At 46.6% G+C, this 144179-nt stretch overlaps 2 protein-coding genes and 2 long non-coding RNA genes across 5 annotated transcripts; 2 read left to right on the forward strand and 2 right to left on the reverse strand.

Moving 5' to 3' along the window:
* The first annotated feature begins 8869 nt into the window (after positions 1-8869).
* On the forward strand, positions 8870-42105 carry LOC146194582 (regucalcin-like). Its single transcript, XM_084596081.1, has 6 exons — positions 8870-8966; positions 23862-24105; positions 29325-29519; positions 30279-30491; positions 38975-39121; positions 41790-42105. The coding sequence occupies exons 2-6, from the start codon at positions 23949-23951 to the stop codon at positions 41981-41983; spliced, it is 906 nt and encodes a 301-aa protein (XP_084452207.1). The 5' UTR covers positions 8870-8966; positions 23862-23948; the 3' UTR covers positions 41984-42105.
* Positions 24294-27965, reverse strand: LOC146194583 (uncharacterized). Its single transcript, XR_014705457.1, has 3 exons — positions 27878-27965; positions 27026-27055; positions 24294-25006 (listed from the first exon to the last, which is right to left on the reverse strand). It is a non-coding gene; the product is annotated as an uncharacterized LOC146194583 (long non-coding RNA).
* On the reverse strand, positions 32371-49681 carry LOC146194584 (uncharacterized). Its single transcript, XR_014705458.1, has 3 exons — positions 49527-49681; positions 48193-48398; positions 32371-32603 (listed from the first exon to the last, which is right to left on the reverse strand). It is a non-coding gene; the product is annotated as an uncharacterized LOC146194584 (long non-coding RNA).
* Positions 49682-50110: 429 nt separating this feature from the next.
* Positions 50111-114342, forward strand: LOC146194585 (regucalcin-like). Of its 2 annotated transcripts, XM_084596083.1 has the most exons (6): positions 50111-50180; positions 51702-51946; positions 83406-83600; positions 89755-89967; positions 112246-112392; positions 114023-114342. In XM_084596083.1, the coding sequence occupies exons 1-6, from the start codon at positions 50164-50166 to the stop codon at positions 114214-114216; spliced, it is 1011 nt and encodes a 336-aa protein (XP_084452209.1). In that variant the 5' UTR covers positions 50111-50163; the 3' UTR covers positions 114217-114342. The 2 variants fall into 2 exon arrangements, with proteins under 2 accessions (XP_084452209.1, XP_084452208.1); XM_084596082.1 differs by lacking the exon at positions 50111-50180 and having other exon boundaries at positions 51583-51946.
* Positions 114343-144179: the final 29837 nt, after the last annotated feature.

A 144179-nucleotide genomic window follows, 5' to 3' on the forward strand; every position in this document is an offset into this window, starting at 1 on the left:
GCGCTGTTCTTCAAGATGGCATACCAACTCTCCTACAAGGTATAAGAGATGCCTTAGTTTGTAATTTATTCCTGTGACAGTTTGTTAACCGTTTTATTTTTTTTAGGAATATTAAGGACACTTTTATGTGCTGTTATTCATTTAAGACTGAGCAGAATTCTGCCTGAATTTGTCGTTAAATCCCATTCTATTAATGAAGTAATCGGTGGTAACTGAAAGAAGTTGGTCAAGCTTGTCATTTTCTTTACAAACGGTTTTTAACGGACTAGCTCATGTGACACTGAAGAAACTTAGCAGATGTATACGTGGCTCACTGTTCCTCCACCATTGTATAGGAACATGTACAGTTCAGGCCTTGGTCAAGATGTCCTTAAAAGAGTTAAAAATATAGATATTACTCCTACAGCCAAGGCTTTTGTTTTCGACCACATAGCGGAATTTTTCCAGGTAAAGCGTGGTTGCAAGAGAAAAAATTTTTTCCCACGGGGAGTCCGCTGTTTGCTATGCAAAATGGTGAAGCCATAGTGCATTTTTTCTTGCATTGCTGGGACGCAGTTATCTTCTGGGGCGTCCTTCAAATGACTCTCCCCATTGAAACAAGGCCGGTATTCCTTATTGTTACGAGTGGAAACCACGCACCTGTGGGCAACGCAACTCCGAAATTGATGGGCACTTCTTCTTCTTCTTCTTCTTCTTCTTCTTCTTCTTCTTCTTCTTCTTCTTCTTCTTCTTCTTCTTCTTCTTCTTCTTCTTCTTCTTCTTCTTCTTCTTCTTCTTCTTCTTCTTCTTCTTCTTCTTCTTCTTCTTCTTCTTCTTCTTCTTCTTCTTCTTCTTCTTCTTCTTCTCTTCTTCTTCTTCTTCTTCTTCTTCTTCTTCTTCTTCTTCTTCTTCTTCTTCTTCTTCTTCTTCTTCTTCTTCTTCTTCTTCTTCTTCTTCTTCTTCTTCTTCTTCTTCTTCTTCTTCTTCTTCTTCTTCTTCTTCCTTGATATTTGGCACATACCCATGAAGGGGGATTGGTCAGGGTTCAGTGTGGACTGCCAAATGTCCTACACAAACTGAATTAGTGCAATAAAGTAATTGACAACTAAACAAAAACAAAAGGTTTAAGATCACAAAAGTTATTGAATGAAAAAATATGAAGCAAAATTTGGAGTTTTTTAAATTTGGAATGCAATTAGCAGGGGAATCTGTCCGTAGCTGTTATGTAGTTATGTAAGTACTGGCAAATTTGAGGCAACGCAAATCCTTTCGCACTCGCACCGAAGGAGAGTAAAAGCGGGACCGATAACGTAAATCCCAAGCGTGCAATTGGAATTTCTAAATGCACCCTCCTCTGATGTGAAAACCTTCGCCAAGCGAGAAGGAAGTGATCAATATTTTCAATTTTACCGCGAGCCTCACAAAGGTTTGTGGGGATGATCCCGCATCTACATAAATAAAGGTTTAAGCGAGGAATCCTGCATCTCAGGAGAGTCATCGTAACCTAACACTGCCGTGATTTACATGCTCGAACTTTCCATGAGTATATGAGATGCTGGTATTCGGCTGTAGATAGCAAAGAATCATTGCATGTAGCGGCTAGGTATTGATATCGCTGGAAACGGGACATTACAAAAATGGTGATGTTAGAAATGGTACATGAAACAGATGCATCAAGAGCTGATTTAGCCAGGAAATCTGCCGTTTCGTTATGAGAAATACCGCTGTGTCCGGGGACCCAGATGAAGCGTATTTCTTTCACCCACCCAGGTATAAAAAACTTTAGTGAGCGGCTCAACAGAGCATCCCGTGCTGACTCCTGCTTCACGGCTAACTCAACCCTCAACGTCGTCTTCGTTCACACACCCAGACACTTCGTTCTTCACTTGCTGAATGCCAGCATGGGACACCAGATAACATTAACCCCACTGCAGAAGCACAGTCCCGGTGTGTTCTAAGTAAAAGAAGCAGGGCGTGAATAATATGGCTTGAGTCGTGTCACATGTACAATGTCGGAAGCTCGTTGGGCAGACGACTTCGTGTTCAGAGGTTCGATTTCGTAAGTGACGTCGGTGACTCGGCGCAAGATATACGGTAGGGGCCTGTGTAGCGTGGTAGAAGTTTTTCGCATAAGCCCACCTGGCGGGATGGGAGCCAGAGCAGAACGAGAGAGCCTGGAGAGTAGTGCACATCGCGGTGGCGACTGTTATAACGGGATTGCTAGGAGCATTGGGAGGCAAAGAGTCTATCTCGAGCAATGCGGCGAGCATCATCAGCGCGGGAAATGGCATCGCGTGCGTACATACTAGTGGCGGCGTCAGTAGCGGGTGGCCATGTATCAAAGGGGAGTAGTGGGTGTCGTCCAGAAAGCAAATAAAAGGGAGAGTAGCCAGCGGTATTATGCCGAGAAGAGTTATAGGCGAATGTTAGAAAGGGTAGCTTATTGTCCCAATCCCGATGGTAGCTGGAGTCATACATTGATAACATATCGGTGAGCGTACGGTTGAAGAGTTCTGTGAGGCCGTTGGTCTGGGGATGATAGGCGGTGGTAAATTTGTGGCGGATGGTGCACACACGAAGTAGCCATCAATCACAATGGAGAGGAAGCAGCCACCACGATCTGTGAGTAGTTCACGAGGGGCACCACGTTGTAGTATCACGTCGTAGAGCAGGAAATCAGCGACATCTGCAGCGCAGCTAGTCAGGATCGCGAGGGTAATGGCGAAACGCTTAGCACAATCGGTTGCTACGGCGAACCATTTGTTGCCCAAGAGAGAGAATGGGAAGGGTCCAAGCAAATCAACACCAACACAAAAAACGGGTCAGTCGGGATGGAGATTGGTTGCAGCTGTCCAGATGGCAATACGGATGGTTTTCTTTCGATGCTGGCACAGCTCACATGCGGGCACCTAGTGCTGGACTGAGCGATAGAGACCCGGCCAATAAAAACGTCGGCGCATGCTGTCATACGTGCGGTACACGTCAAGATGTCCAGCCTGGGGAGCATCATGAAATGTTTCCAGGATGGTGGAGCACAGATGTTTCGGAACGACGATCAAGAGCTTAGCACCATCAGGTCGCATATTCCGGTGGTATAGTGCGTCCCCTTGGAGTAAGAACATGGCGAGGGTAGAATGAGACTGCCTGGTGGTCAGACGGTCGATGATAGACCGGAGCGCCGAGTCTAAGCGCTGTTTGTCGGCTATGTGAGTAAAGGTCGATAGAGACAGCACGCATGCGTCAATGTCAGTCTGTAGAGCTGGGAGGATCGATAGGGTAGCAGGACAAGCAGTCCGCATCTTGGTGAAGGCGACCAGACTTATAAACTACGGAAAAGTGTATTCTTGCAATCCTAACGCCCAGCACCCCAAACGTCCAATAGGGCCTTTCAGTGAAGAAAGCCAGCACAAGGCATGGTGCTCCGTGACAACAGTAAAGAATCGCCCAAATAAATAAGGGCGGAATTCCGCAATGAGAGGGCGGTGAGAGGGCGAGCATTGCAAGGGCTGCGAAGTTCTGGACGAAACGACGGAAATACGAACACAAACCGAGAAAACTTCGAACGTAACTAGATGAGCGTGGCGTGGGAAAAGTACGAACGGCGAGAATCTTATCGGGGTGAGGCTGAACACCAGCAGCATTCACTAAGTACCCAAGAACTTTGATCTCCCGATGGCCGAAACTGCATTTCTTGGAGTTGAGGTGAAGGCCGGCGCGGCAGAATAACTCCAAAATGGTAAAAAGACGAGAGAAGTTACTATCAAAAGTGGACGAGAAAGCAATGACGTCGTCTAAGTAACATAGCCAAGTCGTCCACGTGAAGCCGCGCGGAACCGAGTCCATCATCCTTTAGAAAGTTGCAGGGGCGTTACATAGGCCAAAAGGCATGAATTATTACGTTTTCTTTTGTTGATTGTTATCAGTATATATTTTCGCGGGACAAGCAATAAAGCATCAGTTGAAAGTCGGTGCTTGTTTGTGTACTTCTTATGTCCTCGTCTTTTTTGCACTGTTTACCCTCAATCAAATAACAGTTATCCAAGTCTATTCTCCAACCACTACTGCTGAAGAAGCTGACGTTGAGAGATTTTATGCGGAACTGCAATGCCTTTTAGACCGCACTCCATCATCGGGAGACTGGAATGCTAAGGTCGGGAGTGAAGAAATATCCGGAATTACAGGCAAGTTCGGTCTTGGTGAGCCAAATGAAGCTGGGCAGAGGCTAGTAGAGTTCTGTCAAGAAAACAACCTGACCATAGCGAATACTCATTTTCAACAGCCCAAGAGGCGCCTGTACACATGGACTTCATCGGACGGTCTGTACAGGAATCAGATCGATTATATTCTTTGCCGGCAGAGATAGAGAAGAGCTATACAAGCAGTAAAAACAAGGCCTGGGGCCGATTGTGGCACCGATCATCAGCTTCGTGTTGCCAAAATTAGGCTTCGATTGAGGAAAACGCAGAAAACTAGAAGGCCTTTCAGGTATAATCTGGATCAAATTCCATCAGATTATGCTGTGGAAGTGAGGAATCGATTTCAAGAATTAGGTCTAGAAGACAGAGAGCCCTAAGAGATGTGGACTGATCTTCGTGATATAATACAAGAAGTTGCTACTAAGGTAGTTCCAAAGCAAAAGAAATGCAAGAAAGCAAACTGGTTATTAGAAAAGGCTTTGCAAATAGCTAAAGAAATGAGGATGGCAAAAGTTATGGGGCAAAGAGAAAGATACAAGGTTCTCCATGCGGATTTTCAGAATATAGCAAGGAGAGATAAGAATGCTTTTCTGAACATACAGTGCCAAGCAGTTGAGAACAATAGCCAATTAAGGAACACAAGAGCTCTGTATAAGACAATCAAAGATATCAAAGGAAGCTTCTGTGCTAAGCTGGGCGGGATAAAGGACAAACGAGGCAAGGACCTCACTGAAGCCTCAGAGATAAAGAAGAGGTGGCAGGAATACACAGAAGGACTGTACAAGAAGGACCCGGATGTGCAAACCCAACATAATACGGTTGTGATTACTGATCTCGAGCCGGGCATCCTGAAGAGTGAAGTTGAATGGGCCTTAGCCAGCCTTGCAAAGAACAAAGCTAGCGGAATTGATGGTATTCCAGCTGAGTTGCTTCAAAACCTCAACTATGACTCTGTTAACACTCTGCATACATTATGTCAGAAGAGTTGGACAACCCTGCAGTGGCCACAGGATTGGAGGAGGTCGGCTTACATCCCCATTCCAACGAAAGGCAGTGTCAAAGATTGTTCCAACTACCGCACGATAGCGCTTATTTCGCATGCTAGCAAGGTGATGTTGAAACTCCTCCAAGGTAGGCTGCAAGCTGGGTTTCGCAAGAGCAGGGGAACTAGAGACCAAATTGCCAACCTTCGCTGGATCATGGAAAAAGCAAGATAGTTCCAGAAACCAATCTACTTATACTTTATTGATTATGCGAAAGCGTTTCACTGCGTAGATCACAGTAGATTGTGGCAAGCTCTCCAAGAGATGGGAGCTCCAATTCACCGCATCTGTCTCCTCAGGAACCTGTATGAAGGGCAAGAGGCCACAGTCAGAACTGGGCATGTTCTTACTGATTGGTTTCCGATTGAGAAAGGAGTGAGGCAAGGCTGCATACTGTCGCCCTGCCTATTTAACCTATATGCAAAGTGCATCATGAAGAAGGCCGGTCTGGACGAGTGTTCAGTTGTAGTGAAGTTTGCTGGAAAACGTGTCAACAACCTTAGGTATGCGGATGATACCACTTTTATGGCAGAAAGTTAAATGGAACTCAAGAGACGTTTGATGCGCGTACAAGAAGAGAGTGAGAAGTTTGGGCTTAAACTGAACATTAAAAAGGCAAAGATCATGGCGTCTTGCCCTATCAAGTTCTGGAGCATCAAGGGACAAGAAGTGGAAGCCGTGACAGATTTTCTCGTCTTGGGCTCCAATATTACCCCTGAAGGAGACTGCAGCCATGAAATTAGGAGACGCCTGCTTCTGCGAAAGAGAGCAATGGTTAGCCTTGACCTCCTAGTAAAGAGCAGAGACATTAGTCTGCCAACCAAGATCCGTATAACTCGTGCTATGGTCTTTCCAGTTGTGAAGTATGGATGCGAGAGTTGGACTGTGAAGAAGGCTGACCGCCGAAGAATTGACGCGTTTGAATTGTGGTGCTGGCGGAGACTCTTGAGAGTTTCTTGGACTGCCAGACGATGAAATCAGTCAATATTGTCGACCATAAACCGACTGCTCATTGGAGGGTCAAATTCTAAAGGTAAAGCTCAGATACTTTGGTCATCTGATGAGAAGAGAGGAGTCGCTGGAGAAAGGTTTGATGTTGGGAAATGTTGAGGGTCACCGGAGAAGGGATAGGTAGCGAACGCGATGGTTAGATGGCATCCTCTAGGCGCTGTAGATGAAGTTATGTGACGTTAGTAAGATAGTGAGAGACCGGAAAGTGTGGCGTGACATGGTTTATAAGGTCACGAAGAGTCGGACGCTACTGAACGACTGAACTGAACTGAAATTGGTAGAGACCGTAAGGAGTGATAAATGCCGTTTTTTCGCGGTCTCGTTCATCGACGGAAATTTGCCAGTAGCCAGAGCGAATGTGGATGGAGGAAGTGTAGCTTGCTCCATGGAAGCAATCAAGTACATCGATGCACGGAAGAGGTAGACGTCTTTTCTGGTCAACTTGATGTGGTGGCGATAGTCGACATAAGACCTCCAACTCCGATCTTTCTTTTTTACTAGCACGACAGGCGACGCCTAGGGACTGTTCGAAGGCTCAGTGCTGTCGTCGGACAGCATCTTGTCGATTTCAGGTTGAATCAACTGGTGCTCGGAAAGAGAGACACGGTATGGTCGCTTGTGAATAGGGGCAGCTATTCCTAGAGCAGTTGTGTACAACATCGGGCACATTTGTACACAACATTTGTACACAACGCAGTTGTGTACAATCATGGAAGCACTGGACAAGTAAAGGCAACAGCATTCCCGTGCGTGGGAACAGCAGCAGGCACCTATTGCTCGATTTCTTAGCGAATATAGAAACATTATTACCAACCTGCACGAAGAAACGCACGCTGTAAAACAGCCGCATGACGACACTATCCTCCCGCCCACTGAAAGGCGAGGGCCACTGCAGTCCATTTTTGGCCAGGCAGGAAGGTGATGTCGTGGACAATGCGCAGGGCTTGTGCGATGGAGCCATGGTATAGCAGGGTTGCCAGTACTGTTCCTGATCCAAGCTATCAACCTGACCGCCGGCAGTCGCAAGCGCAGCCAGGATAGTATTAGCGGGTGCCTTAAATCCGTCACTGAGTTCAAAGACTGCCATTATCTGCACGAAAAAAGGCATGCTGTGAAACAGCCGCATGACGACGCCGTCCCCACGCCCACTCCGATATCATAGAGAGATATGTGACTCTCGTAATACACAACGCTACATCGGCGTGCTCCACAGCGAGCTCAATATTCCTGTCATGGACCTACCTGAACTCTTCTTCTCTTACCGCCAGTGTGGCGCAACAGTTACGGCGCTCGACTACTGTGCCCAAGGAAGCGGGATCGAATACCAGCCTCGGCGGCTGCGTTTCAATGGAGGCGAAACGGAGTGGCGCCCGTATTCCGTGCGGTGTCAGTGGACGTTAAAGAATCATCATCATCAGTGTAACTATACCCACTGCAGGCGAAGGCCTCTCCCATATTTCTCCAATTATCCCGGTTCTGTGCTAGCTGCATCCACTTGACCCCTGCGAACTTCTTAACCTCATCCGCCCACCTAACATTCTGCCACACCCTGCTACGCTTTCCTTCTCTTGGAATCCAGTTTGTTACCCTAAGCGACCATCGGTTATCCTCTCTTTGCACTACTTGCCCTGCCCATGCCCATTTCTTCTTTATGATTTCCATTAGAATGTCAGTAACTTGAGTTATTTCTCTGACCCACTCTGCACGCTTCCTATCTCTTAATGATACCCCTACCATTTGTCGATCCATAGCTCTCTCCGTTGACCTCAACTTAAGTAGAACCCGCTTGGTTATCCTTCACGTTTCAGGCCCACATTTGAGTACAGTTAAAGAACCATAGATGATAGAAATTTCCGAAGTTCTCCTCTACGGCGTCTCTCATAGCCTAAGTCGCTTTGGGTCGTTAAACCCCACAAAGTACAAACGAATCACCTTGTTCTCTCACAGTAATGGTACGTTGAAAACATTGCATATGAATTGGTTAGGTTTGGTTTATAGGGTTTAATGTCCCAAATTAACTCAGGCTATGAGAGGCGCCGTTGTAAAGGGCTCCAGAAATTTCGACCACCTGGTGTTCTTAAACGTGCGCTGATATCGCGCCGCAAACGAGCAGCTTCTCCCCTCCATCGAAAAGCGGCCGACGCAGCTTCGATTCCATACAGCCTTCTTGGACACAGCAGTCGAGCGCCCTAAACACTGTACCACCATGGCGGGGAGTTACATACAAATTGTAGCATCATATAATGCTTCATTTTTATGCCAAGGACTTATTCAGTTTGCGCGCTCCGGTTAAATGTCTCAGTTTGATTGCATGTCCCTCTACCGTCTGTTAAAACTCAATACTGCTTAGGATAAGATTAAGGCTTTTGCTGCAGGTTCCGGGCTAGTGCGACTACATAGCCGTGGTCCCATGCGTCCTCGCGCAAACGAGCGACCTTGGCGTACATGCGTAAATTCTTCCGTCGCCAGCGAGCGGCACGAGATGCACGCTATTTCAGAAGGCAGAGGAAAAGCATGAAATAATAAATGCAAGAGGCAGCTGTAATGACTCTTCACCGGGCCACGCTCGCCAGCGCACAGACAACAGCAGCAATGGTGAAACCGGCTCCTCGCGCTCTCTCGGTCAAGTGGTCATGTGACGACTGGCAGCATCCTATGCGCTGCGCTCGCGCATCTGGAATCCGCGTTGCGTGTGTGTAGTTGGCGGTTTCTTCACTCTCGTGGGCCTAGGAAGAAGGTGAGCGCAGTTCGATCTCACTGGGATTTCTGGTTGACGTTATTATTTTAGCATTTCAAGAGCGACGCATACAGACTTGCATAGTGCTTGTCCGCACTTATTCGGTACTATGCGGAAGTTAGTAGGAATTTGTTCGTTTCAGGCGACCTTAGCCCCTTCACGACTCATGCAAAATGTTTTTTTTTTTAGGTCTACCACAGCGAACACAGCAAAATAGTATATCTCTAAACTGTGAGCATTTGTGACAAATTTTTTTCACTCGAGTAGGATTTTTTTTCTTCATCCGGAGTACACCCATATTCGGAAACCAAGAGAGGAAATACGCGCAATCATCAGATAGGGATTCTAGTGTTTCTAATTTACTCCTGACCAACTTGCCTTCATGCAGGGCACATTGCACATGCCAGTACAAACATACGTTTTGGTATGCTGTGTTGCACATATGAATAAATTAGTTCTTTAGAGCAACACAGACTAACAAAAAGAAAGAAAAGGCTTATGCGATATGGCCCTTATAAGTAATTCCCGCCGTCTCTTGCGGGACGTTTGCAAAGAGTGGTATTCTTTTCTGTCGAATCCAAGAAAAGAAATGACATGTTGCTTAAATAAGGAAAAAAGGGCCAGCGTATGGCCGAACCTGTCTTCAATTAATTACAGCTTAATTAGTAAAATAGCACGACGCTTCTGATCTGCTAACGCGAAGACGGAAGCCAGAACGTTCCCGTTCGCAATGCTACAGAGCGTACTTTTGAAATCTTTGGAGGTGTAGCATTTTTTGTGTTTAGGTAGGAATCGTTAGTACGCCATATACTCTTGCCTTCTGGTGCAGCTGCGCATTGTCCCATTACATTGTTTAGTTTTCTCTTGGAAAGACAAAGGTGACCTTCGTCCGGATTACTTCTCTATGGATCTATCCGTGGTTTTTGGAACAAAAAAGTGGGAGATGCTGTTTTTCGTGAATGAAGGGGGAGAAGTAACAAAAATTTTACTAGGCAGCTTTGGAATAGAATCAGAGCGCCTGGGCGGCTGCTAACCTTATCTAGAGTAAACCGTCACCTTGTCAGCGTAGAATTAAAGGCATTGCACTGGCACCCCTATCATATAGAGTCGCTCTATTCTGATCTTGCTATTAGTTCCAAAAAGAAAAATGAAAATTGAGGTCGATGCGACTTAATCAGGTGGCTTTGGTGGCTCGCTCGAGGGCCCGGCATTGGGCAGCCATACCCAGGTTGTGCAGCGCAGCCACCCGCTCTCAAAAATGCGCAACCTTCACCAAGGTCACACATTTGCAATGGGTGAAGATAGAGGTAAATAGTTTTGTTTGTGATTGCGGGTGCTCTTTTTTCATTAAATGTCAACTCTGAACCCTTAAAGCGAGCATGAAACATCTTCAAAGGCAACTGATAAACGTGGTAAACGTCTGTTGGGCGAAGACTTTTGAGAATTTGCCTAAAGCATAGATACTTTGCACGAAACCAGCGATTAGTCAATAATCTTTATAAACAGGGCTTTTTTTTAGCTATGTACAGATAGTAGAGCGCGTGGTGGTCAGTTTATTCTTTCAACGTTGTACTGGTGTCACAAGGACGGGGATGTCATGGTGAGTTGCGGGCGTCTGTATATTGCCATTTGCAGCAGCCATGATTGCCATAACGTCATGGACACATTTACGGTAGCTACTAATATTGTTTACCCATGTTCTGCCTGAACACTTCAGCTTGGAAACCTCGGATCGCATCGTTAACCGGAACATGGTGGCGGCTATAAACTGAAGGTGCGTGTCAGCGCCTGAGTGCGAAAAGCGCTCAAGCTTCAATATTGTATACATCTACACGTTTCAAGAGCAACATATAATATTGGAGGGTCTCTTAGATGTATCGCAATAAAAAAATGACGAAAGCCTACCCTTCCTCTCCTATTGTTTGCCTCTTGTCGGCGTTTTTTGCAGTGCTACATATCTTTATAAGTGTTTCAGAGGACAGAAAAGACGCAACATCTGTCACACTTTCTCCGGCAAGTGCGAGTTTGGACGGTACACCATCGCACCTGCCGCGTTGCGTTCATTTGCGCCTGTCCAGTGTGGGATTGCAGATTAACGAAAGACACGGAGACCACTCTTCGCGGAATCGCGCACAGATCCAATGCCTCCTAATAAGAGGCGCTGACAGATCTCGCGCACAAATCTTGCGCACAACTCTCGCGCATGGGATTTCGTTCCATGAGCCAAGAAGGGCTTTCGCCTTAAAACAATCGGCGTTCGACACCGCATTCATACAAACTTCAAATACCGACATACGGCGCAGCAAACAACGTTTCTTAGGGGGCAAACGTCTCGTCCTGTCGTTCCAGCATCGGTCGTTTGTCCGGGGTTATGTTGACTAAACGGAACATACATCAAAAAATGTATTACCTCAGCCGCATCACCGAAGTACGTAAGATGGCAACGCTCGCTCTACAAGATGCCGCGAGTTTCTCGCAGTGGTGCCAGCGGCGAGCGACGAGGGGGCAAAGGCATTCTGGCCGAGCGCTGGTCTTTGGTCGTTGCTAGGCCTAGTTTGTCTCACACCAAGGCCACTTGGGCGGCACTCTGGAATTAGCCTTCGCAACAGCAGATGCTGTACGAATGTCAATGCCGTGTTGCCGACCCTATTACTTCGTAATAAAATAAAGATAAGATTGAGTTCATCGACGCCGCAGCAGCAGGCTGGTGTATACATGCTGATTAGTCTAGCTGACCGGGCAGCACCGGAGGCAGCTGCTATGCGACTGCGAGGAAAATCTTTATTTTATCGCAGCTTTCAGTTCCGCCAATAAATAACAATACTTCTGCCAACAATTCAATGTTGATGATCGATCCCAAAGAGGGTGCAGTTTCGACATCATCATATCATAAGGAATATCATTTAAGTGAAGAGCAAATTCTAGAACGCTTTTTCGGCCCTACCGCTTTTGATCCACCGCAGAGAAGGTGGTAGTGCGGACGGCTTGTGAGAGTTTCTGAAGCGCAGGCAGTGATGCTGTTGGAGGGCGCCTACGCGTCCTATGTCACGCCTTCGGGTAGTTTGTTTTAAAACGGTTGCCAATACCTACTATATTTTCAAATGAAGCTGTGTCAAGTGCCGCTGCTCTGTCGATGATCGCGTCAGCTCTTTTATTGCAAATAGCCAAGGCGGCAGTGGTTGCGGAAAACTAAAAGAGCCGCAGCTTGACCATAGACGTATTTGACTATAGACAGAAAATTTGACTACAGACATATTTCACGTTTAGATATCTATTCTTTCATGTGCCATGTCTGACCACTTTCCTATGTTCATTCCGTTTCTATGGCACCCATAAACATTAGCTGCAAGTTATCAATTTTCAAGGGTCGTATAGAACATTTTCAATGCTAATTCGTTATGGCGTAGACATATGCGATAACGATTTAGAATTGAAAATGCTCTGTGTGAACCTTGGAAATTGATAACTTTGAGGTAATCTGCATGGGTGCCATAGAAAAGAAAGGGGCCTAGAAAAGCAGTAAGACATTGCACTTGAGAGAATAGATCTCTATACGTTGGTTTGGTTTGTGGGGTTTAACGTCCCAAAGTAACCTAGAAAACAACAGATTTTTAAGAATTGGTCACAATACTACCAGCAACATAGTACTATAAAACCCTCCCTGAAAAAGGAGTATTATAGGTTTTGTTCTCGGCAGGAATAAAGCGGTGCATAATTAACCACTATTTATAACACTCCTTGCCTCAGTGAAGATGCCTCAAGTACAGCTTGACTTACCTGGATCGAATTTGATGTTTTACTGATAGCCCTTATGAGGCCTCCCTTGAAACACCTTTTTCGTATGCTTCTTTACTCCTTGGCCTTAGTGCACGTTTTACTGCAAAACTTCCCTTGCGTCACCGGGTGCCACGAGATCTTTCGAACACTAATCGTCTGAACTCGCAACTCAAACTTGCTTTGACGTTAAGACTTTGACCTCTCCATTAAATACCTAGAAGCCAGCAAGAAGCATATAAGGAATGACAGGTTGTGGCAAGTTTGTAATTTGTGTATGCACTTCATAAGCAACATGAATTTAAAGTCCTCACTGAGGATCAAATAAAGGCAAGGTACAAATTATTTCATACATGGACAGATTTTTCAAGCATCCATCAGTTTGCCTTCTATGCCGTTTTATGCACCGCTGCATTCGCTCTAGCATTTATACCCCAATGAATCACACAAGATAAAACAACAGGCCCAATCTCACTCACACAAGATAAAACAACAGGCCCAATCTCACTCTTTACGCAGTCCAAAATCTCGACCAAAGATGTAAGAAATAGGCGGCCATTAAGTATCTCCCCATATGTCTCACGCACATTACGACGATATATTCTGAAGCAGTGTCTCGAGACAAATTTGAAAAACATTGAACTAACAACAATTTAGAACGAGCGGAAAATGGTTACACATATTAATAGTTTGTAAAAAAAAGGCAACGTTTCGACAAAAGGACTTCTCGTCGTGCGGGCTAAGACGAAGAAGTCCCCTTGTCGACACGTTAGCGTGGCTTGTGAAATGAGGCTCCCCGTCAACCCTTCTTCAGTTCTATCTTATAGCGAAATATTAGTTCTTTTACGTTAACCTTATGCATTATAAGCACTGAAAATATTTCTAATTAATATAAGCTGCCTCTTTGACCCTATTCAAACTTGGCACGCCACAATTGATGTTTTTTTTCTTTTAAATAAACTAAGAAACATCAGTTTTCAACATCTGTAATCTAATATTATGAAAGCTTCATTGCTGGCACTAAACCTCGAGACTTGAAAAACACGAAGGCAGGAAACATGCACCACATATGCAAAAGCTAAGGACATAAGCAAACTAGAAATACGGAAGTCACAAATTTGCAGGGATTCGATTGCAGGGATTAGAACAGCTTACAGATTTGCAACCAGGGATTTCTGGGTTTCTAAACAAATTCCTGAACGATTCGTCCTCGCCTGTTATAATTTTACCTGGCAAATATAAACCACGCTGGCCAGCATTGTACACACAGTCCACTAATACAATGCTTCAAAGAGGCTTTTTTTACCTCATATTCCGCGATTTTCATGCGGCTTCAACAAGGAGCTTCAAATGCATTTGAACATGCACCAATTGCTGTGTGCAAGAAATAGGGAAGTGCAATAAAAAATGCATGCACAAATACATGAAATACCGCAATGAATCAGGTTGCATTTATGGATCAATGGTCCCAAGAAAGTTCGTCGTCACGAAGCGGCACTTAAACATGCTCTTGTATAAGCAGGAGGGCCACGTAGGCCAAATAAACCCTATGGTTAGAGATTGTAGCAACATGCTCTTTTCAAATGTTTACATTTTTCAGCAGTTTTGTGTCGTGGTTTTGTGTTTTATTTGCATACACAAATCTGGGATCTGAGACGCACCTGATACAGGTCAGAAAGCTCCACATCTTAGCTAAGTGCCGCTGTGTGCTGCGTAAAAACATGTGGTATCATCGGTTTTCGGCCGTGACTTGGCTACGTAGTTTTGTGTTCACGGCATATAAGGTCACATAAAACTTTAATAATCGCAGAGCGCAATCACGAACACAAAAATTCCTCAAATGCACGCAATATTTACGTTCTGACTTCCGAGATTGATTTCAGCATCAGAACAACCTAATGTGCTGCTCTATACAGGAAACCTTATGATATAGCTAAATATACAATTCTCCTGACGCAAATATTTTTATCAAACACGTTTATATATGCTACATTATATCTTGCTTAAGCACGAACCGCCTCTCATATTATTACTTTTGCGTCACTATCTGCTACATGAGCTGCCCTATCTTTAAAGAATGCATAAATAAATATATCTTAAACAGGATATCTGTAAACCTGAACGTATAAATAAATATATCTTAAATAGTATATCTGTAAAACTGATGATATAAGCATCATCCGTAGGAAATACTATCAGCGAACAAAAATAAGTATATGTCTGCACAAACAAAACAAAAAAGGCGCGCGGGATTGGCAAAAAAAAAAGAACAGCAACTCTTATTTATTACGCAAAACGTATTTTGGCTGTTATGTTGAAGATGCTCTTAATGGTTTGAATAAATATGAAAGAGCGCTGGCAGATGATTTTGACAAAACATTGAAAAAATACTTTAATAATGGCGTTCTCTCTTTCCACTTTAGATACCTACTCCCAAAACTGATCTCTGAATAAGATCAACACTGCAAGAAAGAAGTGTGATGTCGCGTGCCGGCTTTTATTTACCACGGATTCACTCCCACTGAGCATAAAGTCAAAGCTCGAACCCAGGAACGCTAACAGGGGACTAATATTACAATTACTTTTGTACCCACCTTCAAATATGCACCCTCAAAAATGCGCTGCGTGAAATTAGGTAAACGATAGTTATTCAGACCAAAACTGCGCAAAGTATACCTGGAACGTTGCAAAAGTAAGTTCTCCACACATTGAATACGCATTAAATTTCAGGCACACAGATGCTAAAGCAGAGCAAAAAGTTGGCCATGTTGTTGAATGATCTTAATGGAAACTAAAGATCAAGAAAAAAATTAAGCGCACTGAAGGAAGAGACCACACAGGAAAAGAGCTTGTCTGTGCGGTCTCTTCCTTCGGTGTTCTCGTCTTATTTTCTTCCGCTTTAGGTTTCACTATGAACACAGACACAACATTGTAATACACATAACACACCCTTATATACAAATCAACGCGGTTGCTGAAGCCTAGCAGCCATCAAGTGTATGCGAGCAGTGTTCAAAAAAAGTCAAGTACATATAGCGCTTCTATGCAGCTCCGCCTTGGAGATTTGAGAGCGAGACAGCATGCGAAACATTTGAGACAGCGAGACGGTATTTATGGCTGAGTAAGTAGGTAATTCACTGCGTTCTTTCTAAACAGCCTTTAGAAGGGCTAGGTGCCGCGGTGTTTTGAGAATGCAATGGCCTCTACTTATAGGGTTTCGTAAATATCAAACCAAGTGACAAAGACTGCCCTAAAACGGAAAGTTTAGCTAGTTCGTGCAATTAAAATTCTTACAAGCACAGCGTAGCGCGACGGACAAAGAGTAAGCGAATAGAGCGGGATCGAAAGCACTTTCCCCGTCTACTCGCTTGCCAATCTTTACGCTGTGTTTTTAGGAAGGTAGCGAAGACCCTCGCAATAAATGCCGTTCCAATAAAACAGCACAAGCTTTCAATCACAAGCGCACTAGTAAAATTAATTCCATTTCTCTGCGACAATCGCTTGGTCAGACTCGGCCGTCTACTTCATGTAGCTGTCGCAGTTCAGACACGCATACTCTGTTGCTTGCAAAGGAAGCAATTCGAAAACTGCACACGCATGACAAGTGTACAGAAGCAGCCTCGCAAAGCAAAACATCAACTCTCTTAGTAAAAGGCACAATGCCTCAGGTTTCAAAACGAAGAGACCGCAAGCCAACGGCGACGGGTAGCGGCTCGAGTAGCAAGGACGGATGAGTCCACATGGCCAAGAGGCGGACAGCGGAAGGGGGAGTCGGGTAGCAGCAGCCCGTAGATAATTCGCGCTGCTTACACGCAGCGCCTCAGCGCTGGCGCCAGTTTTATTTCTACTCAGTCACTGCACGAAGCTTTATAACTGTGACTTCGACAAATGTCGCGTGCTGCATGCTCTAATACCACAAACACCTTTCGTCAAACGTCTTTGTCCATCACGCGCACCAAGTGCAAGTGTCAAGCAAGAATAATGCTTCACATATCAAAGTAATTTCTAAATACAGTAATTCATTGTCAATGAAGTGTTCACAAAAATGTTAAATACATAAGCAATAAACCTCGCGCAGAAGGAACATGTCGATTGCCACGGGTTTCAATACATTGAGCTGACTCGGCGCTAGGTTCAAAAGTTTAGGAGCTGTCGTTCCTGCGCCCGGCTAATTGTTTGGCCGGTGCGCAGTACGAAAAAGCCGGTGCACTATTTTTTTAGCGTTGCCTTGCTTGGACGGTTAATATCATCGATTACGTTTGCCCTGCATAAGAAGAAGCATGGACATAAGCACGCCAGGCTGAGCCGGGCGCACAACGTGCTCAGTGCCCTGCATATAGGGAGTTTGCATGAAGCGATGCATGCTGGGTAATCCGCCATGATGATGTCGCTGGTAGCTGATGGCGGGCAGCGCAGCCAGGCTGAATTGAGCAGGTGCTTTGTCGTTTGCGATGGTCCACCGAGCAAGCAAGCGGCTGTTCGTGCGCTGTCATTATGTGCGTGCAATTGTCAGCATATTCCGGAGGAACGTACGCCTCTACGCTGTGCCCGAAAAATCGGGCGCGCTATGAAGAACTGCAAATAGATTCGATGAAGACCTGTTCAAGCTACGCGCAGACGACTGACTTCACTATGCGTCTGTACGTGCGGCCGTCCTTCGACATCACCGACGTTCAAGATTTCTAGTTCTCACGTATAGTTTCTTACTTGCCCGGAGTGGCATCGATCTTGCATCTGTTGTCCGGTGCGAGCCATTCGCGTCGGCGTCGCCAGATGAATCCTCTGCCTTATTGCCGGCGTGCAGATGTGCTTTTCGTTTTGGAATCACAAAGAGCCAGCAGTGGTCTGTCTGTGCGATCGCGCCAGCATCGTTTGCACGCGCTTCGCAACCATGTAGACGAGGCTGTGTGTCAAATATGCAGCCTTCGCAACCATGTAGACGAGGCTGTGTGTCAGTGCCGTTAAAGTGTACTAGAAGGGGGCAGTGGGCTTACTCCCCAGCCGAGCCCACGATAGCTCAAATGTCAACGAATTTTGTTTCTCCGAGTGGCCGCGCCGCGGCGCTGATGTCAAGTTCACTGTAGAGTCACTGGAAAATTTCAGAGTACCGCATTCGTGTTCCGCGCGCCGCCGGCTCGCCTACTGGCTGATGCGCGTCACGTCACCTGGCGTCGCCGTATCCCTTCCAAGCGCGCGCGCGGAATAGATGTCGTGTGCTGCAGTTCCTCTTTTTTTATTGTTTCTCGCAGTGTACACGTGGGACATTATCTTGTGCTTTTGGGTGCGGCACCAGGCCTGGGTTAGGAAAGGTGTGTTTTCTGTGCCTGAACGAAAAAAGTGATCTGTATTGTCAGAGAAATAACGCTAGCAGACGACGAACAAGGAACAGGAGGACACACACGTCAGCTAGCGTTCTTTCTCTGACAATAAGTAACCAACTCGCCCAGCAGCATATCCTGATCTGCATTGGTGGTCATTGTGGCTTCACAGAACCGACCGGCGAAAATTCGTGCCATTAAGAAACACCCTCTTCTGCGAGATATACTGGTTCATTGGTTTCAAATTATTTTCGTTTAGCCGCGAAAGAAGCGCAGGAAATACTCCCTCGCAGCGAGGCGGATTCAGGGTCGGTATCGAGAAAAAATATGGGAATTTGCAGTAACGATCGGTCTCCCTTGCATTATATGTCGGCCATTTGCATCGAGTTTATGAGAGCAAAAATGTCTTGAAAATTAATGGGGCTGATGCTTCATTTGGCAATAATTTAGCCGCATTCAAGACCGCTCGCTCGTTCTGCACCCATTGAGCGTGCATGCCAAATATTGCTGGTTTATTTTGTAATTTAATTTCAGTGACTATAGTTCAAGCTGTCCCTGTCCGACGGCATCGAGGAAGACTCACCGACGTCACATATTGTCACGCTAATGACGACGATGAAGGATGGTTATGGTGTGACAGAAGAGGAGGAAGAAGCGTTGGTTTCGGGGCGCTAGGAGGCTTCATCTTGTTCCGATACATCAGCACTGTAAATAAACACCCCTTCTTATTTCATCGTAACAAAATGTCACGCTAATGACGACGATGAAGGATGGTTATGGTGCGACAGAAGAGGAGGAAGAAGCCGCCGAAATTTGGGCGGCTGGCCAACGTGCCCACCGTGGCCAGTCTTGATGACCATGCCCAACTAGATCTTCCGTCAACTATCCGGCAAATCGTGCGCGAAGAACTTCTACGGATCAACACGCTTCCCCTGCATGAATCTGCTGAGGTTTCTGTCCAGAGGGCCTCTAGACGGCCGGCTTCACCACCACAAGCGATTGAAGTACAGCATTTCTCTCAAGCTCCTGAAATTGCAGCTTCTATTGACTACCCGCCAATGCATTTTGCCAACCCGACTGCGTCGATGCTTGAAGCCCCAAGGTATGACGTCACCTCAAGTGCACCTAGATCTTCTATTCGATCTGCAAGGATTCCTGTGCAGTGTGAGCATTCAGCCAGACCTACGATGCGCCCTGCTGTGCCTGGCTCGTATCCACAACACCATTTTATACCTTCCCCACCGATATGCTACCGCTGCGGCGTCGAAGGTCACATCGCCAGGTACTGCCGCAGTAGGTTCCCGCCACGCTATAACCGCCCGGTGCCTCCAGCAGTACCCAACAATCGGCAATACAGCCCCGTTTTCCAGCAATCCACTCCCCGTGGGTACTTCGGCAACATCCAGAACGGGATATCTCCGCGACCATTCCCCAGCATCTGAGCGAAGTGTTACTCCTCCACCCGCCTTCCGTGCACGTCGTTCTCCATCACCGCGGTGGCGCCCCATGCCGCCCCATCCGGAAAACTAACCAGCGCGACCGATGGGGGTGAGGCCGCTAGAAATGTGCTGTGTGCCAACATCCCTCCAACTGCAATGCTCAAAAACAAAATTCGTGTGTTCATTGATGGTGTGTGTACATTAGCTTTGGTAGATACGGGTGCGACTGTGCCTGTGATGAGTAATCAGTTTAGGCTCTTGTTGGGACGCAAAGTGGTGCTTGAATATGACCGTGCTTCAACGTTTTGTGGTGTGAGTGGAGAAGCGTTGCGACCACTGGGTGTGTGTAGTGCGCAAGTGTCTGTGGGTGGTGCAAGTTTTCAAGCCGAATTCGTAGTCTTACCCCACTCTACGCATGACATCATTTTAGGAATGGACTTCTTGAAGTTTTGTGGCGCTACCGTAGACTGCCGAAGTCAAGAGGTTCATTTTGATGGCTCGCATCTGCCGACACTTTTTGAAAGTGGCCGTGATGAAGAAACAGTTTTTAGTATTACCGAAGACATCGTAGTTCCACCCTTGTCTGCCATGTTCGTCCCCATATCCGTTCCACTTCTTGAGAAGGTTTCATTCCAGGCCGTGGTGCACCCAGCTCACTCAGCATGCCTGAAGAAAAATGTAATTATCCCTCACTGTATGATCTCCGTGCATCACGGTAGTGCCTCGTTATGAACCATCAATTCATCGTCCGAGCCCGCAGTTTTACCAACGGGATTGAAGCTTGCCTCCTGTGGACCCGATGCACCCCACGTCGTTTCTTTGGTCACAGATGCTACGAGTGCCACCGTACCTCTGCCTGCTGATGAAACTTCGATCATCCGCATGATCAGCGCCGATCTCAGCTCACCTCAACGCCGTACTCTTGTGGATATTCTTTTACCTTTTTCGCCTATGTTTGACTTTTCTGAAACAGAGGGACCAACCTCTCGCCCTGCACATCGGACCCATCATAGCATCGACACTGGTTCGGCTCGTCCCATTCGTCAAAAGCCATATCGCGTGTCCCCATCTGAGCGCAAAGTCATTCATGAGCAAGTGGAGGACATGCTACGGAAGAAGGTGATACAGGAGTCATCTAGCCCCTGGGCTGCCCCTGTTATTCTTGTTCGCAAGAAAGACGGTTCGTGGCGATTCTGCGTCGATTATCGGCGTCTAAATTCTGTTACGAAAAAGGACGTCTATCCTCTTCCTCGCATAGACGATGCCCTCGACTGCCTCTCTGGTGCGTCCTATTTTTCTTGTCTTACTGGCAAATTCCAATGGACCCTGCGGATAAGAAAAAAACAGCCTTCGTAACGCCAGATGGCCTTTATGAGTTTAATGTTATGCCATTCGGGCTGTGTAATGCGCCAGCTACATTTGAACGCTTTATGGACACAGTTTTGCGCGGCTTAAAATGGGACATTTGTCTTTGCTATCTGGACGATGTCGTCATATTTGGCAAATCCTTCCGAGAACACAATGACCGTCTAGTACGTGTCTTGAATTGTCTGCACAACGCCGCCCTAATTCTGACCTCCAAAAAGTCCCGCTTTGGAGAGCGCCAAACGCTGGTGCTAGGACACCTTGTCAATGGTGATGGTGTAATGCCGGATCCCCAGAAAACTGCCGCTGTTGAGTCTTTTAAACCCCCGCAGACAGTGAAGGAGTTGCGCAGTTTTCTAGGGTTGTGCTCGTATTTTAGACGCTTTATACATCGCTTTGCTGACGTTGCTTACCCATTGACGTGCCTTCTCCACAAAAACTCTACTTTTAACTGGACACCAGACTGCGACGCGTCATTCCGTCAACTGAAGTTTCTTTTAATATCGAAACCCATCCTACGTCACTTCGATCCTACTGCAATGACAGAAGTACACACGGATGCTAGTGGAATCGGTCTTGGTGCACTCCTTGTCCAACGGCACGATGAACGAGAGCATGTTATCGCGTACGCAAGTCGTACCCTGAGCAAACCGGAGCGAAACTACACCGTCACCGAACAGGAATGCCTAGCTGTAGTTTTCGCTGTGCAGCGTTTGCGTTCATATTTGTACGGACGTTCGTTTACTATCGTAACTGACCATCATTCACTCTGTTGGTTGCGGAGCCTTCGAGACCCATGTGGTCGCCTCGCACGCTGGGCCCTCCGGTTACAGGAATATGACTTTGCCGTGGTGTACAAAAGCGGGAGGCGTCATGCAGACGCAGATTGTCTTTCTAGGATGCCAATGGCCACGACTGGACCTGAAAGCGACGATTTCGACAATTATATATCGACCCTCGAGCCAGCGTTCCCCGACACGAATGTTTTCAAAACGGAACAGCAAAATGATACCAGTCTGCAGCCTCTCTTTGCCAAAGCCAACGTACCTACAAGCCGTTTTTGTGTGCATGATGGCCTCCTATGGAAAAAGAGTTATTCGCCTGTCGGCCAGCGATACCTACTCGTAGTTCCCAAGACGTTGTGCACGGACGTATTGCGTGTTATGCATGATGATCCAACTTCTGGGCATTTGGGATCGGTTCGAACATTCCACCGTGCTCAAGAAAGATTTTACTGGCCCAGAATGCGCTCGACGGTTGAACAATACGTTGCCAGTTGCAAGCAATGTCAACGCTACAAACGTGCAACTGCAACTCCGTCTGGCTTGCTGCACCCTGTGAAGACCCCGACAGCACCGTTTGATCAAGTAGGCATTGACATCGTAGGTCCGTTTCCGAAATCCGTGGATGGAAATCGCTGGATTGTAATCTGCGTGGACTATCTCACACGTTACTGTGAAACCGCCGCTCTTCCATCTGCTACGGCGCATCAGGTGTCGCTTTTCTTGCTGCACTCAGTCATCTTAGGACACGGGCCGCCACGAATTGTCATCACTGACCGGGGCCGACAATTCACTGCTGATGTTGTTGAAGAGCTCATGCGTTTATGCGCCGTAACTTTCCGACACTCGACGCCATACCATCCCCAGACAAATGGCTTGACTGAGCGCGTCAACAGAACGCTTATCAACATGCTAGCCATGTATGTGGACGCAGGGCATAAGAACTGGGACACCATACTGCCCTTCATCACGTATGCGTCTAATACCGCCACGCATGAGACGACTGGGTACAGTCAATTTTTTCTGCTCTATGCCAGACCACCACGCTACTCTCTGGATACTATCCTGCCCTTCACAAGCCGTGAAGACCCCTGCCTGGCTGAGACCCTCTGTCTCGCCGAAGAAGCTCGGAGAATCGTCCGATTACGGTCTGGTGCTTCACAAGAACGTTCTAAAGTGCGATACGATGCCAGTCACCGGCGGGTCACGTACTCTGTAGGTGATTTAGTCTGGCTATGGCGTCCAATTCGGCGCCGTGGCCTACATCAAAAACTCTTGGCCCATTATGACGGCCCATATGTGGTTATCAAACGCATTAGTGATTTAACTTATGGAATAGCCCGCCTGACAGCATCGGGTCGCCGGTCTGCCAAAACCGAACTGTGTCATGTTGCCCGCTTGAAGCCGTGTCAGCCTCGCACGACTCACGAACACGCCCAGAGGGCTTCGTCTGAGTAGGGGGGAAATGTCACGCTAATGACGACGATGAAGGATGGTTATGGTGTGACAGAAGAGGAGGAAGAAGCGTTGGTTTCGGGGCGCTAGTAGGCTTCATCTTGTTCCGATACATCAGCACTGTAAATAAACACTCCTTCTTATTTCATCGTAACAATATGTTTCACGTAGTGCCGTACGTGACCCCGATTGGTGTTCGCACACCTCGGCAGATCGAGAACGGGTGCTTGCAGCGTGGCTGCACGCGCGAAAGTTTCCTTTTTCATTCAAGTTTTTTGCTTATTTAAAACTTTTCCTTGCGTATTGTAGAAAAACGTAATCGCGGACTATGATGACCAAGCCTTGAGCAATATAAATCAATCATTTACTCAGTACGGTCCTAAAATTCGCCGGAGTTGTCCTTTAAGAGGGAGGCGAACTCGGTTACCTTTGTTTGAAATATCTGGCGTACTGCGAGAAATTACGGCGCCTTTGCCGGACGACCTCGGAATAATCACCTGGTACTCTGCATTACGTAAAGTTTCTCATTGCGCAAGGCTCGAAATCTTCGGCTGGTATTCTGAGAGCCTGTCTGAACCTTGTGATAGGCGGCTATTGTTGAACGAGTGTGGACACGTGTTATTAATGGTAGTGCAGCAGTTAGTTTTGTGCTTTGTTACCCATATCTTCTATCATCGAGGGGCACCTACATGGGCACTTGCAAGTGTATCCTGTGCCGAAAATAGCACCTCTTTTTTGATCCCAAGAGGTCTTCTCTTACAGCGCATCCAGATCTGTGAAGTACCTGCTTTCTCACACCGCAGCGGTGAACGCTTCTTCCCACACAAGAACGCGGTCCTCGTTTGGACGATGAAAGTGGAAGCGGCCAGCAAGCGTAGGAGCATCCTCGGCGAGGGACCCCACTGGGACGAGCGGAGCGGCACGCTGCTCTTCGATGATGCACACGCCCATGAAATCTTACGCTATGACCCGGATACCAAGACAGAGACGGAGGTCATCCGGCTGGGTGAGGTACTTTGGTTTTTCTAATTACGGATAGATCTGAGGACAGAACGAATCCTTACAGAACTAGAATGAATGATTAACTTTGCACACCTTGTATTTGCACTATTAAGGCAAAAAGATGATTCGCTATAGATTACAAACATGCTCAAACAGAATATTAAGAAATCATCACACTCACCTTCTCTTTCATGCAGTTTAATACACAACTTCAATTTCAGCTCACTCGTGTTTATATTTTGCTCATTTCCTTTGTAAAATTGTATTGTGCTGGTTTTGCTTGCATGTTCGCAGTTTTTTTAGAGGGCTGTTCTGTAGACGTGTTGGGCACTGTTCAACTGTACTGCACTTCTAATTATTTCCTTGTATTATTAATATACTTGCAGAGTGCATACCTTTTTATTATGTTCGTTTCCACCTGTAAATGGCATTGCATCGAGGTGCGCATTCCATATGCAGTTCTCTTGTACAGGGGCACAGTCCCCGTGAAGTCATTATCCGCCTTTTTGAATGCGCTTTCCAGCATCAATATTATCGGGCAAATATTTTGTTTTATTATATGAGCATGCAGAGAGCCACTAATGAGTTTGTTGACGAGAAACCACATGGCACAACCTTCGCGGAGCCTCTATGTAATAAAATACAAAGCGCTGGCATAAAAAGGCACTAAACTAGGGTAGAGGGGGAGCCCTAGATTTCCAAGCTGACCAACGTTTCGATAAGTGCACTTTTCTTTGTTTGGGCACGGGATCATCACTGGTGGATGTTTAAATATTCTTTTGCTTCCGAAGAAGAAACTCCAGGCAGCGGGAGAGGGGAGGGTGAGGTAGAAAGAATTGGGGCAAGAAGTCAAAGAATATTTCTTCGGTATGGCCTTCTGAGCCTAGAACCGGTGATGCTTTGGCCTGCAAAAGAAAATAAAAAGTACCAGCAGAAAGAAATACTACAATGCGGGTTTGATGATGAGTTAGCACCTAAAACAAATTCCATGCTCACACGCCTTTCTTGAATAGGGCATGAAGCCTGAAGCTCTAAGACGACGTACAAAGATCTGGCATTGTTGCAGTTTTGCTCGCACAATGCTTCCGGCGTTCATGATAAACGTTTCGAGTTACCTGAAGCGTGGATAGGGTGTGGTTAAGAGAAAAAAAGTTGTAGGAAGTCAATAGTTACAAGCTTCCTGCATCGTTGATCAGTAATGATGATGATTAGGTGCCAGGTACAGGTTTTTTGTATTGCTTCTGGTAGGGCAATTGATCTTTAAATAAGTGCTCCTGTCATAACACAGCGATGTGCTCTACTTCACTAGTAACTATGTAACTAAGCACAGCTACGGAAATGGGGCCACTTTAGCCCCGTTCTTACAGATGCGCGTAACAGACCTGAAATAAAGTAGGCCTGATGTTTCTAATCTAACATGGATTCCACAGAGACCGGACACTCATTTAAAGAGGCGGTTAGCGCGAAACGTCTCAGAGATTTGCAGCTCCTGTTTTGGCGTAAAAAACAGGAAAATAACGCATCGGGGACACTGTCGTCCAACGTCCTTCGTATCCGTTTCACAACATTTTTCATAATCTTACTACCTACACGTAGGCGCTTATTACACCAGCTTTTTCTTATTCTTCATCTTTATTGATAATTTATTTAAGTGCGAACATCGTTCTCAAGCACTGACCTAAATCGGTTTTCATTTTTTCATTCAGCTATAAATACACGGGATGGCTACCGCGAAATTGCCGAGACAATAAACCGAAAAAATTTATTTGACCTACTGGAGGGTATTGTAGTGGCTGAGATATGAGAAAAAAAAAAGAAGTGTGCATATGTATTTTATTTTTATTCCCGTCATCAGAGGTTTTCTACTTGGATCGGCTTAGTGTTTTGTGTTCATTTGTGAGTGTGTGATGTTTGCCCTTCATTTTCACCCTTCTTTGAATTTATATGCATAAAAAAGTGTGATTTGTACTATATCTTTTAATATTTGTACTTATCATACATTCATATGTTCTACCCTATAAAATGTCCGCTTTGGGTATGGTGGTAACTACACGAAATGAAGCATGTAGACGACACGTGCCCAATGAAGCCAATGCATTCTGGAGAAATAAGTATTTATTTCGTATTTTTAGCAAAGTCCGTGTCAAATGCATAACCGAGGGGCAATAAAAACCTAAGAGCCTTTCTTGTAGGCCTTAGTAGGGCTTGATGAGTGGAGATCGAAAGATGGATTTGTATGCCCATTTTTGCAGGGGCAGCAAATATAGGGATTTAGACCACCTTTATTACGACTTGACGCTATCCTCACCTTTAACAAATGACTGTAGCAAATTCAAACGCAAGACGGAGAAGTATGGTATTTTATTGCTCTGCTTCGTTGCGTGGGCAAGTATATGGATCTGACAAAATCCGAAACAGCTTTGACACAACACGGTAGAAAAGTTTTATTCAAAGAATTTGCAGCTGGGGATATAAGTATATTATACTCACCATTCCATTATAATTGAAATTTCGCTTTCCCTACTCGATCAATACTGAAAACCTTTATTTGTCTATAAGAAGGCATGGCAGCTCTCTATGCTGTGCTGCTCAGAAGGCTGTTGCCAGCAAAGTGATATTATAGTGCCCAAAGAACCTATGAATTGAAATAGTGGAAAATATTTGTTCGTAGAAGGTGCAGCTGAACAAATTAGCAAATGATTCTCACCATTCATTTATAAATGAGATTTCGCCTTCCCTATCCGACAAAAAAAACACAAAATATTTTTCTCTATGAGTAGGCGTACGTACTAGCTCTTTATATATACTGCCCTACACAGGTCACACTTGCAATTAAACTGAAAGTTTAATTGCCAAAGTATATATGACTTAAAACGCTTTGTTCATAGAAGGGGCAGCAATGAACATAAGTATTTGATACTCACCTTTCCGTTATAATTGCGAGTTCGCCTTCCCTGCTCGCAAAATAAAGAAAGCCCTTATTAGTCGATAAGAATGCATACTAGCTTTCCGTGCTATCTTCCACAAGTCACGATTGTTAGTAAAGTGAACTTCTATTTGCCAAAGAACCTATGGCTTCACAAGGTAGAGAAGCTTTGTTCGAGAAGCTGCAGCGGTGAACATAAACATTTGATATTCACCTTTCCGTTAAAGATTCGATTTCGCTTTCCCTACCACAACAATAAAGAAAATCATTATTTATCTATACGAAGGCGTACTAGCCCTTCATACTGTCCTGCAGATGCTACAGTTTCCAGTAAAGTGAAATTCCAGTTGCCAACGCACCTATGTCATAAAACAGATGAAAAGCTTTGTTCGAAGTATGTCCAGCTGCGAACATATGCATATGCTACTCGCCATTCCGTTATAACTGCGATTTCGCCTTCCCTACTCGAACAGTAAATAAACTCTTATTTGCCTATGAGAAGGCGTACTAGATCTTCATACTATCCTACACGTGTCACAGCTGTAAGTAAAGGGAAATTCTAAATTCCAAAGCATGACTTTACACGGTGGAAACACTTTTTTCAAAGAAGGCTAGCTGCGATCATACGCATACGATAGCCATCATTTCATTATAATTGAGATAACGCCTTTTCAGCCCAAAAAATACAGAAAACAATTAGTTGTCTATGAGACGGCTTACAAACTCTTCATACTGTCCTGCTCAGGTCGCAGTTGCCGGTAAAGTGAAAAAGAAATTTGCCAAAGCAGCTTTGACTTAAAACGTTTTGTTCATGAAGGTGCAGCAGCGAACCGAACCATTTGATACTCACCATTCTCATGCAAGGGCGTTTTCGTCGTTCCTATCCGAACAATGAAAACGCGCACTAGTTCTTAATACTGTCCTGCACATGTCACGGCTGTCAGTAAAGTGAACTTCTAGTTGCCATAGAACCTATAACTTCACATGGTAGAGACGCTTTGTTCAAGAAGCTGCAGCTGCGAACATAAGCATTCGATACTCACCTTTTCGCTATAACTGTGATTTCGCTTTCCCAGCCAGAACAATAGAAAACCATTATTTGTCTATGAGAAGCCGTACTCGCTCTTCATACTTCCCTACACATGTCACAGTTGCAAGTAAAGGGCAATTTTAGTGGGCAAAGCACCTATGACTTAAAACACGTTGTTCGAAGAAAGTACAGCTGCGAGCATATGATATTCACCGTTATATTGTAATGGCGACATCACATTCCCTACTCGAACAATAAAGAAATCCATTTTTTTTTCTATCAGAAGGCGTGCTATCTCTTTATACTGTCCTGTACATGTCACAGTTGCCAGCAAAGAGAAATTCTAGCCGCTAAAGCGCCCATGACTTAAGAGGGTGGAAAAGCTTTGATCAAAGAATGTGCAGTAGTGAACATTAACATATGAAATGCACACTTCCCTTATAACTGTAATTTGCTTTTTTCCTTGCAGATTTGACCGTTATTTGTCCATGAGCCACATATAATGTCCTGTTTTGTGGTTTCGTACAAACATTTATAATGCGAGAGCATTACAAGATTACATAAGAAACATATCATGATGATCAGTACAATGGCAAATAATATAATTCCAATAAAATGATAATATATTACTCAATGATGTTGACAACGTGATGTAGTAATAAATAAAAAGAATCAAATAAAATATTATAAATTGCATAATTCGTTCTTCATGCTTTGTTTATAATGTTTAACCTCCCCGAAGCAATTGAGTATTTGAGAGAATCTGTACTGAAAAGCTCCGGAAATTTCGACCACCTGGCGTTATTGAACGTGCACTCACATCGCACAGGACTCGGAAGCCTTGCTTTTCGCCTCCTTCAAAAAGCAGTCACGACGGTCGGTATTCGATCCCCTATCCGCAACACAGACGTCAAGCGCCCTAAACACTGCACCACCGCGGCGTGGTGTTGCAGCTTTTCAGAAGAAATAAGAGAAAGTAAAATAACAAGTACAAGGTAACTTTAAAAAAGAATGTATAGAAGGAAAAAAGTACAAATTACAAACACGTCGCAGCCCAGTGTCAATGCTTTCGCTTTCTCCCAGTGCAGTTTCTGCCGTGACCTCTATTAATGCCTTTACCTACATCTTGTCGATCATGAAATCAGTATACTGGCTTTGTGTTAAGATTCCGCTTGGAATGGCTGATAAGGTCATCAGCTTTTTGAGCCGCTAGGTGGCTGCTGACTTTACCCTGGTTTAAATACCTTGTTGACCCTCGTATGCGCAGACGAGGAGGTTGGCAACATGATTCCGTACGCCGACAACAACCGCAAGCTGCTGGTTTGCATGGGCAGTGGTGTCTACCGGTTGGACATGGACACCAAGCAGAAGACGTTGTTGGCCGAGATGCTGGATAAGGACTCCCCGGTGGCTACGCGTATCAACGACGGAAAATGTGATGCCCTCGGACGCCTCTGGGCAGGTAAGTTGGTGGGGCTACATCGTAGATAGTGACCGTATGTCGTGGCGTTTCTTGTAGAGTGAAGCTTGAAAGCAATGAAAAATATATATCAGGCGCGACGTAGATGGCATGTTTCTTTATTTCGCGGCTTTCGTTCCACCTATATGTCGTGACGTTTATCGTTACGCTTGCAGTTTCTTTGTGAGCTAACGTTCCCACCCACCCACTTTGTGACTATTGACTGATTTTGCGCGTCTGATTTATGCTAGTAGAGTGTTTTAAAGAAATGTAAGTCATCACTGCCGTCTTTTGTTGTCTCCTTGCCTCAGTCCTACCATTTCAGCATTTTATTCCTTGGAAGATTTGAAGCCCCCGATTTTAAAATTTCCGACAACGCCATTCACATCAGCGCACCTGACAATACACACGCCTCGTCTACTTTTGTAATAACCATTAATTAATTTACCAATTTCATCATGGAATCGGTGGTGGTGACGCAATGACTTCACTGCGTTGCCGCTGTGCATATTGTTCTTTTTCAGCTATTTTGAGATCAATTACATACCAGCCGCTTTAATTAAAAAATAAATACTTTGTGAATGCAAAAAAGCATGTTCAATGAGCTTTGCATTATCTGTAGATTTTAGGGGAATAGTTGAACAAATATTTCAGTGTAAATATCCTTCACTGCACCGTCGAAGCTGTCAAACCTTGCTGTTTCTTCTGTGTCGAAAGAAGAAATGTTATTGAACAGGTCATGGTGGCCACGCTGTGTTCCAGGCACCATGCCACTTAAAGTCGACATCGAAGGGATGGTGCATGGGAAGAACAACCTATGGTCATTCTCCAAGGGGCAGCTGAAGCATAAGCTCGGCAAGATCTCCCTATCCAATGGCATCACCTGGACGGCGGATAACAGGACCATGTTCTACAATGACTCCGTGCCTGGAAAGACGTACGCCTTCGACTACGACCTTGCCTCCGGCGAGATAAGTGAGTTCCAGGGTGATTGTTGCATTTTATTTATGAATGGTACTGCTATTGACGTCACTCCTTCGCTTCGAGGACGGCTGTAAAACCCGCTGTCTAATACACCAACGGCGTGAAAGGTTCAATTCTTCAAAACATCCTACTTAGCGTTACAGGCGTCGGTGTTGTTAGGTGAAAATTTGGGTCATGTTTCTGGCAGGTATTCGGTCACAAATGACATTCCTAAAACTAATTGGTTGCTGGGGTACATGCATCCATCAGCCTACATGATGTCGACAAGTTTTAAGAAGCTGCCACTGTCATCTGAGACTGGAGGATGAGGGAATAGAAACTTTGGAACACTTGGGTTTTGAGTCAGACATGCTGACCCGTTAGTGCGACTTGGTTTAGCGGAAGAGGAATTTTACATCTATACCGTGGATCTTTAACCTAAGTGCCATAATGTGGCAGTTTACCAGTATACACTAGAAATTATGTATTAGGCAGGTTAAGTAATTAAACGAGTCGCTAAAGTGCATGTATATGTAGACGAAAGCCATTAACCCTGTTCGTGATTTTAGAGCCAGGGTTAAAATGTAACAGGATGATCTGAATCTGAGCTAGTTGGCTCATGATAGTGTGTAACTACAGCCTAATAGTAAAAACGCGTAAAAGGGAAGACAAGACGACACGAGGCTGGACTAACAAGTGATCTTTAATGAAAGGTGCAAGGAATATGAAGGAAAAAAGGGGGGAAGGGGAGCGAGGGGCGATAACACGAAACACAAAGAGTCATGGTGGAATAGTTGAAGTCAGCGTGAAAAATATAAAAACAAATAATGAATAGAAAATGTAGGGCACTGAAAACTTATAGAACTGTATTAGAAACTTTATCTCTTTTTCGGTGAGCGCCACAGAGGCGGTGCTGATGCAAGATTCCCCATAATCATATTTGCCACTGCTGCCAGCACTTCACGTGTTAACTGCACACTTTATCTGGCCAAGAAGGATGACTCACGCAGCAGTGGGGCACATCCACGGGTATTGCAATGCCTGCAGTGCTGAGATAGACGGCCTCACGAAGCGTTGCTTGATTTCACTATTCCGCCATGACTCTTTGTGTTTCGTGTTATCGCCCCTCGCTCTCCCCTCCCCCCCCCCTTTTTTCCTTTATATTCCTTGCACATTTCCCTAAATATCAGTTGTTAGTCCAGCCTCGTGTCGCGTTGTCTTCTCTTTTGTGCGTTTTTACTGTTAGGCTGTAGTTACACACTATTCAAATGCAACCCCCTCTCCAACTCCTATTTTATTAAATTTCACGTGAGAGCTTTCAAGTTGCCGTCATCTAGTATATCTGGCGTCAACCGGATTTTACCAAAAGTCCAATGTTACCTTCATGATGGGTGTCTTTTGCGACACACTTTTCAGGCTTCCAGTGACCAGATTTGCTTCACACCGCCGACTGCCGCATGGGAATAGTACTTTGCTCCAGATAGTGTGTGTATGTATATACGTTTAGCGTGGCAACTGTTTGATATTTTAAAGCTGGCAGTCAACGTTCCTTGCGCTAGCATTCCTGCGATGTGTCTATGGGCATCATGCGTTTTAAAAAGAAGAAAAAAACCTCCATCGGAAAGAATTTGAGTTCAGCAACTCCCTGTGAGAAGTGTATGTTGCACCTTGGCGATAAAAAGGCATAAGGAGCTCTTAAGATGGTAATAAGGAGGTGATATAGGTGTGTGGTCACGGCAGCGAAACAAGTCTGACGAAGCGGAACGCGGTCCTATACAATATGAGGAAATAGTTTGGTGTGCCTCAGTATTTCAGCCCCCAAATATGGGAAAAGCAGCACACCCTTAATATGGGGACAGTGAAACAAAGGACGGCACAGATCTGTGTTCAAAATTCATTTTTTTTTTCAAAATCCACGTCTTAATAACGTAGTATTTATTTTTCAAAACATAAACCACCAACTAGTTCGTTCTTTTAACCATACATCTGGCCCGGGCCACTGAAATTTTGACCTTGACTTGGCCTTGGCTGGAATGGGATTTTTACGTCTCCGAGTGTAGCTTACCAGGTTTCTTTTCGACAAGTGACGTCGTCTCAGATTTGGTTGGCGCCAAATATTCGAAACTGAAATGTTAAAAAAAATTCCTGGAATAAATAAAAGTTATATACCTCGACGAAGATGACGCGTGATTATCATCGTCAGAACTTTTAGTAAGAGCGGCGGCAGCAACAGCATTGGCTGTGGACGTTAGAGTAGGTGGACAATCAGCGTGGTCTGCTGCTAAATAAGGCATATTACCATCGCATTTACAGAGCCTGCCCTAATATATAACGTGATTGCATATCCACTCACCGCCTACACTCGCATCAGAGATATACCATTTTTTCTTCAGTCACCGAACCGACACAAGCTTTTGTGGGGGCCACGTCTCTGCAGATAACGATAGTGAATGCAAGCAGCTGACATTTTTCAAGCACCAACAGAACTTCGAAGCAATACAGCGAGATCTGTCAAGTGTCAAGAATAACATATCTCTCATCAATGTTAAGCAGAGAATTCAAGAATCTATAGTTAAACGTTTCTTCTAGCAGTTTCCGCTTCCGCTTCCCGCTGAAGGCTTTGATTTCTTCTAGTGTGAGCCCCAGTTAAGCTGTCTGTGGATGCAGCGTTTGGTTGCTACGTGTAAACGCGTGGCATTAGATTAAAATATTTCGCCAATGCTGTAGAGCACAAAACTCGGAGCTGAACAGGCTGTTTTGCATTATTTTGATGGTCTTGCAGCATAGAGAATTTAACCAAAACATTTAAATTTTGTTCTGTTTTCACCGCTATAAGTTTTTGGGAGTAGCTACCTTAGTTAAGGAGCTCCCCCTGCGAATTTTTAGGGAACTTATCTGACATTCTATACATGATGGCTTCGTATATTCGTTTAGAAAGAAAAGCTCCTTTTCTTTGCTCGTATTCAAGTATTTGTATAGTCCTTAAATCATATCCGTCCCTGACCGATTTACACTATAAATCTAAAAAAGAAGCGACAAATACTGAAGCTCTGCCTTTAAGTGCATGAAGCCAAAATTTAATGACACTGTAGTCTTTTCTGGCTTAATTACTGATTCCTCAGTTTGTCTTTAATTTTTGCCTCGAATATCTTACATGTTCTTATTAGCATGCACTCCTATTAGCCTAGCACTTTGTCGAAATCCAGTTCCCAAGTGGCCGCCCCACGCAAATAAAAGCCTCGTTTAACCAAAGACATATGGACATCCTTGCGTGGCCCAGGAACAGTGTGCGGGACTCAACTCCATAGAACCTGGGAAAGTTTATTATCTCCTCCCTCCCCCCTAAGAGCAACCCGATTTCGCATCCCCTCCCAGTTGATATCATCTAATCCGTTAGATCACACTAATCCACAATGAATCAGTGGAAGGTCGCGTCCACTGCTAACTTCCACCTGTCAAAGGACTCATAGGGTTTCTTCGCTAAAAAAAACCGACACCTCGTGAATTTCTTAGTAATAACATCTTTGGGAGTAGGTAGGTGATGTCTGTATTGTTCACCTCTGCATTTATTTATTTGGTGTAAAATGTTAGAGACAGTGTGACACAGTGAAGGGTTGCTAGAAAGTTTTTCTAGATAAAGTCTCAATATGTCGAGCAGTGAAGCATGCCAATTTTACACCAGCTAATTCCCTCGTTTATTAGGCTGCAATATAGATAAACGTCCCTGCATAAATTAGGTAGAAAATTATGCAGGCAATGCCTCTAGGCTATGTGAGCTTTGAAAAACCGCAAAAGTCCAGGCAGTAAGTTTGGCTAAATTTGTCCGCCAATTTACGAACTGAAGTATAAAGGCTGCCGTCTCACCGACCTAAAAATTGCAAATATATTTACCTCTTTCGACTTGCAGTTAATCATTGTGGTCCACAAGTCAAACTTTGCCTTGGTTGATGAAATCGTTAGTTATCTCTCTATAAACATGTACACGTGTTATCACAATGTATCGCAGATGTTTATTACTGGACAAGAAACGCTTGACCATGTAACCCCATAGCTGGAACCTTTCTCGTTACGCGATAGGTGGGGGTCGAAACCTATATTACGCAAATATTTTTCTGCAGCGTCCAATGAGTTCTGGAGACGTTTTTCTCCCACAGTACAATGTGTGTCAGAGTGGTATATATCACCGACATTTTCAATCTTGTTCTTAAGGATAGCGTGGACATCATGATCATAGTACCGAGAAATATTATTTATCTGCTCAAATGCATCGTTTCCGCCAACACTAATCTGCGCTTGCTACCACCCCCCAGATAGTGACATTTCGTTCGTTCCCCAATTCCACAGTGCCCTTCACATAGCAACTTCGAAACTTTTACATGCTTCTATTTTCATACTAGGCAATTTTAATTTCCCCGCAATAGACTGGTCTTACCCAGCTCAGTGGTCCCCAAACTCTTCAGTGTGATTTTATCAACACGTTCCAGACATTTGCTTTAACTCAACTGATCACCACCCCTACAAGGCAAACTGCACAATCGTCTAACATTCTAGATCTGATTCTAACTTCTCACCCAGAATCCCTATCGATGATATCATATCTTCCGGGGCTTAGTGATCATTCAGTAATCTACGCCACGTTTCTTAGCCACTTGCCCAAACCAAAAAAAGCTACCAAAATAATAACACTTTATGATAAAGACGATTACAAAAGCATTAACAATGAACTCGAAACATTCTGTACCAGTTTTTTAATCGGCTTCGAACAACGCACACTCGAAACTAACTGGTCACTATTTGAGGATAAAATGCGCGAACTGATTTCAATATACATTCCCACAATCACAATAACTGAGCGCATTACTTCACCATGGTTTACTAACACTCTCAAGCATCTCAACAAGAAAAAAAGGCTTTTCCGATCCGCCACAAGAACAAACAATCCCAACACATGGCAAAAATACCACGATGCTGAAAAGTCTTACACCTCTGAAGTTTTCCAAGCCAAGCATTCATTTTACTCATCTACACTGCCTAATATGCTTCGCACAAACCCTCGTCAATTCTGGAAACACATTAATCCCGACTCCAACAATACCCTCACACTTTGCGACAATGACAGTAACCCTATCGCAGGACAAGACGTAGCTGATGTGCTGAACTCAACCTTCAGTTCTGTCTTCACCCACGAACCAGACGGGGATCTCCCTACCTTCCCTTTCTTTGATTTCCCGCTAATGCCTGCTATAAGTTTTGAACACAATGGTATTTTGGAACTTATAAACTCATTAAAACTAACTTCATCAGCAGGCACTGACGGCATCAATGCAAAGGTATTGAAAAACACGAAGCATATTACTAGTATCGTACTACCTCATATCTGTCAGCAATCAGGTGTTGTACCACATGACTGGAAAGTGGGCAAAGTCATTCCAGTTCCAGAAAAAGGGTTCTTCATCTTCACGCCATAATTACCGACCCATATCTATCACTAGCATTCCTTCAAAGTTGATGGAACATGTCATCTTTTCTCATATTATGAATTTCCTAGTATCAGTCAACTTCTTTCACCCCTGTCAACACGGCTTTCTCAAAGGTTTATCCTGCGACACTCAGTTAGCATTGTTCATTAACGACCTAAGCTCTAACATTGATCTTAATAATCCTGTCGACGCCCTGTTCCTAGATTTTGAAAAGGCATTCGATAAAGTTCCTCATAACTGGCTTTTATTAAAACTTACCCGCCTGAACCTTAATTCTTTTGTTTTAGAACGGATTCGCAACTTCCTCACTAACCGGCAACAATTTGTTCTAGCTAATAAATATTCATCTTCACGTACATCTGTTATGTCCGGCGTTCCCCACGGCACCGTCCTGTGGCCTCTGCTTTTCCTTATTTATATAAATGACTTACCATCTAACATACGCTCTAACATCCGGATGTTTGCAGATGACTGCGTTATTTACCGTCCTATAATTAATAGCAATGACTCCCAAACTCTTCAACTGGACATCGAAAGCGTGACAACCTGGTGCAATAATTGGTTAATGTCATTAAACACGAAGAAAACATAATTACTATCTTTCCATCGTCGTCGCTCCCTGCCATTACCAAAATACTTTATCTCCAACACCGAAATCGTCGCTGTATCAACGTATAAATACCTAGGCATTTATTTAACCCGCGATCTAAATTGGTCCCATCATATAACGCAGGTAACTAACGATGCTAATAGCGTGCTCGGCTTTTTTCGGCGAACACTGCGCGCAACTCCCCCATCAGTTAAGTTACTAGCTTATCTAACATTTATTCGTACCAAACTAGAGTATGCATGCGCTGTCTGGGATCCCTACCAAAATAACCTTTCCAGTATTCTAGAAGCAACACAAAATCGCGCGGCAAGATTCATATACTCGGCTTATTCATATCATGTAAGTGTCACTGAACTAAAACAAAATGCGCACCTTACTAACTTAGCGCACAGACGCAAAATTGCTAAACTTTGCCTTTTTCACAAGTTTTACCATCACCCCCTGCTCAAGTCTGTCATCAGCCCCGCCCACCATATATCCAGCCGCACGCACCATGAAAAGACCGTTTACCCTCCACCTGTCCGGACATCTGCGCATGTGTCATCTTTTTTTGTTCGCACCCCACGGGACTGGAATGACTTGCCAAATACCGTCGTACTTCATTCCGACCCGTCAACCTTCAGATCATCCATCGAATGATTCATGTACTCGTCAACCACTCCCTCATGTAATACCCCTTAAATGGGGCCTTTGAGGTATCAATAAATAAATAAAAAATGTGGCGCAACAAACACAATCACATGCGAAGAAACACAACACAGCCGCATACTACCAACTGTACCCCGCACCTCCACCATATTTGTGACGTAACGTTACACAGAAGGCGCTCTAGCACTCTGGCACCGAAGAACACCTACAACTAGTCAGGTTAGCACGAAAGCGGAGCACCGTGTTTGCTTCGTCGTCTTCTTCGAATCGCCCGTTCACATCTTCGTCTTCTATGAATGGCATGTGTCAATATGGATCTGAACACACCCTTCCTCTTCACCATTCATCCTCTTCTACACCCAAGTACATCTTCTCATCATCCTCTTCTTTGCCAAATAGATAGTAGCACTTTCTTCCCCGCAGAACATAAGCATCGTGCAAGCATGACAGCCACCAATTCTACACTAAAGTACATCTCCACACACCTCTTCTTTGTCCAACAGCTAATACCACAATCGTCCCAATGTACCACAACCATCATCCAAGCTGGATAGTAACAAAGTCCACCACATAGTCACACAGTAGCAAACAACCACCATACATGGGCAGTGAGACATGTCCATCCAAAACACATCAATTGTGTAGTCCCTATGAAAAAAAACTGTAACCTGCCCAGCAGGGAAGTGTGTGTTCAGATCCATATTACAGTTGGTAGCGTGCGCCTGTGTTGTGTTTCTTCGCATGTGATTGTGTTTGTTGTGCCTCATTTCTGGGTACTATGCAGCACCAACTTGTCCCTCAAGCTGTTATCATGATCATTATCATGGTATTCTCGAGCTTACTATACTCACTGAAAGGCTAAGAACTCAAACACATGCCAGGAATTAACCTGCTCCTGAGTCAGCTTGATCAATTTGGCCCTCGCCAACTTCCATATCCCCTCCCCTAATCTAAACTTCTGCGGTCCAATTTCCGCCCTTAGCGACTGTCACTTATTTTCTCTCCTCATTATATGCCCTGCCCATATGCCCATTTCTTCTTCTAGGTTCTTACTACAGTGTCATTAGCAAAAAATTAGGTACCATTTAAGGCCTGCTCAAATGCACTTTAGCAGCGTTTCGTAGGGAACTGTGAGAACATGGTGTCCAAGGGGTACAGAAAGCTCGCGGAAAACAATGTCCTTTCTCTTGATTTCGGTGTTGTTACCTTATCCTCTGAATAAAGGCCTGTTAAACGAGTTGCGGCATTTTACTAGTAAACGGCGATATAGCACAGACAGCACAAAATAAACAGTATGAGCACACTGCGAGAGAGTTGAAAACGCGTGCTGTCGCCTTTTTTCCTGTGATTTTCGTTGCATCGGATCTTGTAGCACGATAGCTTTGTGCCCCGAGTGTTTGTCTTTTACGCTTGACTGTTTATATTACTTAGTGCAGATGTGACGTAGTGCAGAGAATATACCCGTTCGGGGTTTAAAGTATTCATTCACAGTACAAAGCACATATACTGCGAATGTTCCAAATGGTAAATTACTAGATACCAACCATCAACCATACAAAATACAGATAAAATATAAAAATTTGGAGATAAAACTTTACGCCAAAATGTCTTGTTTTAGCTTGAACATCACTTTTTATCCTTTTATCCCTAAAGCCTACTGCACATTTTGTGTGCATGACAGAAACTGGTAATTTCCTTGAGCAAACTACGTTTTCTCAAGTATAGCTGTCGGTTATGAACCCTTATGTAACCTGCAGGCAATCAGCGTGTTCTGGCTGACTTCAGTGTGACTCCCGGATACCAGCAACTTGGCATTCCCGATGGCATGACCATCGATGTCAACGACAAGATTTGGCTCACCTGCTTCTCAGCAGGATTGGTCGTGCAGATCGATCCCGAAACTGGTAAGTGCTCAAGCACCAGATATTATAAAAAATCTTGCAGAAGTTTGAAAGCCTGGCTTATTTTTTCTTATCAGAACATTTCCAGGCTGATATATCCACCTCAGAAAGAAGTAAGGGGGGGCAGGGGAGGGGGAGGGTCACGGGATAAATACCTTGGTCAAATAAAGCCGCTGCGTGAAGCATAGAAAAAATGTAGACACCTTTTCAGAATTTTCAGACCTCCACACGTCCCAAGATCCCGATAAAGCGACAAGCCTTTCTTTTTTTTTTTTCAGCGAAGGTTAAAGTTGGCAGAGCGCCCAAACCAGATTCAATCTTTTAAGCAATCATAACATAGCTGTGTGCTGACGTGCCGCAGGGCGCAGCACCAAAAGCATTCCGCTGCGACAGTGTCGACGCTTAAGGTCGAGAAAACAAAGTCATTGGCTTTCAAAACCTGTAATTGAAATATTTATTCTAATAAAGCTATCCAGAATCTGGGCAAGAATTCTGTCAGGTTGGCATTGGAAATACGATGCAAAGCGAGAATCAGGAAAGTCACCAAATAAGCTTAGCTACTAACCAGCAATAACCATTGGAAATAGGTAAGTCATTCGTTAATTATTGAAGCATATTTTAATCATTGCGGAGAATTGTTTCATTCAGGATGTGTGTATGCCGCACCTTTCCGCAATTCTTTTTCTCAAAAACTTTTTTTTTTACCGTAAAATTCATTCCCAGAGCCGCCCATCTCGGAAAGCCTGTTTCCTTCATTCTAATATTCTATTGGTGTGCGTATCGCCCAACACCCTGCTTCATCAACGACAACCCCAACTTGGTTGTCGACCTCCTCACTAAGTCCATCCTCGGTATAGTGCAGGGATAAATGGGAGACGGTAGCAAGTCAGTGGTGTAGGAAGGATAGCGAAAGTTCATCGCAGTTCTGTGATCTACTGTTACTTGCACAGGGTTATGTGCGTAGTATCAGGCTGCCGTGGAGACCGAAATGCTCGCCTACATTTTTATTGTGACAAAAGCTCCTGGATATCTTTCTTTGTTCACTTTCGGGCCCGTATTACGATAGACAGTGAAGCTCATCGCTTTCCGTTGAAGGAGGTAGTCACTCAGAATAACCCTTTAGCTTCCACAATGCTGTATCCGTGAGGTTGCAAGTGCAGGCTACAGGTTTGAACCACTTGCTGCTGGAAGACTTTGAGCCGTGTGCCTCGGACAATTGGCAGTTCATTTGAAGGTTGAAGAGCAAAACCTATTATTCATCTCCTATGACAACCAATCCCTAGAAACCGTAACCCTGCCAATAACGAGCAAGCAATATAGCACAGATGTTCTTTTTTCTATTCTTGCGATCCTCGGTTGGAAACCCAGTGAGAGCAATACCTATGAATACAATAAAAGTGCACAAATATTCCAATATTCTGGAACTGCAACTCGAGATGTCAAAATATCAAACAGGTTCTTTAATTTTGTTTGGTCCATTACCTAAATTAAAGATCTCCACCCGCAGCTAGAGTTGTGAATTTGACACCGTGTACGGCCGACAGGCGCGCATGCGTTTATACGCCTTTGTTTGTCCTTTTCTTTAGAATATCAGACGCTCCGCATAACAATTCTTAGTGTTTTCATCCACTTCCGTGTCTGTGTAGGCATTCTGTAAGGGCCTGTAGATACTTGGATGGTCTCTCTTTCCGCCAAAGATAATTCAACCATTGCTATTTGTTTAGAATGTCCTTTAATTAGTTGTGCTATTTAAAAATGGTTATAGTGCTGTCGCAGTGAGAGGGAGCCACTAAATGTCCGTCAGTTAAGTGAAAGGCCTTGAAGTTATTGGGCCTCATCGCCTTGCCAGACTGAAATATACGAGAGGCCTTGGCTATCGGTGACCTCCAAAGCTCAGACAACGGACCCGCAATTGTAACATAGGATGTGAACTGGAAAGTGTTATTTAGATTGAAATCCGGCCTAGGCTTTAAACCAGGGAAGTGATACCTGATTTTCAGCAATGTCATCTATTGGAAATCAATGAATATTCAAAACCTGACACGGCTAAGCTTCAAAGAGGAATAATGCAATATGTTTAAAACTTCTTGGTCTAGAACAAAATTGGTTGCAGTAATTATTTTCACGACGGCCGCTATGCATTCCCGCCTCAAAGGCTCACCCAGCAACTGCCGGCCGACGATGTGTACCACCGCTTGTTCTCTAGCATCATGCCTTTGTGGTGCTTGCAGAAATGCAAGTTATTCATTGGAGTGCTTAGTATCCATGAGAATCGTGACTGCTGAATCAGGCAAGAAAACCAGTCACAAGCTGTCCTACGAGGCCAACCTTCGGGCCTTATGACTGGCACTAAATCCTATAACTATATCAGGGCATTCGAAATCACCTACACTTATGGAAATCACTAAACAGAGTATGCTGATCTATATCCCTTGCAATCATTATTTTCAAAAGGGGTCGGAACCAATATTTCTCGCACATCAGTAAGCTCATTAGCGTCCACATACCGCAGCTGCCTGCCTGCATTGGGAAACGCTCAAAACAATGTTAGCCCACAATGGCATGTTTCGTTCACTCTTTACCAAACCTGCTTAGTTGTATAAATTGTGAATGAAGGGTAATTCAGTTGTTTTATTTCATGCTTTCTTCCGTCTCGCCTTTCTCATTGCAGCAAAAGTGCTCAATAAAATCCGCTTCCCTGCAAAAAGTACCACATCCTGCTGCTTCGGAGGCAAGAACTACGACACGCTGTACGTCACTTCCGCCAGCTTCCTTCCGGACGCCTCCGGGCCAGACGACGGACTACTCTATCGTGTGACCGAGCTCGGTGTCAAAGGAAAACCTGCCTTCGAATTCGCCGGCTAACACATGTAACGATGACAAATAAACTTTTCTCTCAGGCGCTGTTTTACACAAACGCCGCTGAAAAGCAGGGTGCTTCCGGATGCTTCTACAAGCAGGAGGAAAAATAAATTGAGAATGCAGTGTTCCGACTGCTGAATTTTACTACGTGTTTGTCAGCATTGTAGGGAGCTCCGGCTCTGATTTTGATTTCGGGATACCTGTGTGAAGATCCAGGAACCTGTAACCCTTGAGCACCCAGTGCTATGACGCAGTAATAGTCCTTGGATGACTATAAACACCAAATATTGGTGGAATTTTTCTTTGTTAATGATGCGTCGTTCCTGTAATCGATCCGCACGCAGTTTTCCCCTCCGACCGACAAAAAAATTAATAATAGAATTTTCTTTTCTCCCCAGTTTCGGTTTCAACAGCCGAAAGATGGCTGTGGCGTCAAAATCAAGCCTTAATGCTCGGCATAAAAAAACAACGAAGTAATCGCTGGTTCTTCACTTGTAGTGGTTGCTGTTCTTGATGCATGCTGGTTTTATCATTATAGGCAATTCAAATGACACGGCAATGATTATATCGCTGTATCTTCATCTATCGCGCGACCTATAGTTGACTATGACGTCACAACCATTTTTCGGCTGTTGCAACCGAAACCGAAACAAGGTAGAGAGAAAAAATTCGAATATAGATTATTCAGCAGTTGTAGGCAAATGTGGCGGGGTGATTCGTGTACATTAATGTCCTACGCATCAATTCAAATGATAAAACACGAACCCAAAAATTAGGTGTCTATAGTCATTTAAACACAATGTCGAATAATGTCTTTGAAAATTGCGGACACAGGTGCTGCCAAAACATGTGCGTTGGAACACACATCAATATTTTTAACAAGAATTATTGACCTGAGTATCAGCACTCTTTTCCGGCAGCGGAGGTGGCACACAAAGACGTTATTGGCCTTTGATACATCCAACCTGAACATCCATAGAAAAGCCCAACGTGTCAATGACGAATCATTTTCCAAACACAAAAGGATGTTCGCTTGCCGATTTTTAACGCTGTCTGCATTCAGCTAAATTGTATAGTTACGCGGCTTAATTAAAAAACCTTGTTTGAACACTTGTAAAAATAGAGTACATTGAAAAAGTGAACATATATGAAGTGATTGGTTATGAGTTTTCGCATTGCAGAAATGGGTAGTGAACTTTATTTTTTTCTAACAGAAATATATGAAGGCGGTAGCAGTAGCGTTAGGAATGGCATACGACACTCGCCTAAAGAGTGCGCATTCAAGAGACTCAAGGTTTAAAAATAAAAAGAAATAGTTAGCTCGTCCAAAGTTCATTCAATCGTAAACAAACAAACTGAAAATAAATCGGAAATGTAAACACAGGCCCCTTTTTTGATAGTACACGCAGTGGTTGTATATTACTTTATAGCAACCATCAGCATGAAGGTCACAATCTCAACGCAGTATTTTTCTTCTAAAATTTATTACGTGCATTCTTTGCATGTTGAAGGCTGTCAACGTTATGGCAGCCTCATTTTGTCTCTTTGCTGTCGGACATGTGAGTCAGCTCCGCTTCTTTCCACAAAAAGGGCAATGCTACGTGTAGATATCGAAGTCTACTCCGCCTAGCCTGAAGCACCCTTTTCACATTTCATTGTTCCACTCGAAAAAACACACTATAGAACATACCAAAAGATTGGGCCCCTTGACCAGCAAAAACTTAACCGTTAATGAAGCCAATTAAAAGAAATAAGAAGGAGCAAAAGCTAAACAATAAAAAGCCCTTTCTTTAAAACAGTGTAGGGATAATCATAAAATTAACAACAACAATAATGATAAGAGTAATATTAAATAGTGATACAGCTAAACAAAATAAAAATAATGAGGTATATAAATATTAAAAATCGACAATAACTAAATGGCAATTATGCAATCAGCCTAAACATGTCCACAGCATTTATCCCCTTCAACACTAAATTTCGTCTCTTATTTGCCGAGCTGAGAAATTTGCAGGGATTACCTCAATTAGTCTAATTATACTGCGAAATAATTGGAAGCTGTAGTTTCAGCTGCGCATGTGGGGCCATCTTCTAGTGAGGGAAGTTTAGCCGTGGCCTCCGCAATCAGTTCCAGTCCAATGGCTCGCTTGTTCGCGCAGCCCACGCTTTTTGGTGTCATCTTGAAGCCACCGCGTAAATGGCGGATGTTTCACGCCAATTAAGCTTCGTTATAGCCAGGTTTAATTGTGTATCGGTGGATTGTGCAGGAAGGCAGACATTTTAGGTACGTAACAAAGTTCGCAAACAAAAAACCCTGTTAATTGTAAATATAAATGCGAATTATGATTTCGGATCCATGAATATGGGTCGAAATTGAAAGCTGTCATAACTGACGTTAAGGCAAAGTTATTTTTTGACGCTCGAAATATGAAAACATCAAAATACTCAGTACGAGGCTGAGTTGGCTTTTCTGCAAAAATAATTGGCATAAACTGCATCGGTGAACACAGTGCTAACGCCGAAATTTCTTTATTTGATGATGAAGAAGAAACTTCATTATCAAATAAACAAGTGTACTTGCATATGACGCAAATAAAGTGCAAAGAACGGTATTGTATATTTATGCGCTCAGCCAAAGATAAATTAACGCCATATAATGGGTGTATTTTTGACGTTCCATATATCGAACAGCACTGCTATCTAAGAAACTTTGAAACCTAGGCACATCTTGAGTGTTGTCAGCCCTCACTTTTTTTAAAGTTGCACTAGCTGAACTGAATTATCATTTAAGTGCTTTATTCTAATCATGAATATAGCCCTGGTAAGTACTATTGGCCTTTTTCCAAAAAAACCGAATTGACGCGATTATCCCAGTATTTGTAAGTTTAAACTTAAAAGCTTACCAATCTCCCCATATATAGAATTTCATGCAGCTATTACTCAAGTTGCGTTACACATCTGTGCCCGCTAGCTTAAGTCGGGCCTAAAAACACACTATCAGAAACAGGCGATGAAAACCAGCCGCATATTGCTGGCAGCTACTTTGCGAAGCAGTCACATTTTTTTGCAAGTCCTCAATTAGGGTCATTTGCTCCAAGTACTAAATATTCAGCTTAGACAATTATTGAATTACATTCTGAGCGCACCTTCAGAAACATCTGCTTTATTATTTGCGATAAGGAACCCTCTCTTGTAACTATTTTTCCGCATCTCCAAAGAAAGTCCGCGAAATGTATGTAAAAAAACCTTACCAGCCCACTCGCGTTCCGCAATTGTGCTGCTCTGAACCATGGCTTGATCAAACGAAACAACATACAGCTATCACGGGTGGCTCCCTTTCAGAGTATAAGGGTTATATGCTGGCTACGGTTGCTTCGCGCTGCTTCGCCTTTGGCGCGCTTGAAGGCAGACGTATAGCGAACAAGCCGCACTTTAAAATGGCGATAAACACCATAAAGTGGTAAAGACATAAATGAGTGAAGTAATATTTGTGAGTTGTAACAATAAAAAAGCAAACATAGTCTTGTTGAATGTTTTAGCGAATGATGACGAAGAAACTATCGCCAACTTATAGGTCTACCGCTGCACTGGGTCGTCGAACCAAAGCCAAAATTATATTGTCTGGCCATCTGATTGTTATATTTTCGCAGTTTCCTGTTTGATCCGGAGAAAAATCATACATGGGAGGGTTCTTCATTGCAAATAACCAACTGCGGTTCGTGCAGGCGCTCTTCAACGTAGCAAATACCTATTATTGTGTAAAGCCACTATTTAATAATATAGGTAAATAACGCCCATTAACAATTGTGAACCAAAATATTTCTGTGGCGCTCAAGTTAGCTGCCGGCGATATGTAACTGGATTCCTTCGCCTGGCTCTGAAATGCCATTTTTACCCCTCGGATCAATTTAGCTGGGTCAAGCAGCATACGCGTACTAAATGCTACACCCACATATTTCAATCGACTTCAGATATTTCCGATGACTAAAACCACTAACTTCACCACTGCTAACACCAAACATCTTTGTTACAATGGCCTGAGTGACAGCCTTTTATCGCGTTTAAAACGCTGGAAAATCATTATTCCTATAAAAATGAAAGCTAACTTTGTTTTCTTTCGTATATTTTCTAGGATGCCTGAGGAAGGGCAGCGTGCTCCTCAGTGACGTTCTGTCTGTGAAAGCCGTGAAACAAGAAAATGAGACATTTGCAACTCCGCCTATGACGCTGAAAGCCGCAATAAATTGCTGTGAACCTCACCAACGAAATAAGATATTAGAAAAGTGCTACATTTTTATTAGAGGGATTTAGGGCCTGTTTCCGTTATCTAAGAAAAGTCAACAAAAATTGTTTTTTAAATCTGCCCTTGTCAGTGTGCACGTTTTAAGCTACATACGCTATGAGTTGCATTTCAGCTACTCGAACAACACTGCCATTATGTATTGATGCCACAAAGTTATAGACGCGCATCTAAAAATAGTGCCGCAGCATCACTTTCCATGGGGAATCGAACTGCAGACGTTGCATGGGTAAACCACGGGACATGAACGAGTAGGCATAAACCATCGGGCAGCCAGTACCGCCGAACTGGTCAAAATATGGTCGTGGTTGAGTCATGCGTGGGTAAGCCATGGCCCATGCATGACCCGACCGCGACAGTAGGGGGATGGATGGACCATCAGTAGGGTGGCCATGTCAGCCATACTCGTCGGCACGAGGTCGATTGCCGATAATCGGCCCTTCTAACGCCATTGTCTATCCCCGACCTCGGCCCAATATGGGAGGCCGAGCTCGGCCTCATGAGCTTTAGTTGGCCATATTGGCAAGGGCCGAGCGCGGGACGACCACATGCTTGCCGCTTGGGAACCGTGGAAGTCTTATTCCAACGCCTACGAAACCTACGCATATGCATCCATGAAGGCAGTACGATCTTGGAGAAGCCTATCGTATCCAGGTTCGCTTAATTTTCCGAGATTTACAGTAACTCTTCAAATTAACAGGTAGCACAGAAGCTAGGCCTAATGGCTGCGGCGCTCCCGCCACTGGTTGTGGGGACACATGCTGGTCACCCAATGAACGCATCTCTACCCGAACAACACGGCTACGGCCCCACGATTCTGTCGTGGTCGTCCTATGCGCCAGCCAAAGGACGGTCAATCTACCGTCTCGGCAGAACAAGCTGCCCTTTTCGAGTCGTCGAAAAGCGCCGCTGTCAAAACTCATGAAGAGCGGCCAAGAAAAAGACTCCTCGGAACAACGAAGAAAAATGAGATGCTCGTCTATGTCTTCTAAAGCTCCACAGAAGGTTTAGTTTTCACGTTCCAAGTGGACACCAAAGCCTACGGTCAGGATAAATTCTGACCCCTACCTGATCGTTATGAAGCCACTCACTAAGGTCGCCCTCAAGACAGCATTTGAACAGGGTGAGCTCGGCGTTACCATTTCCCAATGCATCGGTAGGCAGCACAAGAACGCCAAGGTAGTTCAGAAGCTGCTCATAGACCACGAAATTAACACCAGCAAAAGACTGCCCCGCTTTACGGAAGCTGCTCATAGACCTCAAAATTAACATCAGGAAAGCACTACTCCAAGTTTACGTACACCTAAAGCACATCGGTGACGCACCTCGCGGAGTGATTACTGTACATAACCTGGAAACCAGAGAATCCTTGAAACGTAGCGTGCCGTGGCGGGGTGGAGAACTCGTGCATGTGCGCGAGCAGGGGAACTCCAACATAGTTATGCTCACTTTCGCGGGACGTAACGTTCCACGGAACGTCCACTACAACGCATTACTGACTCCCGTAAGGGGATACAAAAATACAGGTCCAGCGGGCTACTATGGCGGCTAACTGGGCGCCGGGCGGACAACTGTCCTATCCCAGTAAACAAAAGTTGCGGCCTTTGCGGCCAAAGTGTGGGGGCTGGTACTGAGATGACCCCCACTCCCCCACCTAAATGCAGTACAGTGTGAATAATCTAATAATCACCTCACCAGCGTCCCTGAATACACGGCGAAGTTCATCAGGCCTCAAAAGCCAAGGCACGGGACATCGAGGCCCCCCGCTAAACAAAAATGCCATCTGGAGATGCAGAACTGCGGCGGGACGCCACCAAATGGCAAAAAAGGGGCATTTATGCCGCCACCCGGAGAAGCGGAGTTCTCACAAAACCCTGCATAAACTAAAAGTATCGAGAACCTTTGAACTCACTAGCTTCTCCATTCTCCTTCCTCGAGGGCTGATGAAGGAGTGAGCTCCCATTGGCTGCGGCGCCCCGGTCACGGGATTGCACTCACTTTTTTTTTTTGCCTCGCAGCAGACGCCGGCGCCATCATCAGGGCATCTGCTTTGTTGACGCACAGAACATCTCGGCGGGAGGCGTTTTCGTGTCGCGCTGATGCCAAGCTTCTCTAGTGCTTTAAGGAGAACAAACAGGCCAACAGAGGGTGATTGCTTTGCCATGTACGTTTTGGTATCTTATTGTTAAAACCGAAGAAATCCCAGGTAACCATAATGTTGGGTTTGCGTATTATTGCTAAGATACCTGCTTCACTAATATTTATTTATGGCGCAAATTTCATTAATGTATATAAGTCAGGAGATCAGCTAATGTTTTCGTTGATAAATACTGATCAGGTGCGATGGAAGACTTGAGCACAATCCGATTCATTAATTTTAACGCGGTTACTGCCAGCAAGCAAAATGTCAGGATGAGAGCTAGTATTTATGATGCACCAAATTCACGAGGGCCGTGGGTTACCAGAGATGACAAGTCATGATTAAATAACTGACGTCAAGTGGCTTTTAGCAGTGACAGCTAATGCTTGTCGCATGTTTTACAATTTTTCCGTCGCGCCTAAAGACCAGTTTGTGGTGTCTGTCAATAAAGGCGTTTTTTAGGGTGGTAGCCTTTCTAGGCTCATGAAACGAAATCCCGTGCCCGAGAATTATTCGTGAGATGTACGCAGGATCTGTGCGCTGATATGCCACTTCTCAGTCATCCTGATGACGTAATCAGAAAAAATTAAATCTTGTCTCCACTGGGAATCAAACCTCCATGCCTCCGATCCCCAGCTGAAAGCTTTAAACAACTGCGCCACGCCCGGAATGTTTTTTCTTAAGCATGGTATTTATTACACTGAAACAATGTCCTATGTACATGGACTATTTTAATGATTTAGAAAAGAGCATGAAATCAATACGATACGCAATAAGCTATACCAAGTCAAACTCTAAACAAGGGGCAATGTAGAGCGCATCACTAAGAGTGAGTGCCACTCCGCTTCAAACTCAGCCTGTACATACAATTCTTTTAAATAGGCAATCATCCTACAGAAGGGATCTTTTGCAGAAACAACCGATTCACAATTTCAGTCTATCGCCCGGGATCCTGAAATGAACATCATAATTCTCCTTGTCTACCGTGAAGAAGATAGTAGCGCTTACAATGACGCTGCACTTAGTGATAGTGACAATGATGACGGTAGTATTGATAATGACGATGTATTTGATTGAGGATGATAATTAGATCAAACCTGACGCACCGTGTGTCGCAGCGGCTCTCCGGCTTTCGCATTTCTGCAGTGTATATCCCACAGTGCTCTCGGAATTTTTGTTGGTCATACGCTGCAACTTTTGTTTAGGCCATTGTGTATTGCTTCTGCATCAACGAACATTAGGAGCACGAATTTTCGATGAGGTTAGTAGGGTTACTTTTGAATAATCCTCAAATTTACTTAACCGTGTGAAACAAAATACAGATTCATGAACTGGGCGGAGAAAACTTTTATTGAGTGTTAAATCTTACACAGTTAGCTCCGCTGTTATATCTGATTTGGGGAACAGTAGTTCTGTTTTTTTTTAAAGAAGCCTGTGCTGTGCTAGCTTCATCCCCTTAACACCTGCGAACTTCTCACCTAACGTTCTGCCGCCCCCTGCTACGCTTTCCTTCCCTTTGAATCCAATTGATTACTCTTAGAGACGATCGATTATCTTCTCCTGGCACTATATGTCCTGTCCATGACCATTTCTTCTTGATTGCGGTGCGCATGTTAGTAACTCGAGTTATTTTTTCTGACCCACACTACACGCTTCCTATCGCTATTGTTACACCTAACATTTTCTGTTCCGTAACACTCTGCGTTGTCATCATTTTCAGTAGAACCCTTTTCCTTAGCCTTCATGTTTCAGCTCCATAGGTCAGTATCGGTAAGATTCAACTATTATACACCTTCTTCTTGAGCGATACCGGTAAACAGCGTTCAATAAATATTTATTCCTGGCCTGGCGGAGAAATAATGAAATTGAGTGTCAATTATTTATAGTTAGCTCTGCTGTAATATCTGGTTTGGGTAAGAGCAGTTTTATTTCGTTAATGAAGCCATTAAGGCGTTCTGTTATTACTTCAAGATCTGAAATGTCGTGTAAATGAACTATGTCTTAACAAATGTCAGGATTATTTATTAATAATAAATCGGGAATTTTGGTGGTGCTCGATGTGCAACGCCTGACAGTGGTGGTAAGTTTGTACAGCGAAATATAAAACAAGACTGAAGAAACATGTGAACCTCGGCTGAACTCGTTGTGACGGACTGCGTGAAACACTTTGTACTGAAGAATTCTCTAAATATGAGTACAGTTAGAGCTATCGCACATGATTCGATTAAATTCCGACGAAAAGCAAGCATTCATAATAGGGGGATGATGCATAGCATGAATAATTACATCAAAAGCACCTTGAAGAAACCCACTCATATTCAGTAAAAGAGCTAATCATCACAGGCACTTCCAACAAATCATAATTCAGCGCCAAGAGTACACAATGTCCCCTACAGTATCTTTTTTTTTTCATCTAAAAATGCGGACCCGTGTTTTGTTGACAAAAATGCTATTATCGCAACATAAATCATTTAGTCACGTTACGGTTACCGCTATTTGTCATGCAAAACTCGAGTTGATCAGCGCAGATATTGCTATGTCCTTTGATACAACACTTTAGATGTTAGCATAGAGGAAATCAGTGGTTTTCTTGGTACTACCTGATTGTCTTCGAGAAGAATGTGAGGCCGGTATTTGATTTGAGATAACAAAAGAACAACACCCTTCCATGAACTGGCTAGATACACAGACTAAGTAAGCAGCCCCATTGTCCCACGCATGCAGCAAAATGTGTCGATGAGCGACTGGGTGACTTGACATCGTAAAAGAAAAATAACAAAAAGCGCAAAAACAAAGACAAGAAAGGAGTAGACAGCACTCGTGAGTGTCTGCTCTTCTCTTGGCTTGTCCCTTTTCGTTCTTTTTTATTCACGATCTTGGGTCCCATAGATATGGACTAGTATTAATGAGCAGCTTATCAATACCGAGACGAATGCGGTCATCATTTTTTTACATATTTAGGATACTGCCAGAGATTAAGACGCTTTTGTCGGGCGGCCTCGGAATAATCAAACGGTATTATTTGCATGGCGTAACGTTGTTCAGTATGCAAGGCTCGACATGCTCGACTGGAATTCTGAGAGTCTGTCCGAACCTTGCGCTGGGCGGTCGCTCTTGAACGAGCGTTGGCACGTGTTGTCAATACACAATGCAGGAGTTATTTTTCTCCTTCGTGTGCCCCCTGTGTTGTCGTTGAGGAGCATAATTATGGCCACTTACAAGTGTATCCTGTGCAGAAGATCGCGTCCCTTTGTAGATCTCAAGAACTCTTCTTCTTCCAGCGCATCCAAAACCCGCGTCCTACCTGCAGTCTCGCATCACACCGGCGAACGCTTCTTCACCCACAAGCCCGCGGTCCTCGACTGTACGATGAAAGTTGAAGCGGCCAGCAAGCGTAGGAGCATCGGGGGCGAGGGACCTCACTGGGACGAACGGAGCGGCACGCTGCTCTTCGAGGATACGCACGCCCGGGAAGTGTTGCGCTATAACCCTGAGACCCGGACCGAAACGGAGATCTTCCGGTTGGGTGAGGTACTTTGATTCTTATTTTAATTTACAGAGAGAACTGACAAAAACTAATCCCTACAAAAATAGAATGAACGAATAATTGTGAATGAATTGTACTCGTACTATGAAAAAGGATGCTTCGCTAACAAAGTACCAACACGCTCATCCAGAATATTAAATATCATCACATGGCCTGATGTGGAATACACCTAATACACAGCTTCACTTTAAGCTCGCTAATTCTTGTACTTCGGTCATTAGCTTTGTAAAATTGCATTGTGCTGGTTTTAAATGCATGCACGCAATTCTTCAATGGCCGGGTCTGTAGATGTGCTCAATGCTATTAAACTTTGCTGCACTTCTAATTATTTGATTGTATTATTAAGATATTTGTAAAGTGCGTGCTGCTTTCTTATTTCGAGTTTTCATTTATAAATAGCAACCTATCAACGTGTTCTTTCTAATACTGTTCACTTGTACAGGAGGCACAATCACCGTCAAACCACTATCTGGCTTTTTGACAGTGCTCGTGAGCATCAATAATCTTGAATAACTATTTAGTTCCAATACACGAGCATGCTAAAAGCAGCTACAGAGTTTTTTGACGGTAAGCCACTTGATACACACCTAGCGGAGCCCGTGTGTCGAAGTACAAAGCATTGGAATGATTCAAAACTTTGAGGCTTGGCTTGCTGTCACGTTGCTTTCACCGTTTATGACAACTTTTTGGTTAGCGAAAGCGTGGCTATGGGGTGGTTAAAAAGTTGTAGGATGTCAATAGTTGCAAACTCCCTGCATCGCTTATAACTGCCAGTCTCACGCCAGGCATAGGTTTTACGTATTCCTGCTGGACGGGTAAATGATATTCAAATAAGGGCGGCTCTCATAATGCAGCGATGTGGGCTGTTTCACTAGAAACTACGGAATTAAACACAGCGTAAAATGGGGCCATTGTAGTCCCTCTATTATGGATGCGCTGGATTAAATCATGGCTGCAGTTTCTACCGTGACATGTATTGCACAGAGACCTGGCACGCGGTTAAAAAGGCAGTTTGAGAGCGTGAAACAAGCAGATTTGCAGCTCCTGTTTCCGGCTTACAAAACAGCAAAATAATGGTACGGCGACATTGAAGTCCAACTTCTTCGCAGCCGAAGGGAATATATGTCCCGTCTCATGTTCATCCACAAAATTTATCATAATCTACTACCTACACTGAGGCGCTTATTATAACCACCTTTTGTACTTTTCATTGTATTGATCACACATTAACTTCAAGCGCCGTTCTCAAGCACTGGCCTAAGTCGGTTTTATTTTAAAACTCAGCCACCAATACATAGAATATGCTACCCAGGGAATGCTCAGACAACAAATCGAGAAAATTTCTTTAGAATACTTGAGCATTTCCCTAGTGACTGAGATATGAAAAAAAAAGTGCATGCGCGTTCTATTTTTATTCCCGTCATCAGAGACTTTCTACCTCGATCGGCTTAGTGTATGGTATTCTTTGGATTTATATGCGTAGAAAAAAGTGCGATTGTTCCCGTATTTTGTATTATTTGTACTAATCATACATTTATATGGTCTACCCTACGTAGTGTTCGCTTTGGGACTAGTGGTAAATACGTGAACTTAAACATGTGAGCAACCCATGTCCAATGACGAAAAATCATTCCAGAGAAATAAGTATTTATTTCGTATTTTTCGCAAGGTCCATGTCAAATGCACAAATTAAGGGCGATAAAAAATCTTAACGCCTTTTTTGAAGGCCTTAGCCGCGACTATTACGCCTGGTGATAGAAGTGTCGAGGTAGCTATGCATTTTTGCAGGTGCGGCGAATATACGGATTTAGGCAAGCGTTATTACGGCTTGTGGCAATTCCTACCTTTCCCTGAGGGCCTTAGCAGCAGCAAAAGCAAGATGGACAAATATGCTATTTTATTGTTTTATTACGTGGTGTAAACAACTATATGGATCAGACCGGGACAGGTATGACATAACATGGTGAAAAAGCTTTATTCAAGGAATGTTGCAGCTGCGTAAATCAGCATGTCATATTCACCATTTCATTATAAGTGAAATTTCGCTTCCCCTACCCGAAAAACAAAGAAAATCATTGTTTGTATATGAGAAGGCGCACTATCTCTTCATACTGCCATGTAAACGTCAGTTTCCAATAAAGTGAAATTCTAGTATACAAAGATCTAGGGCTTAGCGCGGTTGAAAAGCTTTGTTCAAATAAGGTGCAGCTGCGAACATTTGCATATGAAACTCACCTTTTCCTTATAACTGCAATTTGGCTTCCCTCCCCAATATAAATATAATCATTATTTGACCGTGATTTGTCCATAAACCACAAATAAGAACATGATTTGTGGCTTCGTAGTTTATTAATGCGAACCTAAACAGCACACCCCCATTGGACCACCGGTGGTTCAATGTTGAAAAACAGAGGTTTCAATATCATGCCTACTAGGCTCTAGAGGAAATTTCTACTCTTTCTTACGTTGGACCATCGTTCATGCCATGACTGGTCCAGCCTAAAGCCAGTATGGCACTACCAATAGACGTTTAAAATTGGCGTGTTCATTCATGGCTTAATTATGATTCCCTTCCTAATCTATTGGCATTTCCAAGGTTGGGAAAACAGTAATGTCCCTATATTGTCATATCAATGGCTTTTCCATTCATGACCCATGATAAGCCTGTGCACTTTAGAGGCATTGGCAAGCTTTGCAGCAGTTTATCCTAAATGGTGATGCGACTAACGTTTTCTATTTTAGAGTGCAAGAAGGGCACACAGTTAAATCCCCACTCATTGAAAAACCTGCCATATCTATTTTTCTGTGACCGCCAGCCCAATGAACCTTCTTTTTACTCCCAACTATAATTTAAAAAAAAATAAAAAAAGAGGCAACAGAAGGTTTCAGAAAAAAAATGTTTATTTGACTCTTAGATACATGCCTTCAGTGCCTGCGGGCACTACACGCAGGGGAGGGGAAGGTTCAACTACTGGCTATTTCATTAGAATGTAAACAGCCTTTGGATATTCAGTGTATATTTATTCAATATTGTATAACTATCTCGTAATATTATTCAGCTGCTGGCGATTCCAAGTAATCCAGTACTTTGAGACCGTTCATTATGTATAAAATGAACGGAGGAAGAGCTCTTGGGAGGTGGCGCGGATCATTTAGGGAGGTGAGGCTACGCCGCGTGATGACGCGCTCAGGGATCTAGATGTTCTGCAGGGATTGAAAGAGTGCTTGGCTGGAGAGGATGCATAGCGTCAGCAAAACGCTTATTCCGCTGCCTTCTCGATCAAACAAATCCGGCAACCATTTGAAGATGAAATCCTGGGAATTAGAAGAAGTCATTCCTTGCTTTTACTGTGGCATCTGCAAATAAAAAACACACAAGCGTTACTGAACCACGTAGCAATCCGGTTATGTGTTGAAATACACAAGAAAAACAGGCAGAGCATTCATGTCATTTCGAATAAAACATGCCATGCTGCAAAAATTATAAAGCAGCTACATACAAAGAAACAATTGCCCTTTGCAGATAGAAATCTGCAGGGAAAGAGGTTGACCGGTAAGGGAGTGTTGGTGATTGCATTTGAGTGATTGTTCAGTCAGTGGCAAAAATCTGTGCGTGGAGTGCGCCCCCTCCTTTCCCCTTTTTTGCGATCTCTGAGAGCGCTGACTAAACACATTATGAGGGATGCAGCAATTGCTGACAATCGCGGGTGCGGTCACGATCTCACGCACACACTTTATTATCAAATTTATTGTGCCTCTAACCTGCCTGTTCACACTACCACTGCTCTCTTTATTTCCTCTTAGTCTCATTATTTCCGCCAGCCGCGGATCCATTGCTCTCGCACACATATTTTCCTTGCTGTTTGTTTTATTTGTATTTATATGACCTCTTGCATCTACTACATTACAACGAACTCAGCCACCTATTTCTCCAATGCAGCTCTGAACACTATTAAATGTGCAGCACTGTACTATAGCCTGTTGGTTCATGGTAGAATAAAAAGGCTACTCAGAGAAAACAACGGATCTGAAACACGTATTGATATAATAATGCGCTAGGATGTGGTCTTTTTGTTAAACTAAGATGTCACACATCCAGCCAACATCTAAAGTCAATCCATTCATTTTTTCGCAGATCCAAGAAGCCATAGATATTTTTGGCAGGACGTTTGGCACCTCGCCCAAATATTATTACTATGTTGTCCGTCCACGCGTAGCTAAACTACATCGAAATAGGGTGACGCGCTGTGCCAGGCACTGATTCCAAATGCATTACAGCTTCATTCAAGAAATAACCAAAACGAACAAAAATGGTTACAGTGACAATTATTTACTGCTCGGGATGTATTTATTCAATAAATACCACGTTTACTAGAACACACTACAAAGATGGAAAATCCAGTTCCAGTGTCAATCGATAAACACTCCGCAAAAGTGCAATAAATTACGCAGAAAACAAAACTTCACTACATCATCATCGACTGGGACGGATGAAATACCTCGTCAATGAACGCAGGAATATGCGTTGGTACATGGTGCGACATTTGGAATTTTATCGGGCGCATGGGGCACTTGAGATTGCCGCTCTCGTGACTTATATGCGTGTTTCATGAATGGCTGCAGTGAAACACTTTGTGCAACTTAAGCAAAATAGAGAGCTCAATTCAGACGCTTTCAACCCACTGAGTGTTGATATGTACTGCATAAGCAGCATGATGTTGCAGAAGTCATTTTTATTATTCGTGATAAGCAATACAGATGCATATGAACCACTGGGCGAGTCAGCTTGCAGCCCTTTTTATATTTCATGAAGACCGGGAGAATGAGCTTGTATATGAATAATTGTCATTCCAGCCTCATTCAAATCCCGAAGCATTCATCTGCGCTTGTTCATCACCTATGTTACAAAATTCTCCTTATATTTAATATTGTATAAGTAGTTACCGCTCCTATCTGTAACGCCTCAACGGCCCTGTTAGCATCCAAATAAATAAATAAATACATAAATTGGCTACCACTATGCAAAACAAAAATAAAAACCTTAATCATGCTGTTTTTTTTAACAAATTTACCTTAGCTATTCTATGTAACGACGACTCACACGCTGGGCTCGGAAACCTAGGTGTCCATATATTAACGTGGCATGTGAATGCCAGTTACACAGCAAATAAGTGGACGTGCAAAAACGAAATGCGGCTTCTGCAGCTTTGCAATGAATATGTTTAAATGCAGTTAGACTCACATGCTTATTCCAGAAAATTCATGAAGTGAATTCTAGCATGCGTGCAATAAAGTATAGAAATATAGATCCCAGATTTTATGCTTCTACTTTCCAGGGAAAATAATTGAGATCAGCCATCTGTTTCTCCAAAACAGCTCCACATACACACACATATATATATATATATATATATATATATATATATATATATATATATATATATATATATATATATATATATATATATATATATATATATATATATATATAGCGAAGTATACGCTTCATTAAAAGAAACATTTTTTATTTTTCATTTCACTCGACGTTTGGATCGGAGGGTCTCCGATCGAAATGTCGAGTGAAATGAAAAATAAAAAATGTTTTCTTTAATGAAGCGTATACTTCGTTATATACTCTTTTAGCAGTCTAGTACGTTATTTCTCGCAACCTATATATATATATGAAGGAAAGAAAACCAACAGTCGGCGAGGCCAAGGAAAGCATTGGGGATTGTACTTTGTCTCTTTTGTTTTTAATTTTTACTTTGATAATGACATAAATTATTAATTCAATCTGTTTAGAGGAACGGTAAATAAACACAAAGTAGAGAAACAAACAACGTGCCGATGGTGGGAACCGAACCCACGACCTCCGAATATCGCGTGCGGTGCTATATATACCGGGTATCCCAGCTAACTTGAACCAAGGGTTACAAAATAATGTATTTGAGGTAGGTCAGTGAAACCAATTGCATACAACTGCCAGCCTGTTTGCGCACTACAAGTAATTTTTTCTATTGCAATTACTTAATTAGCTAACTATGTTAATTTTTCTAATTTATTAAATATTGATCTTAGACCATAAATGTGAATTGGAAAGTTGTAGAGCACATTCAGAAATCCCCATTTCATTTTTTGCGATAAAGAAGGTCTCACGTATATCTTTCTTTCCGGGCTCAGAAGAAAGCCCGCGAAATACAAATAATACCACGTGACTCACGCATTTGTGCGCTGCTATTGTGGTGCTCTCAGTCGTGGTTTGAGCGAACGAAATTAGCTGCGGCCGTGTCTTCTTGGCCCCGTTAAAGCGGCAGGCCGATATGCCTGGGAAGGCTTCTTAGCCCGCGTCAGACAGCCGGCCCACGTGACGGTGCAGTAGCAGCGAGAGCGGCGAGCCGACACCACCGACATTCTAACAAGGCCTTTGCAGCACCTTCTCTCTCATCAGCGAACGTAACGACAAACGGATGAACGATAAGGTATCAGCCACTGAATCTGCGCATACAGGTAAAGGGGCGAGATGACATCATGTGACTCGACTAAAATTAGCGCTGCACCTTCATTTGCCGGTTCTTTATCGCCATCCGCCTGTCGTGATGTAGGCTGCTGCAGTGCGCAGGCCTGGCCAAAATCGCGGTGGCGACGGGCAAGCTCGAGCTCGCTCGAACCATCGTCAACATTTCTGCCTGCCGCTGCAACGGTACCATCGGGTCACGGCTGCAGCTGATTTCGTTCGCTCAAACCACGACTGAGAGCACCACAATCGCGGCGCACAAATGCGTTAGTCACGTGGTATTATTTGTATTTCGCGGGCTTTCTTTTGAGCCCGGAAAAAAAGATACACGTGAGATTTTCTTTATCGCAATTAATGGAATGGGGGTTTCTGAAGGTGCTCTACAAGTTTCCATTTCACATGCTTGGTCTAAAGTCGATATTTATTAAATTAGAAAAGTTAACATAATTAGCCAATTAAGTAATTGCGAAACAAAAAATTGCCTGTAGTGCGCAAGTAGGCTGGTAGTTGTATGCAACTGATTTCACTGACCTACCTCAAATGTATTATTTTGTAACCCTTGGTTCAAGTTAGCTGGGACACCCGGTATATATTTAGAGAGAGAGAGAGCGAAGTATACGCTTCATTTAAAGAAACATTTATATATATATATATATATATATACATATATAGAGAGGAAGGAAAGAAGCCAACAGTAGGCGAGGCCAAGGAAAGCGTTGGGGATGGTACTTTATTTATTTAATATTTACTTGGATAATCACAGAAATTAGTAATGTAATCTGTTTAGGGGAAAGATAATTAAACAAAAAGTAGAAGAAAAAACAACGTGCCCATGGTGGCAACCGAACCCACGACCTCCGAATATTGCGTCCGGTGCTCTTCCAACTGAGCTACATCGGCCGCTGTCCCCCCTGCTACTTGCTTGCGTATTTATGTCGTCTTTATACGAACCTTGAGAGTGTTCACCAGCGCCACCCTCAACCATAGCGGCGGACGTGGAACGTCCTTTGTTACCGCCAGCGTCACGTAGAACGTGATCAAGAGCGAGGGCGAAAGCTGTGCTAGAACCCTCTTACGCTACCTATGGCTTCAAGACTGCCAGAACCGAGACCCCCGTAAGCTACAAGCAGATCAATTAAGGGGAAATGAGGGTGCTCGTTATAATACAGGAAGGAAAGACGCCAACAGTAGGCGAGGCCAAGGAAAGCGTTGGGGATGGTACTTTGTTTATTCATTTAATATTTACTTGGATAATCACAGAAATTAGTAATGTAATCTGTTTAGGGGAAAGATAATTAAACACAAAGTAGAAGAAAAAACAACGTGCCGATGGTGGGAACCGAACCCACGACCTCCGAATATCGCGTCCGGTGCTCTTCCAACTGAGCTACATCGGCCGCTGTCCCCCCTGCTACTTGCTTGGGTATTTATGTTGTCTGTATACGAACCTTGAGAGTGTTCACCAGCGCCACCCTCAACCATAGCGGCGGACGTGGAACGTCCTTTGTTACCGCCAGCGTCACGTAGAACGTGATCAAGAGCGAGGGCGAAAGCTGTGCTAGAACCCTCTTACGCTACCTATGGCTTCAAGACTGCCAGAACCGAGGCCCCCGTAAGCTACAAGCAGATCAATTAAGGGGAAATGAGGGCGCTCGTTATAATACAGGAAGGAAAGGAGCCAACAGTAGGCGAGGCCAAGGAAAGCGTTGGGGATGGTACTTTGTTTATTTATTTAATATTTACTTGGATAATCACAGAAATTATTAATGTAATCTGTTTAGGGGAAAGATAAATAAACGCAAAGTAGAAACAACAACGTGCCATTGGTGGGAACCGAACCCACGACCTCCAAATATCGCGTCCGGTGCTCTTCCAACTGAGCTACATCGGCCGCTGTCCCCCCTGCTACTTGCTTGGGTATTTATGTTGTCTGTATACGAACCTTGAGAGTGTTCACCAGCGCCACCCTCAACCATAGCGGCGGACGTGGAACGTCCTTTCGGAGGTCGTGGGTTCGGTTCGCACCATCGGCACGTTGTTTTTTCTTCTACTTCGTGTTTAATTATCTTTCCCCTAAACAGATTACATTACTAATTTCTGTGATTATCCAAGTAAATATTAAATAAATAAACAAAGTACCATCCCCAACGCTTTCCTTGGCCTCGCCTACTGTTGGCTTCTTTCCTTCCTGTATTATAACGAGCGCCCTCATTTCCCCTTAATTGATCTGCCTATATATTGTTACGACGTTTATTTACACAGATGGTAGGATACGCTGGAGATTAGCACACCACAGCGGACAGACCCAGCTTCCTCGTCCTCTTCTGCTTATTCCACCAAACCTCATCTTCCTTCAATAAGGACCGCCATGATTAACAAATCCCTGCCAACAAGTGACCGTTACAGTTTAGTGGAAGTTCTGGCGAAACATACTGCGGCTTTCGATTTCTCTCGGGACTCGCCACCACGGATTCCCATTTCCCGTACTCAGCACCGAATCAATACAGGAACTGCTGACCGAATCCGCCAGAAGCCTTATCGTGTATCCCCACAGAGCGCCAAACAATCGAAGAACAAGTTCGTGACATGCTGCATAAGGGCATCATTCAGGAATCGTCCAGTCCGTGGGCTGCCCCTGTGATTCTAGTCAAAAAGAAAGATGGCACATGGCGATTTTGTGTTGATTATCGACGTCTGAATACTGTTACCAAGAGGGACGTGTATCCCCTGCCACGTATTGATGACGCCATTGATTGCTTACATTCCGCCTCCTATTTTTCCTCAGTCGACCTGCGATCAGGCTATTGGCAGATCCCCATGCACCCGGAAGATAAAGAAAAGACGGCATTCATCACCCCAGACGGGCTGTATGAATTTAATGTGATGCCGTTTGGATTATGTAAGGCTCCAGCCACGTTCGAAAGATTCATGGATACAATTTTGCGCGGGCTGAAGTGGTACATTGGTATGTGTTATTTGGACGATGTAGTGATATTCGGGACAACTTTTCTTGAACACAACAGTCGATTAGAGATTGTCTTGGAGTGTATTGAGAAAGCTGGTCTGGTACTCAATTCCAAGAAATGTCGTTTTGGGGAACGCCAGACTGTGGTACATGGACATCTGATAGACAAGGATGCAATCAGGCCTGATCCGAAAAAGATCGAAGCTGTCACTTGTTTTAAACCGCCGAAATCATTAAAACAGCTCAGGAGTTTTTTGGGGCTTTGCTCCTATTTTCGGCGTTTTGTTCCGAAGTTTGCTGATCTAGCATATCCCCTTACTTGTCTTCTGCAAAAAGATGTGCCTTTCAAGTGGACTGCTGATTGTGACTCCGCCTTTTGTCAGTTAAAGTTTATTTTGACATCAGGACCTGTACTACGCCACTTCTGTCCATCAGCTCCAACAGAACTTCACACTGACGCCAGCGCAGTCGGAATTGGTGCTGTGCTCATGCAGCGCCACAATGGCGATGAACATGTCGTTGCGTGTGCAAGCCGTTCTTTGAGCAAGGCTGAGCGTAATTACACTGTAACTGAACAGGAATGCTTAGCTGTTGTATTCGGTGTGCAGCGGTTTAGGTCATATCTTTATGGATGTGCATTTAAAATTGTGACGGACCATCATTCCTTATGTTGGCTTGTAAACCTTAGTGACCCCTGTGGACACCTTGCGCGGTGGGCTTTGCGCCTTCAAGAATTCAATTTTACTGTGTCTTTTAAGAGTGGTCGTAAGCACGGTGATGCTGACTGCTTGTCACGGTTACCACTTGAAACTACTGATTGCGACAATGAGGTCCTGGATGAATATATAGCTGCTATCTCTACAAGTTTCCCTGATGTTGGCGAATTCAAGATTGCGCAGCGGCACGACAACGAGTTGGCGCCGCTTTTTGAGGCAGCAAGTTCCCGGAACCCTAAGACCTCATTCTGCATTCGTGACGGTGTACTATACAGGAAGAACTATTCGTCAGTAGGTGCGCTGCTTCTTCTGGTAGTTCCTACAAGTCTTAGGTGTCAGGATCTTCGGGTAATGCACGACGATGCCACAGCTGGACACTTGGGTTTCGCGAGGACATTGCACAGGACTAAGGAACGTTTTTATTGGCCGAAGATGCTTCAAACTACTCAACGTTATGTGGCCAGCTGCCTCCAGTGCCAGCGTTTCAAGCACCCAACCTGCTCACCGCCGGGTCATCTTCAGCCTATAACGCCACCACGAACCCCATTCGAACAGGCAGGAATTGATCTTCTAGGACCGTTTCCCCGTTCCTCCAACGGAAACCGCTGGGTCATAGTGTGCGTAGACTACCTTACGCGGTACTGTGAAACTGCTGCTATACCGTCAGCCACTGCTTCTGATGTCTCGGCGTTCCTACTATGGTCCATCATTCTTCGACATGGGCCTCCTCGTGTGTTAATAAGCGATCGTGGCCGACAGTTTACGGCAGAAGTTGTAGAAGAACTTCTTCGCCTCCGCTCATCCCGATTTCGCCATTCAACTCCTTACCACCCACAAACAAATGGTCTTACCGAACGCACTATTCGGACGCTTAGCAATATGCTCGCAATGTATGTCGACTCCCGCCACACAAACTGGGATGAAGTCCTTCCGTTTATAACATACGCATTTAACACTGCTAAGCACGAAACGACAAGCTACAGTCCGTTTTTTCTTCTGTATGCACGACCTCCACGAAGCACTTTGGACACGGTTCTACCTTTCTCACTCCCTGCTGAAACTTCACTAGCGCATACTCTCTCTTTGGCTGAAGAAGCTCGTCGACTCGCTAGACTTCGCACTCTAGCCTTCCGGGAACGCTACAAGCAACGCTACGACAAGCGTCATCAAGATGTTAAATATGTCCCTGGTGACTTGGTGTGGCTTTGGACGCCGTCGCGTAAGCGCGGCTTGTGCCAGAAGCTGTTGCACCACTATACTGGCCCTTTCGTTGTATTGGAACGCCTCAGCGCAGTAAACTTTGTAGTCTCTCGCGTGACCACCCAAGGGCGTCGTTCTCGGAAGACTCAAGTAGTCCACGTGGCCCGCATGAAGCCCTTCTATCAACGTGACGAACCTTGACTCGCCCGGCGGGCATCGTCTGCGAAGGGGGCAGTGTCACGCACTTCCCGTGGTTGTATTTGCTCACCCGATTGTAGTGGGTGAGCCAGTCATCCACGTCTTCCCCGGGCTTGCCATAGAAGTGCCGGGGTTCCCGATAAGGCTGTGCGGTGGTCGGATGAGCTGCTGGTGTGGGCTGCGTTGAACCATCTGCTTGCGCCATCTCCGTCCGAAGGGGGGGTAGCCCAGCAATTCTTCTGCTCCGGCGAAGTAGGAGAGGTTCCGTGGTGATCTGTACCCCGCACCTCCACCACAATTGTTACGACGTTTATTTACACAGATGGTAGGATACGCTGGCGATTGGCACACCACAGCGGACAGACCCAGCTTCCTCGTCCTCTTCTGCTTATTCCACCAAACCTCATCTTCCTTCAATAAGGACCGCGGGAAGTGCGTGACAATATATATATCAGCGCGCCGAGGAAGCACGTCAACTTGCCCGCATCCACATTCAGCAACAGCAGGGAAAGGATACGCGTCGCTACAACCTCCGTCATCGACACGTCACATACCAACCAGGAGAGCATGTTTGGGTGTGGACACCGGTGCGCCGGCCCGGCTTGTCTGAAAAACTGATGTCGCGATACTTTGGACCTTACAAGGTTCTGCGCCGTGTCACAGAAGTGACGTACGAAGTCCTTCCAGCGGGTACTGTGCAGACCTCGCGTCGGCAACCACGCTCCGAGGTGGTGCACGTCCGCATGAAACCGTATTTCACGCAGTAATGTGCAGTGTACTATGCACTCGTTTAGTTGTGTAGGGCACCGCCTCAGTATATATTCGTTTTCTGTACTGACTTGCATCGCCCATCGCTCGCGCCCAGTCTGTGCTTTCGTTTTTTTTTAGGAGGGGGAGTAATGCCACCTGGTGTCCCTGATGTTCTCAGGCGGCACCTGGAAGAAAAGGACGCCGAAGTTGTCTCGCGTGCCGTGCGCGGAACTTTGCCTACTGGTTCAGCTTCGTCCAGTCGTCTTAGTCACGTCTAGCCCTGTTGTCCGTGACAATATATATATATATATATATATATATATATATATATATATATATATATATATATATATATATATATATATATATATATATATATATATATATATATATATATATATATATATATATATATATATACATATATACACACATTGAATCATCAAGAGTTGAAAAACTTGACGATGGATTTACTGCGACGTTTCGACCGGGGTCTGGTCTTTATATATGTATCTATATGCAGACCATTCAAAGAGACATTAGGGGTTCATTATAGTAGAGTTTAAAGGAGTTGACAGTATACGTGTCCAAGGCAAACGTTGGGAATATTTGCTTTGTTTTGTTGTTGATATTTGACAGGAATTAGTCTTACGGTGATTATCGGGATACAGAATATTAAATGCAAAGCGGAAGAAATAACAACGCGCCGATGGTGAGAGTCGAACCCACGACCTCCGAATTTCGCGTCCAGTGCTCTTAAGGATGGCACTGGTGAACGCTCAGAGGTTTCGGTTAGTCAACATAAATACTCAGGCAAGCGGAAGGTTGGACAGCCGTCGATGTAGCTCAGTTGGAAGAGCACTGGACGCGATATCCGGGGGTCGTGAGTACGACTCCCAGCATCGTCGCGTTCGTTTTCCTTCCGCTTTGCATTTAATATTCTTTATCCCGATAATCACAGTAAGACTACTTCTTGTCAAATACAAGCAACAAGACATGAAAAAGAATATCCCCAACGTTTGACTTGGACATGTATATATATATATATATATATATATATATATATATATATGGGGCTGAAACATGGAGGCTAACCAAGAGTTCTGCTTAAGTTGAGGACAACCCAGAGGGCTATGGAACGAAACATGGTAGGGGTAACATTAAGAGATAGGAAGCGTGCAGAGTGGGTCGGAGAAATAACTCAGGTTACCGACATTCTAGTGGAAATTAAGAAGAAGAAATGGGCATGGGCAGGACATGTAGGGCAAAGAGAGGATAACCGATGGTCGCTTAGGGTAACAAACTGGATTCCAAGGGAAGCAAAGTGTAGCAGGGGGCGGCAGAAAGTTAGGTGGGCGGATGAGGTTAAGAAGTTCGCAGGGGTCAAGTGGATGCAGCTAGCACAGAACCGGGTTAAGTGGAGAAATATGGGAGAGGCCTTCGCCCTGCAGTGGGTATAGTCAGGCTGATGATTATATATATATATATATATATATATATATATATATATATATATATATATTGTGAGGCTAAAAAATGCATCAGCAAATTCAGATTTCTATTTCAGATAAGCCGAAGCAGCAGCTACTGACTAGCCACAGATCATCAACCCTTCGTCTTTTTCCCACGACATGATGACCGGTGATGATTACGTTCAGATGAAGTTCGCTCACAGTGCTTACAACCTTCCCACTTTCGAATGAGAGCGACCATCCTGGTCGCAAATTAGGTCTCAAGGTCGGCGTTTAAAATGTTTCAAACGCGACGCGTGTACAATCTCGGTGTCGTGCCACCGACAATCGCGAACAGGCAATGCAAGTGTGATGAGATAGTTTACAGGGGAAGTTTGTTCTAGAACCATGTGGGGGCCAATAAAACGGCTCAGAAACGTTTCACCCAGGCAGTGGGTGCGCGTAGGTGTCCAGAGTATACACTTCGTCTCCAGGGCCGAAAGACACTGAACGATGGGTCATATCATACGTGATTTTTCTGGAAGCTTGAACGGCTTCAGTTTGAAGGTGGGCACGATCACGGCAGTGGGCGATGCGAGACAGGAACTATTCGTGGGAAGGTGCGGCAGAAGAAGTGGAAGCTGAGAAGGAAGATGCTGCGAGTGAGGAGGTAAGGTGGGGGCTGTGGAGTTCGAGGGACGACACTTCACAGAGGGTTTCTGCGTGGCCGCCCCTCGACCAGGCCTCAGGGAACAAGCCCCCGTTTATTGCAACATGACAAGTATATATACAGACGCCGAGTATCTCACGCATGCGCCCGGCATTGCAAACGTACACGTGCACTTGTTAAGATAGCTACTATCACACAAGTAGCGATAATGCCACATCATCCCCTTCCCTTTTGGAGAAGCAGCAAATTACAAAACAAAGACGCACTTTAAAATACATAACAAATACAACAACTTCAAAGCAAACGGCCTGAATGGCATTCACACAAAATACACAAATACAACAACTTCAAAGCAAATGGCCTGAATGGCATTGAGAAATACCGTATCGTTCTGGCTTTTTTACTTTTCGACCAAAGCGTGTGACATATTCATCCCCAACCGCAGGCGAAGAGGTATTCGGCGGTGTTTGCATCGGGTCACTTGGGACTGTTTGTGCATTGGAAACATCGTTTTCGTTCACCTCTAGATCATCTGGGACAGTTTGTGTATTAGGAACAGAGTTTCCGTTCTCCTTGAGACCATCTAGGTTAGATGGAAATTCATACGCCCCGTCAGAGTCCGAACCTCTTTTGGGCGCTTGCTTGATTAGCGCTCGCCTGTTACGCTCAATCTGAACCCCGCTATCCAAAGCCACCATATACGAGCGTGGTCGCTTTGCACGATGAAGAACCACACCTTCTCTCCTGTAGTCCTTGACCCAAACCGAATCACCTGGCAGCAACGGGAAAAGGTGACGGGCCGCATGCCGACGATCATAATTTTGCCGCAGACCTTCCCTGAAATCGGCATCTTTGTCCCGTGCTTCTTTGAGATTGGGCGTCTTGGGGGCCAACTTCTTTGGGTGGAGAGGCAAAGTAGTGCGAAGCCGCCGCCCCATGAGTAGCTCTGCTGGCGTTTTGCCTAGGGGTCCCGGCGTGTCCCTGTACGCTAACAAAGCCAAATGCAAGTCATCCGATTTTAGCAACAGACCTTTCACAGCTTTTACCATTCTTTCTACCTCCCCGTTTGACTGCGGGTACCTAGGGCTACACGTCACATGTTTGAATCCATAATCTTTCGCGAACTGGTTGAACCCCTGGCTAACAAATTGAGCACCATTATCGGTTACCAGCATTTCCGGGATGCCGTGTGTCGAAAACACCTTCTTGGTATGATAAATAACTTCAGCGCTGTTAAGAGAGGTCAGCCGACACAACTCCGGAAACCGAGATAAGTAATCAACTATGAGCAAGTAGTTACAGCCTCTCACATGACAGATATCTGCCGCAACGCTTTGCCAAGGCCGGAAAGGCGTCTCAGTCGGGATCATCGGCTCGCACGGCTGGACGCGAAATTGGGAGCACGTGCGGCAGTTTCCAATGAACGCAGCAAGCTGAGCGCTTAAACCTGGCCACCAAACAGACTCTCTTGCCCTTGCTCTACACCTTACCACACCCTGGTGGCCCTCATGAAGCAGCTTTAACATTCTGCTTCTAAGGCAGTGTGGCACCAACAGGCGGGTGCCGTGGAGGAGGACACCTTTGCATACATTCAAAACGGCACGATCCTGCCAATAGGGCCTCAAAACAGCTGATAACGAAGGTAGACAAGGCCAGCCTTCCCGGACATAGCGACACAACGTACGACAAGTCTCGTCCTTCGCCTGTTCTTCGGCCACTAAGCGGAAGTGCTCCGACTCTCCTAACTCCGATAACGTGCCAGCAACGTAACAGTTGATTTCATTGACCGAAAGAAAGTTAGTCTTTTGGCCTGGCCCTGGCGCTCTGGAGAGTGCATCCGCTATTTCAAGGTTTTTTCCCGGAACATATTGCACCTCAAAACTGAATCGCATTAGCCGCATTCTAAACCTTTGAATGCGAGGCGGAACCAAATCAAGTGGAGTCTTTCCTAGCAAAGCAACCAACGGTTTGTGGTCTGTTTCTACCGTAATGTGTAGTCCACGCACAAAGCTGTCGAGACGTTCTGCGGCCCATGTTATAGCCAAAGTCTCCTTTTCGATTTGCGCATAGCGCATCTCAGTTGGTGTCAATGATCTTGAGATAAAAGCAACCGGCCGCTTTTCTTTATTTGGTAGCACTTGCAGTAAAACTGCTCCTAAGCCGTACGACGAAGCATCTGCAGAAATAATCGTTGGACGTTGAGCATCAAACTTAGCCATACACCTATCTGAGCAGATAGCACTCTTCACGCCATCAAAAGCTATCTGCTGAGGCTCTGCCCAGACCCACTCTGTGTTCTTTTGCAGCAGCTGACGCAAAGGCGCAGTTTGTTCAGCTAATTCTGGAATAAATCGGGAACAATGATTAGCAAGACCTAAAAATCTGCGCATTTCTGCAACGTTCTTGGGCGGCTTTATATCTGCAATTGCGCGAACCTTCGCTGGATCCGGGCGTATGCCATCTTTGCTCACGCGGCACCCCAGAAAACAAAGCTCGTTTACACTGAACTGGCACTTTTCTTTGTTTAGGGTCACGCCGTTTTCGGCCAAGCGTTCTAAAGTGCACAATAAGCGTTCGTCGTGTTCCTTCTGACAAGAACCAAAGACAAGGATATCGTCCATTAAGTTCACTACCCCCGAATTCCATCAAGGATCTCGCACTTCTGACACCATGTGGAGTTCGAGGGACGACACTTCACAGAGGGTTTCTGCGTGGCCGCCCCTGGAAAAGCGGAGAGTAGGTGGGGGTTCGTTGAACGGCAGTGTTGTAGGCGAAGTTCACAAAGGGGAGTAGAGAGTCCCAGTTGTTGTGCTGAGTGTGAATGTAGGGGAATAGCATATCAGAAAGGGTGCGATGAAAGTGTTCTCTGAGGCCATTGGTCTGAGGGTGGTAAGGAGATCTAGTTTTGTACACTGTGCCTGAATCATGAAGCACTGCGGCGAGGACGGTGGGGAAAAACGCCGTGGCGCCGTGGCGAAGAAGTATGGTGTGGAGGAAGAAGTTGGTGATTTCGGAAGCGGAGCCGGAACGAAGTGCGGCGGTTTCAGCGTATCGGGTGGAGTGGTCAACGGCAGTAACGACGCAGTGGTTGCCAGGTGGAGTCAAGGGCAGGGGTCTATACAAGTCGATTCCGACGACTTCGAAAGGCGTGAAAGGACATGGGAGAGGTTGCAAGAGACCGACAAGAGGCGACGTCGGACGCTTGCGCCCTTGACAAAAAATGGGATGCAAGACGCTACATATTTCAATACTAAGGTTGAAATGCCAGGCCAGAAGAAACTACTTTTGATGCGGTCGTATGTTGTGGTATCCAAGGTAACCTGCAGTGGGGTCGTCGTGAAAGGCTTGTATAATTTGAGGACGTAGGGTAGAAGGACTTACGGGAACCCAGGTGTGGCCCAGTGGGCTGTAGTTGTGATAAAATAATGTGAAATCCTGTAACTTGACATTGTTGGGCCGACGACGGAGACGGGTATTTGGAGGTCTAATAACACCAGTGAGACTATCAATCAGCTTTCGACAGTAGGGGCCAACACTATGGTGGTGAGCAAGATTACAGTCTATTTCTGACGTGGGAGCAATAGAGGCGGCGCTCAAAGACTGGATAACTGTAGGGTTTAAATGGTGTGAGTCCGTTGGGACAGGTGAAGAATGCGAGGACATGTTGCGACGGCGAAGCAATAGGACAACAAGAGAGAGCGCCGGAGTCCTTGTGCTTCTTGCTCGATTTGTGACAGTAAAGCCGTACTCGTGAAGGCGGAGGATTCATATATGCCCGAGACGACCGGACAAATTTTTAAAAGACAGCCAGCATAGGGCGTGGTGGTCAGCGAGACCGTGAAGTGACGGCCGTACAGGTAAGGACGAAACTTCTGAACAGCCCAGACGACGACGAGGCATCCTTGCTCGGTAATAGTGTAGTTTTGTTCCGCAGGAATGAGAGTTCCGCTTTCATAGGCAACAACGTTTTCTGTAGAGTTGTCTTGGCGTTGCAGGACAGCGAAAATGCCATGGCTACTGGCATCGATATGCAAAATAGTCGGAGCTTTGTCATCAAAATGGCAGAGGACGGGACCCGAAGTCAGAGCACACTTCAGAGTTTCAAATTCGTTTTCGCAAGCAGCAGACCTGACGAAAAGTGTGTCGGTGTGAAGTAGTGCATGTAAAGGTGAGGCAATAGAGGCGAATTCACGGATGAATCTGCGGAAGTATGATGCCAAGCCAAGAAAACTGCGGAGGTCTTTGACCCTAGTAAGACGGGGAAAGTGCAGCGTAGCAGCGATTTTTTCAGGGTCAAGCTTAATTCCTTCGCATGCTTACGAGATGGTCAAGAACCTTAATAGATTTTGATGCAAAACGTATTTCGTTGTGTGTAGCTGTAGGTCAACGCTGGAAAGTGCTGTCAAATCTTTATCGAGATGAGTAAGGTGATCTGAAAATGACAAAGAAAATATTACGATGTTATCTAAGTAACAGAGATATTTTTTCCATTTGAGGCCACGAAGAACTGTGTCAATCATGCGCTCGAATGTAGCAGGAGCGTTGCACAGTCCAAATGGCATTACATTGAATTCGTATAAACCGCCCGATATTGCGGAAGCGGCCTTCTCTTTATCATCTTCAAGCATGGGGATTTAAGGCTAGAGAAAAATTCGGCACCTTGTAAACAATCGAGGGCATCCTCAATTCGAGGAAGGAGATACACATTTTAAGGGATCGTTAAGACGCGCGCGGCGTAGCGCCCAGGCAGAACGGCATTGCTTGGTTAATCCCCCTCGATTCCCGGAATGGGACGTGGATTCTCCTCCGTGTCGCGTTTGAAGAAGGGTGCCGCGAAGCGAAGGCACCGGCCTTTAATCACTCCCATGGCGGTAGCTGGTATCGGTCAGCGAAGACAACAGAAGCCGACACGGCTGAGGAGTAAGCCGGCGCCTAGCGCTCAGACAACGGGTCATTGCTTAGATAATCCCCTTCGAGTCCTTGAATGGGAAGCGGGAGCCCCTCCGTGTCTCGATTCGAAGAAATGCCCCGCGAAGCGTCGGCATTGTCTCTTAATCACTCCCGTGTAGGAAGCTTGTTCGGTCAGCAAAGGAGACAGGCGTCGTCGGTGGATGGTCAGACGGGTTAGGAGCGGAGATGAGTGGGAGTGAACATCCTCCCACTCAACTCAGCGAACACCCTCGCAGGGTCAGTTTCCCCTAAACTAAAAAAAAAGAAAAAGAAAAGAAGCTCCATGGGTCGCCTGCCTGCACTTTTTCAGTGCGGGAGCAGCGCTGCGGACAGCGGTGACTGGGCACGGGGCGAGGGTGAATTTTCTTGACCCAATCACGTCGCTTATGGCCAGTGATTGGGGAGCTCGGGCCAAGGGTTGCGGAAGGTTCTTTTGGTGTTCTTGGCTGAGTCCTGTCATTGGTCGGTGCCCTGCACCATCGGCTCTGTCGAGTTTGGGAGTCTCTCCCAGGGAGACAGGACTACCAGTTCCCGTGTTTACTATGCCTTTTCAAGCCTGTAAAAGTGCACATGTGTAAATAGATGTATATAAAACTAATAATTAAAATCAACTGCTCAAGACCCTTCTGCCTCGCCCAAGACATCCGTCCCTGACGGAGGAGCACCGCTGGTGTGACGCGCCCCTGTGTGGACAGCGAACTATTTCGCGCCAATTCCTGGTTGGGTGGAACGACAGTTAGAAAATTACTCACATCCTTGCGGGTGATTATATTTAGAGCACGGTAATCTACACACAATCAAACTGAAACGTCTTTTTTACACTAACACAGCAGGCGATGACCAGGAACTGGACGATGGTCATATGATGTTGCGTGCAAGCATGCCAGCAACATATTCCTGAATAACCTTACACTCGATTGAAGACACGATATGGCCGGCGTCTAACTGTGCCTGATCCGTCTCTTTGGATGCGATGGTTGCTACAGTGATTTGACCCAATGCGTCGGAATCGACGTCGAACGAGTCTGCGTGCTTGTTCAATACAGCGAGCAATGCGTCTGCCTGGTCTGCTGTCAGATCCGTGCTGATCCTGCGGCGACGGGCTGCATTGAGTGAGGCAGGGAATGTATCAGAGCGATCGGAGGTGGAAATAGGAAGAAATGTAACAGGCTGGCAACTGATGCAACAGTAGAGCCATCGCGCAGAAGAATGGGCTCTGATGTGGTCTTGAAGGCGACGAGAAGAGAAGAACCGCTGAAGAAGCGAAGTGACCCATTGATGATAATACCTCTTGACAGGAGACGAGGGCTGGCTGGATGTAATCAGGACGTCGCCATCGGTGATGGCGTCACAAGCGACAGAAAGAGTATCTTCGTTGCCAGGATAGAGGACGTGATCGGCAAACATAACTAAGCGGGAGGAAGGTGGTTCTCTATCGGCAACAATGTTGCATTCAGTGACCTCGAGAGTGGGAGGGGAACACGTAATGACTGCTGAGGCGTTTTGGAGGAAATCCCAGCCGAAGATGAGTTGATAGACACAGGAGGATAGGACAGCAAACTCAATGAAGTGCAAGATGCCGTCAATGGTGATTCGGGTTGTACACCCTCCACAAGGGTTAATATTGCCGCGTGCCTCTCGAAACCGAGGAAAAGAGGACGAAGCTGAGTGTGTGCGACTGATCCGCTCAGGGGTTGCCGCCTTCTACTCGTTACATTTTCTGGTGCAGGTGCTGGGTCGATTCCCCTTTTGCTGAGTTCCACCCTCAAGGGCAACAGAGAGTTGCCACTGATTCGACACCGGTCCACCGCAGTACCAGCCGTCGCCTCCGAGGTCAGTCGCCAGAGTGCGGGCCTTTGTCTTAGACGCCTGTGACCACCATGCATAGATCGAACACGAACATTGTGGCTAACGGAGAGAGTTCACCCCAGTTCGTCGTCCTCCAGTCTCGAAAGCCACCGTGCTTCCATACTGAACTTTATGAGAATGCTGATGACTGGCTAGACCAATTCGAACGGGTCGCCAACTGGCGACCTACACCGCCAACGACCGAAGGCAGCGTGCGGAGTCGGCACTGCGATCTCGCTGCCAAGCCCCGAACGAAGGAGTTGCAATGTACTAAGAGTACATGACCCGCCTTTTCAGGCGTGCTGATCCAAATATGTCTGAGAAGAAAGTGCGCCACCTAATGTGTGGGTTGAAACAAGAATTATTTGCTGGGCTAGTGCGCAATCCATCCGGCACATCAGATTTTCTAGCGGAGGCCACCATGATGGAACAAACAATTCAACACAGGGCACAGTACCGTAACCGTGACGTGTCCGCCATGTCACCAGCCGTTTACGCTTACGGCTCCAACGGTTCTCGTGACGCCTTAAGGGAGATTGTTCGATCCGTGGTCAGAGGAGAGCTGAGATGCATTCCAAAATCGTGCAACCCGCTTCAACACTTCGGAATACTCCAAAGAAATCAGCATTACTGCACTTAAACGCTCTATCTCCCTGCCCAATCTAAAGCCGCGCCGCAGCATCTCCCGTCTTTGCCTACTGCACAGCTTCTTTTACCACCCTGCTTCCAGACACCCTTTGCTGCAACCACCGCTCAGAACATCCAATCGCCTAAGCCACAGCCTCCCCATAGCAGGTATCAGGAGCCGCACTTCAGCTATGAACAGTTCTTTTTTCCCCTACGCGATTACTCTCTGGAATGCCCTACCTAAAGACATAGTTACATGCTACGATCGCAAATCATTTCGCACAAAATTCGCTAGTCATTTCCAAGATGTGTAAGGACTTCATCTGTGTTACCATCAATCATTCATTGGATTTTAACTTTACTTGCCGCCGCACGTGCATTTGTTGCTTTTCTGCATGATCCCACGGATACGTTGATGCACTTTATTTTATTTTTCCTGCCTTTTACAATTTGTAGTGTTTGTGTTAACTGCGCCTGCCTTCATCAAGATTGTATTTACCCCAACTGTAGCCCCTCCTTATGTAATGCCCTCGCGCCCTTAAGGATGAAATAAATGAAATGAAATGAGCAACAGGATTTAACGTCGTCATCGAGGCTTCCGTCACTCGCAGAGGTCGTTCGTAAGGAAGTTAGGCAAGTCGTCCCGGAGCCGTCTGTGCCTGCTGTGCTGCCACCGCCACCGAGTGGGCCTACGTACGCAACCATGCTTCAGCAGAACACCCTGTGCGATTCTCCAAAAACCAACACCACTGCGCCTCATCCAAACCAGCACCATAGTGGTTACGACTCTCCTAGAGACAGATTAGACACCCTTACACTTGAACCAAGCCCGCGTCATCCTCTTCTCCTAGCCGATGCACGCGGCATTGCTTCGTCCTCTTTTTCCTTGGTTCCGAGAGGGACGCGGCATTACGGTTTCGAAAGACTGACGTCTGGCGGGCCCCTGACCAGCGGCCCCTTTGTTACCACTGTGGCGAGGCCGGTCACATGTTGAGGTTCTGTCCGTACCGCCGCGCCGGACGTCGTGGCTTTCATCCGCGTGCACGATCTCCTCGGAGCGGTGAATGACCACCCGAAATCGAGGAATACCTGTCGGCGCATATTGGTCCCCCAGACATCCCACAATACGGGTTCCGCGTCATTACCTCTTCCCGTTATCGTTCCCCAAGGCCACGTCCCTCTGCATACCGCACTGGCGCTTGCCGAGCCGTCGGGAAACCTAGGAACAGCGACCTGCGGAGGTGAGGCCGCTGACGAACGAGCTGCCGAACATCCTCCATCACGTTTATTATAAGATAACGGCCATCAGACGGAGTCATGTAACGATGAACCTGAGTGCGCAGCTTCGGACATACCGGTTTCTATCGAAGATGTTCTCATTGCCGCGTTAGTTGATACGGGTGCGGACTATTCAGTTATGAGCAGTCGGTTAGCCAGGAAATTGAAGAAAGTTTCATCCGAGTGGACTGGGCCTCAGATTCGCACGGCAGGGGGACACCTTGTTACCCCGGCTGGAAGGTGCGTTGCGAGAGTTGCAATTGACGGATTTGTTTATGTTGGTGACTTCGTTGTTCTTACCCACTGTTCGCGAGATGTCATACTCGGCATGGACTTCTTGCAGGCTAACGGTGCGATGATTTATTTGCAAGAATCACGTGTGACGTTTTCGCCGAGCCAATTCATTGCGAGATCTAGCGTCGAGAGTTCATCAACCGCCTTACGTATTACACCTGCTGACGTTACGGTCCCACCAAGGTGCAGCATTATGGTCATGGTAGAAAGCGACTCACCATGCGACCATGACGTACTGGCAGAGAGGAACGTGGGCCTGCTTCTTGATGAAGGGATCTGCGTTGCAAGAGGACTTGTTCACTTGCGGGATGGTTGTGCGAAGCTCTGGATTACGAATTTTGGGGCCGAGTTTCAGCGCACTACTATAGGAACGGCCATCACGTATGCTGCCGACTTTAATGAACCACTGAACAACTGTACTCTGGCGCCGCCATCGCCAGCCGGATGCGATGCACCCGACATCCTGTAGACATTAATCCCAATCTGTCGGTGGTTGAGCGGCGACTCCTAGAGCTCCTTCGAGATTTTTCTGAATGCTTTGCAACGTCTTCGAAAGTTGGGCTCACCCCAGTAGCCAAACACAGCTTTATGGTTGACACTGAGACCAAGCCGATTTTCCAACACCCATACCGCGTGTCGTCATCGGAACATGAGTCTATTTAAAGCCAGGTGCAAGAAACGACGTGGTGCAGCCGTCTACTAGCCCCTGGGCTTCGCCTGTAGTGCTGGTGAAGATTAAAGGACAATACCTTGCGCTTCAGCGCCGATTATCGTAAGTTAAATCAGGTAACGAAATGGGACGTATACCCGCTCCAGCGTATCAACGAGGCATTGGACCGGTTACACAATGCCAAATATTTCTCGTCGCTTAACCTTAAGAATGGCTATTGGCAGATAGAAGTGGACGAAAAAGACAGATTGAAAACAGCTTTCGTCCCCCCCGACGGCCTGTATGAATTTAAAGTGCTTCCTTTCGGTCTCCGTTCTGCGCCAGCAACCTTCCAACGAATGATGAACACCGTTTTCTCTGGACTGAAGTGGCAAGTGTGCCTAGTGTACCTAGACGATGTCGTCATTTTCGCGTCTAGTTTTGAGGAGCACCTCGCCGGCTGCGAATGGTACTAGAGGCGCTGCATTCAACCCAACTGACGATAAGACCGCAGAAATGCCATTTCTGATTCCAGGCGCTCCGCTTTCTTGGCCATGTTATCAGTGCTGAGGGCGTGAAACTAGATCCCGACAAGACTGCTGCTGTGGAAAACTTCCCGCGCCCAACCGACAAAAAGTCAGGCAGGTTTTGGGGCTTTGTGCCTATTACAGGCATTTCGTTGAGAATTTTTCATCGATTGCCGAGCCTCTTACGCTTCTTACCCGAGACAATGTTCCTTTTGCGTGGCAAGAAGATCAAAAGGATGCCTTCAACGTGTTACGCCGGGGACTGCAGGCCGCCTCGATACTTGCCCATTTTCATGAAAACGCTGCTACGGATATTCATACCGATGCCAGTAATTCTGAACTCGTTGCCGTTCTGATTCAGTGGCAAAATGGCACTGAAAGTTATCGCTTACGCGAGTCGCTCTCTTTCCAAAGCAGGGGCAAATTACTCAACCACAGAAAAGGAATGTCTTGCAGTAGTTTGAGTGATAACTAAGTTACGACCCTATCTTTACGGACGCCCTGTTAGTGCTGTGAGTGATATTCGTTATGCTGGCTAGCCAACCCCAAAGATACCTCTGGACGGCTTGCAAGGTGGAGCTTCCGTCTCCAAGAGTACGACATTACGGTTATATACACGCGCGGCCGTAAGCGCAATGGCGCCGATGTCTTGTCGCGTGCACCAGTTGATACTGCCCCTCCCGACAGCGAAGACGACGACTTCCCGTTTCTTGTGGTAGTCATGGCCCAACGTCAACGGGCTCACCTCGGATTACGCCCGCTTATTGAGCCTCTCGAAGTCCTTGATGTAGCTGTTCCACGTGCTTTCGCAAGGGTTGTGTCCTCCTACAGCATTCGCAATCGCGTCCTATAAAACAGAATTTTTCAGCACAACAAGAAAACCTTTCTTCCCGTTGTTCCGTCCGACCTCCGGCCAGAAAGATTGTACGCATGCCACAATGATCCTTCGGCTGGTCATTTAGGAGTCACGCGAACATTCGCACGCATTCGACAAAAGTACTATTGGTCTAAGTTGCTGCCTTCAGTCCAGCACTACGTGAGAACATGCCGTGATTGCCAGCGGCCAACGACACCTCCGATGAAGCCTGCAGGGATTCTTCAGCCGATACCTCCGCCAACAGCCACTTTCCAGCAAGTGGACATAGATCTTCTGGGTCCTTTCCCAACGTCCGCGTCAGGGAACAAATGGATAGTAGTGGCGACGGATTACTTAACTTGATATGCCGAGACACAGCCACTTTCCCGTGCAACGTCTGCGGAAGTAGCCCAGTTTTTATTTTCATCGTACTGCGCCACTGTGACCCATCGGTTATTGTTACTGACCGCGGTACAGCCTTTACGGCCGAACTAATGCAGGCTCTCGTCAGTTTTACCCGCACAAGTCATCGTAGGACTACTGCTTACCATCCGCAAACAAACGGACCAACTGAACGTCTCAATAGAACACTTGCAGACATGATTTCTATATACGTCGACGTTGAACATCACACGTGAGATGAAGTTCTTCCGTATACAACTTTTGCATAGAATATGGCTGGACAAGAGACAACGAGTCTTGCGCCATTCCAGCTAGTCTACGGTCGTCCCGTCACCACAATGTTTGACGCTATGCTACCCATAAGTCATGGCAACGATTCCACCAAAGCCTATGCTGAAGTCGACATATTTCTGCAGCGGGCCGAAGAAGCATGCTAGCTCGCACGGTGCCGTATTCAACGTCAACAACACCGCGATGCCAATCGGTACAACCTCCGACACCGAGACGTTCACTACCAACCTGACGATCTTGTATGGGTGTGGACACCAGTGCGCCGTTGAGGACTCTCAGAGAAGCTACTTCGCCGTTACTTTGGGTCATACGAGGTCATTCGACGTCTTAGTAACGTGACCTATGATGTTGTTCCTCAGGATCAACAACCCTCAATACGGCGGCGCTCAAGTGCTGAAACTGTTCATGTAGTGCGAATGAAACCGTATTATGAGAGGGAGTGATGTTTTGTGCGTGTGCAGCTTTGTGTTCCCTACTTCTCCTGCGTACATCTGGTTTGAGGACACTCCCAGGGTCGAGTCGCCGCTTTCGAAGAGGGGGGGGGGGTAATACAGCGTGCCTCTCGGAACCGAGGAAAAAGAGGACGAAACAATGCCGCGTGAATCTCGAAACCGAGGAAAAAAAGGACGAATCTGAGAGTGTGAGACTGATCCGTTCATGGGTTGCCGCCTTCTAGTCGTTACAATATTCTCTCCATTTGCAGCACGTAATGAGGACTGGTGTAAGGAGTGCGCACTTTTCGGAGTTTTAAACACAAGTTAACCTGCATAATCGAAACAGCGGCGCCGGTATCGTTTAAACCTTCCAGTACATTTCCTTCAACGAATACAGTCAACATGTTGGATGGGAGCAGAGGAGGGATTGGAGCGAGGTAAGTGGTGCAGTTTTACCTCCGGAAACTGCAGAAATTAGTTTTCCGTGTGGCGGGCAGAAGCTGAAGATGGAGGGCGAAGGGGTTACGAAGTCCAGCGAAAGGGTGATGGGGAGCGGCGACGCGATGGCCGTGCTGTCATGACCGGTCTGGGGAAGTCCACGGAGAGGAAGAGCGACAGAGGTCATAGTCGGTGTAATAGTTGCCAGGAGGAAGCTGGTACGCGTCGTTACGTCGAACGTACCCGTAGCTCGCATGCTCATCTCGTAGTCCTCGGCGACAGACGCGTGTAACAGGGCCGCGGATGCCGCAGCAGAAATAAACTGGCCAAAGTGGAATAGACCGCCAATTACTATACACCGGTTGTCGCGGGGACAGGGCGGCGAGGCTGGATGGCACAGGCGCATGATGGGCAGGAGGACAAGGAGGAGGTGCCGCAGTGACCTCAGCATACGTCGGAACGTAGGAGGGCTGGTGGCTCTGTAGTAATGGGACGAGTGAGTGAACTAAGCTCCTTTCGATAATGCCACGCAACTCAGGAGATTGAACAGGTGGCCGTGAGAAAGAACGCACCGTCGAAATATCATTGTGGAGCTCTTCCCTTATAATAGAGTGGATCATGCTGCGCAGATCAGCTTCGGGAGTTAGGCTCGAATTCCAAGTGTGTGGAGCCGGCGCGACTGTAGGTGGTCAAGTCGCTGGCATGTGGTACGAATGTCTGATACCGTGACGGGATTCTGGGCAGCTAGAGCTGTGTATGCAAAAGAGCTAATTCCTTTCAAAATATGGCCAACATGTTCATCTTCGACCATGGCATTGTTGACTCGCCGGCAAAAGGCGAGTACGTCCTCAATGTAGGATGAGTATGTCTCGCCTAGAAGCTGCACGCGGGTCTCTAGCTTCTTTTGGAAAGAGGCCGGACCAGCACCAACAGTTCCGAAGATCTGGCGGATCTGTGTCATGAACTGAAGCCAGTCAGGAATGGCGTCCTCATCGTTGAGGAACCACGTCTTAGCCACGTCACTCAGGTAAAACGAGACGTTGAGTAGCTTCATAGAAGTGTCCCAGCCGTTAAAAGCGCCGACCTGATCGTACTGTTGTAGCCAGTCTTCGACGTCATCATTCCGGAGACGGGCGAAAACAGTAGGGGCGCGCTGACGTGAGGTAACTGACCAAGTTTGGTGAGTCGGGTCAAATGTGGAGGAGGAAGTGCACCTTGGGACGTCAGCGGTGCAGAGGAGGCATGGGCAGCCGTCGGATGCCCATCGGTAGCGACAGGCGCCGGAACTGTAGTCAGAGCAGGCTGATGTGACTGCGCCATGGCGGTTGATGTGCCGCCAAGAACACGACCGGAACGGAGCTCCAGCGGGTGCCGCGTTGAGCCCGCCGGGATCAGGACTCAGCTCCACCTCTTGTGAGGCAGAAGTATGCACCAGCAAATTCAGCTTTCTATTTGAGATAAGCCGAAGCAGCAGCTACCGACTAGCCACAGCTCATCCACACTTCGTCTTTTTCCCGCACCACGATGACCGATGATGATTACGCTCAGATGAAAATGAAGTTCACTCACAGGGTACATGATCGAATAAAAAGGCTATAGAGGTAACAACATGTTATTCTCAAAGATTACATTGAATTCACCTTTTTTACAGGGTTACTTTGCACATGCACGGCTCTGCGCTGTTTCAAAACGAACCACTAACCCACGCTGTGCACGCGCAGTCTTGGCCTCCACGATCGGCGCAGCCGTAGCCAATCTTGGAGGCCATGGTGTAGTTAATATTTGTGATAGGCGTATACGATAGATGGCGGTAGCTGTCAAGAACACAAACCGTCATATTGCTGGCGGCTGCACCTTTTGTTTTTTTTTTTGTACGCAAGCTTGCCATAAGGCATATTATAGAAACTCATGTAAATGGTTTTCCGTGAGGAACCGGAGCAGGCTCCCGCTCTTAGCGTTGTTGGTGAGCCATTTAGAAAAGTCCTCTTCCCTTGTTGTGGTTACTCGCACTTCGCGCAGAATCTGTGTCCTTGATGCCCTTGTCCCTGCACAAGTCCATAGCAGGTGGCGAACATCCACTTTTGCAGCTGGTGTGGAACACTTCGGGCATGTGGTTGGTCCGATGTCTGCTTGCGATTCCTATCGGCATTTTACCGATGGGGTAAGGGCCGCCCCAGCTCTTATCCTTCTAAGGGAAACCTCCTCCAATCTCGTTAAGTTACGAGGGAGTGGGAATGTAAACGGGGGAATGAGAGCACGTGTACTTTTCCTTAAAGAGGATGCTAAGATGGGAACAGCGGAGCAGGCATCGAAAGGGAGCCTGGTGGGCGGCGTATTAGTGTTTGGAACTTCGTGTGTGAGATGGTCAACTTTTCTCTGCTCAGCATTCTCAGCATCGTCTTGTGTCCAATGTATCTGGATGCATATGTTTGTTTTTTTATTGAGTGCGTGGATTTCCTGGGTAACACAACGTCTTCGTCACTTTCTTCAGTTGTTTTATGGCGGCTAAGGAGTCTGTATAGATGTGGGCTTCTGTTACGTAATCTATTTTATTTGTGGCCTCCATAGCATCGCGGATTGCACAGAGTTCCATCACAAGCGGGTCCGGGTATTCTGACACATATTCTTTATGTACCTTTAGTTCGCTGTGTGTTGGACTAGTAGCTGCTGTTCTACCACCATTTTCTATAATTGATGCGTCCGTATATGCAATGCAGGTACCTGGAAGTGCAGCAACCAGAGGTCGAGATGCCAGCTTTTCTTTGCGATGAAGCCAAGTGGTCTTGTTTGTCGTAATAGTCGTGAATTCCCGCGGGTTGCACCTCCCAAGGGCATTTTCAACCAGTAGCAGACGAATTTTCAACGACTCCCAGAGGGCGCCCCATTTTGTGAAAACGGCGGATTGCTTGTAGTACGAGTGTATTAAGTTATACGAATATCGATCCCTGTTTTGATTCGACTAACACTAAATATTATATTGAAATCAAATATATCCAGGCCTCAGCGCGGTGCAAACGATGTCAGGACAACGAGGGACAACGTGGTGCTTTGTCGGTGATGTCTTGGATATTGGTTGACGGAAAGGAATTGGTCCAATACAGGGTTTTAAAAACCGGCACGCCTATAATAGGAGTAGTACAAATTGGTCCAATGTACAATTCTTGATGGTCGCACGTCCGGTAGTGGGTGAACGGAAGACAAATTGGTCCAATGAAGCCAAGTTTCTAAAGTCGGTTTTGCGGATATCTGGAAAACATATTATAACTGGTCCATTATCGGCAACACTTTCGAACGACAGTGCCAGCATTAGAAGAACACGTGAGACTTGGTCCATCACTGCATGTATTTTAAATTAGCTTAACAGATGTTGAGCACATATCGGGAAAGCTGGCCATTTGTAGGACCACCGGTTTCCAATATTCTGTGCTGCCTGGGAAAGTAACAAAAGATTACATAAATATGTTATGATGATAAGTCATTGTAAATTCTATAATACTAACATAATAATAATGCTAATAATGATGTGTACAACGTATTATATTTGTAATTAAATAGAATAAAATAAATAACGGACATAATAATTAGTCCGCTATGTTTTTCTTATGAGGTTTAACCTCATAAGAGAGACGCTGTACTGAAGGACTCCGAAAATTTGTTGTTAAACCTTCACTGATATCGCGCAGAACTCGGGCGCATTACTTTTCCCCTACATCAAAAAGTGGCCGTGGCGGTCGGGATTCGATTCTGCATCCTCGAAAACAGAAGTTGAGCACTCTAAACACTGCGACACTGCGGCGGAGCATTGCAGTAATTTTGACGGAATAAAATGTAAAGTGCAATAAATCAACAAATAACATAAACGCAATAAAAGAGAAAAAATGAAAATTAAGGAAATGTTGCCGCAGCGCTAATGTTTTCGCTTTCTCCCAATGCAGTTCCTGTAGTTGTCTTTAATATTTTTCCATCGTGGCACGACCGAAAAATGTAAACATCTTTACCTACTGTCGATCATGAAATCAGTATACTGGCTTTGTGTTAAGATTCCGCTTGGAATGGCTAATACGGTCATCAGCTTTTTGAGTAGCAGCATCGCACAGCAGCTTGTCCGTTTCACTTCCATATCCCGCAGGTCTGCTCTTCTTTTTTATTTTTACAAATGGCCGCCAAGTGGCAAATCTATGCAGAAATATTCGATTTCTATCAGATTTAGTTCTTCCAGTATTCGGCTCGAATCCCGTTCGATAGCGAAGCTAGATTGCTAATGTTAAAATGGTTTTTATATAAGTGACATCCCTAGCTACGAGCAATACGCTGTAGTCCCACTCGGTGGCCGCTTACTTTACCCTGGTTTAAATACCTTGTTGACCCTCGTATGCGCAGACGAGGAGGTCGGCAACTTGATTCCGTACGCCGAGGACAACCGCAAGCTGCTGGTTTGCATGGGCAGTGGTGTCTACCGGTTGGACATGGACACCAAGCAGAAGACGTTGTTGGCCGAGATGCTAGACAAGGACTCCCCGGTGGCTACGCGCATCAACGACGGAAAATGTGATGCCCTCGGACGCCTCTGGGCAGGTGCGTATGCGCATTTACATCAGAGAGGAGTGACCGGAGGTCGTGGCGTTTCGTGGGAAGTGCAGCTTCAAACAAAATATGTACCAGCTCTTGACATAAACACTGTGACGTTGAATGAAAGGGCGTATGTAAAAATTGAGCTCAATTCATTAGATCTTCAGCAACTATCATGTACTTTCAAACAGCTGGCTAGTTCGGCTCCTTACCGTTCGAAGCCTAATAGAGGCCAGTTGGTGGGACATCGCAAGCAGATATGCGAGGTATAACACGGAGCAGTGCTGACAACCAGCATTTATCGAAAACACTGTTGGCTTATATTGTCACGTAGCCGTTTAGGCCCGTAACCAGAAGGTTGGGTTTTAATGGGGGGTTGATCTAGCAGGCGCAGAAGAGGAGGTTCGGAGCACCGAGAGACGGCAGCTAACTTTAGCTTTTTCTCGAACGCCACGGGGCACTTCTTCGAGTCCGCGCACGAGACTCTCGATGAGCAGCCGCCTGGCGGCTGCTGTTGCACACGCTGCATTACCCCCTGTCTAAAAAAAATAAATGTCAACTTGATGAATTCGAAAGAAGAGATAAAAAAATAAAGCAAGAAACATGCGGTAGATGGTGCGCTAATTTTCTCGTGAAAAGTGCGGCTTCATGCGCACGACATGGCCAACCTCGGATTTCTGCTGGCGACGAGTAGAAAAGCCGTCCGGAAGCACTTCGTACGTGACGTCGCTCAGCTGACGGAGAACTTTGTATGGGCCAAAGTACTGCTTCAGAAGTTTTTCGGATAGTCCCCGACGTCGAATCGGAGTCCAAAGCCACACTCTATCGCCCGGTTCGAAAGTCACTACACGGTGGCGGTGATCGTAACGCTGGGCGTCTCGACCTTGCTGGTTCCGGATGCGTGCCCTCGCCAGCTGTCGCTCTTCTTATGCGCGTTGAGTGAACTCCTCGGCGCCAACTTCGAGGTCACGGCCATCGTGGGGCAACATGGCTTCGAGCATTGTCGAAACTTCGCGGCCACACAATAAGGATAACGGCGTCATTTGCGTTGTTTCCTGCTGCGCCGTGTTGTACGCAAACGTGACGTACGGCAGGACGTCATCCCAAGACCGATGTTCAACATCCACGTACATGGACCTCATGTCGGCGAGAGTTTTGTTCAGACGTTCTGTCAAGCCATTAGTTTGTGGATGGTAGGCGGTTGACCTGCGATGGGTAGTGCCGCTTAGTTGCATGACAGATTCCAGTAGCTTGGCAGTGAAAGCAGTGCCTCGGTCCGTTATTATCACTGTCCGGGCGCCGTGCCTCAGGACTATCCGTTCGATGAAAAATTTTGCCGCCTCGATTGCTGTACCGCGCTGGAGAGCCTTCGTTTCACGTAACGCGTGAGGTAACCTGTAGCGACAATTATCCACCTGTTGCCCGAATCAGAAATTGGAAAAGGACCCAACAGATCCATGCCAACTTGTTCGAATGGGTATCTGGGCACTTGAACAGGATGCAGTAAACCGGCTGGTTTCACAGGCGGTGTTTTCCGTCGCTGGCAATCATGGCATGTCCTCAGGTAATGTTGTACTGCGCCCGCAAGGTTTGACCAGTAATAACTCTTCTTAATTCGGGCCAGAGTTCGAGCATATCCCAGGTGACCCGCGATGGGCTCGTCATGACATGCCTGTAAGATTTCTTCGCGAAGAGACTCTGGTACGACGAGGAGGTAATCTCTTCCCGTCGGAGCGAAGTTGATCTTGTATAAAACATTGTTTCGCATGCAAAACGATGAATGCGTTCTGGCGAAGAGACGGGGAACTTCTGCAGAGCGCGCTTCCAGAAAATTGATAAGTGGTGCGAGAGCCGGGTCGTCACGTTGCTGCTGCGAAACAGTGAGCGCGTCGACGGCTGCAATAAGGGGGAAGTCTGGTTCTTCGTCTTCCCGCGCAGCCTCGACAGGTGAACGGGACAAACAGTCGGCGTCGTTGTGCTGACGTCCAGACTTATACACGATGGTCAAGTCGAACTCCTGTAGCCGTAAACTCCATCGTGCAAGGCGCCCGGAGGGGTTTCGCAAGTTCGTTAACCAGCACAAAGAATGATAGTCACTCACAACCCGAAAGTGCCGGCCATAAAGATAGGGTCGAAATTTCATCACCGCCCATACAGCAGCCAGACATTCTTTTTCGGTGATTGAATAGTTCGATTCGGCACGGGACAAAGTCCGGCTGGCGTATGCGATAACTCGCTCGGCACCGTCTTGCCACTGGACGAGTAGAGCGCCTAGTCCCACGTTGCTGGCATCTGTGTGGACCAGAGTCTCGGCATTCGCATCGCAATGGGCAAGCACAGGTGTTGTCGGCAAGCGGTGCCGTAACTCGGCGAATGCCTTTTGCTCTTCGTCCGTCCAGGTGAAGGTGACATCATCCCGGGTGAGACGTGTCAACGGAGCGGCAATGCGCGAAAAGTTTTCAATAAATCTGCGGTAATAGGCGCAGAGGCCCAAGAAACGGCGAACTGTCTTCTTGTCACATGGAGTAGGAAATTTGGTGACGGTTGCTGTTTTAGCGGGATCGAGACGAACTCCTCGATGGCTGACGACGTGGCCCAAGAACAGGAGCTCTTCATAGCCATGACACTTTTGTGATTTTAACGTGAGGCCGGCAGATCTGATAGCCCGTAGCACAGCGGAGAGACGTTGGAGGTGTTCCTCGAACGTTGGTGAAAACACAACAACGTCGTCCAGGTAGACTTAGACACATCTGCCATTTAAGACCAGATAGAACTGCGTCCATCATTCGCTGGAATGTCGCTGGAGCGGAGCACAATCCGAAAGGTAGGACTTTGAATTCATAAAGTCCATCGGGGGTGGCAAACGCTGTCTTCTCGCGATCACGTTCATCGACTTCAATCTGCCAGTAACCGCTCTTAAGATCAAGCGATGAAAAGTAGCGCGCGTGGCGCAACCGGTCTAATGAGTCATCAATGCGTGGCAGCGGGTAGACGTCTTTTTTGTGACCTGATTGAGCTTACGGTAGTCCACACAGAACCTTAAACTTCCGTCTTTCTTCTTAACGAGGACAACAGGCGAAGCCCAGGGACTCCTGGCTGGTTGTATGACACCGTCATTTAACATCTCGTCTACCTGTTGAGCAATGACTTCGCGTTCCCGCGGTGACACTCGGTAGAGGTTCTGTCGGACTGGTCAGGTGCGGTCGTCGGTTATTATGCGGTGCTTCGTCAAGGGCGTCTGTTTAACCGCGGAGGCGGATGAGAAGCCGTCTTGAAACTGAAAGAGCAGCCCGACGAGTCTGTCCTTCTCTGCCGGTGATAGAGCGGGATTCACATCAAGGTCGAAGTTGGGCGTGTGGCTGGCAGACGTGTTGGTTTCATGAACAAAGCAGTCGTGGGCTGATTCTGTGACACCTTCAAAGTAGGCTGCCGTGGTGCCTTTAGAGATGCGTTGCCGTTCGTTCCCGAAGTTCGTAATCAGCACGTGAGCTAGACCATTAGTCAGATGAACTATACCGCGTGCAACACAGACTCCATGATGTAACAGCTCTGTGTTTTGTTCGGCAACGCCGGCAGCACAGGACTGGTCGCCGCACCTGACTTTGACGAGAGCAGACGGACGTGGCGGCATGGATACATCCGCGTCAACGATGCGTAAAGGTGCATGGCGTCGTTCGTAGTCAGTGGTCGTCGTTGCAGGCGTCGAAAATGTGACAGTACGGCGAGGAACATTAATAATGGCCCCATGCTCACGTAAAAAGTCCATGCCGAGTATGAGGTCCTTGCAGCAGTGCGGCAGGATAACAAAAACGGCTACAAAGGCTGAATCGGCGATGGTTAATCGGGCAGTGCATCGTCCGATCAGTGTCATAAGGTGACCGCCAGCAGTACGAATTTGCGGCCCCAGCCATTCAGTTTTAACCTTGGAGAGCCGATCTGCGAAATTCTTGCTTATTATTGAAAAGTCTGCTCCGGTGCCTAACAAAGCGGTTACTTGGTGTCCGTCGACGAGAACGGAAAGGTCGGCGCTGACAACGTGATCGGCTTGAGGTTGATTTGGAGTTTCGGGTCCATGCGGCGACGGAGGCATCGTAGTTACAGCATCGGGCTGAGTCGTCACGGGAGGGTCTTCGGGTCATTGATTCCGTTCGTCAGCAACCTGCCCCCCGGAGGTCGTCGCCTTCAGTTTCCCCGGTGTGACTTGGCGACCGGCGCCTCCGCACATCATTAAACTCACGGCGGCCGGGTGACGAGTAGCGCACGGGAGAAGACTCTGTACTGTCGCTCGAAGAGGTTGCACGGGTTGCTAGGTATTCTTCGACTTCTGGAGGGCGTTCGCCGACCCGGGGACGCGGGGAATCACGAGCAAAACCCCGAAGACCGAGTTCACGGTATGGACAACGACGGTACTAGTGGCCGACGGTACAGCGGCCGTAGGCGAGGAGTGCGCCAGTCTTCTGCCTTCCGAACTGGTTGCTGCATGACGGGGCTCTGCTGGGATGGCGGCTGGTAGAACAGTGGCTGAGGAGCGGACGGCTGCATGACGAGGCTCTGCTGGGATGGCGGCTGGTAAGAAGGTTGGTAGAACGGTGGCTGCAAAGTGGGCGGCGGCTGTGCTTCGAAACGAAGCTGTTGCGCAGGAGGCACTGCAGGCCGACAAAGAGCCACTGCGTAGTTCACAGAACGTGGCTCCGACAGTGACTCAGGCGGTGACAATGTCTGACGTATTTCTTCCCGCACGGCTTCGGTGACAGCCGCGGCAGTCGGGTTAGGCAATCCAAGATTGAACTTGAGGAGCTCCTCGCGAAGTACCTCGCGGATCAGCTCACGCAGAGAGTGATCGTCAGTTGACCCATTCAATGTGGCCACACTGCTGAAGGTCTGAGCACAGGCAGACTCCGTGCGCTGGTATGTTTGCTGCAGGGCTCGCTCAATGAGGGTAGCTTCATTGATGAAGTCCGCGACGGTTTGAGGTGGACTGCTCACCAGACCAGCGAAGAGGGGTTCTTTTACGCCCTGCATCAGGTGGCGCAACGTCGCCGATTCCGTCATGTCGGGATCAGCCCGTCGGCAAAGACGCGTCACGTCCTCGGCGAACATGGCCAAACTTTCGTTAGGTAGTTGCACACGAGCTTCTAGGAGGCGGCGTGCACGATCACGGCGGTCGTGGCTGGCAAAGCTTTCCCGCAGCTGCTGGCGAAAGGAATCCCAGTTTTGAAGACTGGCCTCCGCATTCTCATACCACGTTTTAGCACAGTCCTCAAGCACGATATATACGTTGCGCAGCTTCTGAGCCGGGTTCCACTGATTAAGTTGCGCCACTAGCTCGAACTGGTCGATCCAGTCGTCGACCCAGTACCGCCATGGAAACTGGGGGGCGTACGAGGCAGCTAACTTCAGCTTCTTCTCGAGCGCCACGGGGCACTTCTTCGAGTCCGCGCACGAGACTCTCGATGAGCAGCCGCCTAGCGGCTGCTTTTGCACGCGCTACAATATGAATCAGACATGCATAATCTGCAGGTAATCACATAGTGGGTGGATGGAAGGATTAGTAAAAAATCAACTGCAAAAATATCGATACCAGTCACGACGTATAAATCGCACGTGTACTGTTTTGCGGCTTTCATGCCATTTATACAGAATGTCCATTCTATAAATCAAGTTGTCAGTGGGTTCCTTTGTTGTCTCCTTGAGTCTGTAATGTCATTTCTAGGTTTTGTTCCTAGAAGATTTGAAGCTCCTGATATTAAATTTTCCAACACTATCATTCACGTCTGCGCATCTGACAATATACGTGCCTCCTGTGCTGTAGGAATAATCATTACCTATTTTTTTTAATTTATTCATTGCATAGGTGGTGGTGACGTATTGACTTCACTACGTTGCCACACTGCATGTTTTTATTTTGCAGCTTTGTTTTTGAAATCGTTTACATGCCAGCCGCTTTCATTAAAAAAATAAATACTTTGTGAAAGCAAAACCCAAGCAGTGCAGTGAACTTTGCATTATCTGTAGATTTTGTGGACTGGTTGAACGAAATTTTTAATGTCAATATAACTTAAACTTCTACACACTGTCAAAGCTGCCAAGCCTTGCTGTTTCTTCGGCGACGAAAGAACAAATTATTTGAACAGGTTGTGCTGGCCATGCTGTGTTCCAGGCACCATGCCACTTAAAATCGACATCGAGGGAATGGTGCATGGGAAGAACAACCTGTGGTCTTTCTCCAAGGGGCAGCTGAAGCACAAGCTCGACAACATCTCCCTATCCAATGGCATAACCTGGACGGTGGATAACAGGACCATGTTCTACAATGACTCCGTGCCTGGAAAGACGTACGCCTTCGACTACGACCTTTCTTCTGGGGAAATAAGTAAGTTTTAGGTTCATATCTGTATTTTGTTTGTGAATGTTACTGCTACTAACGTAGTACCTTATTTTCGAGAGTAGCAGGAGAGTGCGCGATTTAACAAACCAACAGTATTAGAGGCGTCGTTATTCGAAAAGTCCGGATTCGGCGATTTCGACGTCGGCGCTGTCTCGCAGGTAACAACTGGTCTTAGCAGACATGCCAGACACTTAATGATCGCCGCAGTATGTGACGTCACGAGACTACAAGACGTGGCTAAGTTGGCAGAAGCTGCCACTATGACAGCTCCTCTGAGACTGCAGGGATGAGAGAAAAGAATCCCTGGAACACTTAGATCCTGCGTGACACATGCCTGCACGATTGTATATCTGGGTTAAGCCGAAGAGAGATTTTGCGTATACATCGGAGCTTTGGAGTGTATACTAATGAGCAATACATTATGCAGCAGAGCCCATAGTAAATGAGGGAACAGTAATTCAGCCATTCACGAAGTGCATGTATGTGTAGGCGGAAGAAATTAATACTGTACATTTCCCTAAAAGCCGCAGCTAAAATGTAACCCCTCCCCCAGTACTAATTTTAGCAATTTAAATTAAGAGCGTTTGTTCTCCAGAACATCAGGTGTCGGCCGGGTTTTAACAAAAAACCCAATGTATACCAGCTTGCCGCCGATCGATTCCGGTATAGAGAGAGGGAGAGAGAAAACTTTTAATGAGCATATAATCAGTAAAAATTCGCAGGAGCTGGGTGGTCGGTGCCCCTAGTCCAGGGCTCCGCTGGCAGCAGCTGACTTGCGGACTAGCTGGATAATCCAGGCTTGCTGGTCCAGGTTGTCGCTGGTCAGGGCCGCCTCCCACTGCTCGTGTGTCGGGCATGGCACTATCAACGTTGGGTCAGGTTTTTCTTGCCATTCCCAAGAGATGTGATAGAGTTTGGGGCTTGCACCGCACCAAGGACAGTAACTGGTGTATTTTGTTGGGCTTATCTTATTTAAAATTTGAAGATTAGGGAATGTGTTTGTTTGTATTTTTCTCCAGTCTATAGCGTCCGAGGAAGGAAGTTGTTTGTGTGGTGGTGAGAAAATTCTTCTTTCTAACCGTAGGTGTTCCAGCCTGTCGCCGTAGGGTCCTAGGAGAGGGGTGAGGTAGGGATGGGGATCCGCCCGGTTTGTGAGAGCTCGGGCTAGATCATTCGCTACCTCATTTCCTTCTAGGCCTTCGTGTCCAGGTGTCCATGCAATTGTGTGAGTCTGGGAGATGGAACGTAATATCGCACACGCTCTTTTGTGAGGTTTTCCGGCCAGGTAGTCCCTGCAGGCTGGTTGGGAGTCCGTCACTTCGTGTGATGACTTCTTTTGGTTGTCTTGTGTTTTTATGGTGATGGCTATTGCCAGCGATTCCGCTTCCGCAGGATCCTTGGCATAGATCGAAGCCTGAATAATTGGTCTCTTCTTGTGGTCAACTGCAGCTATTGTGAACTTGCCAGGCTCGCCCTAAGCCCCTATATCCACGTAGACAACTTCCGCGTCTTTAGACAATTGTTTTTCCAATGATTTGACTCTGGCTTTCCTTCGACCCTTCTGTAACTCATGGTGCATGTGCTTGGGTATCGGGTTCACATAGATGTTGTTTCTTGTGGATGTCGGAATTTGTGATTTGATCTCAGAAGTTCTTAGTGCCTGCCATAGCCCTAGTTTTGACAGGATTTCCCTACCCGCCTGCGTTGTTGTTAGGCGTTGTTTCTGACTCTCTAGAACCGCCTCCTTGAGCTCCTCGAAGTTGTTGTGCACTCCGAGTGCCCAAAGACGTTCCGTTGATGTTGTTGGCGGGAGGTTTAAGGCCGTTTTATAGGCTCCTCTTATGATAGTGTCAATGGCCCTTTTATCATTGAATCTAATTTCGCGATATGGGAGCCCGTAGGTAATCCTGCTAACGACTAGGGCTTGTACAAGGCAGAGGGTGTCCTCCTCCCTCATCCCTTTCCGGTGCCAGGTCACCCTTCTAATCATTCTGGAAATTTGGTTGACTGTGGTTTTGAGTGTTTTGATTGTATAATCCACTCTCAAATTACTTTGCAACCACAGCCCCAAAACTCTGATCTTGTCCTTCTCTTGAATTATCTGGTCTCCTAGAGAGAGCTGAATTTCTCCTGGGGACTTGTAATTTCTCCTGTGTAGCCTGATAAGTTCGGATTTTTCTGGGAAGCATTGAAGACCGCTCTCCCCGGCAAATTCCTCGACTAGGTCTATAGCGGCTTGCAGAGCTTCTTCTTTTTGCGCCAAGGATCCCTGAGTAGCCCAGATGGTGATGTCGTCCGCGTATAAAGTGAAGTCAATATCAGTGCGGGTCAACAGTTTTTTTGCTAAATTTATCATTGCTATGCTAAATAGCATTGGAGAGATTATAGAACCCTGCGGTGTACCTTTGTTCGGCATGGGTACTTTTGGTGATCGGATCTCTCCAATTCCTATGGTGGCTGTGCGATCTGAGAGGAAAGCCTTCACGTATTTGAAAATTTTCTTCCCGCAGTTGATATTGTTTAATTCGTGCAATATTGTTTGGTGGCCAATGTTGTCGAATGCTCTTTTGAGATCTAGTGCCAGAATGAAATTTTCGCCTTTTCGGGGTATGGTGTTGATGACTTCTTCCCTAATCCGGAGGAAAGCATCTTGCGTGCAGAGTCCCTTGCGGAAGCCCAGCATGCAGGAAGGAAAGATGTTGTTTTCGTCGATGTAATTTTGGAGCCTTAGGTGGACTACTTTTTCATAGAGTTTTCCCAGGCAAGAAGTGAGGGAGAGAGGACGGAGACTCTCCACAGCCGGTGGCTTTCCAGCCTTTGGTATGGTGATGATATCCGCGTGCCTCCAAGCTGATGGGACCTGTCCCTTCTCCCACAGTTCTTCGTTGATGTACTTCGTTAGGTCTTGCAGATATTCGGTGCTTAAGTTTCTAATCATAGCGTAGGTGACTTTGTCTCCTCCAGGGGCAGTGTTTCTTGTAAATGTACGGGCGGCTGAGTAGACCTCCGCCAGTGTTATGGGGGAGTCAAGGGAGGGGTTTGGTTGACCCGCATATGAAGTTTGGCAAGCCGGAGTAGAGTCTCCTATGTATTTCTTGTGCATGGCGGTGATCAACTCTGCATCTGTGCCCGGGTATTTATGGGCTATGGTGTGGAGGGTTCTCCTCGTGGCCGTTTTGGTTTTTGAGGTGTCTATCATGCTTCTTAATAATGACCATGCTTTAGCAGTGCTTAGGGTACCTTTCAGCGAATTGCAGAAATCTGCCCAGTTTTGCTTGGCGAGCTTTACAGCATACTCTTGTGCTTCAGCCGTAACCTGTGCTATCTTCGTTTTAAGTTTTCTATTAATTTTTGCATTTTCCACCGTTTTAATAGACTTTTTCGGGCTTCCCATGAATGTAGGAGATGTCTGTCTACTTCTGGGGTTTTTTTCGTTGTGTTGATGGTCTTGGTCGTTTTTGCATGAGCATCCTTCAGGCTTTAAACCCAATCTTCAATTGTTGTGATGCCGTCGTGTGGCGGTCTAATTTGTCTGAACTTATCCCAGTCTGTTATTTTAGTAGAGCCAATGTTCCTTTTCATACGGGTTGTCATTAGGGATAAGCTAAGGATTTTGTGATCGCTGCCAAGTGTTTCTTCTAGATTGGTCCAGGTGCAATGTCTTATGTTTTTGGTGAAAGCTAGGTCTGGGCAGGTGTCTCTGCTTACACTGTTTCCTATTCTAGCGGGGGACATGATGTCCGTCATAAGGCAGAGATCCAGCTGCTCAGCCGCTTCCAACAACCTGGTTCCCTTCGGGGTGTCCTTGTCGTAGCCCCATGCCGTATGTACAGCGTTTAGGTCCCCCATAATAACAAGGGGGTTCGTTCCCGCTATGCGTGTGCATTCCAGTAAAAGTGGCTTGAAATCTTCCTGCGTGTTGCTTGGAGGACTGTAAAGGTTTAGGACAAACACACTCTGCTTTCTTCTTTTTTGAGAGATGATCTCGATGAGAACTTGATTAATTTCACTGAAGGGAAGGTCGTGGGGTATGACTGTTAGTGTGGGGGCCACTAGTGTAGCTATTTTAGGTGCCGTGTCATGGGTGTATGTGAGGTATCCTTTGAGGTATGTTGTGCATCCTGTTTCTTGGAGACAGATGACGTCCGGAGGTATCGGTTGATTTTGAATAAACATCTGCAGGGAGCTGCGTTTCCTCTTGAAGGAGCGACAGTTCCACTGCCAGAGCTCTAGGTGGTTTGGTTGCCGGTTAGGGGAGGCAGCCATCAGCGTTACTCGCCAATGACTCGCAGTCGCTGAGATCTGTCATGTCAGCGGACCTTCGGTGGGCTTTTAGTCGAGGGTCATCGGGGATTCCCGTGCGTTTTCGCACCCCCTGAGTTATTATTTGGATTTTCGAATTGAATTCTTCTTGAACTGCCGCAAATTGACTTTGCGTGGCAATTTGTTGGTCTTGGAGTTGTTTGGTTAGTTGTGTCATGGTCTGCTGCATTTGATTAATCATTTGTTGCATTTGAGTAAGAATGCTTGGTGCGTTTTCTTGAGTGTGAAGTCCGAGAGTTTGCGTAAGCGGTTTCTGCCGTTGCGTTTGGAGTACACTCGCCTGTTGAGGTTGAGATGCGGAGATGTTTACAGCATTTTGTACCGGTTGTGGCTGTATCGATGCTATTGATGAGGGTTGGGGGGCAGTTTGCTTCTGACCCATTAGTAGGAGTTGTTGTAGTTGTTGTTCCACCTTATTAAGGCGTTTCTGTTGTTCTGATAGTTTTATTTTCAGTTGTCTATTTTGCTCTTCGAGCCTAGGGCAATCCTGGCATGGACCATACCCGTTTAGAGCAGTGGGAGAGGCAACCTGAGGGCCTAATCTGTTGTGTCTTCTGTTGGGAATAGTATGCTGTCAAGTCCCGTCCCTTGGATCTCGATCAGGACTGGGGTCTCTGTTTCTCTGCCAGCTGCTGTTCCTCCTCCGATGAAAACCAGCGGCGCTCCATCGGCTTGATCTGCTGATCTCTCCGGCTGACGTGCTGCTTGGGGGGCTTCTGTTGCTGATTGTCGTGCTCTAGCTTGTCTGGCGTCGCCCTTATCGCTTGTGGTGGTCCCTGCTGGTTGGGCCTAATCTGTTGTGTCTTCTGTTGGGAATAGTATGCTGTCAAGTCCCGTCCCTTGGATCTCGATCAGGACTGGGGTCTCTGTTTCTCTGCCAGCTGCTGTTCCTCCTCCGATGAAAACCAGCGGCGCTCCATCGGCTTGATCTGCTGATCTCTCCGGCTGACGTGCTGCTTGGGGGGCTTCTGTTGCTGATTGTTATTGCTTTGTTTAGCTTTGTTGTTGTAACGTCCGATATGTGCCCTGTGGCGCTGCTTGCAGGCCTTGTCTCCCGTTGGGTGGTTTCCCTGGCAAGCCACGCACTTGGCTTCACAGGTGTGGTTTTCCTCTGGTTCATGAAGGCCGCAGTTCCGACATACGTTGGCGTTGGGTGTTGGGTAGACATCCGCTCTGTGACCTGCCTTGAGACAGTCTTGGCAGATCTGCTGGGTTGGTCGATATGGGTAACATGCCGTCTCTCGCCCGTAATAGATGACGTAGCGGGGGAGAATGGGGCCTATGAATGTTAGCACTGCCGTGCGAGACTTTCCCAACATTCGTGCTTGAACGATCTCGACCCCTTGTGTGCGTAGTCGGATGTTTGATAGAAGCTCCTCTGATGGTGTGTTTGGATCCACTCCATGAATAGCTCCTCTGATGACGTCCTCGGGCGCCGCCAGATAGACGTTGACTTCGTAAGCCTTGTTTTCCAAGGTCAGACTCTTGATGTGCCGTATGGCGTCCGCAGTCTCGTCGTAAGGAGTGCTGACTATGATGATGTTCGATCCTGTGCGGGGTCTCACAATAAATTTGGAGAAGTCGCACAATGCCGGGTTGTTGCAGGCAGCCACGATGGCTCTTGAGAACTGGGTAGGAACGAATGTTCTGACTTCCATGCCTTTCTTGGGTCTTATTATCACCTTATAATCAGTTTTAGGAAGGGGTGGTAATTTCCTCCTCTTCTGAGACGTTGTTTGATCTATAGCCGGCTGTACTGACGATGCTATCGTTTTCTTCGGTTTCACGACGGTCTGCAGCAAGTGCGTCGGGGGAGCATAGATCTTTCCTGCGATCACGACTTGTTCGCCTCTTGCTAACCTATGGCGATTCTTCTTGCATATGTTTACGTGCCAGTTGGAGTAAAGGTCATCCGGTGTCCAGGCATGACCCTCTTTCATGTCCTGAGAAGTTTGGATTTGGACGTCTAATTTCATTCCCTGGTGTTTAGCAGAGTGAGCTGGGTTAGCGGTTGTTGAACACAGACCACTAGATCCCGCTTCGCCTTGGTCTACGGTATCCATGCGCTCTGGGTCGGCATTACTAGGCCTCGCATCGCCTAGCATGGCCGCCGCCGAGGAGCTTCAAAAGCCCATTTCGATGTCCAATAAAACACTCACGGGTTTGAGAAAGGCCTCGGTGAATTCCGGATGACTTCAGGAAGGTCCTCGAAACAAACTTTCCAGGTATACTTTTCAGAGTTCCAGTGACCAGGTTTGCTTCCCACTTCCGACCACCGCGTGGGGTATGCTACTTTGCTCCCGTGAGTGTGTATACCTGTTCTTCTTAGTTACCTTTTCTTGCGCTAACGTAACTGGCCGCGGTTAGCGATTCCTGCAATACATCTGTGGTCACCAAGCTTTAAATAAGCAGAAACAAACTTTATCAGAGCACTCTCGAGTCAATCGATTTCTTGTGCGAAGTGTGTATGAAACCTTGGTGTCCAAAATGATAAGGAGCTAATGAGATAGTGATAAAGAGGTGATCCAGAAATTGTGTTTTGTCACGGCAGCGGAACATGCCTGACGAGGCTGAACGTGGCCGTATAAAAATAGGGAAATATTTGGTGGGTCTCTACATGCCCCCTTCAGATCTGTCTTGCGCCACTAATATATTAACCTTGACTTGACGTTGGAGGGAATTATGTTTGTAGGTATCTCAGCTGTATATACCAGTTTTCCTTTCGACAGTTGAAGTCTCCACACTCAACTTTGGTTGGTGCCACCACCCGAAATTCAAACGTTTAAAAAATTGCGTAGAATGAAAAAAACTAATGATGATCCTCGACGAGGATGACACGTGACTGTAGGGAACCCAACTTCATGTTTGGCTGCGCGACTGCAGCGCGCGCTTCTCCCCAGGCGGGTAAAATGCGCGGCGCTCACCTTGCGCGACGTCGCGCTGCCTGCAACACGGACTGCGCGCGCTTTCTGCGCTTGTTTCTCGTCCGGCAGATGTCCGGCGGCGACATCGCGCGCCGAATACGTTGGTCGGTGAGCAGTTTTCTGATACTTGAAGCAGCGTCACGGCTTCCTAAAAGCGGGGATGAATCTTGCTTGCTTCCCTTTCGTCTTGCTTTCCTAAGATGACGCACTCGCCTACTGTTTTGCTTGTTATGCTCTGAAACTCTAGCCAGGTGGCGCGACTTACATATGAGTGAAATATCAAAACAAGTCGGTCACAGCTCTACTGTTGTAACTTGGAATAAACTGGAATGACACATCGCTTGCGACAAATAGCACGCCGGCAGTAAGTATAGCTTCAAAAACGAAAATGGCAAATGCCATTTAATATGCAGAGCTATGTCGTACCCGTGGAGTAGCAAGTAGGTAAGCTCTTTAGTTTGTAAATCTTGTAATTTATAGACTTCTGCATGACCGCGAAAAAGCGCTGCTGCATTAAGCGTACACGAAAGCAATGTCGGGGCAGTAGCTTTTGAGATTAACGACCTAAGACGGATCGCAACGGCGGTCAAAGCCGCTTTGGAGTGCTCTTGATCAGTAGACACTTGATACAAAAACCCGTATGTTAAATATGCTAACCATGACCATGAATTACGGCAGCACCGGCTAGATTGCAAGGAAGCCAGGTGCTGAGTAAGTGCCGGCTTCAGTACTCTGTCATATATGATTGGTTGGTCGTCGCAGCAGAGATGGAACGAATTTTTAAGGTAATAGGTATATTTATATTGTTATGTGGCGTACCATGCTGGCATTCAGCAAGTGAAGAAAGAAATGTCTGGGCGTGTGGACGAAGACGACGCTCAGTGTTGAGTTGTGCGGCTTTGCGGTGCCCATCGATTTCAGAGTGATGTTACCCATCGGGGCGTGATTTCCACTCTTAACAATATAATGAGCACTGAAGTGGAGAACTTTCGGCCTCCTTTTTACTCTCCTCTGCACCTGTTCTTGTGTGGAGATTATACTTTTTATTTATTGCTTAATCAGTAATCACGTCTGTTTAGTCAACTGCGCGGCCTTGACAAAATGCAACAACAAAACGACACAATCTCTCCTCTCCGGCAAGATGCTGCCACGGGAATAGTGATGACGGGCTGGAAGATAAGTGTGGTTACCGTTCAAGAACGGTCACATATCGCATCACCCACGCGAGTATTTCGTTGCGCAAGCATGCCGAGGATGAACGAGGTGCATATTTAAAGGCGCGAACACGCTGGCACCGTTGTGCGTGGTTTGAGACAGATGTGCCCAGCTGATTTCCCTGAAACAGAAATGGGGGCACCGTTACTGAAGCTCATCGACTTAAACGAGAACACGCATCACCATGCCGCTGAGTCCTGGGTAGTTTATGCGGGCGATCTCACAAGCGGTCGAAGTGTTCAGTCAGTTTGGCCCAAACCTTTCTCCAAGAACAAAAGGGAATTTTGTTGCTGACGCCATCGAGATGCGACGCCGCGTTCTCAGTTCTTCATACGGAACAGGCTCAGGCAGTCGGGTTGAATTTTGCCAGACCTGCGAACGCGGGTAGCTCAGCACCGCTTTCTTGATGCGGATAAATGGTAGAAACGTCATCACTCTGAAATTTCAGGCACCCGTGTTCAGTCACGTGCAGTGACATCACAAAAAGCGCTTTGGTACTTCGCATCAAAAAGGGCCAAGTGCCAATCAACGACATTCGGGTGAGCAGTGTGGATACAAAGGGAATAAAGTTCCGCGGAAACAAAAAAAAGTAAAAGCAACGGACAAATTCAACTTTTGTACTCTGTCACATCGCATACGTGGCTGTAATGCTCAAATGGAAAAAGGAACATCAGAGAAGGCTTGAAGTACACATGCGCCGAGCTTTCAAGACAGCGTTAGGGCTCCTCGATAATGACTCCACTGAACTACTCTTACTGCTAGGAGGGCACAATACCCTTGCCGAAATCATCGAGGCACAGCACACGGCACAGATTGCACGCCTATCAAGCACCAAAGCGGGCAGAGAGATTCTCGTTAAGCTCGGCCTGAACACCATAGTAGAAAAGGACAACGTCCTGCAGTTACCTAAAGTCGTGCGAGAAGCAATCAAAGTGTCCCCCTTCCCAAGAAACGTACACCCGATCCACAATCAAGGAAGAAGGCTCGCCCGCGCCAAAGCCCTCGCTGCGGACGCGGCACAGTTTCCCGACCAGACAGCTTTCGTGGATGCAGCGTACATACCGGGAAAGCATGCCTACTCGGCAGCAGTAGTCGACGGACACGGGCGTACGCGCAACTCACTCACACTTTACACCAAGAAGCCAGAGGTAGCTGAACAAGCAGCGATAGCACTAGCTCTAAAAGACTCCAACTTCATAACTGTATGCAGCGACTCGAGAGCAGCCACTCGAGCTTTCGCCAAGGGCGGGATAGACAAGACTACGCTACGGGTCTTAGGCGGAAGTAACATCACCGATCACTGTATCGTATGGTTCCCGGCATACATGGGCAGCTTATGGGGCGGCCTGCGGAATCTCAATGAGATCGCACACGAGGCGGCGCGAGGACTCATCGACCGCGTCCCTCCGGTTTCCCCTGCTACTCCACATATCGAGTACAGGGATCAATTATTCACGTACAACGAGCTAACTAAGCCCTTTTATCTAGACAGACGAGCATTTCCCCTCCCGGATAAGAAATTAACCCGCAGCCAATCAGTCACGTTACGCTTGCTCCAAACGAACTCATACCTCAACCCCTGGCGCATGAAGCACATCGACCCAGACTACGACGGACAACATGTGTGTGAACGGTGCAGTGACTGTGTAGACTTAAACCATATGCTGTGTGGTTGTGCATCGAGCGACGCCTACGCCAAGAACAAGGAACGTTGGGACAAAGTGTTAAAAGTGCTTCACTACATGATCAGCTTCGGGCTGTCCAGGAGGCCCGCGCGGTGGCGGAGAGCTTGGGGCTCTCTGTGCCGACGTGGGAGCTTCCCTCTACACCTGACGCCTAGCCGAGTGTCCACCAGGACCCCTACTGTGGGAGTTTTACCAAACCAAACCAAACCAAACCAGAACAAGAACTCGGCGGAAGCAACCACGGGAAAGTCGATAAACGCATTCGCACCGCGGATTCCTTTAGAGTACGCTTTTAATTTTCATTTCGCGTACGCGGTTATTCCCACATGTAAAAAATGGCTGGGTATACATACCAACTCCCTCAGCAATTAGAGCGGGCAGCAATCTTCCACAGCGGCCTCACAGCACGCAGGGAAAAAATGTCTCCTATATGCACATAGCTGACTAACAGCACGCCCGTTTTTACGTTTGCGCTGCGAAAAAAAAGAGCACTGTAGAATCTGCATTGGAGTAGTGCGAAAGCACGGATACTTTTTCCGTATGTTTTTTTTTCTTTTTCCTGTTTTTTTTTATCTTTTTGTAACTGTTTCCTAGCTCCCCAATCCCTTTCTATTCTTTTTTACGGCTCTACTTCCGCTAGCGTGATGTCAACTTAATTGAGTGATTTAATGACTATTTAGTATTTGATACATCTTGATGTCCCCCTAACTGATTGACCTATTTTAATGTATGATACTTTCAAATATGATGCCGAGCCATTGGCTAATAAGACCATTTTCACCTGTACGTTTACATTTTCGCCTCTATTCAGTATAATTAACTTACTTCAATACTTATTTATTAGGACATAACATTCCCTCACCCTCTATCGATTGACACCACTCATTAACCTCTATCACTTCTCAATTACTCACAACTGCTGCGGACCCGATTTTACTGACGCGGTCTGCGGACAGAATTCTGCGAACATGGCGAAGTAATGTTTTCGCATTAATAGCCACAGCTGCTGGCTATTTTCTTGAAACCACATGGAGTGGTATACATCACTGCACATTCGCTTCAAGCACGGCTTCATCCATGCGCTCGTTTGTCAGCTACAATCGGTGAAGCGCAAGTGAGAAACAGGAGTGCGCGTAAGACAGCTTTCTTTCACGACGGAAATCCAAGCGCGAGTACCAAAAGCGCGCGCAAAGCGAGTTAGCTCTGCGGTCAGAGCCCGCGCGTCCAAGAAGCTTTCTCAAACGCGAGCGCAAAGGAACGCGAGCGCGCGAAAAAAGAGTTGGCTCCGCGTGTAGACGGCGCTAAGACACTAAAGTCTTCAGCCGAGCTATTCGCTCTGCCCGATAGTGTATGCGGCGTTTCCCGGACGCGTATTTGGGTTTGCTCGGAACGGTGGCTCCGCAAGGGACAAAACAACAGAAGAGACGAAGAAAACGGACTGTTCCGACTAGCCTCTACCGCCCCCAGGAGCCGAGCAGCCTAGCGATTAGCGGCGCATGCTTTTTCAGTGGGCGTCACGTTGGACGCGGCACTAGCTTGAGAGAGCCTATAATACTATTACTGCTACTACTACTACTACTACTACTACTACTACTACTACTACTACTACTACTACTACTACTACTACTACTACTACTACTAAATAATAATAATAATAATAATAATAATAATAATAATAATAATAATAATAATAATAATAATAATACACTGTAATATTTCTCTGCTATTATTATTATTATTCTTATTATCATTAGTAGTAGCAGTAGTAGTAGTAGCAGTATAGAGGAAGACTATTTCACGAAGTTGACACTGAATTGTCTAGGTAACGGCCGAATTAACTGGCTAAATATCTTCACAGTTTTAATTAATAATAATAATAATGATTGGTTTACAGGAAGGTAAAAGCGCAGTATCTGTCACACTTGTGTCTGTGGACACCAAGGGATGAAGGGGTCTACAGACACGTGTGTGACAGATACTGCGCCTTCCCCTTCCTGTGAACCAATTAATATTATTATCATTAATAATTAAAACTGGGAAGATAATATTTAGCTAGTTAATTTGGCCGTTACCTACAGACAATTCAGTGCCAACTTAGTGAAACGAGCCTTCCTCTATACTACTACTACCACTACTACTAACATAATCAATAATAATAATAATAATAATATAGTAGTAGCAGTAGTAGTAGTAGTAATAGTAGTAGTAGTAGTAGTAGTAGTAGTAGTAGTAGTAGTAGTAGTAGTAATAGTAGTAGTAGTAGTAGTAGTAGTAGTAGTAGTAGTATAGGCTTTCTCAAGCTAGTGCCGCGTCCAACATGACGCCCATTGAAAAAGCACGCGCCGCTAATCGCTAGGCTGCTCGGCTCCTGGGGGCGGTAGATGCTAGTCGGAACAGCCCGCTTTCTTCGTCTCTTCTGTCGTTTTGTCCCTTGCGGAGCCACGATACCGAGCAAACCCAAATAAGCTTCCCGGACAGGGCGCTGTTCACTGGCGCCCGCAGGGCCACCATGCGATGCTTGGGTCTCCTATCGTCGTCAGGGGTGTTATCGAAAGCAGCGGTAGCACCAGCATTGGCGGTGGAGCTTTCCATTACGTCAGCGTAGGTGGTCAAGCAGATAGTGTGGCCAGCTGCTTATTACAATATTCAACCGGTGCTCTTGTAGAGCATGTCCTCATAATTATTGATCTCGCTGCCTACTCTAGCAGCTAAAAGTCTTTTCTTTCAATCGCCGAACAGACACAAACTTTTGTTTGGGCCTTGACTGTTTATAACAACAGTTAATGCAAGCAGGCGCCCTTCGAAAGGCGCCTGCTTGCCACCTTTCCAACTGCCCAACTTCGAAACAGTAAAGCGAGATCTATCAATTGTCAAGGCTAAAGTATCTCTCATAGATGTTGAGAGATTACTTCCAGAACCACTATATATATATATATATATATATATATATATATATATATATATATATATATATATATATATTGTGAGCGCAGCTTTCATCTGTGTAGATTCATCATCATCATCATAGCTGACTGCTGCTCGGCCCTCCTCCTGCCCCACATCCCACTGCCTCCCAACCTCCCTCGCCGCCTCCCATCGCCTCCCAACATCCCTTGCCAACCTATGCCGAGATTATTTCACGTCAACCCATCCCGCCTTTCCCGACTTGTTCGGCACCCGTGTGCGGTCACGTCGCTGCCATGGCACCATATCCTACAGTGCACCGTCCTGTTACAGCCTGACGCCCCTCCCGCCCTGTGTGCTACAAATGTGGGATACGGGGCCACATTGCCCGTGTCTGTCGCCGCCGCCAGCAAGACGAGCAACGAGATTATGCTCCCTTTGAACATGCCCGCGTGCGTCAGTCTGATGATTCTACACTGCCCTACTCAGACTTTTACCGGCGTTCTTCCTCTCCTCCGAATTCCACCGATGTTTCACGGCCCTCGCGTCCTTCCCGACGCCGATCCCCTTCGTCTTTTCGCTGTACGTCACCGCTTCGTCATGCCTCGAAACCCTTCCAACGTATAACGGAAAACTAACCGAAGCCTTTGATCAAAGATATCAAAGGAAGCTTCTGTGCTAAGCTGGGCGTGATAAAGGACAAACGAGGCAAGGACCTCACTGAAGCCGCAGAGATAAAGAAGAGGTGGCAGGAATACACAGAAGAACTGTACAAGAAGGACCCGAATGTGCAAACCCAACATAAGACGGTTGTGATCACTGATCTCGAGCCGGGCATCCTGAAGAGTGAAGTTGAATGAGCCTTAGCCAGCCTTGCTAAGAACAAAGCTAGCGGAATTGATGGCATTCCAGCTGAGTTGCTTCAAACCCTCAACCATGACGCTGTTAACATTCTGCATACATTATGTCAGAAGATTTGGACAACCCTGCAGTGGCCACGGGATTGGAGGAGGTCAGTTTACATCCCCATTCCAAAGAAAGGCAGTGCCAAAGATTGTTCCAACTACCGCACGATCGCGCTTATTTCGCATGCTAGCAAGGTGATGTTGAAAATCCTCCAAGGTAGGCTGCAGCCGTATGTGGATCGGGAGCTTCCGGACATGCAAGCTGGGTTTCGCAAGGGCAGAGGAACTAGAGACCAAGTTGCCAACCTTCGCTGGATCATGGAAAAAGCAAGAGTGCCAGAAACCCATCTACTTCTGCTTTATTGATTATGCGAAAGCGTTTGACTGAGTAGATCACAGCAGATTGTGGCAAGCTCTCCAAGAGATAGGAGTTCCAATTCACCTCATCTGTCTCCTCAGGAACCTGTATGAAGGGCAAGAGGCCACAGTCAGAACTGGGCATGGTCTTACTGATTGGTTTCCGATTGAGAAAGGAGTGAGGCAAGGCTGCATACTGTCGCCCTGCCTATTTAACCTATATGCCGAGTGCATCATGAGGAAGGCCGGTCTGGACGAGTCTTCAGCTGGAGTGAAGATTGCTGGAAAACGTATCAACAACCTTAGATATGCGGATGATACCACTTTAATGGCAGAAAGCGAAGCGGAACTCAAGAGACTTCTGATGCGCGCACAAGAAGAGAGTGAGAAGTTTGGGCTTAAACTGAACATTAAAAAGGCAAAGATCATGGCGTCTTGCCCTATCAAGTCCTGGAGCATCAAGGGACAAGAAGTGGAAGCTGTGACAGATTTTCTCTTCTTGGGCTCCAAAATTACCTCGGAAGGAGACTGCAGCCATGAAATTAGGAGACGCCTGCTTCTGGGAAAGAGAGCAATGGTTAGCCTTGACCGCCTAGTCAAGAGCAGAGACATTAGTCTGCCAACCAAGATCGGTATAACTCATGCTATGGTCTTTCCAGTTGTGATGTATGGATGCGAGAGTTGGACTGTGAAAAAGGCTGACCGCCGAAGAATTGACGCGTTTGAATTGTGGTGCTGGCGAAGACTCTTGAGAGTTCCTTGGACTGCCAGAAGATCAAATAAGTCAATATTGTCGACCATAAACCCTGACTGCTCATTGGAGGGTCAAATTCTAAAGTTAAAGCTCAGCTACTTTGGTCATCTGGTGAGAAGAGAGGAGTCGCTGGAGAAAGATTTGACGTTGGGAAAGGTTGAGGGTCGCCGGAGAAGGGGTAGGCAGCGAACGCGATGGTTAGATGGCATTCTCGAGGCACTGCAGATGAAGTTATCGGATGTTAGGAAGATAGTCAGAGACCGGAAAGCGTGGCGTGACATGGTCAATAGGGTCACGAAGAATCGGACACGACTGAACGACTGAACTGAACTGAACCGAAGCCGTTTTCGGAGGGAAAGCTGCTTCGAGTTCGAAATCTACAATTCCTTCTGGGCGACCGTCGAATATGTTAGTAGTGATTGTTCAAGGATTATACGTTGAGACCCTCATGGACAACGGCGCCGCTTATTCCGTCATGCATTTCTCTCTGTGTTCTCCCCTGCGCAAAGTTCTAACCCCATACATCGGTCCGCCACTTCCTGGAGCTACTGGAACTCTTATAAAACCCACCGGCCAATGCACAGCACATGTCCTCATCGATAACCAGCGGCATCATATTGAATTTATTGTGCTCCCCACGTGCGTTCATCTCATGATCTTGCGGTGAGATTTCTTATCGTCGACGTCCGCCCTCATCTCTTGCCGTGAGCGCGTTATTCATATTGCGGACCCCGATATATTACCGACTTCTGATTGTTCACCACCACACGTGTTGGCAGCAGTTGATTTCGTTTTGCCCCCAGGACGCGAGCAGCTGATCATCGTGGCATTGGACTACCCTCTCGATGGCGAGACCTTCGTTATGCCCGCTCCTCGGTGCACCTCCGACCTCCTAGCTCTTGCCTCGTGCCCTCACCACCTTCACCCGTGGTTGCGCGGTGGTTGTGGCCCTGAATACAACTTTCCAGCCGTTCTTACTGCCCAGAGGAGCCACAGTTGGGTTTATTTTTGACTGCGATCCCGTTCCTCTCAACACACTTTCCAGCGCACCACCGCCTGCTGCCAAGCCACCATTTCCGACATCATCTGCGCTCGCAGCCGCCATCAGCCCTGACCTTGCATTCGAGCAGTCCACAGCTCTGCTAGACGTCCTCTTGCGGCACCGAGAGTCTTTTGTTGTGTGCGCCTCAGCGTTAGGGAAGACCTCCGTTACCTCTCATCGCATAGAGACGGACGCTCTGCTATTGTTCGATGACGGCCGTATCGCGTTTCAGCAGCAGAACGCAAAGTCATTGAGGAGCAAGTTGCTGACATGCTTGCTCGAAATGTAATCCGGCCATCCACGAGCTCTTGGTCCTCACCTGTAGTTCTCGTTCGAAAACAAAAGATGGCTCAGTCCGCTTCTGCGTGGATTACCGGGCGCTTAACAAGATCACGCGCAAGGATGTTTACCCTTTGCCTCGTATTGATGACGCATTAGACTGTCTCCAAGGCGCTGATATTTCTCCAGTCTCGACCTCCGCTCCGGATACTGGCAAATTCCTATGCACTATGCAGACAAGGACAAGACTGCCTTTTCTACCCCCGACGGTCTCTACGAATTTAGCGTGATGCCTTTCGGACTCTGCAATGCGCCGGCCACCTTTGAGCGCATGATTGATACCGTGCTTCGCGGCATGAAATGGAAAACATGCCTATGTTATCTCGACGACATCATTGTCTTCTCGTCAAACTTCGCTCAGCATTTACAGCGTCTCACTGAAGTCCTCACGTCCCTTGCCCAGGCGGGGCTTCAGCTGAATACCAAGAAATGCCACTTTGCCAGTAAAACTATCAAAGTTCTTCGCCATGTCGTCAGTAAGGCAGGAATCCAGCCTGATCCAGAAAAAATTGCGGCTGTCGTTAATTTTCCTCGGCCCCAACGTCAGAAAGATCTTCGCAGCTTCCTTGGCTTAGCCTCCTACTTCCGCCGTTTTATTCGGCACTTTGCAACAGTTGCGGCCCCGTTACACAAGCTCGTGTCTTCCCACGTGTTTTGCACCTGGTCCACTGAATGTGAAGACGCCTTGAAAGCTCTCAAGCAGGTACTCACTTCCACTCCTGTGCTTCGCCATTTTGACGCTGACGCGCCCACCATACTTCCCACAGCCACCAGTGGCCACGGTATTGGCGCGGTTCTCTTGCAACGCAACGCAGTGTCTGAAGAGCACGTCGTCGCATACGCCAGTCGTACGCTTACTGCAGCTGAGCGTAACTATATTATTAGCGAGCAAGAGTGCCTCGCCGTTGTTTGTTTGGTCGGTTCAAAAATTCAGACCTTATTTGTATGGCCGCCACTTCAACATTGTCACAGACCATCACGCACTCTGTTGGCTGTCATCGCCGAAGAACTTATCGGGTCGACTGGGTCGCTAGGTACTCTGTCTTCAAGAATACACCTTCACCATCACTTATTAATCTGGTCGAAAACACCTCGACGCTGACGCCCTCTCTCGCTGCCCATTGATACCTACTGACGCGGCTCCACATACGGTCTCCTCTCCCTCCTGCCATCCGAGTCATTCTTCTGCTGGCCACCTGAATGTTGCACCCATCGCTATAGCTCCACTCGAGAACAATGCTGATTTCTCGTCCCTGCAGCTGACTGACCCTTACTGCCGCACAATCATCGCTCGCCTCCGTGGAGAATCAGTTGTCCCAAACAGTCGCTTGCGCCGTCAGCTTCGTCGGTTCCGATTTCACCATGGAACACTTTTCCTCGACGTTTATCACCCTACGGGTCAACGCTGGGCGCCCGTTGCCCCTCGCTCCCTTCCTTGTAAAATTGTGGAGGCTTACCACGACGACCCCACTGCTGGACATTTAGGCCACTTTAAAACTTACGACCGTATCAAGAGCCGCTACTTGTGGCCTGGGCTTTCTGCCAGCGTCGCCAAATACATTTCATCATGTCCGTCTTGCCAGCATCGCAAGCGTTCAACATCCCTCCTGCTGGCCTACTGCAACTTCTACCTTCCCCAACTGTGCCTTTTGACACGGTCGCCGTTGACTTGTTTGGTCCTCTCCCTTTGACGTCAGACGGCAACCGTTTTGTTGTCACTGCAATCGACCATCTAATGCGGTACGCTAAAACTGCACCTCTTCGCTTCGGTAACGCCTCTGAAGTCGCCGATTTTTTCCTGCGTGCGATAGTTTTGCGTCATGGTGCTCCTCGTACTACCATTAGCGACCGTGGAAAGATATTTCTTTCTCCAGCCCTTGAGGAAGTACTGCGCGCCGCCAACATCGTCCATAAGACTTCTTCTAGCTACCGCCCTCAGACCAACGCACTCATCGAGCGGTTTCATCGCACTTTGTCCGACATATCCATGCATACCGCTCCTGATCACCGGAACTGGGACAACATTTTACCTTTCGTCACCTACGCCTACAATCCCGCTGTTCAGCGCACTACTGGTTATAGCCCTTTCTTTTTAGTTTATGGCCGTCAACCATCGACAGTATTCGACACTACTTTCTTCTATGCTCCCTCTACGTCTGAATCTCTGGGCGAAGAGTTTGCCACTCGTATGGCCCAGTGTCGCCAACTTTCCCGTTTGAACGCTGAAGATGCTCAACAAGGACGCAACGCCCTGTATTATCAATGCCATCGAACTCCCTCCTTTTACCCCGGTGATGAAGTTCTCCTGTGGGCACCAATCCGCATTCCTTGCCTGTGTGAGAAGTTCCTCCATCGTTACATTGGCCCTTATACAGTACTCCAACAAACGTCTCCGGTGAACTATTGCGTTATTTCCTCGCACACCGTCGCAGATCGACGTCGTCGCTCCGAAGAGATCGTCCACATCTCGCGCATGAAGCCTTATGCCCGTCGTCTCGCATCCCTGTAATCAGCGACCAGGGTGGCCGCTCTCTTGTCGGGGGGATTTGTGTGAGCGCAGCGCGTGAACTTTAACCTCTTTCATCAGTATAGATCCATCATCATTATCACCATCATCATCGCTGACTGCTGCTCGGAGCGTCGCGCGCTGTGTGCCAGCTGGCTCTGGAAAAGAACAGACGGTTGTGCAAGTGCTATCCCACAATATATAAGAATGAGTACTTTTTTTTAGTAGCCTGCTACTAAAGATTATTTTGTTCAAGCAGTTCAGCTTCCCGCTGAAGACTTTGATTTGAGCTAGAGTAAACCCCAGTTCTCCATTCTTTGGATATAGCTTTTGGTTGCTACGTTTCTACTCACAGTATTAGGATACAATCCTTAGCCAATGCTCTGCAGCACGAAAATCGAAGCTGAATATGGTGTCTCATTTTGTTTAAATGTCTTGCCCTGCACGGAGAATTTAATCTACATCACCTAATTTTAGTTCCGTTTTCATCACTACGAGATTTTTTGAGTAGCAAAGCTAACTTAAGAAGCTTACCTTGCGAAATTTAACAGAATTTCACTTCGTCAGTTGACATTATCGCTTCGTATAGTCGTTCAGAAAAACGGCCCTTTTATTTCTTACTTCGCGTTTACGTATTTCTTCAGTCCCTAAATCCTGAGAGCTCCTGACCGAATTTACGATATAAACCTGAAAAAGTGAACGGCAATTAAGCTTTGCTGATTACGTGTATAACCCCATAGCTGTAATGATGCTCGTCAGAGGCTTCTCTGCAGTTTTGCACTGACATACCTGTAGAAACGTTTTTAATTTGTTCCTCTGATGTCTTTCACTTTCTGATTAACATTCAATCAAGCTGCCACATTATCTAGATACTCTTGATAATCTGTCCCATGCTACAGATGTAAAGCCTCGTTTTAACCATAGCTGTACGAACATCCCTGCGTTCACTAGGAGTAGCTTGCGTGACTCAGCATCTAAGAGCTTTGGGAAGCTTATTTTATCCCCCCCCCCCCCTCAAAGGAGCAACCCGATCTCGCAGCTCTTCCTTATTTTGTAATATCAATCTCCTTAGATGACACTACCCTACGATGAATCAGTGGTCGGTTGTGGCACCTACCAACTTCCAGCTCTCAGAGCATAATTATAATTTTTTTCGCTCACAATAGCCGACAACTCAGGAGTTTGTTGATAACCATATAATTGAAGTAGGTAGGCAATTTTTGTAATGTTCACAGTGGGAGTTTCTCTAATGCATGCATTCTTTGCATTTATTTATTTGCTTTAACATGGCACAGACCGTGTGACACATCAACTGGTTGCTGAAAACTTTTGCTAAGTCAAATCTCAATATATCGATTAGTGAAGCACGCCGTTTGCCCCAAGGGAAACTAAATACCTCGATTATTAGGCTGCGTATGCGTTGAATATCCCGTTGTAAATTATTTGGAAAATTATGCATGTGATGCCAGTGAGCCAGATGAGCATTAAAGAACCGACGAACACCAGTCAGTACGTTTGCCTGATTTTGGCTACCTATTTACGAAATAGAATATAACGGCTCCCGTCTCTGTCACCTAAAAATTATACATATGTTTAGCTAAGCAGTCTTTAATTTAATTATATGAATGAAGCAAGAAAACCTTTACCATGTAATTCGCTAGCATAGTTTTCATTACGCGCAAATTGGGGGCGGAATACCTATTTATCCACAAGCATTTTCTATACCGTTCTTAGGACGCTCGTCTCCCTCAATGTGTGTAAGATATCGCGCCGAGCTTTCAGCCATGTACTTGGCGATAAAGGGGACATCCTCGTCTTTATCATAATGGTCATCTCGAGCATACTACACTCACGTAAGGGCAAATAATTCACACAAATGTAACGAATTAACCCGCTCCTGACCAGCTGGATCCATGTGGCCAGCGCACAATTCCCAATCTCCTCCACTAAGCTAATCATCTGCCGTCCTCTGCCGGCCCTTAGCGTCTGTAATTTATTTTGTTTCCCTCTATATGTCCTGCCCATATTACCATTTATTCTCCTTGGTTTCTATTAGAATAACATTACCAAGAGATAAGGTACCATTTAATTCTATTGCCTGCTCAAATTCTCTATAGTAGCGTTTCGTGGGGGCTGTGAGAACATGGTGTTCACGTGATACAGAAAATTCACGGGAAACAATGTGATTTGCTCTCAATTTCGGCGTGGTTGCCTTATCCTCAGAATAAAGATCTGTTGAGTGAGTTGGTACATTTTACTAGAATAGATTGCTTGATTTATAGGGAGGGAAAGGCGCGGTAACTGTCTCACTTGTTTTCTGTGGACACCTCAACCGCGCAGTATAGGGAAGGGAGGAAGGTGGGAGTGAAAGTAGACAGAGAGAAAGAGAAGCCGTAGTGGAGGGCTATGAAGTAATTTCGACCACCTGGGCATCTTTAACGTGCGCTGACATCGCACAGCACACGGATGCCTCTGGAATATGGCGGTATAGCGCAGACTGATTTATTTATTTATAGGAAGGGAAAGGCGCGGTAACTGTCTCACTTGTTTTCTGTGGACACCGCAACCGCGCCGTTAGGGAAGGGAGGAAGGTGGGAGAGAGTGGAAAGAGAGAGAGAGAGAGATAGATAGAGAGAGAGAGAGAGGAGCCGTAGTGGAGGGCTTCGTAGTAATTTCGACCACCTGGAGATATCTAACGTGCGCTGACATCGCACCGCACACGGACGCCTCTTCGTTTCGCCTCCATCGAAACGCAGCCGTCGAGGTGGGGTTCGAGCCCGGGTACTCCAGCACAGTAGTCGGGCGTCTTACCACTGCACCACCCTGGCGGGGCGTATAACGCAGACAGCTCAAAAGAGACGACACGAGCACAGGGCGAGAGTTGACGATACGTGTTGTCGCCTTTTTTCTGCTGTTTATAGCACAATAGCCTTGTGCGCCGAGTGGTTTTGTTTTTCGCTTGACATCCTTGGTGGTGTATAAGATTAAGAGCAGAGACGATACCACTTGGGGTTTAGGGTACTCATTGTTAGTCGAGCGCACAAGTCCGCATTTTCCAAATGGTATCATAGTAGGCATAGCTCATACAACAGACAGGTAAGGATATGAAAACTGGGTGATCAAACTTGTTACCAAACTTTCTGGTTCTGGCATAGATGGACCTCATTTTGATATTCTCGCCTCCAAAACCTGCTAAACAGTTTGTGTGAATGAATGGCATTTGTGCATGACAGAAACCTGGCATTTCCTTCAGCTGACTGCGTTTTCACAAGTATAGGTGTCGGTTATGAACACTGGTGGAACATGCAGGCAATCAGCGTGTTCTGGCTGACTTCAGTGTGACTCCCGGATACCAGCAACTTGGCATTCCTGACGGTATGACCATCGATATCAACGACAAGATTTGGCTCACCTGCTTCTCAGCAGGATTGGTCGTGCAGATCGATCCCGAGACTGGTAAGTGCCCAAGCACCAGATATTAGAAAAAATCTTGAAGCGGTTTGAAAGCCTAGCTTATTTTTTCTTATCATCACATTTTGAGGCCGATGTATCAGCTTCCCAAATCATCAAGTAACGGGATGAATACCTTGGGCAGGTACGAACACTGTGCGAAGAATAGAAAGAATTCAAACGCGTTTTCAGAATCTCTCGACGTCCGCAATGACCAATTGGGTACCGTTGTTTTGCTTTCAAGTTCCATGTGCACCAGGATACGACAGACCGCTTTATTAAGCGCTGGTTAAGGATTTCCGAGTGCCCACAATGGCAGCAACCGTTTAAGGCGTGCGATGCCGCACGCCTTAAAACGCGCTATAAAAATAGCTGTGTGTTGAGGTGCCACAAGGTGCAGTACCAAAAACATTCCGCCACGACAGTGTCGATGCTTGGGTCAAGAAAGCAGGGGCATTGGCTTTCAAAACGTGTCAATGAAATATTTTTTTTCTAATAAAGCTGTCCAGGACACTTGCAATGTTACACGACGATTTCAATAGACATGCACATACTTTAAAAATGACGCCACGTTGTCACCGGAAATGCGATTCAAAGTCAGAATCAAGAAATTCAGCAAATAACCCCAATCACTAAGCACCGGTAGATGTTTGAAATATGTAAGTAGTTTGGAAAAATCTAAGTTGTTCAGGCTACGCCCTAGTAGCCTAAAACAGACAAGAATCCTTGACTCTCGGTGACCACCAAAGCTAACAAAACCGACCCGCAATTGTACCGTGGGGTGGAAACAGGACACCGCGTCTCACATTCCAAAGTGTTATTTAAATGAAGTTCTAGCATAGGTTTAAACACTGGCAGTAATATCTGCTTTTAGTGCCATCTTATGGAAATGAATTAATATTCAAAAGCTGACACAAGAAGTTTCAAAGAAGCCTAACACAATCTTTTGAAAGTTTTATCTAATCTTGACCCTGAACGAAACTTGTTGCAATAATTATTTCTATGACTACTGCTATGCATTGCCGCCTCAAACCCTTACCTAACTGCTCGGTTCCGAGATACATTCTAATTTTGCTTCCTACCGCTGCTTGTTCCCACGCATGAAGTGGCTGTGCTGCCTACCGAAATGCAAGAGTTCCTGCGGCGGAAGAAATTTCAGCATGAAATCTAAATCACAGAAGCGTTTCATGTTCGAAATTGGAGTGCTTATTATCCATGCGGATCATCAGTGCTGGATCAGAAAAGAAAATCAATCTCAAGCTTTTCTACGACGCCAACCTACAGGTGTCATGGCTGGCACTTAATCATATCACTGTCAGGTCATTTGAAACCACGCGCAGTTGTCGAAATAGGTAAAGAGGGTGTGCTGGTTTGTATATCACTTGCAATAACTATTTCCAAATGGGACTGAAACCAATATTTTTCGCACATCAATAAGCTCACCAGCGTCCATTGTGATTCTCCACATACCGCAGCTGCCTGTATGCTTTTGCAAACGCGTAAGAAATGTTACCCCACAAATACATGTTTCGTTAAATCTTGAGAAAAAAAACTGCACAGCTGCTTGAAATGTGCATGAAAAGCAGGTGATTCAGCTGCTTTCTTTCATGCTTCTTTCTCGCCTTTCTCACTGCAGCAAAAGTGCTGACCAAGATCAGCTTTCCTACAAAATATACCACATCCTGTTGCTTCGGAGACAAGAACTACGACACGCTCTACGTCACTTCCGCCAGCTTCCTTCCGGATGCCTCGGGGCCAGACGACGGACTGCTTTATCGTGTGACCGAGCTCGGTATCAAAGGAAAAGCTGCCTTCGAATTCGCCGGCTAACACATGTAATGATTGCAAATAAACTTTTCTCTCAGGCGCTGGTTCACGTAAACACCGCTGAGAAGAAGGTGTTTCCCGGTGCTGCTGCAATCAAGAGGAAAAATAAATTGAGAAGGCACCGTTGGTGACTGCTGAACTGCGCAATGTGTTTATAATCATTTTAGAGAGCTCCTGCTCTGATTTCGATTTTAGAATAGTTGTGTTAATACCCAGGAACCTGTAACCCATGAGCATCCACTGATGTAACACAGGAATAGTCTTTCAATACAATGTCGAAACTTTTCTTTCAACATTTTAGGCAGAGGCGTTACCAGAACACGTGCATTGGGACACGCGTCGCTATATGTAATGATAATTACTGGCGAGAGTAATTTCCCTCTTTTGCATCAGCGAATGAGGTGCGCGAAAGGTTACTTAATTTTAAGGTACCCAATTCGAGCACCCATACATGTGGGCCAAAGTGGCAGCAATGAATCACTTGGCAAACATAAAACATAATTGGCATAAAAGGCAATCAGCTTTTCTTTGTTTTAACGCTGTCTACGTTAAGCTAAAACACATCGTTATGTGGCTCTATCTTACCATATTGATTTAATGCCCGAAAAAAACAGCAAGTTTAAAACCTTAACCTTTATAAAGTGATCGGTAAATTGTCCACATTGTGTAAGTTTTCACTTTGCAGGCTAAACAATTGCTGGAAATGGGCAGTGAATTTTAATTTTCCGAAAGCAAATTTACAAAGCCGCTAGCAGTATCGTCACGAATGGCATACGACGCTCTCCTAAAGAACGCACGTCATTAGGCATTCAAGGCTTAAGCGGAAGATAGAAACATTTTTTTATTGTTAATTAACAATAAAAAAGTGTTTCTGTCCTCTACAGTTATTCAATTGTAAACAAAGATATTGAAAACAACTCATAAACGTACACAGATGTCTCGTTTTCGACATCACAGACAGGTTGTAGTTTTTAGAGAAACCACAAGGATCCAGCTAATGCTTTTGGATGCACCGTCTCAGTTCTGAAACCCACTGCATGGATTCTTTGCAATGTTGGAGTCGACACTTCAACTTTATGGCAGCCTCATTTACTTGCTCTAGTCTCGAATAAGTGAGTGAATCCCGCAGTCTTTGGTAAAAAATGCAATGCTACGTTTACACATTAAATTCTACTCCGCAAAGCCCAAAGAGCTCCATACGTGTCGCTTTCACCATCGACGATTATGCAGACAGCCTAAAACCTGTCCACAAAAGTTGTCCCTTTGAATGCTAAATATTGTCTTGTCATTTGCCGAGCTGAAACATTTGCAGAGATTACCTGTTATACCGATTATAGTGCAAATATACGGGAAGCTATACTTACAGCTGTGCATGTGGCGCCATCTGGGAGCAGTCGCGTCCAATGACGGATGTTTAACAGTGGCCTATGCAATCAACTTCGGTCAAACAGCGCGCTTGATTGCGTTCCGTTAGAGCGCTTCATCTAGGAGCCACTGCTTCCAAAGGCGGAAGTAGAGACCTACTTAAACCTGTTATATAATTCATCTATTTTGCCAGCTATATACTTATTGACAAGGAAACCTTCTTCTAGTTTAGTCGCTACGGCCAATCCCGATAACACAGTAACACGCCCACCCGTCAGTACAGTATATGCCGCATTTGGCCTCCTAACCTCACAAAGCCCAATGATATCCCATCGTATACCCTCTAATTCCTTTAAAATCACTGCTAAACTAGCCTCAGCATATAGGCTTCTAGCATTAACCGTTGCCAGGATCCATTTCCAATGGCGGCCTGACCGGAGCTAGAAAGACTAAGCACCCTCCGCTGCGCCGCAGGTCTCCCTGCCGATGTGGTCAATTGCTCCACAGAAGCTGGCGACTTAGGGCAGGATGTTTATTAGTTTTCATATAAGGTTGTGGCCAGTTACAGCATCAGGGTGGCCGACTCCTGTGTGGTAAGGGAGTGCGTTGCCGGGGATTCTCATCGACATCAGCGATGAAAAAAAGCCCCTAACCGCCCCGTAGAGAGCGCGCACATGGTACCCATAGTGTTACTGTATTTTAAATACAACCGATAGCATTCTTTTGTAGCCGTATGGCTGCCATTGGGATGAATGCGAGTGAGTAAATACTTGCCTATAATACTTGCAACGTGTATACTAGTTTATTATGTCTCTTTTTTTTCATTTCGGGATAGCAACTTGTCGATGTGTGTATTCTGCCGTTGCCTTGCACAGAGGACATCAATTATGTTGAACAAAGATATGATTTCATTACATGATCAATGAAGCTGGCAAGCTCACATCAAATACAGAGCCCTTTGGTGGTAACCTCATGAGACGCGCCTTTATGGAGTCATGTTCTAAAATCCAGTGCTCTGGTATGGTTCAAGCTTCTAGGCTAGCCTCAGTGCCGCGCTGCTTGCAGCATTCATGGCAAATGCTTGCGGCTGAGTATAAAGCGCAGCAATGATGAGGCAAGAAAAATGTTGGGGATGCGAACAGTTGCAAACTCCGGTATACCTGGGGGTGGCCGGATGGTTTGAAACTCTTCGTATAAATACGGCTATCATTATGTAGCAGGGCATTTCACTAGTAGACATGGACCTGAACAGAGCTGTGTAAATTGCGCCATTTAATTTGCTTACTTACAGACTCGCTTATGTACGTTGGATAAAGTGATGGGTACAGTTTCTACTCTGGCATGAATAGCACGGCACTCGAGACTCGTTCAAAGCGGCAAGCTGACAGCGCCCAATGTCTCAGGGAGATCTTCCTGCGTGTGCAGCTCCTATACATTTGGTGTAGAAAGCAGCAAAATAACGTCCCAGGTATCAACGTCCTATCTGCTTCTTTACGAAGCCAAAGATATCCCGTCTGAAGTTCTTTTTTAAGAACATAATCATAATTACACTCTGCATTGAAGCGCTTATTACACCAGCCTTTTTCATTTTCCCTCATATTAATTATAGCTTTAGAGTTGAACCAACCATGCCAAGCACAACCTAAATCGTTTTCTATTTTTACACTTAGCCCTCAATGAATGGATTGGCCACAGACAGAGATTGCTGAGACTACAAACCGAGAGACGTTGGCTGGACTAATTGAGAATTTTGGAGCTGCCGTGATATGAAACAAAAAGAGAATTGTACATTTTATATTTATTCCTGTGTTCAGAGTTCTACTAGGTTCTGCTTAGTGTTCGTGTTCATTAGCGTATACATGATGTTTGAACTTCATTCTTCTGCGCTGCTTTAAATTCCGAATGACCATAATGTCCTTAGAATGACCGTAAATATTCCTTACCAATGAACGATGTGGCAGAGCTGACGGAAGTTACGCAAACAATGCTTTGATTCCACTCTCGGAGGCCATTGCCTATATGTAGTTTACAGCTGTCTCATGTACCCAGACTCGGCTTTATAGTTTTATTTTCTTCCGCTACACAACAGAAATAGGTGAACGTCACTGGTGATAAAATCGATATACTGACTTTTTTGATCCCGTACTGGAGGTTATTGTTGCGGTGTTCATCATTATAAGTAGCAGCTTCGTACCACAGCCTCTCCGCGGCGCATCTATAGTCAATATGATTTCTCTCTTTTCACGAATGTTCACCAAACATCAAGTATAGGTACGAATACTCATTTCTATCACATTTAATTCTTCCTTTATGGGGCCCGTGTTCATTTCGACAGCGAAGCTACCTTATATGTATTGGATTGGGTTTTGACCATAAATGCCTATTGTACATACTTAGCTCTGATAATTCATCGCAGTGCAGCTTTTTGGCTGCTCCGACCGCCTGATCAAAAACAAAAAAGGGCTAATTCCTTCTGCCACAAGTGCCATTACGAATGACGACTCGGGAAGGTACCTCTGGGTTGTGCGTCTTGACTGATAAAAAAAATAACTTTAGGCCAATTGTTTCCGGATTTGTAATTACAAGCAAAAGCCTAGATAGATTCAGCTTCTCACACAATTTCTTTGCTTTCGCTTTTCTCTTCTGCAATGAGATGTATTGGTGCCGATTAAAAACTGAGCTAACCGCATTAATTGTAAACGTGGCCGGCCTGCCTGTAGCGCAGCTCATGGCTAGAGTTGCGGCGGTGGCTGCGCGTTTTCAGAATTGGTCGACGGCACCCAGTTGGCCGTTGCACCCCGTGGTGATACAGCCATCCTAGTTTTCAGTTGTTCGACTGGACAAATAAAATGGTAAAAATGGTGTGTTGGTCTCGGAGGTCGAGCGGACAGTTGACTGGTTGCTGGGAGGAGTACGAGATGGCGCGAGTGGGGAGGAAGGTTTGGGTTGGTTGGTTTTGTGGGGTTTAACGTCCCAAAGCAACTCAGGCTATGAGAGACGCCGTAGTGGAGGACTCCGGAAATTTCGACCACCTGGGGTTCTTTAACGTGCACTGACATCGCACCGTACGCAAGCGCCTTGCTTTTCGCCTCCATCGAAAAGATGTCGCCGAGGCCGGGATTCGATCCTGCGTCCTTGGGAACTGTAGTCGAGCGCCGTAACCCCGCCGGGAGGAAGGAGTGCGGGAAGGAAGAGCGAGTCGCATGGCGGAATAAACGGGCCTTGGAACGTGTGCGTCTGTCTTTGAGCGTGACAACTCGAGTTCTCGACAAGACTCACAAAGCTTGATAAAGGATAGACCCACAAAATAAGGGGCACCTTGACGGACACCATGAGCAACCACTTTCTTCTTGTTGTATATATACCGCTCAGACTGACAGGGACCACAGGAAAATTCGACCCATCTTCAATAGTACAGCACCATGCATCGGAAACAAACGCTGGCGATTATAAGGCATCATACTATACCCCCCCCCCCCCCCATGCTGACTGCCACTTCACGGAAAGAGCACCGGCGAATATTACACAGCCTAACCTGCATCGCCCCTTTGGTCAGCCAGTGTCATCAGTGACGTCAGAGGAAGCGTATAAAGGCCGCCGCAAGCAAGGACCCCCTTTAATGGACTTGGTGGCACCTTGACGGACACCATGAGCAACCACTTTCTTCTTCTTGTACAGATGCTGCTCGGACTGACAGGGACGACAGGAAAATTCGACCCATCTTGAATAGTATTGTACCATGCATCGGGAACGCTGATCCTACGGCGTCAAGAGGGACACCGCATCAAGCTTCATACCCTGCTGACTTCCACGTCCACGGAAAGAGCACTGGCGAAGATTACACTGCCTAACCTGCACTGCCCCTTTGGTCAATCAGTGTCATCAGTGGCGTCAAAGGAAGCGTATAAAGGCCGCCGCAAGCAAGAACCTCCTTTCGTGGGCTTGGCGGCACCTTGACGGACACCATGAGCAACCACTTTCTTCTTGTACAGGTTAGAAAGAAATTTATTTTTGCTAAGTTTTACAAAAATGACACCTTCTTAGTGGTGCTACCAAGCCCTGAGCGTATCGCATGTTGTTTTCTGATTCATTTCGAATAATCCATTTGATGTTGTCATTCCTAAGTGGCGACATTGAGGAAAATCCAGGCAAAGATACACTGGATGAGATCTTGAAAGACGTAAGGGAAATAAAGTCCTCACAGCGCGCTCTCATAAGGCCTTCAATCCAGCCTGGCGAAGATAGAAACTGCACTTGCATCTTTCATACAACACCTTGAAAGACTAGAAAGATGCGAACAGCAGACTGCCGAAGTGAACAAAGACGTGGGTAAGCTGAGCAGAAGATAGGATGATATGGAAAATAGAGGTCGCAGGAATAACACTATTGTTTACGGTTTGGAAGAGAAGAGCAATAAAAATAGTAAAGATCTAGAACAAGCAGTACTTTCAGGTGTGTTCAAGGAAACACTTGGTGTAGAAACCAGATCAATTGAGCGTGTTCACTATATAGACAAGAAAAAAGAAAATAGTACAAGACCAGTAATCATAAGGTTTTACGACTTCGCAGAAAAAATGACCGTTCGTAACTGTAAGAAACTTCTCTCTATCTATATCTGAAGACTTCTCGGCGTCCGTGCGTGACATACGCAGTAAACTTTGGCAGTCCTGTAAAACAAAGCGAGACGAGGATGCTAAGCCAACACTTGTTTTTGGCAAACTTAACAATTAACTGTATGTATGTATTAACAATCAAATAAACAATCAACTGTATGTATGGAATGACGTACAAAAAGGCAGGCTGCCTTTGGAAGGTGGGTCACGATGACGCCGAGAAGTTCAATGCTAGCAGCGCGTGACAGAAGGGTGTTGTGAATTCATTTTGTGGGCTATGCTTTAACGCAGGAGTATTGTTAACAAAACAGAGAAACTAGAAGATATCATCCTAATTCACTCACCTTATAACTGAACTGAAACATGGCTACGCGCCGGCATTCAAGATTCGGAAATAATTCCACCCTCTTACTTTCTCATTCGCTCTGACCGCGATAGTCGGGGGGACGGTGTCGCAAAAAAACATGGGTTATCTTTTCGCAAAGAGCAAGGAATTGTAGATCATGAAAGTGTGTGGTGCACAGTATACGTCAATGAGTCACCTGTACGGATCGGCGGTATTTATAGGAAGCCAAATGCAACTGACGACTACATCACACAAATACACGATTATCTTTGCGGAAGGTTGAAAGATCGCTCCAAGCTAATTCTTACTGGTGATTTTGATTTGCCTACTGTTGACTGGAGGGCGTTGTCAATCGGTAGTTGATATGTTAGTAACTCTGAGCTGCTCTCGGACTTGGCGTTTAGTTTTTCGTTATCTCAACTTGTCACAGATTCTACGCTCGTTAAAGGGCAGGCACATTCAATATAGACCTTGCTTTTATTTGCAATAACTTAACAGCCGATGTCAAGCTAGAAGAAGGCATATCGGACCATAAGCTGCTGCTGATAATTTTCTAGCGCGAATATTGATTTCAGAGGCGCGGCGCCCGAATCGCGTCTACCAGTTAAAGATTATAATAAAGCTAATGATGTTAGCATTATTGATTATCTTGAATACAGTTTGGATAATTTCTCTATTGAAACGCACGGCACAGTAAACGATCTATGGCTGAAACTAAAATACATAATAGCTCACTGTGAAATAAAGGTAATTTCCACCAGATTAAAACGTACAAAACGCACAAGCCCATATCGGTCACACCGTACCGTGATTCACCTAAAAAGGAAGCTACAAAGGATGCGAAAGAAAAAACGCAATCCTGAAAGTATTCGTCAGGCTTCTGAGCAGCTGAGAGCTGCTATCCGACAGGCAAGAAACGTTTTCTTTTCAACGACACTTGTAACTTCTATGTTACAGGCCCCACAAAAATTTTGCCGCTACCTATCTAGGTCTCAAAACAAAGTGACACAGATTGAGGTTAATGGAACTGCTATCGACGAGGCACTTACGGTCGCCAACATATTTAATAGATACTTCCAGTCTGTTTTTACGCGCACTCCAGCAATTGCAGGACGTGAACCTGGGAGAGATCCTGCACTATCGACACCTCCAGCAGAAATAACATGGTGAGGGATATTTAACTTGCTGTTACAACTCGAAATTAAAAAATCGCCAGGTCCTGACGACATTTCAAATGCTTTCCTCCGTCGTTACGCTGAGCAGTTAAGCCCTTTTCTTGCAATTTTCACAGCGTCACTCCAAACAGCCACGCTGCCAACCGACTGGCTCCGTGCAAAATTTCTTCCGATCCCCAAAGAAGGCAACAAACCACATGTTAACAATTAAAGGCCGATTTCGCTTACTAGTTGCATCTGTAAAATGATGGAGCATATAATATACAAGGCAGTCACCTTCTACTTAAAGGAGAACAATCTGCTTTACTCCAAACAGCATGGTTTTCGCAAAGGTCTTTCTACTGTATAACCCAACTTTTCGAAATAAAGCACGGCTTTGCTACAGTAATTAATTCCAGAGTTCAAGCTGACGCAATATTCATAGATTTCCCTAAGGCCTTTGACAGCGTGCCCCATTCGAAAATAATTAACAGGCTGAAGGTTACAAGTATGGACACTTAAGTAATAGACTGGATAGCTGCGTATCTTTCAAACCACACACAGTATGTTAAAATAGGTGAATGTGAATCTGAAGGATTAGATGTCTACTCCGGAATTCCACAGAGGTTAGTGGGTCCCGTTCTCTTCTTACCATTTGTTAATGAAATTCATTCTCATGTCGAACCTAATATAATGGTAAAGATGTTTGCAGATGACTGCGTCATCTCCACTACAGTTCGCACTATTAATGACCAGATATGCCTCAATTCTTCCTTAACTAACATTTCCAGGTGGTGCCAAGAATGGGGAATGGAAATAAACATGAAAAAAAGCCTTCCATGTGTATGACCTGAAAACGGGTGCCCTTATAGTTTACTTATGATCTAATGAGAAAGCAATTAGCCGAAGTCGACACAGTTAAATAGTTAGGGATTACCATCACAAACACAATGAATGGGATGTACACATCAACGAAACGTGCATTAAGGCGTATAGACAGCTTGCGTTCCTTCGGAGGAAACTTGCACGAGCGCCAGCTAAAGTAAATCTCGCAAGTTATAAGTCCCTCATACGACCAATCCTGAGTACGGCAGTATAATTTGGAATCCGCATGAAGTATGCCTCAACAATCAATTAGACGCTATGTAAAGCAAAGCCCTTTGGTTTATTCTTTCGCAGTACTAGCGGCATGTCTCAACAACCGCGCTGCGTAACAGAGCCAACAGAGCAGACGTTCAAACTTTGAACAGCCGGCGACGCATTGTTTCTTTAAAACTTTTTTACCTTCTCTATAATGACTGTATTAATGTCAACAAGCAAGAATACTTAAAACCACATACAAACATTCAGCCAGCACTAACCATGACAGGACGACCAGGCCATTTAATACCCGCTGTAACACGTTTAAACATTCCTTCTTTCCGCCCTTCATAGAAGCCTGAAATAATCTGCCACTCGACATTGTCTCCTCCACATCTGCAGATGAATTCAACACCAAGGTGGAAATATTTTTTGCCCAGCATACTGCAACAATGTGAGCAGAAGCATTTGCGGATGGCTCTAACAAATTATGGAGTGCGTTGAGTGCGTTTCATGTGCGCACATCGCCGGTATTAAGCGTAATACTTAATGTTCATTGTTGTTCAATGTTCCTTTGTTATTCCGTTGTTGTTTCTTTTGCCCTCTAGGATGTACTGTAAAGTGTCTAAAATTGTGACTTTTTTACCCACTCCTGTATGAGCCTGTCAAAAGGCTGACAGTATAAATAAATTAATAAATAAATAATATACAGATTTAGTTGAAGTATTCTGCAGCGCACGAGGGTCATGGCCACCTCACATTGCCTTGCACTACACATGCGCACACTCAGAGGCCATTTCAGGTCCTTATAGTCCGCCGCAGCAATGAGAGGCTCATGACTAAGCTAGTGGAAACGTTGGAAGCGTTGAAATCATGCTATAGTTTTGTAGACAGTATTTAGAGCGTACGGAACACTGGCCCATCAAGGGTGGGCTTGACCAAAAACCTCTCGCCAATCATTAACTTAATGCCAATGTGGCCAGGGACCCAGTGAAAGCGTATTTCTGTAATTGAGGAGGAACAAACAACAGAATAAAGGGAACGACAAAGCAGACTATCCCTCGATTTATCGAGCGCTGTACAGAAGAAAAGACTGCCAGAAAAGAAAATAACTTATATTTCAAGGAATCTTTATTAAGGCGAATGTAATGGTCAGAAACCTGCCGACAGAAGTAGGCTTATAGTCAGGGACTAGAGATGAATAACTTCACTCAATAGCCCAGGAGTATACTCAAATGGCTTCTTTTACATTTGGCTGAGAGTCATCTGTAAGAATGGCAATATTGTTAGGAAAATTGTTCAGATACTCACCTATACGGCGCATTGGCAAATTCTATGCATTTTTAAGGAAGGTGTCATCAAATTAGAATACAGTATCAGACCACCGGTAGACAACTTGCATTAAAGAATTTTTCGATACTGAAAGTTTTTACAGCAGGAAATTGATAAACACAACCTGAGCGAGTTTACACCTAGGCCAAATATTACCAAAGTAAGAAGGGTTCGATGTAGATGCGGGGTTAATCAATCCAGGAACAGGCTCCAAAGACCTTAAAAACGTTCGCACTTTGAGAAGCTGGAACCGAGAATTCAGATTAGTTATCCGAGCTTCCAAGTGCAGCATAGCATTAGCCACTGATTTGGGCGGACCAAAGCAAAGGCGCAGAGCTCATCTCTCCAAAAACACACAAATTCAAGTTCCTACCTTGAGCATCCAAAAAAGAGAGCGGAGCAGAACTAAAATATTGGCCGTACGTATGTCTTATAACGAAAGAGAAGAATGTCCCGACGCGTACCTTATTTTTGCCTATTCTCACCAATCCTTGCCTATTCTCACCAATCGGCCCATGGCACATTCCCCTTTAAGCGGCATACTTCAAACTTAGCGTTTCCAGTCTTACTGCCGGTCGTATATTCTACCCGAACATTTAATACAACGAACCAGCGGCAATAGGATATAGAATGAAAGGACAAAGAAATGTTAACAGGGTTTGCCTGCAGAAAAACGAAGATGGCACATTTATCGAGATTTAAAGCTAAACTCATGCTGACCAGCCAGACTTCGAGAGCATTTAGGTAATCTTGCAAGAAACGATATGTTATGAATATCTGTGGAAGAAGCGAAAGAAGCAATATCGTCCGCATACACATACACTTTGACAGCCGGGTTGATAGAAATGTCACGCATTAGTATAATAAACAATAACGACGAGAGGACTGAGTTTTGTGGTGCACCTCTAGACTGGGGATAAGTGTTGGAATTTAAGGTATCTTAGTGGCAAAGAACATTCTATCCCTAAGAATTCCCATATCGACGCCAAGATGCTCAAAGGAGGTTGCATACCTGCTAGTTTATGAAGCAACACGGCGTGTTCTACGCTGTTGTACGCTTGGCATTATCCAAATTAACTTGAGCTGAAACTTCTTTTGCCTCATGGCAACCCTGATACGGCTATCCAAGTCTACGTGCGCACTCCAAGCGAGCAACGCCGTCGGAATACAACCTGTGCCTCGGTAAAGGAATGAAATAACAGAATATGATCCGTCAGACAGATGTAGGCTACCCGTTTTATAAGAAATATACCAACTGTGTACTGTCTTTGTTTCATATTGCGTATTATTTCGTTTTTATTGTTTAGTAAAGCCTGTTCAGTTCACATATTCTTTTGGAAGCCGTATTGTGTCTCTGACGTTTATACCACCATCAAAAACTTTTGGCAAAGGGTGAGCACTCATATGGGACAGAAATTATTGACTGAGTAATCCCTCCCATCTTTATGAATTGGACTCAGTCTTGCTATTTTGAGTTGATCAAGAAATATCCCAGTCTCCAGCAAACTATTAACAATGTAGGTAAGAACGACAGAGATTAGATCAGAAATATATTCTATAGGAAATGCCATAATATCTTCAATTCCGGCCGCAGGGCTAATTTTAAGATTTTCAATCAGTCGCTCAATTTCAAGAGGTGGAGTTGGCGACATTGCCATTGAGTTCCGAATAGCTGGTTTCGGTAAGACAAGCTCTTGTGCAGGTGTGCAAGCGGGAATGTATTTTCTGCTGTGTATGAAATGGTTGTTGAGGGTATCAGCAGCTGTGCTGTCACTAAGATTTCAGCGCGGCGAGGAACCATGAACAGTTTCGTTACGAGGACTGCAGTGCGTAAGGTTTCTGACCTACTGCCAAATTTTCCTCAGGTTATTTGAAACACGGGTAAAAAGCTTTTAATTAGTAAACTACCTTTGCTTGCTTAAGTTCTTTATTAATCGGCTGCGATATTTTTTTTAATTCTGCAAGCTTACTGACATCACGAGTTATTATAAAAAAAATGATATAATTTCTGTTTCTGTTTAATCCTGTCTAAGAGCACTGCGTCTATCCATGATTTCCTAATTTTGTTTTTGTGATTTATGTTCCTAGCCCTCAACGGAAATGCTTTATTGTAGCAGTGCTCCAGTTTCTCGCCAAATAGCGTGTACTCGATCTTCTGGTTTTGATTAATTGAAAACAGATTCCCAATCAGTGTCATCTATTAAACAGCGAAAATACTTTAGCGCATTGCTAAATATGTTACAATATGAAGGTGAATCTTTTTTAATTATGGCTTCGTGTACGATTGGTATAAAACAGAAAATGGGTAGATGATCACTTATGGCAAGTGACAATACGCCAGACAAAGAGTGCAACCGATCCACGTTTGGGATGCAGACGTCTAATAATGTAGCACTGTAATCCGTAATGCGTGTGGTTAAGGAAACAAGATTAGAACATGCGTAGGAATTCCTTATGTCGCCAAGAATTCTAGAATTCACATCGTCCCCATAACAACAAACTTAGTCCCGGTGTTACTTAAGTGGTTTAACGTATCATCGCCGAAAGAAAAAAATAGTTTTGTTTCCGCATGGTGGGCGGCATACCACAGCGACGATAACTAATTTCAGACGCACGGTTAGACACTCAACGTGTTGGTCGATAAAAAAAAATTCAGATGTTACTTCATGACATAGATACTTCATGAGGCGATATATTTTCCATGAGGCTTCATGAGATTCATGAGGCGAAAGAAACAGAAGAGTGAGAGAAAGACGCGCGCCGCAACAGCCGTCGTCCACCACCTAAGCGATGGCGGGTGTAATGACGGCCTACAACTAATAAACATACAGTGGCTGGCAAGGTCCCGCCGCAAGCGGTGTTGGCCTACCGTCCCAGCCCCGAAGGGCCAGAAACAGCCACCCTTCACCACCTCTCGATAAACCCCTCCAGACAATATTCTAGATGAGAAGGTGATGGCATGGAGGCGTCTGCAAGCAGATTAACATCTGCTTGCAGACGCCTCCATGCCGTCATCTGTTTCCCGTATGGAGCCTTGTCTGGAGGGGGTATTTTCAAACGCTTCCTTCTATAATACTGCGTCACATCATAATACGACAGCAGACACCCTTCTCAGTTATGGCCTTCCTCAACTTGCTCATTCCCATATCTCGAGCCAGGTTGTGAGAAACCTTGTTGCCATTAACAGACTCGTGCTCTGGGGTCCAAATCAGATTAATTGTCCGATCCAATTCGTTTTGTCTTAGAATTTTGAGTGCCATGGGAGATATCCTCCCACTACCAAAATTTTGAATTGCAGTTTTACTGTCACTCAACACATACGTCAACTTCGTGACGACGCAAACAAGAGCTACGACAACCTCCTCTGCCACATCAGTATCATCACTAATAATCGATAGTGCTGAGATCGAGCCCATCACCAGTCAACCACTACCGCTAAGGTGCCTTCCCCTCTTTTTCCGCCCACCGCATCTACAAATGCGACCTGCTCCCACGGCTTCCTTGAATATATGCGTTCCAGAGCCTCAGTGGTTTTCTGCCGTCTCTCTTTATTGTATTCCGGGTGCACGTTTCTCGGCAAGGGGGGGACTCGAATACACTCTCGTGCCTTCCACCCTATCCTGGCCTGCATTCCCCTTCCCCTAACCGGATTCAGCCCCGCTTTTTCCGAAATTGCCGTCCCCACCCTTGTGGTGCTGAGCCTTTCTAGCTGCGAGATATTTACCTTCTCAATCAGTTCCGCCAAATTATTATGAATTCCCATATCCATCAATCTCTCTATGGATGCCGTCAAAGGCAGCCCCAAAGCCCTCTTGATACACTTTCTCATGAGCGCATCAATTGTTCTCCTTTCTGCCGCCTTTAAGCTCGAGTAAGGTGTCGCATAGCTCACCCTCGTAATAAAGGCCTGAACCAATTTAATCAAATGTTTCTCCCTAAGACCCCCTTTCTTACTTGATATTCGCCTAAAGAGACCCAAAGTCTGCATGACCTAGCCTTCCAGCTTTTTGATGATAATAGCATTATGGCCATTTGCCTCCAGATGCAAGCCCAGGATCCTAATAGTATCCACCTCCGGAACCTGCACCCCACCTAGCAGAATTCTAATTCTTGAAGCCGGTATATTTGTCCCTGTATAGGAATAATTCTGACTTTTCCGGAGAGCCCTTCAGGCCCCTTTCCACCGTGTATGCTACAATACAGTCGGCTGCAGCCTAGAGAGTTGCTCAATCTCCCCATTACTGCCCTTATTTATCCAGAAATTAATGTCATCTACATACATGCTCAATTTAAGATTCGAAGTACCAACGCCTTTAGCTGCCCTGGCAACTTCCTCATGGCCATATTAAGCAGTAGGGGCGACAGTACCGCCCCCCTGCGGTGTCCCCCTACTTCCTAGCTGAATCACTTCTGAAGTTTTCTCCTGAAACACTATCTCGGCTCTCCTTTCTCTTAAGAAATCCCTGATCTAATTATAGGTTCATACCCCTATTCCTACCTCATTCAATTCCTCTAGGACCACCGAGTGTTTTACATTATCAAATGCCTTCTTTAGACCCAGCCCTAATATCACCTTCGCATTCTTTGTCTTCAATTACACAATGTCATGCTTCAGATGTCAATCATGTTCCGGCGTTTCCGCCAATCAGATGAATTCAGGTCAGGAAAATGGCGAAGGAGATACTGTTGTTGTGGTAGTTATTTTATTTATATACAAAAGAAAGGAAAAGATGTTTACCAGGCCCGGTATCTGCTATCTGATATCTGAAGCACATGAACTGGGGCGGCGGAAATAAATGAATAGCGAGGAAGGGTTAGATGAAATATAAGAAGTGAGCGATAGGGAGAAAGGAAAGGGTCGGTAAAAATAAAAATAAATATTGCACGGTCCGAGGTTTAGGTAGGGCCTGCGAGTCCGGAGCCGATTCACTTTAATGTCGTTTTCACTCCGAGCGGCCCCTGGCATTCCTCCCTCCTTAAGCGCAACGCACACAGTCACACGTGCACACAAGCGGACAAAAGCAACGCCATAAAAATGTTTGCAGATGCAGTTTGTCAGTAACCGCGCAAAGTATGGCTTCAATAGCAAGACATGAACTGTCTCTGGACGAGGTAGCCGACGACCTGTGTGCTCTGATCCATCCGGGAACACCTCGTAATTGATGTTGCTGATGCGCCGCACGATTTTATATGGTCCGAAGTAGCGGAGAATAAGCTTGTCTGACAGGCCGCGGTATCGAGCAGGAGTCCAAACCCACACCTGGTCACCGGCGTTGTAGGAAGCTTGTCTGCGGCGGAGGTTGTACCGGCGTGAATCCCTGTCCTGTTGCTGGGTGATGTGGACGCGTGCTAGTCGGCGTGCTTGCTCAACAGCTTGGGAAACCTGCTCGGCGTCAGAGCAAAGTTCGGATATCTGTTTGGCAAGGGAGCATTGCGTCCAGCATCGTCCGAACCTCCCTGCCGTAAACAAGGCGAAACAGCGTGAAAGGTGTAGTCTCTTGGACTTCCCTATTGCATGCGAATGTCACATGCCACGATCACACCCCAAGCCTTGTACTGGGCGTCGACATACATCGCCAGCATGTCCGCGGTGGTCTGATTAAGCCTTTCCGTCAGCCCATTGGTCTGCGGATGGTAAGCAGTAGCTTTGCGATGCGCCGGACCTCTCAGATGAAAGACATCGACCGTCATTTGTGAAGTAAAGGCGGTCCCTCTATCAGTAATAATACAGGTAAGAGCACCGTGCCTCAATATGATCTGGTATACAAAGAAATGGGCAACTTCAGACGCTGCACCACTAGGTAACACTTTGGTCTAAGCATAGCAGTCAGATAGTCTGTGGCGATGATTATCCAACGGTTGCCACTGGAGGACCGAGGGAAAGGACCGAAAAGGTCCATGCCGACTTGATCAAACCGTGCTCGTGGTGGTATTATGGGAATGAGGAGGCCTGCAGGCTTTGATTGCGGAACCTTCCGACGCTGACACTGCCGACAGCTCATGGCATAGCGCTTAACAACAGTGGCAATGTTGGGCCAGTAGAATGTCTGTCGTTTTCTAGCAAGTGTGCGCAAATAGCCCAAGTGGCATGAAGTTGGTTCATCGTGGCACGCAGTAAGGATTCCCTCTCTCAGAGCTGTGGGTACCACGAGGAGGTAGGTTCTCTACTCAGATCTAGAGTTGTGCTTATAAAGCACACCGCCTCTGAGGCAGAAAGTTGAGAGGCTCAGAGAAAAGCACTTAGGCGTGGTGGCTGGCTGACCTTCTAAATAATCTATTAGTGCCCGTACCTCTGAATCGGCACGCTGCTGACGAGACATATCTGAAGCATCAACAGCTCCGAGGAAACTTCCAGCGTCATCCGTGTCTGGTGAAGCGAGCTCGACAGGCGCACGGGAGAGCGTGTTAGCATCTTCATGCTTATGTCCGGACTTATAAACAATAGTGAGATCGAACTCCTGTAGGCGAAGGCTCCATCGCGACAGGCGGCCGCATGGGTCGCGCAGGTTGGCCAGCCAACACGAAGACTGGTGGTCAGTGACCACTTTAAATAGGCGATCATAAAGGTGCGGGCGAAATTTCGCAGCAGCCCAACAATGGCGAGGCATTCCTTTTCAGTAGTTGAATAGTTCGTCTCGGGGCGGGATAAAGCACGGCTGGCATAGGCGTTGACTCGTTCAACACCCTCGTGACGTTGCACGAGAACCGCCCCGAGGCCAATGTTACTGGCGTCGGTATGTATTTTTGTCTTCCCCTGCTCATCGAAATGGGCTAGAACAGGCGGCGATTGGAGACGGAGACGCAGATCAGCAAAAGCAGCTTTTTGCTCGTGAGTCCAAACAAAAGGGGTGTCTCCCCGGGTGAGCCGAGTCAGCGAAGTTTTCGATAAAACGCCGGTAGTAACTGCGCAAGCCGAGAAATCGGCGAAAAGCTTTCTTGTCACGTGGAATCGGAAATTCCGCAACAGCAGCAATATTGTCAGGGTCGGGCTTCACGCCAGCGGCGCTGACGACATGGCCGAGAAATTTAGGATCTTGGTAGCCAAAATGGCATTTCTGTGGCTTAAGTGTCACGTTAGCGGATCGAAGGGCTTCGAGTACTGACCGCAGGCGCTTAAGATGCTGTGCAAATGATTCTGCGAAGACCACCACGTCATCTAGGTAGACTAGGCAACACAGCCATTTAAGGCCGGCGAGGACAGTGTCCCTCATCCGCTGAAATGTAGCCGGTGCGGAATAGAGGCCGAAGGTAGAACTTTAAAAGCGCAAAGGCTGGGGGGTGTGACGAAGGTCGTCTTTTCACAATCTCGCTCATCGACCTCAATCTGCCAGTAGCCACGTTTTAGATCGATGGACGAAAGATACTTTGCACGCCGAAGGCAGTAGAGAGAGTCGTCAATCCGCGGCAAGGGTTCGATATCCTTCTTGGCTACGGCGTTCATTTTGCGGTAATCGACGCAAAAACGTAACGTGCCGTATTTTTTTTAACTAGAACGACCGGGGAGGACCATGTGCTATTGGAAGGCTGGATAATCTCATCTTCAAGCATTTCCTTAATTGTGACTTAATAACTTCGCGTTCGGTCGAAGCGACGTGGTAGGGGTGCTGGCGGATTGGGCGCACATCATCGAACGTCACGATCTGGTGCATGGCGATTGGAGTTTGATTCAATTTTGTCGATGATGCAAAACACTCTCTGAATTCGTGTAACAATGAAAAAAGCTGATCACACTGGCTGGCCGATAGCTCTGAGCTGACATCTAGATTGTCGAGGGATGTGGGCGGTGGCACGGTTTCTGTGGACAAGCACTCGGAAACACCAGAAATGCGTTCGGCGAAAGCTACGGAAGTGTCACAAAAAAGTGCCGATACAAGTGCGAAAAATTGGTAACAAGTACCTTGGACTGACCGTGGTGAAGATGGATCAAACTGTGGGCCACGTATACTCCTTGTGTAACGGTAACGAGATGTTAGTTTCGGCTATTGCGTCACCATCGTCAAGGGCGTTGCATTTGACATTAACGAAGGTGCTGGTTCGGGGTGGCATAGTGACACTGTCCTCATAATCTCAAAGCACATTGAGTGGTCGCTTTGCACCGCTGAGGGCCACTGCTTTCTCAGTAGAAAACTAGACCTTAGAATCCCGGAGGTCAATAATTGCGCCGTATTCACGCAGAAAATCTACGCCCAGAACCAGGTCAATCGGACAGCTTTTCAAAACAAGGCAGCTTACCACAAATGTTGACTCTTGAATATGAACTCTGGCCGTGCACATGCCCAGAGGAGCAATCAGATGACCACCCGCAGTGCAAACGTGTGTGAGAGCCCACGGAGTCAAAACCTTCTTGAGAACTGCGGCAAGCGGACTGCTCAAAATAGAATAACCAGCGCCAGTATCCAACAGAGCTCGAACATGGCGACCATCCAGTACTACGGGTATGTCCAACGAAAGCTGCTCGCGAATGTCAGGCGTCTGAGTCTTTGAGTGCTCTGAGTCGGTGTGCGCGGTCTGCTCACCTGAAATTCATAGTCGTTGCAGGTGCGTTGTTGCGGCGTCCGTTCCACCGGCAATTTGTCGTCGTTGCGGGGGCGTTGATGCGTCATCTGGTCTATCGGCAATTCGTCGTCGTTGCGGGCGCGTTGTTTCGTCGTCGGTTCCACCAGCAATTCTTCGTGGTTGCGGGTGCATCGTGGTGCCATCGAGGCGGCATTATGATCGATAACCGCGAACATTTCCAAAGTCGATGCGTAGTTTTTCCGGGTCCGCATCCATGGGGTTCTCTCACGCAGCGATGTCCAGCGAGACTACCCCCGAAGGTCGCTGGTTTCAGTTTTCCCTCTGGGGACTGGGCAATCGGCCCTGCGCTGCCCATGAGGAACACGTAGCAGATGGCGAGGGGCGAGCCCTGGGTGACGGTGATCTAGATTGTCGCAGACGAGACGGAACAACCCGGTGCTAATCATTGATGAAATCTTCAACGGCTTGAGGCCATTCGCCATAGCGAGGCCGCGGAGAATCAGCGGAAAACCCTTCGAGACCCCGTCGACGGTAGGGACAGCGCCGATAGACATCACCCGGTTCGCCGCAGTGAAAGCATAACGGCCGTCGGTCGGGGGTACGCCACTCGTCTGCTTTCCGTGTAGGCGGTCGGGAATCTGTGACGTACTGGATCACGGGGCCTGCTGTTTGCGGCCCAGCCACGTTCGGAGGAATCAGGGACGGCGACAAGGGCGGAGAGTATTGCAGCACCTGGGAGTATGTGGGGCGGTGACACTCAAGTGGAGTAAGAGGAGGAGCAAGGCGAGGTTCACCGCTTGGAAATGTAGACCGGAGCGCTTGCTGCACCTCGTCGCGGATAACACTCGCAATGGAGGCGGGAGCTGGTTGAGGTGTGCCATACATCAGTCGGAGTTCGTCGCGCACAATCGAACGTATGAGCTCACGTAGCGTCGATGTGTCCATGCTATGCGATGGGAACTCAGCAGAGACGGAGGCGGCGTGGATGGTGCGATCCTGTACCGAAGCTCGCTGCTAAAGCACTTTCACTAGTGGATGTTTCCGCAAGGAATTCTGCGACAGTTTTCGGCGGGCTGCGCACCAGGCCAGCGAAAAGCTGCTCTTTGACTCCACGCATGAGGTAGCGCAGCTTTATGTCCTTGGACATCGTAGGATCCTCACGCTTAAACCGGCGCGTCATGTCTTCGATATACGCCGCGACGGTTTCGTTAGAAATTTGGACCCGAGATTAGAGAGAGCTACCGTAAGTTGCCGCAAGATGAGTTTTGAACTCACTCCAAGAAGACAGCTGCTCTTCATGGTTCTCAAACCACGTCCGCGGGCGCCATCCTCAAGGCTGAAGTATACATTTCGAAGCCGCTCGGCGCCATCCCAGAGGTTGAATGTAGTTACCCTTTCGTAGTGCTGCAACGAGTCGTCGACGTCTTCGTTGGTGTCCCCGTGAAAGGTCTTTGGGACGCGGGGGTTCTGAAACGTCACATATTGGGGGTGGCGCCAGGCATTGCGACGGCGTCGTGGCTGCCGGTAGTTATGCCAGAGGGGGAAAACTAAGGTGGTAGGCCTCGTTCACTGCGGCTAGTGCGGTGAACAGGCGTTTCCTCGAATATATAACCAGCACTCCTGCTTAGCGTAGGGGTACGGGACATCAGACCTCACCTCCATCAGGTTTGTCGCAGTGTTGGCGACTGGGGCTAGGTTTCTAGAGTCGGTACAGGTGGAATTGTATGGTCCGAGTTTTAGGTACGTTCTGCGAGCCCGGAGCCGATTCCCTTCAACGTCGGTTTCACTCCGAGCGCCCCCTGGCAATATATACATTATAGGACAATATAAAGTAGTGTGCTTAAGGCGCCCCCCAAAATGTCTTATGTCACTGAGCACTCGGCACATCAGGCGGGCCTCCGCAATATCTCTGAGCTCATATAATTGTTTACGACGCCCGGAGGTTCTCACTGTACAAAGCACTGACGGCAGACTTGGGGCGATCGGCCGTTATCGTCCGGAATATAGCATACGCGGAGCGTCCAGTCACAGCTCGCACTATCTGGCGAGATGAAATCTACTAATTCCCGTATTCCGAGTTTGCGTCGTTATTGAAGTGTCGCTATCTCACGTGACCTCGAGTCATCTGATTGGTGGAAACGCCGGAACATGATGTTGCCACCTCTTCTGGTTCTGTAGTGGCAACATCCGGTTTCGGCGTTTCCACCGATCGGATGACTCGAGGTCCCGTGGGATAGCAACAGTTCAACAACGACGCAAACTCGGAATACGAGCCGTCCACAATTACTTGGCATTCACCCAAACTCCTTAGGGCGCTCTCAACGCTTGAGGTGAACGGACGCACAGGCATAAGCCCCGTATTTCGACACCGATATCAGCGATAATTTGTGCCATCAATTTCAGATAGTTGATGCATAGAACTGGGGAGGTCACGACGATCACAAAGACACCCCATTTCTGGGCAAGTGAACCTTTTTCCGCCTTTTTTTTTTTTTCGAAAGATTGAAGTTTCCAACCACGGGGGAGGCTAAACCTAAACAGGCATAGTGAGCAGGCGGAGCAGTCAGTGCAGCCGCACAGGCGAAGACGTGCGCGCAGCACCTACGGCCACAAATAAAAAATGCAAATCGTCGTAAAAGGAGAAAGTTTAAAATCCGGGAAATTCGAGGTGTGAAACCACTGGTTCATGAACTAAAAGGCTCGTTCCATGCGCGCCGAAAAGAAGGAAAAGAGAAACCGCTAGCCAAGCAGAAGGCAATGATGATGGCCGTGAATGCGGTGGAAAAGCAGTACGTTCGGAAGCCAATGGGAGTGAAAAAGATCATTATGAGGCTGCGTGAAGGCCTGGCGAAGCTCATGACGCACTCAACTCTGGCGTTGGGCGACATAATCTAGCTCGCGGTGGGTATAAATCCTAAAAAGGAGGAGACAAGGAATCTATCTCTCAAACCTGGAACAAAAGACGATTCTTATAGCAACGACAAGCGAAAGCTGAAAATTGAAATGTATGAGCTTGAAGAAACAAGGTCAACAGGCAGGACGCGGCGGTTACGACGTATCCTGCAATACCGGTGAAATGCGACATGGTGTCATATACGAAGTCCCGCTGTTCTACACGGAATAAGTTATCTGAAGTCAATCCGGAAATATACGGAGTCAGACGACTAGGGAAAGAATCCAAGATTGTGATGATAATGTGCGCCCAGGAAGAGGTTCCGTGATCGGTTAATTTCAAGGGACACCAGTAAAATGCTGGTTGTACACGAAATACGAGGTATGTTACGCGTGAGGAAGAATGGGCGATAGAGCGGTCGTATGCCCGGATTCGAAGAACATCAAATGCAGATGATGCGGAAAGGAAAACCAAATAGACAACCTCAGGTGCAAACCAGTATGCCAGATGTACGGCAAATGACGCATCCTAGGAGACAGCAAATGCAAATATATCTGCCATACGCCGTGCATCCTCAAGAAACGAAGCGGCGCTGGGAGAAAATCATGGAAATTGAAGAACGGTGGAGGCAAGGACAAGGATGGAGCCACGAGGCCGTCAACAGGAACGGATCCGAATACAGATTCAGAGATGTTTTTTTCCCAAGACTCGGGGATGAAAGTGGAGGACACAACTGGATGGGAACCGCAAGGGGAGGAGACCGAGCCCGGGGTAGAAGCAAGTCAAGAGATAAGAGTCAACCGAGAGGGACAAGAAGCTCCAGTTGCCGACAAGAAACCAAAGAAAAGTCCAAGTCCTGAGCCAACCACAAGCAAACGCGCAACCCATGGAGAGGAGACAAGACACCGGAAGAGAAGAGCATCAGCTTCGCAGAAGGATCGCAACCATGTAAGGGGAATAGTCAAGAACCAGACTATGTGAATTTTATGATTGGGAGTGCGGCCGCGGAGTATGCGTGCGGCGGTCTGGCAGATACGGCCTTTCGAATAATTTTTAATCGCACGTTTAGGGTCACTAAGGACTGTGTGGCGTACGCGGGTCTGCGATGGCCAACGCGATCGCAGTTTCCTTCGGCGCGGTGGGAGAGGGAGCGCTAACCGTGGCAGCAGTAACAAGTATCGGGTGTGGCATGGCCACGCATGCGACATAGAGATGGTCACTTTGTCCAGCTACATTCACGTAACATGCGTGGTAGTCTGTACGGTAAGTGGTGTCAAGTGTCTTGGCCTTGATTCGACGGCGTGCATCGTGGCGCCCAAACAGCATATTCTTGGGAATGGGGTTAACCGTGAGGTATCTGTAGACGTCTATAGGAAGGAGAGCTGCGTGATATGTAACCCCGATAGGAGTTGCGTGTAGGCGGTCAAGTATAAGGCGCCCTACCTGGGGCGTGAGAGGCGGTGCATTTGTGCTATCTTATGGGCTGAGTTCTGCGAGAGTGTTGTCGACACCCTGGCGGAGCAGTCGCTCTGCACTAGCATAGTGGGGCAGTCCTAGCTCTGCCTTATACGCGGAAGGATTACGCTGTTCACTCCTTCTACATCTTTCTGGCGTAGGGGGCAGTAAGGGAAAGCATAAACAATGCGGCTAATTAGAAAAGCCTGGGTTATCCTACAAAAGTCCTCCTCTTGCATGCCTCGGTGGCGAGTTGCAATGCGCCGAATGAGGCCATTAATCTGATGGGCTGTAGCCCGAAGACGTTTGAAAGCCTCCGTGTTTTGGGTATTATTCTGCACTATCATACCGAGGACACGAATGGTCGGAACTGAAGGTATAGGAATCTCATCCAGGTGGAGTGCGATCGTATCAGGTAAGTCTTGGATGGGCGGGCGCACCCTCCTGTCTTTGATGATTAGTAATTCTGATTTCGTGGACGAGCAAGAAAGACCATTGGCTTGGACAAAGGTCAGGAGAGTGTCAATTGCCATTTGAAGGGAGGTCTCGATGTCCCCGTCTGAGCCGGAGTTTGTCCAGGTGGTAATGCCGTGTGCATACAGCGACTGTTTGACATGTAGTATGGCGTCGAGGCACGGCGGAAGGCGTCGCATTGTTGTATTGAAAAGGAACCGGGATATTACTTCTCTCTGCCGTGTGCCATAAGTGCCTAGCGTGATGTTTTCGCTACGGAGGTCTCCAATATGAAGCTCAGCCCGTGCGATTGTGGAGAAAATTAACAATGTAATTATAGGTGCGGGTGCCGACATTAATTTGTGAGAGGTTGGTTAAGATGAATCAAATCGAGACATCGAGCCGAGATGGGACCTAGGTCAGGTACGTCATGCTGGAGTTGCCACATTACTGCTTGGGTGGAAAGGCCAGCGCGGAAGCCGATCATAGTGGGAGGACAGAGGTTGTGTTTATCAGTTTGTGCGTGAAGGCGATTAAGGATGGCATGTTCTATAACCTTGCCCAAGCAGGATGTGAATGATATAGGCCAGTGGTAGCCCAGCTTCAGCTTCTTGCCTGGTTTGGGTATCAAAATGACTTTGGCATGTTTCTATGTGTGTGGTAGATTACCGTCATGTCAGTGGCGATTGAAATGATCTGTAATTGCCTCAATTGAGTGATCATCGAGGTTGCGCAGCATTTTATTGGTAATGCGGTCGACACCTGTGGCCGCGTTGGTCTTAATGTTATTCAGAGCAGCGCGACCCTCTGCTACTGTGATGTCACTTTCCATGTTGGGGTTCTGGGTGCCCATGTAACCGGAGGGGAGAGGGATATCGTTAAAGGTATTGATATATTTGTCCCGCAGAGTATTGAGAAGTTCATCATTTGTGCCCTGGAAAGCATGTATGACGCGGGTAAGAGTTTTTGTGAAGCGGATTTTGTTTGGGCAGGGTCTAGCAGATATTTGAGCAAGAACCACGAGTTGTTTTATCTTAACTGCCCGTTGAGGCGGTCGCAGAGCTAATGCCATTACTCTTGACCTTATTGGGTTTAATATACCTCAATCTCGCGTTCAAAGCGGACAAGACGGAGTTTGCGTTTACGGTTATGCTTAATGCGAAGCCAACTGGCATGAAGGCTACGCTAAGCTGCCCACGTGTGCATTAGTTTGGTGTCGGGCATGGGGCCGGCCTCTTCCAGAGTGGCCATGGAGGTGGCGTTGGTAGCGTCTTGAAGCAGAGTTCGTCCATGCGGCTAAGTCATCGATAGGGGTTGGGGTGCATTGAGCTCACACATACTGAAACGCGTCCAAGTTTACGTGTGTAATCGAGTAGCTGGGGGCTTTACAATGTGTATCTGTAAAAGTGGTACTCAGAATATAATGGTCGCGACCAAGGTTCTCCCAGCGGGCATCCGGGATGTTACGAGAGAATGTGAGATCTGGGAAAGTGTCTTGCGTTACGCTGTTGCGAAAACGGGTGGATTGGTCGGGGTCGAGGAGTAAAGTGAGGCCCAGAATTTGCGTCATCTCCCAGACCTTGGCTCCCTTATGACCACAAGCCTATCTGTACCGCCATTCTGTGTGCGATGCGTTAAAGTCTCCAAGTACAAGGAGCATTCCAGTTCGGGCTGTCATGCAGGCCTTTCTAAGTAGAATGGTTACACGCGGGCTTTTGTCACTGGGGGCGCTAAGGCGTTAAGAGCATACAGCGGAGTCTGGGTACGAATGTTTGGGAGGACCTGCACGAAAGTATGCGGGACCTCGGAGTACTAACACAGGCACCTTCCGAGCTTCATCTAAGGTGCCCTCCATCTTGTCAATCTCCGACGTGTCCGATTCCCAAGCCTCGTTACTCTCTCGAATCGTCTCCACATTCACTCGTTTCCCACTCGCCCTTTCCTCCGTCCTCTATTGAAAAACGCTTTCATACCCTCGAGCTCCGTGTGGCTGCTTTGGAAGTGGCCATTCACCCCCTCAAGATCTCAACAGCATCGATGGCCACGTAGATGCTCCTGAGGCTTGCATAGATCAGCTATTCCCTACAATCGATTCCAAAGTCTCAAACATAGAGAATGTCGTCGCTGACTGTCTCAAATACCAGTCTGACCTTGAGCGCTGCCTCCAACAGCATGGGGAGGCTATAACCCAAATTGATACCAAATTCAATATCCTCAATACTAACGTCAACTTTCAGTTCAAACGCATCCATAATTTGATCTCCACCTTTCACACTTCACTGTAAACCATCACGGATTCTCTTCGCCCTCCCCCAAAAAACGTGATGGCATACCACAGCGCAATCAAATTAAATAGATGTCAACATGGAGGACCTCAATATAATATAGTGAAACTGTCGCAATCTGACTACTAACCGCACTCCATTACACCAGTATCTTCATACTCTCCACTCTCTGCCCACTTCATTTTCCTCCAGGAAACTCGCTGCTCCGCTAACGTCCCTGGCTACCGGGCATTTCACTCTATAGCTACTAACCCCCTATCATCTATCTACGTTCGCCGGGACTTGTCGGTAGCAGCCCTTGAAACTCCTTCATCGCTCCAATCTTACCTAGTGAGCACCCTCTACTATCTTCCTCAGGCTCACCTCAGACTGGCACTGTTGTCCTTCTACCCCCCCCCCACTCATGCCACACATTTCACGGCCCTAGGTAAATTTCTTAACACATTGCCCTCTGATACGGCTGTAGTTCTCCGCGGCGATTTTAATGCCCCGCACACACTATCGGGTATCCATAGACCTTTCGTGCCGGCCGCCTACTCTACTCTATGGCCCAGCAATCTCACCTCACTCTCCTAAACACCCCCGGAGTACCCACTAGGACGGGAACATACTCCCAGCGCCACACAACCGCTGACCTCACTTACTGTTCTTGTCCTATATCACCTCAGGAGTCAGCCACTGCCGATACCCTTCTTAGTGACCACTATATTATTTTCATCTCCGTCCATTTTCGGATACCCACCCGCAAGCAACGCATTCGACATACTGACTGCCAAGCCTTTCGCTGTCTCCTCTCCTCTGCCTCCTTCACGTCCTATGAGGAGTAGACTAATCCCCTTCTCCAAGAGGCTTTATCCTCTACTCGCACGGAGACCGCTGCATATCTCACTTCTGGCCCCGACCCCCATCTCATCAGGCTATGGAAACGTCGCAAAAAGCTTCTCCGAACAGCCAGACTGCAACCCCGCAACATCCAACTTCAGACCATGCTTTCAAAGTTGCGAGACAATATCGGGACATATTTTGCTACGCTTGAAAATTCTCGTTGGAATAACCTATGCAACAATCTTTACACGGCGTTCCATAAAAATTCACCTGGACTCTTTTTTGAACCCTCCTTAGTGCCACCCCTGCCCCTGCACCGACTCTTGCTAAAGCCTGAGCCATAAAGTCTCCCTATGAGGTTTTCTCAACCCTTGCAGATCTTTATTTCCCACCGCCTTTGTCCCCTTTTACCCTAAATATTGTAACGAGTACAAGGCAGCGAACACTGAACCGATCAGTTCCACACACTGCACTGTTTCGTTCTCTTCTTTCTTGGTTCCGCGGGCAAGCGGCATTACCCCCCTCTTCGAAAGCGGCGACTCGACGCTGGGAGTGTCCTCGAGCTATATGCACACAGGAGAAGCAGGGAACACTGCACACGCGCAGATCACTGCCTCTCATAATACGGTTTCATTCGCACTACATGAACTGTTTTACCACTTGAGCGTCGCCGTATTGAGGGTTGTTGACCCATCTGGATGACTTGCAAGGCGGAGCCTCTGTCTCCAAGAGTACGACATTACGGTTGTATACAAGTGCGGCGGTAAGCACAACGACGCCGATTGCTTGTCGCGTGCACCAGTTGATACTGCTCCTCCCGACAGCGAAGACGACGACTTCCCGTTTCTCGCTGTAATCACGGCCACCGACATGGCCCAGCATCAACGGGCTGATCCCGGTTTACGCCCGCTTATTGAGCACCTCGAAGGCCTTGATGTAGCTGTCCCACGTCCTTTCGCACGGTGTTTATCCTCCTACAGCATTCGCTATCGCGTCCTATATAAGAGAAACTTTCAGCTCAACAAGGAAACCTTTCTTCTCGTTGTGCCGTCCGACCTCTGGCCAGAAACCTTGCACGCATGCCACGATGAGCCTTCGGCTAGTCATTTAGGAGTCATGCAAACATTAGCACGCATTCGACAAAAGTTAAAGTTTTATTGGCCTCAGTTGCTGCCTTCAGCCCAGCATTACGTGAGAACATGCCTAGATTGACAGCGGCGAAAGACACCTCCGCTGAAGCCTGCAGGGCTCCTTCAGCCGTTACCTTCGCCAACAGCCCCTTTCCAGCAAGTGGGTATGGATCTTCTGGGCCGATTCCCAACGTCCGCATCAGGGCACAGATGGATGGTAGTGGCGACGGATTACTTAACGCGATATGCCAAGACACAGGCACTTTCCCTTGCAACTGCTGCTGAAGTAGCCCAGTTTTTTCATAAGACCATCGTACTGCGCCAATATGCCCCATCGGTTCCCAAGTAGCACAAAGTGGGCTATGACGTGGGGGCCCGCGTTGGGCCCGTGAGGGCAGCCCATACGGGCCCCATGCGGGATTTGCAACACGTACCCAGAGGGGCCCCGCGTGGGCTGCCCAATTTCGCCGCAATCGGTCCCAAACTGTATCCGCGTGGGCAGCCCAAATGGGGCTGCCCGCATTCAGCCCAGGTAGACGAATGTGGGCAGCCCACCAGAACCATTAATGGGTCCCACGTTTGTGCAGGCAGTGACATCCCATTGATCAAGGTTTTAATTTTTAGGTCGATTAATCCCTTCAATACATGAATTGTACAGGCGCGGGATTTGCGAAAGCCAGTCCGTTTCGGGCTGACCCACGTGCTGCCCTCATGGGTTGAATCGGGCATTTTCAGGGCTGCCCAAGTTCCAATAATGAAGTGTGAAACATTAAGCACTGTTTTTTTTTTGCTTGTATGCTACACTCAGTAACATGAGAGAAATTTGTTCCCAACACTACAATAATGTGGGCTGGCCCACATCACCCCAACATGTTGGTCAGAATATTTATTTCGGTGCTGCGTGCAGAATAGTAATGCCGTAGGAAACATTTGGAGGTAGTTCAGTACATACTCGTAAAGTTGAACAGTTACTGTTACATATTTTCTGTCGATACCGCATAATTAACGTAGTTTGTAGAGTAAACATAGATAGTCTTTATTTATTGCATAGATATGCTCAGGACAGTTATGTGAAACCTCCAGAAGAGGCAATTAGTGGCCGGTATAACATGATTTACATAAATAAAATGGTGCCTTAAAAATAGGGTGGAGACATTTCAGAGCGCTATGCCCGCCTAGGGCCAATTTGGGGCCCACTGCGGCCTTTCATGGGCCGCCCCAATTGGGCTGACCTTATTTTTACCGCATGACTACGAATATATGTTGCATTTTCCCGCAAGTACCCCAAGTACCCGCAAGTACCCGTGTGGGCAGCGCGCGGTGGTGTGCTCGCTTTTCAGCCCGGCCGCAAACCATGTGGGACCTATTCGGTTTTTGCGTGGGCAGCCCCAGTCGGGACTAGCCCGTCATCTATTTGCTTTAGGCCCACATTTGCATCGCATCTGCCCTAAATTGCCCCGCAAGAGACCGATGCGGGCAGAAGCGAGAGGGAGTACTTGCCTGCCCCGCTAACGGCAATGCGGAAATTATCTAGATTTATGGTGGGCAGCCCTATTTTGGGCAGCTCAGGAATTTTCTGCATGAATTCCACATTTTCGGCTGACCTTCCCTCATGTATCCCTCAAGGGTCCCATGTAGGCAATGTGCGGGCATACCCGTATTTAGCCCCGCCGCGGCCCATGCGGGACCTATTCGGCTTTTGAGTGGGCAGCCCCAATTAAATTAGCCCAGACTTTTCCTACACAGAGCCCAAATTTTATTTGCATCGGCCCTAAAATTTCCCAAGCGGGACCCTTCATGGCCAGATGTGGGAATATCTAATCAGTTAGCCCTTTCCGCGCCTATATGATGCCTAGATGGAAAAGCAGGGGCAAGCCCAATTTGGGCTTGCCCGCTTGATCTCTAAAGGGGGCCCTCATGGGTGTTATTGTGGCTACCCAAGCCCAACTTGCCCATACGGGCCCCAGGTGGGCCACGTAATGTGTGCTACTTGGGTTATTATCACTGACCGCGGTACAGCCTTTAAGGCTGAACTAATGCAGGCTCTCTTCAGTCTTACCCGCACAAGTCATCGTAGGACTACTGCCTACCAACCACAAACAAGCAGACTGACTGAACGCCTCAATAGAACGCTTGCAAACATAATTTTCATGTACCTCGACGTTAAGCATCGCACGTGGGATAAAGTCCTTCCGTATGCAACTTTTGCATACAATACGGCTGAACAGGAGACAACCCGTCTTGCGCTATTCCAGCTAGTCTACGGTCGTCCCATCACAACAATGTTGGATGCCATGCCAGCCATAAGTCACGGCGACGATGCCACCAACACCTATGCAGACATCGACATATTTCTGCAGCGGGCCGAAGAAGCGCGCCAGCTCGCAAGCTGCCGTATTCAACGTCACCAACACCGCGATACCAGTCGGTACAACCTCCGACACCGAGACGTTCACTACCAGCCTGGCGATCTTGTATGGGTGTGGACACCAGTGCGTCGTCGAGGACTCTCGGACAA

The sequence above is a fragment of the Amblyomma maculatum genome, chromosome 3, assembly GCF_055883805.1.
Source record: "Amblyomma maculatum isolate TAMU_Amacu chromosome 3, ASM5588380v1, whole genome shotgun sequence".
Taxonomy (NCBI): Eukaryota; Metazoa; Arthropoda; class Arachnida; order Ixodida; family Ixodidae; genus Amblyomma; species Amblyomma maculatum.

Excerpts from the sequence above, each read along its gene's own strand:
- LOC146194582 (XM_084596081.1), top strand. The coding sequence starts at position 23,949 with ATGAAAGTGGAAGCGGCCAGCAAGCGTAGGAGCATCCTCGGCGAGGGA. Across the intron at positions 24,106-29,324 it reads GACGGAGGTCATCCGGCTGG|ACGAGGAGGTTGGCAACATG; the intron begins GTGAGGTACTTT and ends TCGTATGCGCAG. Across the intron at positions 29,520-30,278 it reads CCTCGGACGCCTCTGGGCAG|GCACCATGCCACTTAAAGTC; the intron begins GTAAGTTGGTGG and ends GCTGTGTTCCAG.
- LOC146194585 (XM_084596082.1), top strand. The coding sequence starts at position 51,628 with ATGGCCACTTACAAGTGTATCCTGTGCAGAAGATCGCGTCCCTTTGTA. Across the intron at positions 51,947-83,405 it reads AACGGAGATCTTCCGGTTGG|ACGAGGAGGTCGGCAACTTG; the intron begins GTGAGGTACTTT and ends TCGTATGCGCAG. Across the intron at positions 89,968-112,245 it reads CCTTTCTTCTGGGGAAATAA|GCAATCAGCGTGTTCTGGCT; the intron begins GTAAGTTTTAGG and ends TGGAACATGCAG.